The sequence below is a fragment of the Hemiscyllium ocellatum genome, chromosome 5 (assembly GCF_020745735.1).
Source record: "Hemiscyllium ocellatum isolate sHemOce1 chromosome 5, sHemOce1.pat.X.cur, whole genome shotgun sequence".
NCBI classification, from domain to species: domain Eukaryota; kingdom Metazoa; phylum Chordata; class Chondrichthyes; order Orectolobiformes; family Hemiscylliidae; genus Hemiscyllium; species Hemiscyllium ocellatum.
In genome coordinates, this window is record NC_083405.1 from 99,334,012 (window position 1) to 99,456,217 (window position 122,206).

A 122,206-nucleotide genomic window follows, 5' to 3' on the forward strand; every position below is an offset into this window, starting at 1 on the left:
CTGAGAAGTCACAGATGGAGTTTAATTCAGATAAATGCAAGGTGCTGCATTTTGGGAAAGCAAATCTTAGCAGGACTTATACATTTAATGAAAAGGTCCTAGGGAGTGTTGCTGAACAAAGAGACCTTGGAGTGCAGGTTCATAGCTCCTTAAAAGTGGAGTCGCAGGTAAATAGGATAATGAAGGCGGCATTTGGTATGCTTTCCTTTATTGGTCAGAGTATTGAGTATAGGAGTTGGAAGGTCACGTTACAGCTGTACAGGACATTGGTTAGGCCACTGTTGGAATATTGCGTGCAATTCTGGTCTCCTTCCTATCGGAAAGATGTCGTGAAACTTGAAAGGGTTCAGAAAAGATTTACAAGGATGTTGCCAGGGTTAGAGGATTTGAGCTACAGGGAGAGGCTGAGCAGGCTAGGTCTGTTTTCCCTGGAGCATCAGAGGCTGAGGGGTGACCATATAGAGGTTTACAAAATTATGAGGGGCATGGATAGGATAAATAGACAACGTCTTCTCCCTAGGGTAGGGCAGACCAGAATTAGAGGGGATAAGTTTAGGGTGAGAGGATATAAAAGAGACCTAAGGAGCAACTTTTTCATGCAGAGGATGGTACGTGTATGGAATGAGCTGCCAGAGGATGTCGTGGAGGCTGGTACAATTGCAACATTTAAGAGGCATTTGGATGGATATATGAATAGGAAGGGTTTGGAGGGATATGGGCCGGGTGCTGGCAGGTGGGACTATATTAGGTTGGGATATGGACGGGTTGGACCATGCTGTACAATCTATGGTTCTCAGGAGTACATTTTAATTGAGAGGTTTTATTTTAAATTATCTCCATAAGCATTAGCCACTGTTCTTCAACAGTCCTGCCCTTTAATATTTTGTCCAGTTCACTTACAGTCATAGAGTCTTAGAGATAAACAGCACAGAAACAGATCCTTCAATCCAATTTGTCCATGTGGACCAGATATCCTGAATGAATCTAGTCCGATTTGACAGATTTGGCCCATGCTTTTCTAAATCCTCCTGATTCTTTTTCCCTTCCAGATAACTTTTAATTGTACTAGCCTCCACCACTTCTTCTGGCAGCTCATGCCATACATTCACCACCCTCTGCATGAAAAGGTTTCCCCTTGAATCCCTTATAAATCTTTACCCTCTCACCTTAAAACTATGCCCTCTAATTTTGGATTCCCCCACCCTTTGGGCCAACTCTTTGCTTAGACCTGTATAATTACCCATGCCCAACTCTAAAACTCTTGCATGCAACTCTGTCTTCACTCTATCAATCAGGATTTGAATTATGTTACATAATAGTATGATCCAATACAGCAGTAGCCATGGTGTCAATACAAAAGATCTATGCTGCATGCTCTCTGACATTATTTTTACCGTTCCTAAGATGTAGTATCCGTAACTGCTCATGGCACTCCAGCTTTTATGAAACTGCAGCACGACTTCTAAATGTTTGCATTCTAGTCAGGATTCCATTAGTTTTTGTGGTTATTGTTGTACCAACTGTGACATTTTAACGATTTATATATTAGGACCTTTCAGTGTCTTTGGACCTCCACTGCTTCATCTTTTCATAATTCAGTAAGTATTCTGATATATCTTGTGGGCCAACATGGACAATTTCACACTAACTTATCTTGAAATCCATCTGCCACAGTTTTATCCATTCATTAAACTGATTAACATTTTTTACATTCTTATTTTTATAATGCTTACGAGGAACATACGAGGAACGGCTGAGGAACCTGGGATTGTATTCATTGGAGTTTAGCAGATTAAGGGGAGATCTAATAGAAACTTACAAGATAATACATGGCTTGGAAAGGGTGGATGCTAGGAAATTGTTTTCGTTAGGCGAGGAGACTAGGACCCATGGACACAGCCTTAGAATTAGAGGGGATAAATTCAGAACAGAAATGCGGAGACATTTCTTCAACCAGAGAGTGATGGGCCTGTGGAATTCATTGCCGCGGAGTGCAGTGGAGGCCGGGACGCTAAATGTCTTCAAGGCAGAGATTGATAAATTCTTGATGTCACAAGGAATTAAGGGCTATAGGGAGAATGCGGGTAAGTGGAGTTGAAATGCTCATCAGAATTGATTGAATGGCAGAGTGGACTCAATGGGCTGAATGGCCTTACTTCCACTCCTATGTCTTATGGTCTTATCTTTTTAGTACTTTGTTAATTTGAATATATGGTTCTGTATAACATCATTTAAATCATTCATGAATATAATAAATAATCAGGGTCCCAGCTTCCTGCCATCACAGACATTTGTGGAACATCACTCATATTCTGCCAATTTGAGTTCTTTATTTTAATGCCCTGTCTCTGGCTACTGAAAGACAGGCCCTCAATTCTGTCAGTTCAACTTTAGTTAACAGTACCTTATGGAATTTGTCAAGTGCCTTCTGGAACTCCATTTCAATAACATCCAAAATACATTACTTATCTGTTCAAAAATAGAGAGATGCTTCAGTACATCTTGAACAAGTTAGTGAATGGGCAAATGCATGGCAGATGAAGTATAAGGTGACTAAACGTGAGGTTATCCACTTTGGTAGCAAAAACAGGAAGTCCGATTATTATCTGAATGGTGATAGTTTAGGAAACAGTGAGGTGCACTAAAGCTTGAATGTCCTTGCATGCTGGTCACTGAAAGTAAGCAGAAGTTGGAATACTTTCTAATCACCTGGAGTGTAGCTCCAACAACACTCACGACTCTCCACACTATCCAGGACAAAGCAGCCCATTTGATTGATACACCATTTATCACTTTCAACGTTCACCAACTCTACCACATGTACACTGGCAGGTATGGGCACGATTTACAACATATACTGCAAGAGCTAACCAAGCCTATTTCGGCAGGGTCTTCAAATTCATGATCTTCACCAGTAAGAACAACACTGCTGCAAATGAAGGAGGTCACATCTGCGTGTAAGTTCCCCTCCAGGTCACACCGTCATGATCTGGGACTGTAAGACTGTTCTTCCACTGTTGCTGGGTCACAGTCCTGGAATTCCCCCGCTTCACCCCCTCAGCAATGATATTTTTGACACCTGTCCTTGGCAAAGCCTGAAAGATCAGCCTGATGTCTCACAAACCCTGCTGCCTTAACCTATCACAGTTTACTTCCTCAATTTTTCATTCCTGCATAGAATGACCTAATACTCCCCCGAAGTTTCATACATCAGTACTCATGGAACATTACATTAATCATTACATTATTGAACTCTAACTGAACAGAAGGAAAGATCTAACAGCTAAATCAGGACCGTTTCCAGAGTCACCGGCGAAAGTGTTTTCAAAATAAATGGACTCAGAAGCAGCTTCGAACAGCTCCTGTGTGATTTCATTCCAGCAGCTCAGTGAAGCAGCAGCATCCAGCTTATCTCTAGAGAAGTTGCTTTTTTACCCCGCGGTAAACACTGGACTATGTTGAGGTGAAAGTTTGTGGAGTCAGGTTTTGTTTTACCATGGTATCTCTCAGCATGACTCAGTGCAGGACAAATTGTATCGAGAAACTTCTCCGCCGGGCTTTTCGTAAACTTGGAATCCTCGTGAGTAAATATTCCTGGTGCTTCCTCACGTTTCCTCTGATACTTTCTGCTGCTCTGGGTTCGGGTTTTTCTTCTTTACGGAGACATGAAAGCAATGACATAGAGGAGCAATTTACACCCATATACGGACCAGCAAAATCTGAGAGAGAGTTCATTACAAAACATTTTCCAACCACTGATTCTGAATTCTTCTCCAGTCAGAGACTTTACACAGAGGGGGTGTTTGCTTCTTTCATTGCTGTATCGAAAGATGACAATATCTTGACAGCTGCTGCATTTCAAGAGATTCTTTCACTTGATGCTGATGTAAAGCAGCTCAGCATCAACAATAGTCAAGGTGTCATGTACACCTATTCTTCTCTTTGTACACGGATGGCAAACTCGTGCTTTGGAAATGAAATTTTAAATATTATAAATCACAGTCTAGCAACCAACACGAGGATTTCTTACCCTACGATGAATAAGACTTTTATTGGTTTGGCTGTTGGAGGTGTTGTCCAAGATCAAAATTATATTAATAAAGCAAAGGCTATTAGACTGGATTATTACCTACAAGAAGATAATGATGACATGAAAACCCTCAGTTTGCTGTGGCTGAAGAATTTCCTTCAGGTTTTTCCGAACAAACTGAAAGATCAGGAGAGTATTATGGTGAGTTTTTCATGAGCCTCTAATTCTGAAAGTCTTTACAGAAGCATTATAAATGACATGAAGAGGAGGAGTAAATAGGCGCTGATCAGGAATTCAGTCAAAGGTAAACTTTGAGGAGTGTAATGAACAGGAGAGAGGTGATGAGGTTTAGGAAGGGAAATCCAAAGCTTGAAGCCTAGACAGCTGAAAATGCCACCTACAATGCAGGAGCAATTTAATGCAGGGATGCTGAAGAAGCCAGAATTAGGTGAGTGCAGATATTTGAGAGAATTATTGAGCTGGAAGAGCTTACAGAGACAGGGAAGCAAGAGACCATGGAGGGAATTAAAATAAAGCATGAGAATTCTAAGACTGAGAAAGTTTTCAGGTTCACTCCTTTCACTGCTTGAAGGCTGAAGCAGGCCCATTCAGTTGACCTTCATAGGATCACTGAAGGATCCCTTATGGAGTTTGTCAAGTTTTTCAAATGATTGACATGGGTCCAGGATGGGCATTCATGCTTCCCTCACCACAGGTCCACGTGTATCTTCCTAGATTGCTTACACCAGTTTAATTCATTACTTCAAATTTGGCTATTGGGTTTCCTAGCCTGATTTCCCTGATTGGTGATCTTCCTATGAATGTGGGTTCATCTCCAATTTTGATACTATTGTCTCCATTACTGTACCTCACCCTGGTATTGTAATCATCTCAAATATAAGCAAAATACTCCTGATGCTGCAAATCTAAAATAAAAATAGAAAGTGAGAAACTCAGCTGGTTTGGCAGTATCTGTGGAAAGAGTAACAGACTTAATATCTTCAGTCCAGCGTGACCTTTCTTCAGAACTGAAAATAGCTCAAAAAGCTGGTCATCTCTATTCCCTTAACTTTAGGGGATGTGGGTGAACATTTATTTCAAAAGATAGGCTTAGCCATTCATCGTTGTAGATTTCCCTGGGCCACATATTCCAGTATTGTGTTTTTGTCTGTAATGTTTGCTTACAATTGCAGAATTACCATATTCCTACCAAATGGATAACCAAACTGTGGTCCCCATGATGATTAATATTGCCATCCGTTCCTTCTTACAAATATTGTCTCCCTCCTCTTCAGCTCTGACATCGCTATCTTCCTCAAAAGGAAATCCCTGGGCCTTTCTGTCCTTGGTTCATCTCCAACATCATTTTTCTCTCTAATACTATAGCAAAGAAAATGGCCCTTATTAACGATACAAATTTCACTCTATGTTGGTGGTCATTGCAAACTCTCCCTCCTTGCCTTCTTAACCTTATTTTATGTCTTTCACAGAGTTAACCACACAAGCAACGTCTAAGACATCCCCCCGACATCCAGCTGGAAGGATTATACTGATCTGTTTCCCGTGAATGCTGTATACATTGAAATAAAGAACCTTAGGCAATGGTGGTACAGTGGTAGAGTTCCATCTCTGAGCCAGGAGAACCCAGGCCCCAGAGTTGTATAGCAACATCTTTGAACAAGTTGGTTAGAAAACTTATTCAAATAAAGAGCCTTGAAGGCTCTTGTACACAATCGTAGTGCCCCTGCGTTTGAGCCTAACGGACCAGAATCATGTACACCAGCCCAAGAGAAGTGTAATAAGCTGGAAATGTGTAAATAACACAGCCCAGAACTTGAATAAATTATTTAACCCTGGCTCTGTGATAAGTGCTTATCTATCAGCCAGAAGACCTGGTTTCAGATCCTAACTACTCCAGAGGTGTGTCATGACATCTCTGAACACGTCGAGTAAAAATATCATGGTTTCAGAACACATCTGAAGAGACTGATTAAAAGAAAAGAACAAGAAATGAGGATTGGTGGCAGTGCTCCAGCACAGCCACTAGTTGGCAGTTCTTGACTCCACAATACTTTCAAATCAAGAGTCCTGAGGGTTCTTATGGTGTAGTGGTAATGTCCCTACCCTTGACCAGAAAGCCAGGCATCAAGTCCCATCTGCTCAAGAGGTGTGACATGCAATCTCTGAACAGGTTCATTAAAAGGCCTTATTTAATGCTCAAATAGAGTCCTAAATTTTGATATATTATTACTTATCCTGTTTCTACTTTCTATATATAATTCCTAATTGTCCATGTCACTCTGTGATTGGTGTTCACCTCTTCCCTGCAACTCTGCTCTCTCTTTTCCTTTTCCTTTTGATGTTTTTAAACTTACCTTCAATTTAGCCCTCCCCTTCTTTACATTTTCAAATCCTATCTACAACTCTAGTTATACAATTCCCCAGGATACAGGTTCCAGCATAGTTCAAATGGAGTCCATCCCAGTGGAACAGCTCTCTCGTTCCCCAGTACTGGGGCCAGTGGCCGGTGAATCAGAACCCATTTCTCTCACAGCAATCTTTGAGGCGCACATTTACTTCTCTGATCTAATTTGCCTTTGCCAACTTGCACCTGGCACAGGGAGTAATACAGAGATTATTTTAAATGTAGACCCCTAGCTGCTCGTAATCGCACAGCTGAACCTTTTTCCTAGTCCTACCTTTTCGTTAGTGCCTACCTCAACCACAACAACTGGATCCTTCCTCTTTCATTCCAAGATCCTCCCAACCCAAAAGGGATGTCTTGAATGTGGCAGCAGGTAGTCAACACAGTGTTTAGGACTCTAACTTATCTGTTCTCCTAACAAAGCTATCCCCTACTTCTACACGTGTTCTCTTTTCTCCCCCAACTTGAATGACTCTGAACCACAGTGCTGAGGTTAATTTACTCATCCTGCCTGCAGCCTGTGCCCTTGTCCACCCTAGGGGCAAGGAATTTGTACCTATTGGAGAAAGGCACTCCTCCAAAACTAAATTGTGGGTCTGTATATCACAGTGATGCCCTACTGTCCCTGATCATGCAGCAAATTTGATGTAATTAATCTAAGTGGTATGACTGCCTCCTGTAACAGTGACTGGGTTTTCTCTCCCACTCCCTGATGTGTTGCAGTGTCTGCAGCTTGGACCACAGCTCATTAGCTCTGAGTTGATATCCTGGAGCAGCTGATATTTGTTGCAGATGTGGTCACCATGGATTGCTCTAGCATCCACCAGTTCCTACATACCACAGCTGCTCAGGACATTGTTTTCTGAAAATAACTTGAGAGTATCTCTGATAATTACTAACCTTTATTCCTGAATTCTAGGTTTCCTATTTCACATCCATCTCAAGACAAGAAGAATTTGAAGGGACGGCTAAGAAAATTATTCCTTTGTTCTCTGTCACATATTTTCTTTCAATATTCTTTTCTATCGTATCTTGTATGAGGTAAAATTTATTTTTTCATAATTATTTATAACATGCTTTCATGGAATACTTCATAGAAAAAAAATCTGTTGTGTTAGCGAAGGTTATCAAATTTATTTTCAGGTTGGACTCTGTGAGGAATAAGGTATGGGTTGCTGCTCTGGGAGTTATATCGGCTGGATTAGCTGTACTGTCAGGATTCGGACTGCTGTTACATTGTGGGATGAAATTTGCTATCAATACCGCTAATGCACCATTTCTGATTCTAGGTCAGTAATATTTACATTACAAATATGTATAAGTATGATCAAATTTCAAATGATTTTGCATAGGACAATCAGAACAGGAATAAGCCATTCAATCCCTTGAACCTGTTCTGTCATTCAATGAGATAATGGCTGATCTATGGCCTAACCCTGTACACCTACCTTTGGCCCATATCCCTTAATACCTTTGCTTAACAGTTGGCTGGATCTTTGGTTTAAAGAGCAGTGTGATGCCAACAGCATAGGTTCAACTCCCATCACCGGTTTGAGGTTACCATGAAGGACTCTTCTTCCCAACCTCTTCCCTCGCCTGACGTCTGGTGGCCTTTAGGTTAAATCACCACCTATCACTTCTCTCTCACGAGAGAGCAACCCCTATGGTCTGGTAAGACTATTTATTTCAGACTTAAAATTAAGAGCGGATCCCACATCCACTGTTTTTTGTAGATGGGAGTTTCAAACATCAAGCATCTTTTCTTTATAGAAGTGCTGCCTAACATCTCGCCTGAACAACCTGACCTTAATTCTCAGACTATGTTCCCTAGTTCTCGAAACCTTAACTAGTGGAAATAGTCTATTTTTATCTACCCTGTCTTTGCTTGTAAATATCTTGAGGATCTTAATCAGGTCACCCCTTAAATCTTCTAAATTCTAGAAGAAACAGGCCAAATTTGTATAATGTCTCCTCTTAACCCAATCCCTAAAGTCCAGATATTATTCTTGTAAACCTACATTATATGTCCTCCAAGTCCAAGATATCCTTCCTCAGGTGTGGTGCCCAAGCTGTTCACAGTATTTCAAGTAGGATTTATCTAACTACAGCATAACTTCTGTAACCTTGTACTCCACACCTCGAGCTATAAAAGCCAACATTCCTTTCACTTTCTGGAGTTTATTTTGATGAAGCCCTGATGAAGGGCTTATGCTCGAAACGTCGAATTCTCTATTCCTGAGATGCTGCCTAACCTGCTGTGCTTTGACCAGCAACACATTTGCAGCTGTGATCTCCAGCATCTGCAGACCTCATTTTTTACTCGGAGTTTATTTTGTACCTGTTTGTAACATTTTAAAGATTAACAAACCTAGATGCCCAAGTTTCTTTGGGTTAAGACTGAATTTAACTTCATAAGATCTAGAAAGTACCCTGATCCTTCATTTGGTCCAAAATACACAATATCACACCTCCTTAAATTTAACTCCATTTGCCAAAGGTTTGCCCATTCACCTAGTCTATCAATATCCCTTTGTAATTTTATGCTATCATCATACTGTCTACCATGCAGCCTAGCATTATGTTTTCAGCAAATATGGATATATAATTTTCCATGCCATTATCCAAGTCATTAATAAATAATGTTAATGAATGATTGAGGCCCGAACACAAATCCCTATGGACACCACTGGCTAATTTTGTCAATTTGAGTACCTACCCATTTTCCCTACCTTCTGTCGCTTGCCACTTGACAATTTCAAGCCATGCCAGTAATTTGCCCTCAATTCCATGAGCTTGCACTTTAGTTAGCAGTCTCTTATGTTCGACTTATCAAATGCCTTCTGTAACTTACATAAACAACATCTGAAGATATTCCCCTTTACTAACTGAGTCACTTTTCCCAAAAAAAAATGCATTTTCTCAGGCATGCCCTACTTGCTATAATCCATGCTGTTTTTCCCTGATCAACGGGAAAAAAAACTTTCAAGGTATCCAGTTATCCCGTGCTTGAATATAGACTCCAACAATGTTCCCATCACAGATGGAATAGGGTGTTCAGTTCTGGTCACCTTTCTGTGGGAAGGATGCTGTTAAACTTAAGAGGGTGCAGAAAAGATTTACAAGTACGTTGCTGGGACTGGAAGGTTTGAGCAATGGGGAGAGGCTGAATAGGCTGGGGCATTTTTCTCTGGAGTGTTGAAGGCTGAGGGATGACCTTCTAAAGACTTACCGAAATCATGAGGGGCATAGATAGGCTAAATAGCAAAGGTCTTTTCCCAAGAGTGGGAGAGTCCAAAACTAGAGCGCATAGGTGAGAGGAGAAAGATTTAAAAGGAACCTAAAGGGCAATGTTTCATGCAACAGAGGTATGAAATGAGCTACCAGAGGAAATGGTAGAGGAGGCATCTGGATGGGTAAATGAATAGGATATGTTTTTAAACCCACAACAATGGAGGTGACTCTCAACTGCCCTCTGAGAAATTAGGAATGGGCAATAAATGGTGACCATATTCTGAAAATGAATAAAATACAATTACAAAATGTTAATTTACAAGTTCAGCAGGTAATAGGGAAGACGAATGGAAAATTTAACTTCAGTTCAAAATGAATAAAGTACAAAAGTAGTTCTAAAACTAGAAAATGATGCCCATATCCCATGAAATCAATAAAAAAAAGTTTGATAATAAGCATTGCTTTCTCATCAGGCACCATTCAGATGAGAATATTAAATTTTAAATACCAATGTTTGGAGTCATTGATTGATAATTACTGCTGCACTTCTCTCATTTCTCTAGGTATTGGTATAGATGATATGTTTGTCATGCTCGCCAGTTGGCAAATGACCAAGGTCACAGATAAAGTTGAAGATCGCCTTGCTGATACATACGCTGAAGCAGCCATCTCTATTACAATCACCACTCTAACTGATGTTTTGGCCTTTTATATTGGCATTATGACACCTTTTCGATCTGTGCAGTCATTCTGTGTTTACACAGGCACAACAGTTCTGTTTTGCTTCATTTATAACATTACTTTTTTTGGAGCTGTTCTTGCATTGAACGGGAGAAGAGAAGCCAGCAACAGGCATTGGTTGACATTCAGAAAAGTCAAAAGTGATCAGGAACCAGAAGACTCTAAATGCTATTCAATGTGTTGTGTGGGTGGAGCTTATAATAGTGAGACTGGTGCAGAACTAGAACATCCAATTTATTTCATCTTTAAGAAATATTATGGTCCATGGCTCACAAACATTTGGACCAAGGCACTTGTGGTTGTCCTATATATTGGTTATTTGGCTGTCAGTATTTATGGTTGTATAAATATCAAAGAGGGAATTGATCTCAGAAATCTGGCCTTTGATGGTTCCTATGTGATTAAATTCTATGACGATCAAAGTGATTTTTTCTCAAAATATGGACCACGCGTTATGGTTGCTGTCACTGAACCCGTGGAATATTGGGATTCCACTGTTCAGGATGAAATTGAAACCTGCATGGGCAGATTGGAAAACAACTCCTATGTAGATCCTGAATTGTCAGAATCCTGGCTTCGTGTGTACATTGCCATATCGAAACAGATGTTAGTAGACATTCAGGAAAAAAATGCATTCTTGGAAAATTTATCTACATTGTTTCACATTGTTCCTGTATTTGAACTTGACACTAGGTTTTCAGAAAGTAAGCAAAGAATTGATGCTTCTCGCTTTTTCATTCAGACCATTAATGTCAATACTTCAGTCGCTGAGAAAAACATGCTGATTGAATTAAGGAAGCTGGCACAGGAATGTCAAATCCCTTTGCTGGTGTATCATCCTGCATTTATCTATTTTGATCAATATCTTGTTATTGTATCCAACACGATACAGAATGTAGTTGTTGCTGCTAGTGTAATGCTGATCATTGCGCTATTGTTAATACCTAATCCAATCTGCTCTATATGGGTAACATTTTCTACTGCATCAGTTTTAGTGGCTGTGGCTGGTTTTATGACTTTCTGGGGTGTCAATTTAGATTCGATATCAATGATTAATCTGGTCATTTGTATTGGTTTTTCTGTGGACTTTTCAGCTCACATTTCATATGCTTTTGTGTCTAGTGACAGAGAAACTGCAAATGAACGAAGTATTGATGCATTATACAGCCTTGGATATCCCATCATCCAAGGGGCCCTTTCGACCATACTGGGTGTAGTTGTACTGGCTGCTGCAGCAAGTTACATATTTAGGACATTTTTTAAAATCATGTTTCTTGTCATAACGTTTGGGGCTGTTCATGGTCTTATATTTTTGCCTGTATTTCTAACATTTAGTGCAAGCTGCAGAAAGTCAAACAATGCAAAGTCAGATAAGATAACCAACCCGACAGGTAACTCTGGCAATTCCAATGAGGCTTTTAAAGAAAAGATGACAAGTGACTTAAATTCATTTAGAGGTTTTGGAGGAGAGCAAGATCATGACTGTCCCTGTTTCTCCATTCCAAATGTCCTCAACAATTCATGTGCTTCCCATGGTAGCTTCTCTTGCAATCGCATGACATGTAATACCTAACCTTTTAGCTCCTCTGTCCTCACTGCCTCAGGCTCCAAACATCCATTCCAGATGACGCAACAATTTTCCTAAACTTCTTTCAATCTTGCCTACTGTATTTGCTGCACACAGTGTCACCTCCTCAACCCTGGTGAGATCAAGCTCGAACTTGGTGACTACCTTGCAGAACAGCTCTGTTCCGTTCATGTGCATGACTCCAACCTTCCAGCTGCCTGTCATTCTAATTCATGCCCCTTTCTCTCACACTGACATTTCTGTCCTCGACCTGCAGCAGTGTGCCAGTGCAGCTCAGTGCAAGCTCAAAGAACAGAAGCTCAACCCTCACTTCTGGACTCAGCAGCAATAGACAGTTTTGACACTTTTGCTTTCATGCTTTTGCTTTCCAACAGAGCTGTTCATTTTCATACCATTAACATTTAGTCGAGACTAAGGCTGTTGAACATGTGACCTGGCCGAGTCCAGGAATGAATCCTATCTGGCTCATGGACCAGTATTCAAGATAAGGGTCCGTGGCTCAGACTGGTTCTGCAAGGAGCTATTCCTCCAAACATGGGGAGCTTCTCTTCCGATAGGCTCACAAATCAGAGAAAGAAGCAGTCTGTGATTGGAGGAACAGTGATCAGTAAGAGGTCTGGACATCGCCAACAGTAGCAACGGGGCTGGACCTGCTGGGAGTGAGTGTGTACTTGAGAGTGCACACATGAAAATGTGTTGCTGGTTAAAGCACAGCAGGTTAGGCAGCATCTCAGGAATAGGGAATTCGATGTTTCGAGCATAAGCCCTTCATCAGGAATGAGAGAGAGTAGCCAAGCAGGCTAAGATAAAAGGTAGGGAGGAGGGACTTGGGGGATGGGCGATGGAGGTGGGATAGGTGGAAGGAGGTCAAGGTGAGGGTGATAGGCCGGAGTGGGGTGGGGGCGGAGAGGTCAGTAAGGAGATTGCAGGTTCGGAGGGCGGTGCTGAGTTGAGGGAACCAACTGAGACAAGGTGGGGGGAGGGGAAATGAGGAAACTGGAGAAATCTGAATTCATACCTTGTGGTTGGAGGGTTCCCAGGCGGAAGATGAGGCGCTCCTCCTCCAGCCGTCGTGTTGTTATGTTCTGCCGGTGGAGGAGTCCAAGGACCTGCATGTCCTCGGTGGAGTGGGAGGGAGAGTTAAAGTGTTGAGCCACGGGGTGGTTGGGTTGGTTGGTCCGGGTGGCCCAGAGGTGTTCTCTGAAGCGTTCCGCAAGTAAGCGGCCTGTCTCCCCAATATAGAGGAGGCCACATCGGGTGCAGTGGATGCAATAGATGATGTGTGTGGAGGTACAGGTGAACTTGTGGTGGATATGGAAGGATCCCTTGGGGCCTTGGAGGGAAGTGAGTGTGGAGGTGTGGGCGCAAGTTTTACATTTCCTGCGGTTGCAGGGGAAGGTGCCGGGAGTGGAGGTTGGGTTGGTGGGGGGTGTGGATCTGACGAGGGAGTCACGAAGGGAGTGGTCCTTGCGGAACGCTGATAGAGGAGGGGAGGGAAATATGTCCTTGGTGGTGGGGTCCGTTTGGAGGTGGCGGAAATGATGGCGGATGATACGTTGTATGCGGAGGTTGGTGGGGTGGGAGGTGAGAACCAGTGGGGTTCTGTCTTGGTGGCGGTTGGAGGAGCGGGGCTCAAGGGCGGAGGAGCGGGAAGTGGAGGAGATGCGGTGGAGGGCATCATCGATCACGTCTGGGGGGAATCTGCGGTCCTTGAAGAAGGAGGCCATCTGAGCTGTGCGGTGTTGGAACTGGTCATTTTCCTTCTTTATGGTCATTTAAGCGGGCATTGGATAGGCATTTGGAAGTTATTGGGCTAGTATAGGTTAGGTAGGATTCGGTCGGCGCAACATCGAGGGCCGAAGGGCCTGTACTGCGCTGTATCCTTCTATGTTCTATGTTCTATGTTCTATGGTCCTCCTGGGAGCAGATGCGGCGGAGACGAAGGAATTGGGAATATGGGATGGAGTTTTTGCAGGGGGCAGGGTGGGAGGAGGTGTAGTCCAGGTAGCTGTGGGAGTCAGTCGGTTTATAGTAGATGTCTGTGTTGAGTCGGTCGCCCGAGATAGAGATGCACACATGAAAGCTCATGAGTATCCTGATCATTCTCAGTCTCAGGGATGTCACTTGCTCATACTCACACATCAGCACAAACTCATTCAGTGCATCTGTGAAGATGTAGGTAAGACTGAGTGAGTGAGGAGCCTTAGCTTGGGAATGAGTCAGATACACAGACATACTCACACACAGACAGAAGCTGCTCTTATGAGACACACATACACAGACACATTCTTCCCTACCTATCCCTGTCTCCCTTTCAGATATCCAAAATTAGTCTACCCACCAGGCTGGGAAAAGAAGAAAATCTGAGAGGCAACCTACTCTGAATCCTGACTTTTTGATGAATTCTGCTGTCGCCAGGTCAGAACATGTGCGCCATCCGGGGTGAGCATAAGCTCACTGTCAGTTAAACCTAATTTCTTTGCTCAGCTCCAGTTTTCACCTCCTTCCCTGGTGCCTTGTCTGCCTATCTCTCACTCTGCTTTTTATAATCCCAAAGGCAAGAAGCACTTTATTAGTTAACTCTATTGCTTGCCACTTTGCATGCATACCTTTATAAACTAGTCATTTTCCAATTATGAATTTACTGCTTTGACATCTCTTTAGCTCAAAAAATCATTTAAGTTCTCTGCATACCTTAATTTTTTAAAATATCATTTTTAATGTTGTGTCAATCTTAATCTTTCAGAAATTGCTTACAGGTTCTCTAGATTAGGGAAAAAAAAATTAAATGAGGCTCCTAACATGGAAAGGTCAGATACTCTTGCTCTGGATCAATCTGCATTTACGAGAACCATTAGCACTCTCTTAGCCTTCTGTCCCTTGACATCTTTGTTATTTAATTTCTCCCGCCCATGTAAACAATCACTGACCTTCCCTTTCATTCTACCTGACACTAATCACTTGCCTCCAGTACAAAATCCATTACATCTCTACTGCTCTTCAGCAGGAAAGAAGAGTCATATTAAATGTGAAATGTTAACTCTGTTCTGTCTCCACAATGTTGCCAGATGTTGTCAGTTTTTCCAGTACTTTCTGTTTCCAATATTTTCTGTTTTTATTCCAGATTTTCCATATCTGTCTAGGGATTTTGAGGACATCATGCGAAAATTGATATTTTTAAGGGTTGGATTTAAAGAAGGTTTCATCGATAACATAGCTGTGCAGATTGTTTATAGATTTCTGGGTAAGATGCATATTTAGGGGGGACAGCCAGACTCAAATAGCCAGGATCACCTCACTTTTGCTATAGCTGTTGCTATGTTGGATCTGAATTCTAATGGACGCTGAAGGTTGGTTGTGAGTCCAGTCATAAGAAAGCCAGTATGTTCAAGCATTTGACTCACAAGCAGACTATTAATTGTTTCAGGGCAAGACTTGTGCTACTGTTTGGGGAGGAGTTGCTACCTTAGAGAGCTTCCAACTAATACAATTGGTTAGCAGCTTTGAATGTCCCAGTAGCAGCAGATCATTAACAATCATTGCTAAGACCATACCTGGAACCTGAAAAGAGTTTCTCTCTGTGGTTTTGGCAGATATGTTCCTACATTTAGATACAATGCTTATTGGTGATACTTTGAATTTTACTGTGAAATATGTTTAATTTCTTTTTCTGTTTTATTTCAATTTCCTTATTAATGTTCTTTTCCCCTCCTTTTATTCTTCCAATTTTTTTTTCTTCTTGGTCTGGTGAATTTAGTGCTAATGTCAAACCATTAAAATTCAGGGACAGGAAATTTAGTTTGGACCATCATTTATCCACATCGGATTGTTTGTTTTCATGACAACAGTGAAAGTTCAAAAGTAATTCAATGGCTGTACTGAGTATCTGGTATGGCAGTATACAAATATAAATTGTCTTTTGCCCTGAATGTCATACAGTTCTAGATCCTTTAAAAAAAAGTTATAGTGTAATGATGTGGTTAAACTACCAGAAATTGAACTGCAAATGAAAACATTAATATTTACCTGTCAGCACCTTAAGATGTGTGATGAAATTATTCATTAACACAATAAATCAACAAGTATAGTACCTGGAGACAATTATTTATTGTGTTGTTGGAAGTCAAAGCAAAATATCTGTATACTTTTATATGATGACATCTGGAATTCCATGAGCTGTCTATGACAAATAACAAGGAATAATTTTCCTACTTTACACTTTGAGCAGAACCTCATTTATCAGTTGACTTGATTAGATATTTGCCTGATTTCTGTGTGACTTTTTTTTTGCTAAGGGAGTAAAATGAGCATGTTATACCTTGGGTACACAACTTTTCATCTCGCACCGGAATATTATAACTTCTGAAAAACACTGTTTATTAAATATTTCAAGCGATTTTGCAACATATTTTTGTCAGAGAAGATATTTCACTCATTCATAATTTCCATCAGATCATGTGTTCATTTTTTTAAATAATTACAGTTAGTGAAAACCCAAGCATCATGGATTTTTTATGATTTCTAATAAAGCAAAATCAATGTTTTGTTCATAGAGTGCACAGAATAATTTTATAGAAATTATTAAAGTAGTCAATCAACTCATTGTATATTTACTTCTGAGTTTTAGAGTTTATGGTGTTAAAACTTGTTAATTTTCATATTTTATCAATAAAGAAAATATGCTATACTCACAAATGCTGCACTATACATGTATTTGTTGTCTAACTATATATAATTCGAAGATTTTCAATGCTATATTTTACAATTATGTTGCATGGTAATATGATTCTAATTCAGCAGTAATCCAGATGTCAGTATAAAAGATCTATGCTGCACTCTGTCCAAAACTATTTTTAATCCTTCAGAAGTTGTGGTGCCTGGGACTGCTCACGGTACTCCAGGTTTTATAAGCCTGCAGTACAAATTCTAAATCTTTGCATTCTAGTCCTTTGGATACAAAATCAATATTCCATTAACCTTTGTGATTATTGTTGTACCTGTCTATGACATTTTAATGATACAGCAGGTCCTTACAGTGTCTTTGGGCCTCTACTGCTTCCATCTTTTCCATAATTTAGTAAGTATTCTGGGATAGAGTGTTGAAGGCTGTGGGGTGACCTTGTAGTGGTTTATAAAATCATTTGGAGCATGGATAGGGTAAATAGACAAGGTCTTTTCCTGGGGCAGGGGAGTCCAGAACTAAATGGCATTGGATTTAGGGTGAGAGAGGAAGGATTTGAAAGGGAACTAGGGGGCAATGTTTTCATGCAGAGGGCGGTATTGTATGAAATGAGCTGCCAGAGGAAGTGGTGGAGGCTGATACAATCACAATATTTAAAAGGCATCTTGATGGATATATGAATAGGAAGGGTTTAGAGGGATATGAGCAAGTGCTGGCAAATGGGACTAGATTAGTTGTGGTTCTGTTCGCCGAGCTGGGAGTTTTTGTTGCAAATGTTTCGTCCCCTTTCTAGATGACATTCTCAGTGCTTGGGAGCCTCCTGTGAAGCGCTTCTGTGCTGATTACTCTGGTACTTACAGTGGTGTGTCTCTGCCACTCCCGATTGTCAGTTGCTGTCCACTGCAGTGGCCAGTATATTGGGTCCAGGTCGATGTGTTTGTTGATAGAATTTGTGGATGAGTGCCATACCTCTAGGAATTCCCTGGCTGTTCTCTGTTTGGCTTGCCCTATAATAGTAGTGTTGTCCCAGTCAAATTCATGTTGTTTGTCATCGGAGTATGTGGCTACTAAGGATAGCTGGTCGTGTCGTTTCATGGCTAGTTGGTGTTCATAGATGCGGGTTGTTAGCTGTCTTCCTGTTTGTCCTATGTAGTGTTTTGTGCAGTCCTTGCATGGGATTTTGTACACTCTATTGGCTTTGCTCATGCTGGGTATCGGGTCCTTTGTCCCAGTGAGTTGTTGTCTGAGCATGGCTGTTGGTTTGTGTGCTGTTATGAGTCCTAGTGGTCGCAGTAGTCTGGCTGTCAGTTCAGAAATGCTCCTGATGTATGGTAGTGTGGCTAGTCCTTTGGGTTGTGGCATGTCCTCGTTCCGTTGTCTTTCCCTTAGGCATCTGTTGATGAAATTGCGCGGGTATCCGTTTTTGGTGAATACTTGTATAGGTGTTCTTCTTCCTCTTTTTGTAGTTCTGGTGTACTGCAGTGTGTTGTGGCCCTTTTGAATAATGTCCTGATGCAACTTCGTTTGTGTGTTCGTTCGTTCGGAGGAATCAGCACAGAAGCGCTGCACAGGAGGCTCCCAAGCACTGAGGATGTCATCTAGAAAGGGGACGAAACATTTGCAACAAAAACTCCCAGCTCGGCGAACAGAACCACAACAATGAGCACCCGAGCTACAAATCTTCTCACAAACTTGGGACTAGATTAGATTAGGATATCTGGTCAGCCTGGATGAGCTGGACTAAAGAGTCTGTTTCTGTGCTGTACATCTCTCTGACTTTAAGATTCTGTCCTGTGGTCCAAAGTGGATGATTTCATCCCTTGAAATTCATTTGCCATGATTTTGTCGACTCATTAAATCAATTAACATCCTTTATTTTATTCTTTTTTATGTCATTTGCCTCACAAGTTGGGCCAGTATTTATGACCCATCCCTAGTGATCCTTGAGAAGATACTGGTGGGCTGCCCTCTTGAACTGCTGCAGTCCATGTGCTGTAAGGTTGACCCACAATGCTTTAGGGAGGGAATTCCAGCTTTTGAACCAGCATCAGTAATGGAACAGAGATATATTTGCAAATCAGAATGATGAATGGCTTTGAGGGGAACTTCCTGTTGGTGGTGTTGCCATTTATCTGCTGCCCTTGTCCTTCTATATGGAAGTGATCATGGGTTGGAAGATGATGTCTTGGGAGCTTGGGCAAATATCTACAGTGTAAGTAGTACACACTACAGCTATTGGGCGTCAGTGGTGCAGAGAGTGGATGCTTGTGGGTAAAGTGGTTGCTTTGCCCTGGATGTTGTCAAGTTTCTTGAGTGTTAATGGAGTTGCACTATGCCAGATAAATAGGGAGTATTCCATCAGACTCCGTACTGTGTCACATAGATCGTGGACAGGCTTTGGGGAGTCAGGAGGTGAGTTACTCACTGCAGTATTCCTAGCCTCTGACCTGCTGTTGCAGCCACTGTGTTTATGTGGCATGTCCAGTTGAGTTTGTCGTCAATGGTAACCCCAAGGATGTTAATATTGGGGGATTCAGTGATTGTAATGTTGAGGGGGGTTTGGTTAAATATCTCTTACTGGAAATGTTCATTACCTAGTAATGCATGGCATGATTATCACTTGACACATGTCAGCCCAAGCTTGGATATTGTCCAGCTTTTGTTGAACTTGAACATGGACTGCTTCAGTATCTGAGCAGATGCGAATTGTGCTGAATATTGTGAGATCTTTAGCGAACATCCCCACTATGACCTTAATGACCTGAAAGTCATTGATGAAGCCATTAAAGATGGTTCGGCCTAGGGCAGTACCCTGGTGAGCTCCTGCAGCATGTCCTGGAGCTGAGATGACTGATTTTCAATAACCACAATTATCTTCCTTTGTGTTGGCTGTGACTTATAACCAATGAAGAGTTTGTCCCCAATTCCCATTGATTCCATTTTTGCTAGGGCTCCTTGAAGCCATATTCCATTGAGCGTACCCTTGATGCTAAGTCCTATCACTTTCACCTCATCTCCTGAATTCACTCTTTTATTCATGTTTGAATCAAAGTTGTAGTGAAGTCAGGAGTTGTGCGACCCTGGCAGTATGCGAACTGGACATCAGTATGCAGGTTGTTCATGTTAATTTAAATTCCTGAATTCATCTCATTCGGTTCCAATGTCTTATCAACTTTAAGTGCCACCAGTCTATCCAAGAGTCTCTCCTTATTAAATTTGAACCATTCTCGTGACAGAATCTCCTTCTCTGTCACCATGGCCAGGGCAGCATCCTTCTCTTTTGTAAATACAAAGTATTTATTTACACTGTTGCCATGCCCCTGTCTCCATGTGTAAATCCCCGCTTGGTCTTTGATCAGCCATACTCCTCCTATAAGCATTTTTTTACTATCTGTAAGCCTACAGAAGCTTTTGGGATTCCCCTTTTTGTTAGTTATAAGTCTTTTCTCAAAACTGAGTTATGACAGAACAAGTTTGAAAGACTACAGGACTGAATGCCTATTCCAAAGTCCTATGTCCCTGTGCCAACTTGTGCACTACTATCTTAAGCAAATCACAACTCTATTGTCAGGTCGCACTCGCGATGGGTTATTCTCAATTAGCCTAACACAGTACAGACTGACATAAACTACAGTGGTTCAAGTAGGCAGCTCAACACCATCCTCTTGAGGGTAATTAGGAATGATTAATAAATACTGCCCTTGCTGGTGACACCTGTATCGCATGACTGTTTGACAGCAAATGCCATTTAAAAGGGTACATAGCTCCTGAGTACGATCACACTATTTTGCTTAGTGGATTCCCAATGCTTTTGTTTTCTGTCTTAACCCCAGCTAAGCTCTCATAGAATTGGAGTAACCTTTGGTTTGTTACGCTGGAGGGAGGTAACGTAGCTGCAGTAGCAGCGGTGAATCAGTATGCAGAGCAGTGAGAAGATTGCAAGTGAGGCAACTGCCTGTAGAAGCCTTTATTTGGTCCACATATGGTCTATAGGTCATGAAACAGGTGCCCAGATATTTCTGAAGTGGAATATTTAAGGTCACCAGATAGGCTATGCAGTGTCCTGGAGCAGTAGTTAGTCCATGATGATCTAGATAGCAATACTGTGCCAATAACTATCTCAGATACTTTCCAGGCTGTTACATATAGTTCCTCTTGCATTTCCAGATCAGCAGTACACAGCAATATTAAGGAGGATACTGGGGGGAAGACAATACACCAGCTTTCACATGGATGTGAACGTTAAAAATGAGGTATGAGGTTCACAAGAGTCATTGAATTCCCGCTGGGTTTGCAGACATTGAGGATTTGAGCTACAGGGAGAAGTTGTATAGGCTGGGGCTGTTTTCCCTAGAGTATTGGAGGCTGAGGAGTGACCTTATAGAGATTTATAAAATCATGAGGGCATGGATAGTATAAATAGACAAAGTCTTTTTCCTGGGGTAGGGGAGTCCAGAACTAGAAGGCATAGGTTTAGCGTGAGAGGGGAAAGATATAAAAGAGACCTAAGGAGCAATGATTTCACGCAGAGGGTGGTGCATGTATGAAATGAGCTGCCAGAGGAAGTGATAAAGGCTAGTACAATCACAATATTTAAAAGCCATCTGGATGGGTATATGAATAGGAAGGGTTGAGCCAAGTGCTGGCAGGTGGGACTGGATTGGGTTGGGATATCTGGTCAGTATGGATGAGTTGGACCAAAGAGTCTGTTTCCGTACTGTGCATCTCTATAACTCTATGATTCTATATCACTCTTGTAGTTATCGAGGCACCAGCAAATGATTCAGCAGCTTTTGCCACCCAATTAATATCCAGTGTACGATTGCTGAAGGAAGATTACAAATGTCTTGCAGGTTTCCTCAGCACTCACTCCCCAAATCTCTCAAAGATTAGCAGTTTGGGGCGAAGGTTGCTGCACACAAAGCTGATGATTTTTTTCATAACATTGCTGGCAAAACCAGCATTCATTGTTTATCTATTATTGCCTTCAATCTAGTGGCTTGCTGCATCATTTTAGAGGGTAGTTAAGAGTCTGTCATATTACTGTGGATCTTATGAAGTCACATAAAGGCCAGAACAGCTAGAGACAATAAATTTTTTTCTTTAAAAGACATCGGTGAAATAAATGGACTTTTACAGCAATCTATATGGTTGTCATTACCATCATTATTGACACTCGCTATATTTCAGATTTAATCATTAAATCATAAATAATCTACCAGGTGCCATGGTGAGATTTGAACCTAAGGTCTCACAGCCTCTGAGTTGTTAGTACATTAACATCACTATCTCTCTTGTACCCTTTCAAAGTCACATTGCAATCGAAGAGTTCAGGTACAATACAACCATGAAAGCATTAGGCCTATAGTTGGGTACACCGAAAGGTTAAATTACCTGATCAACTCTGAAAGTCTTTATCTTCCCTTCAAAAATCACTCCAAACTTTTGAAAGTTACCACTGAATTTGCTTCCAGAATCCTTTCAGACATTTCATTGCAGATCGTAATAAATGACTACCTAAATACATTTTCTTGATTCTTCTATCTCATAATTTTGCCTTCTGCTTACCAATCTTTCCCTCAAACGAAGAGGTTTTACATTATTTTCTGACTATTTGGACACACTCTATTCAATCGTCTGTTAACTTACCCTTCTCTAAAAACAATCCCAATTTGTATATTCATTCATTCCTGAAAATATTTTAACAAATTTCACCTGCACACTCTGGAAGGTCTTGTTTGCCTTCCTAAAATGTGCTTCTCAGACTGAGACATTATACTTGAGCTGTGGCCTGGCCAGTGATAGATAAAAGTTTAGCATACATTCCTTGTTGTTTGTATTTTATTTCTCAATTTACACAGACAAGGATTCTGTGTGTTTTTATTTACTGAACAGCTTTTTGAACTTGCCTTTCCAAAACTTGGTGCATATTAACTCCCACGCTTCTTTGTTCCCACTTCCCACTTTAAAATTGTAGTATTTTATTTACATTGTCTGTCGACATTCTTCCTTCCAAACATTTTCACCTCACACTTGTCTGCATTTAATTTCATCAACCGTCTGCCTACATACTCAATCACTCTGTCGGACACCCTGAAGTCTGTTACTATGGTCCTCACTTGTTAAGCCCTTTTCCAAATTTCAGGCCATCTGCAAATTTTAAAAAACATTTGTTGTATATCAAAGTCTAGGTCATTCATATGTATTAAAAAAGACCAGCTGTCTGAAATACTGTCCCTCAAATCTGAGAAAATCAGGCTAACAACTCTTTACCACCATCATCTGCTTTCTGTCCATTAGCCAAATTCCATTTCCACACAGCTACTGCCACTATTTTTCTGAACAATATATTTGTGGAACCTAATACAACACCTTTTGAAATGTACATAAAATCAACTGCACTGCTGTTATCAATCGTCTTTGTCACTTCATGTAATTTACTATTTTAGTGAAGGGCCATGATTGAATCTTCCTCCACCATGCTGTCAGGGAAAGCATTCCAGAGCACTACTCAATGCATAAAGGTTTTTCCTCAAGTCACCATTTCTTGTTTTACTAATCATTTTAAATCGGTTTCCACTGGTTCCTGATCCTTTCACTAATGGGAACAGTTTCTTAGTATTCACTCTCTCCAAGCCCCTCATGATTGAATACCTCTACAAGTCTCCAAAGAGAACAGTCTGGCAGGCTGTGGTGGTACAGTTCCTCTGGATACATCCAGGAAGAGAACACCTGTTTCAGTGGCCAATAAATTTGCTTCCGCTAGGCCTAGATTCTGGGACGTGAGAAAACATGTTAGAACGTCCCACCATTCTGCACTAGACACAACTTCCACTTCTTCTCAATAAATACCCTTGTCATAAGAAGACTTTTTTTTGTGGGATATAACTTATCAGTGAATGGTGCATGACTTGGTGAGATGAAGTGCGAAGAATTCCAAGAAAGGACAGTGCAACAGTAACAGAAGAAGGCTTGATTCAATCACCCAAAGGGGAAAGGCAGGATAACATTTCAGCTCCAGGTCCACAGAGTCAAAAGAATTACAAATGTTTCCAAATGTGCAACCTCTTTGTGGTGGGGAGAAATCCTTCTCAGTGGTGTGGAGAAATAACCTTTAAGTCTTGGAAGGAACAATAAGAAGTAGATATAAAAAAGGGGTCTTAACTTTAAAGTGTTAGCCAATTCTCTCACTTTGATTATTCTTAAAGACCTGGCAGCATTAGATCATGACTCTCAGCCCTTTTCTTGGGTTAATATGAGTCCTCTCTCTCTCCATTGATCCTCTGGAATGTGCTGCTGCAGCAAACTTTCCATTCCTGTGCTGTAGCACTCAAGGGCCACCTCACGGTCTTCCATGTTGCCATTTTTGTCTCTACCTGATGCTGCTGAACACTCTGAGAATTGACACCACCACCTCAATCATAATATGTTGCTGATCACGTGTTGTCCCTCAAAACAGTTGCACTCTATCTCCAGAGTGGGCTGCCAACAAGCTCAGAAAGGGCCTGAAATACCTGAAAAATAAATATTGAATTTGTTTCTTGATCATATCTTCTGAGGTTTGAACAAATTATCTAATGAGACTAATGTAGATTTAGCAGTAGAGACTTGATGAGCTGAAGGGACTATTCTATACTGTATGTTTCGATGATCTTTCTTTTGGCTTTTTTGATAATTAATTTATAAATTAGAAACACTGAGTAATATATTAACCTACTCTTGAAGCAATTGTCTGTTGTACTTAGCTGTGTATTAATTGTGTTTTTCCATAAAAGAACTTAATAGGAAAACACAAACAAAAATTGTTGGAAAAACACAGTGTGAATGGCAGCATTTCTGGGAAGAAAGTAGAATTAATGATTGAATCTGCAAACTCTTCATCAGATGTTCCATTTATCAGTATTCAATTTCTGTTTTTGTTTCAGATCTTCCTGTGTCTGAAGTTCTTTCATTTATTAATAAGTAAAATATTTGCTCATAAGGAAATTGATTTTAAAAACATGCAAATCTGTAGTCCATTAAATCAAGGAAGTTAGAAGACGGGGAAATCCACTGAGCTTTGACAGGGCAACTAGCCAGAGCTGAAATTTCCAACACAATTCTCAGTCATTGTTATAATTCAGCTTTGAGTGAAGTTGACAAAGGGAGGAATACTGAATGAATGTCATTCAAAAAAATTAATAGAACTATACCTCCTACGTTTACATTCTCATGGAAATACAAAGGAACCAATTTGAACCTGGCAAAACGAGGATAGTAGGATGGTAAATCAATGTAAGGTGATAAACTTACTGCCCTTTAATGAGAACTGCAGTTGGACAACTGAAGTGCTGGTCTGTTTTTAGTGTCATTAGAGTCATGGAGATGTACAGCACAGAAACAGACCTTTTGGTCCAATACATCCACGCTGACAAGATATCTTAAACTAATCTAGCCCCATTAACCAGCACTTGGCCCATATCCCTTCAAACCCTTCCTATTCATATACCTGTCCAGAGGCCTTTTAAATGTTGTAATTGTACCAGCCTCTACCACTTCCTCTACCAGCCCATTCCACACACACACTACCCTCTGCATGAAAAAGTTGCCATGTAGGTCTCTTTTATACCTTTCCCCTCTCACCCTAAACCTATGCCTTCTAGTTCTGGACTCCCCCACCCCAGGGAAAAGACCTTGTCTATTTACCCTATCCATGCCCCTCATGATTTAATAAACGTAGGTCACTTTGTTCAGGAATACTCCCTAGGACCTTACCATTAAATGTGTAAATCCTGCTAAGATTTGCTTTCCCAAAATGCAACACCTCACAATTATCTAAATTAAACTCTATCTGCCACTTCTCAGCCCATTGGCCCATCTGATCAAGATCCCATTGTAATCTGAGGTAACCTTCTTCACTGTCCACTACACCTCCAATTTTGATGTCATCTGCAAACTTATTAACTATACCTCCTATGTTTACATCCAAATCATTTATATAAATAATGAAAAATAGTAGACCCAGCACCGATCCTTGTGGCACTCCACTGGTCACAGGCCTCCACTCTGAAAAACAACCCTCCACCAACACTCTCTGTCTTCTACTTTTGAACCAGTTCTGTATCCAAATGGCTAGTTCTCTCTGTATTCCATGAGATCCAACTTTGCTAACCAGTCTCCCATGGAGAACCTTGTCAAACGCCTTACTGAAGTCCATATAGATCACTTTTATCACTCTGCCCTCATCAATCCTCTTTGTTACTTCTTCAAAAGACTCAATCAAGTTTGTGTGACACACACAAAGCCATGTCGACTATCCCTAATCAGTCCTTGCCTTTCCAAATACATGTATATCCTGTCCCTCAGGATTCTCTCCAACAAACTTGCCCACGACCTCCATCAGGCTCACCGGTCTATAGTACCCTGGCTTGTCCATACCACCTTCCTTAAACAGTGGCACCATGTTAGCCAACCTTCAGTCTTCCGGCACCTCACTTAGAGTCATAGAGTCATAGAGATGTACAGCATGGAAACAGACCCTTCGGTCCAACCCGTCCATGATGACCAGATATCCCAACCCAATCTAGTATCACCTGCCAGCACCCGGCCCATATCCCTCCAAGCTCTTCCTATTCATATACCCATCCAAATGCCTCTTAAGTGTCGCAATTGTACCAGCCTCCATCACATCCTCTGGCAGCTTATTCCATACACGTACCAACTTCTGCGTGAAAAAGTTGCCCCTTAGGTCTCTTTTATATCTTTCCTCTCTCACCCTAAATCTATGCCCTCTAGTTCTGGACTCCCCGACCCCAGGGAAAAGACTTTGTCTATTTATCCTATCCACGCCCCTCATAATTTTGTAAACCTCTATAAGGTCACCCCGCAGCCTCCGACGCTCCAGGGAAAACAGCCCCAGCCTGTTCAGCCTCTCTCTGTAGCTCAGATCCTCTAACCCTGGCAACATCCTTGTAAATCTTTTCTGAACCCTTTCAAATTTCACAACATCTATCTCAGCAAGGGGCCCAGCAATCACTTCCCTAGCTTCCCACAGAGTTCGAGGATGCACCTGATCAGGTCCTGGGGATTTATCCACTTTTATGCATTTCAAGACATCCAGCACTTCCTCCTAAATAATATGTACATTTTTCAAGATGTCACCATCTATTTTCCTACATTCAAATTTTCTATGTCTTTTTAAACACTGATGCAAAAATTTGTTTAGTATCTCCCCCAAACTCCTGCGGCTCCGTACAAAGGACATCTTGCTGATCTTTGAGGGGCCCTGTTCTCTCTCTAGTTACCCTTTTGTTCTTAATGTATTTGTAAAAACCCTTTGGATTCTCCTTAACTCGATTTGCAAAAGCTACCTCATGTCCCCTTTTTGACCTCCTGATTTCCCTCTTAAGTATACTCCTACTGCCTTTATAATCTTCTAAGGATTTACTTGATCTAACCTTTCTATACTTGACATATGCTTCCTTGTTTTAATCAACCAACCCCTCAATTTCTTTCGTAATCCACAATTCTCCATACCTACCAGCCTTTCCATTCACCCGAACAGGAATATACTGTCTCTGGGCTCTCGTTATCTCATTTCTGAAGGCTTCCCATTTTTCAGCCATCCCTTTACCTGCGAACATCTGCCCCCAATCAGCTTTTGAAAGTTCTTGTCTAATACCATCAAAATTGGCCTTTCTTCAATTTCGAACTTCAACTTTTATTACTGCTCTATCATTTACCATCACAATTTTAAAGCAAATATAATTATGGTTCCTGGCCCCAAACTGCTCCCCCACTGATACCTCAGTCACCTGCCCTGCCTTATTACCCAAGTCAAGTTTTGCACCTTTTCTAGTAGGTACTGAATCAGAAACTTTGCTTGTACATGCTTAACTAATTCCGCTCCATCTAAACCCTTAACACTATGGCAGTCCCAGTCTATGTTTGGAAAGTTAAAATCCCCTATTATAACCACTCTATTATTCTTACAGATAGGTGAGATCTCCTTACAAATTTGTTTCTCAATCTCCCTCTAACTATTAGGAGTTCTGTAGTACAATCCCAATACATCCCTTTCTACTGGGTTAAAGACAAAACAAACTACAGATGCTGGAATCCAAAGTAGATAGGCAGGAGGCTGGAAGAACACAGCATGCCAGGCAGCATCAAGAGGTGCAGAAGTTGAAGAAGGGTTACACCCGAAATGTCGACTTCTGCACCTCCTGATGCTGCCTGGTGTGCTATGTTCTTCCAGCCTCCTTCCTACCTACTGTTTTTCTACCAAGCAGTTTCGACATGAATACTGATAACAGATAGTTTTATATCAGCACCATTTCAGCACTGCCTCTGAATTGTCAAAGTTAAAAATCACACAACAGGGGATCTAAGATGGCGGTGATCTGAGAAGTTCACACTGCAAAGCTTCGCATCGCAGCAGGAGCAGGACAGTCCTTTAACCCACCCAACCCAAGTCATCAGGATTTCTTGGGGCGTTGGAAAGATTGTGGAGCTCCAAGAAACATTTAAAAATTGACTTACCTGTATTTCCAACTGTCCAGAAATGCCTAAAAAGAGAGGAGGAGCATCTGAGGACGATCCTGCAGCTCAGCCTGCAGCAGCCTCTGAGCCGACCTGGTGAACCAGCTCTCGAAATCTCGCGAGATGTTGGGGAAACAGATTGAAGAGAAGCTGGCTCCAGTCTCTCCCATGCTGCAGAAGCATGAGCAGCAGCTGGGAGACCTGGAGAAGAGGCTGGATGAGGTGGAGCACAGGGTCACAGTGGTGGAAGCTGATGCCAGTTCATTCAAGGAAGAACTCGCAGGTTCGTAATTTGTGTGATGATCTTGAAAACAAGGGCAGGAGAAAAAACATTCGGATCATCGGTCTGCCTGAGGATAAGGATGGTGAGTGGCCTGTGGATTTTGTTGAAGATTGGCTTCCGAAATTCCTTGACTTGGAGACTTTTGTTAGACCCTCAGCATGCAACTCTTACATCTATCATGTTATTACAGTCATTTTAGTTTGTCTCCAGTACCACCTTATTTTTCAATTTTTGTTATTAGCTTTCTGCCCCACTCAATCAGATTATAGGTCATCCCTTTGCTGGTTATTCAGTTTTTGACAATTTATTCAATGTCCATCACCCTTGGTCGCCCACAGAGACTTATTATCTGACACTCCACTCACACCAGTTTTATTATCTTTGATCTCTCTGCTGTACATCCCTCTGCCTATAAACTCTGTCAGTAGCCACATAACAACAGGTTTATTTGAAATCACAAGCTTTTGGAGTGTACTCCCTTCATCAGGTGAAGTCACTAAATGAGTGCAGCTTCAACTCAAGAAGCTAAACACCATCGAAGGCAAAGCAGCCTACATGATCTGTATTACATCCACAACATTGTGCATGACAGAAAATCAAAAAGGCTTCTTAGACTGTACGTTCCAAACCCACGATCACAAATATGAACATGTAGGTGAGTATGGGAAGCTGATACATGGGAACATCACCACCTGCAAGTTCTTTCCTCAACCATTCACCATCTTGACTTGAAAATAAATCACTATTCTTTCACCATTGCTGCGTCAAATTTTGGGAACTCCCTCCCTACCTCAAATGGACTTCAGTGATTCATGAAAGCAGCTCAGCACCACCTTCTCAAGGAAACCAAGGATTGACAACAAATGTTGTGCCAGCCAATGAAGTTTACACCCTGTGAATGAATAATAAAATAACAAAAAATATATTAGGGAATGCCCTGGCAAGCATTTTTCAGTGTCCTAGTTCAGTTTTGTTCATAAATTCATAAGTTCATATGCTATTGAACAGAATTAGGCAATTTGGCCCATTGAGTCTGCTCCACCATTTGATCATGGCTGATATATGCCTGACCTCATTTTCTTGTCTTCTCCCCAGAACCCTACAACCATTACCAATTAAAAATCTGTCTAACTCCTCCATAAATTTACTCACTGTCCCAGCATTCATCACACTTTGGGGTAGCAAATTCCACAAATTCACAACCCTTTGGGAGAAGTAGTTTCTCCTCAACTCTGTTTTACATTTACTATCCCTTACCCTAAGACTATAACCTCACATCCTAGAATGCCCCATATGAGGAAGCATCCACTTAATGTCTATTTTATCCATACCTTTTTTATCATCTTGAATACCTCAATTTGATCTCCCCTCATTCTTCCAAATTTCAGAGAGTATCAGCCTGAACTTTCAATCTCTCTTCATACATGAAACCCTTCATTTCTGGGATCAATCTACTGAACATCCTTTGAGCTGCTTCCAATGCCACTACAGGTGGGGAGAGGCCATTTTGGATTTGATGCTAAGCAATGAGCCAGGACAGGTGTCAGATCTCGCAGTGGGAGAACACTTTGGTGACAGTGATCACAACTGCCTCACATTTACCATAGCATTGGAGAGGGAAAGGAGCAGTTACCGAGGGAAGATATTTAATTGGGGAAAAGGAAATTATGATGCTATCAGACAGGGAGTACATACTGGGAGCAATTGTTCTACAGAAAATGCATAGCAGACATGTGGAGACTATTTAAGGAGCGGTTGTTGCGAGTGATGTGCAAATTTGTTCCTCTGAGATAGGTAAGAAGGGGTAAGATTAAGGAACCTTGGATAATGAAAACAGAGGAGATTCTCATCCAAAGGAGGAAGGCAGCTTACGTAAGGTGGAGGAAGCAAGGATCTAGCACAGCTTTAGAGGATTACAGGCTTGCTAGAAAGGAGCTCAGAAATGGACTGAGGAGAATCAGGAGGGGACACAAAAAGGCTTGGCAAGAACGATTAGGGAGAACCCAGAGGCATTTTACTCATACGTGAGGAATAAGAGAATGATCAGGGAGAAGGTAGGGCCAATCAGGGATAGTGGAGGGAACTTTTGCGCGGAGTCTGTGCAGATAGGGGAAGCTCTAAATGAGTTTTTTGCTTCAGTTTTCACCAAGGAAAGAGATCTTGTTGTGAATGAGAACTTTGAGGAGCTGGGATACAGTTCTGACCAGATCAAGATTGATGAAGTTGATGTGCGAGAAATTTTGGAAAACATTAAAATTGATCAGTCCCCAGGGCCAGACCAGATTAATCCTAGGCTGCTTCGGGAAGCAAGAAAGGAAGTTGCTAAGCCACTGACGAGGATATTTGCCTCCTCACTCTCCACGGGAGTCGTACCAGAGGATTGGAAGGAGGCAAATGTTGTTCCTCTTTTCAAGAAGGGTAATAGGGAAATCCCTGGCAATTATAGACCAGTCAGTCTTACGTGTGTGGTCAGCAAAGGTTTGGAGGGATAGGATTTATGACTATTTGGCAAAGCACAGTGTGATTAAAGGCAGTCAACGTGGCTTCATGACGAGCAGGTCATGCCTCACAAGGCTTATTGAGTTCTTTGAGGAGGTGACAAGACAGGTCAACGCATGTTGAGCAGTGGATGTGGTGTACATGGACTTCAGCATGGCATTTGATAAGGTTCCCCATGGTAGGCTCATTCATAAAGTCAGGAAGTATGGGATACAGGGAGATTTGGCTACCTGGATTCAGAATTGGCTGGCTCACAGAAGGCAGAAAGTGGTTGTAGATGGAAAGTATTCTGCCTGGAGGTCAGTGTTGAGTCGGGTCCCACAGGGATCTGTTCTTGGGCTCTGCTCTTTGTAGTTTTTATAAATGACTTGGATGAAGAGGTTGAGGGTTGGGTTAGTAAATTTGCAGATGACACAAAGGTTGGTGGTGTCGTCGATAGTATCGAGGGCTACTGCAGGCTACAGCGCAACATAGACAGGATGCAGAGCTGTGCTGAGAAATGGCAGATGGAGTTCACCCTGGATAAATGCAAAGTGATGCATTTTGGAAGGTCGAACTCAAATGTTGAATATAGGATTACAGGCTCCCACTTGGCAGTGTGGAGGAACAGAGGGATCTGGGTGTGCAAGTACATAGATTCCTCAAGGTTGGCACCCAAGTGGATAGGATTGTTAAGAAAGCATATGGTGTTTTGGCTTTCATTAACAGGGGGATCGGGTTTAAGAGCCGCAAGGTTTTGCTACATCTCTACAAGTCTCTGGTGAGACCATACTTGGAATATTGTGTCCAGTTTTGGTTGCCCTACTATAGGAAAGATATAGACGCTTTGGAGAAGGTGCATAGAAGGTTTACCAGGATGCTGCCTGGACTGGAGAGCTTGCCTTATGAAGAAAGGTTGAATAAACTCAGACATTTCTCTCTGGAGAGAAGGAGGAAGAGAGGAGACCTGTTCAAGGTATACAAGATAATGAGTGGAATAGATAGTCAATAGCCAGAGACTTTCCCCAGGGCAGGACTGACTGGTAGGAGAAGTCATAATTGAAGATATTAGGAGGAAGGTATAAAGGAGACGTCAGAGGTAGGTTCTTTATGCGGAGAGCTGTGAATGCATGGAATGTATTGCCAGCTATGGTGGTGGAAGCAGAGTCATTAGGGACATTTAACTGAATGCTGGACATGCAGTGAGTTGAGGGGGGCATAGGTTGTTATTATTATTTACATTAGGATTAAACCTTGGCACAACATCATGGGCCAAAGGACCTGTTCTGTGCTGTAGTTTTCTATGTTCTATATTTCCCTAAATAAGGGACCAAAGCTGTGCACAATAATTCAGGTGTGGTCTCACCTGTGCTTAGTCTATGTAGCTAACAGTAATGTTTATCTACTCTTCAGTAACGCCTGAGGTCTTACAAAGGGCTCCCATGTAACTCAAACATAATGTAATGTAACTAACTATTGGGCTCCGTTTCCTCCCACAATCCAAAGATATGCAGATTAAGTGAATTGACCATGCTAAATTTGGGCAGCACGGGTTCGAACCTGGAGAGAAACTGTGTGTGCATGTATGTTTGTGAGAGAGACAGCATGTGTGTGAGAGACACAGCACGTGTGTGAGTGTGAGGGAGAATATTTGTGTGAGACAGTATGTGTGTGTGTGTGTGTGTATACGAGTGTGAGTGCGTGTGTGTGGATAGAGTGTGTGCATGAGGGAGGGTCTGTGTGAGTGTGTGTATGTGTATGTGCGCGTGTGTGTGAGTATGTCTAATGTGGTGGGGTCACTTGTAGCACAACATGAACCCAAGATCTCAGTTGAGGCCATCCTTGGTTTTTAACCTCTGCTCTGTGACTCTGCACTGTTGTGTATCCTGAGGTCCGCCTTGTAGGATTAGATTAGATTACTTACAGTGTGGAAACAGGCCCTTCGACCCAACAAGCCCACACCGACCCGCCGAAGCGCAACCCACCCATACTCCTACATTTACCCCTTACCTAACACTACGGGCAATTTAGAACATCTTTGGACTATGGGAGGAAACCGGAGCACCTGGAGGAAACCCACGCAGACACGGGGAGAATGTGCAAACTCCACACAGTCAGTCGCCTGAGTCGGGAATTGAACCCGGGTCTCAGGCGCTGTGAGGCAGCAGTGCTAACCACTGTGCCACCATGCCGCGCAGGATGTAGGATGTTTACCTGAAGATCTGAGGCTGAAAGTCCTTGACCGCTGAAGTGTTTCCCACTGGGAGGGAGCATCCCTGTCTGGATACACGTTCGGTCCTCATGAAGATGACCTCAACTCAGATCTTGGAATCATGTCACACTACAGATGACCCCACCAGAACATATACTCTCACATACACATTCACACACATGCACACATATACACACACTCTCTCACACAAACACACTCATGCACTCAGATAGACCCTCTCTTATACACACACTCACTCACACGCACACACATAAATCTATTCACACACACTGTCTCTCCAGCACTCACACACACACACGCACACCCACATTCTCTCTCACACATGCACACACACACACAAACATAAATCTATGGGGTGAATTTGCATTTACAGCTTTGTATTTGCAGATACATTCTATTTTGTTCAAAAACCACACAATTTGTAGACATTCAGTAAATGTGACATTTATAAATTCCTACTTTGGAAATAAAACCAGTCTGACTCCAGGTTAAGACAAGGCCTTGCACCTAAAATGCATTGTCTGACCTGAGATGTCACGTCTTCTATACTGATAAGTTATCTTAGGTCAGTGACTTGAAAGAAATTCTGGGATTTACATATCAATCAATCAAAACCCACATCTCTATTCTAACTGGTTAAAGATTTAACCGCTATCATAGGTTTGTTCAATACATTTGCATCAGTTGTATGACCCTTATAAATTCTGTGTCTGAAGTTTCCTTTCTCACTAGTACCTGAAGAAGGAGCAAGGCTCTGAAAGCATGTGTTTTCAAATAAATCTATTGGGAGACTGTACAGAGCTTTGGTTAGGCCACTTTTGGAATATTGTGTGCAATTCTGGTCTCCTTCCTATCGGAAGGTTATTGTGAAACTTGAAAGGGTTCAGAAAAGATTTACAATGATATTGCCAGAGTTGGAGGACTTGAGCTATAGGGAGATGTTGAATAGGCTGGGGCTGTTTTCCCTGGAGCATCAGAGACTGCAGAGTGACCTTTTAGAGGTGTATATAACCATGAGGGGCATGAATAGGGTAAATAAACAAAGTCTTTTCCCTGGGGTGGGAGCGTTCAGAACTAGAGGGTATAGGATTAGGATGAAAGGGGAAAAAGTTAATCAGGACCACAAGGACAACTTTTTCATGCAGTGGGTGGTGCGTACATGGAATGATCTACCAGAGAAAGTGGTGGAGGCTGGGACAATTATGTTTAAAAGACATCTGGATGGGCATATGAATAGGAAGGCTTTGGAAGGAAAAGGGCCAAATCCTGGCAAATGGGGCGAGATTAGGTTAGGATATCTTGTCAGCATGGAAGAGTTGGACTGAGGGGTATGTTTCCATGCTGTACATCTCTATGATTTTATGACTCTATGACTATAACCCTGGTATTGTTTTTTTTACCTCAGGAGTGCAGCTGATGGTAATATAGGAAAGCAGCAAATTCCATTCCATTCTTGAGGTAAAAAAAACTTGATGTGAAAAACCAATTCAGCAAGTAGGTCAGGCAAAATGTACTAAAAGTACTGTGGAACAAAGAAATCTCACAAGCACAGACAGTGCCTAGTCATTAAAAGTGAATACTTTACCTATCACACAGTGGATCTTTTTCACAAAGTGTGTAGAAAAGTATAAAATCCAATAGCCACACACAATCTACAACAGAGAATTATATCAGTGGTCATCTCATAAATTTTCAGCTAGACATTTGGGCAATTGTCACTCTATTATCAAACTGTGGTCCATGGTTAAGAAAGTGCTGAATCCAGCTGACAAAAAATATTCTATATGTTCCAGGAAGCTTAGTATGTAAAATTCAAATCGTGCTAAAAGCAATTTACGTGATGCCAAGTGATGGGAACATGACACATATTTTAAAATCAATAACCTTGGGTAAGCAGGCATTTCTTGACCACAGTTGCCTTCAAATGGCAGAAGGAAGTAAAGTCAAGCAATAATGAATCAAGGAATAACCAGTCAATGAGCAGCAAGTTGAGGGTCAACCGGTCAAAGGACAGCTGTCAAAAGATTTCATAGGGATCCTTGAGTTCTGGTGCAATCTAAACTAAAACAGAATCAGGTCAGTTATGTTGGTTTAAGAAACTTATTTCATGCTGTCAATGAGCTTGAAGCGTGCAACTTTATTGAAATTCCATAAATGCTGTCCACTGCTATCAATGTTAATAAGCAATCAACCTGCAAATGTTAGCAAGGTTTGAAAGGAAAAACAAGCGACAAGACAGTCAATGACCAGCTTATCCACTTGAGACAATTGGTCAATGCACAAATGATGTATTTTCAAGTTGATGAACAGATAGCTATGATAGATTGAAGCCCAGCGTGAAATACTGATGTCACCTGGAAGTGACAGGTTCAAGCAGAATATCTAACTTTCTTCTCAAGAAGAATCCTCAGTAACTGTGGCTGTGATCATCTCAAGCCAGGCCTATCGTATCAATCTAACCTGTAACCAGTTACTAAACATGCCACAAATAACCAGTTCTGAAGAAGGGTCACTGGATCTGAAACATTGACTTTCTCTTCACAGACCCGCTGAGTTTCTCCAGCAATTTCTGTTTTTGTATGCAATATATTGTACATTGTTAACCACAAGAGACTCTTCTTGTTAAAGCAGAAATTTGTTTTCTCTAACACACTAGATCATGCAGGCCTTTAGTTTCCTACATTTAAAGAGAATGGTGACAACAGCCTTCATAAAGAGCAACACCTCAATCAACAGAGTGAGCTGACAAGCCAATGAAATAGGCCAGTCCATTTTACCTTTGTCAATTCTCAAAGAACTACATTTAGTCACATTCCCTCCCTGCCTGCTATAGCTCCCTAAAGTGTTCTTTTCCCTTTTAAAGATTATATCAATTCCCTCTTGAAAATTGCTGTTTAATTTGCAGTTTAATGTCTTAACAACCTGCAGAGAATTAAAAAAGTCCTTGTTTCCCCAACACTCTTTTTCAATTTGTTTAACTTACAAATTAATGAACAACAGAGCAAGACAGTTGTCAACTGTTCATGTGGTTACTTACTACGTTCTTTGCATAAATCAGTTGTGTACAGTTCCATTTCTTAGAAACAGGAAACACGAAGCACTTTTTCAGAAGTGAATTGATGAAGATATATGGAAATTTCTAGTGCATTAAACACAAGGAAGTTGGAAGAAGGGGAAAGTCCATCAGACCTTCAAAGGACAAGGTGCCAGAATTGAAATTTCCGAGAATTTATAAGCCATGCCATAATTAAACTTTGAGTGAAGTTGACAAGGATGGAGAAACACTGAATGAACATAGGCCAGAGAAACTAACAACTCACATAGACTTTGAAAAGCAATGAAATCAATTTTAATTCAGCAAAATTTATTTACTGAGTTAATTAGAATTACAAAGGTACAGTCAGAGAGTCATACTGGACTAAAACAGAATCTCCGGTCCCACCAGTCCAGTCCACGCTGACCATATCCCAAACTCAACTAGGCCCGCATCCCTCCAAACATTTAATTTTCATGTCCTTATCTAAATGTCTTTTAATGAGGCTAAATGAGGTACATTTCTGATGAAGGGCTTTTGCACGAAACGTCAATTTTCCTGTTCCTCGGTTGCTGCCTGACCTGCTGTGCTTTTCTAGCACCACTCTAATCTTGACTCTCAGCCTATCCAGCCTATCCTTATACCTCAAACATACCATTTCCCATCAACATCCTGGTAAATTTTTTCTGAACACTCTCTAGCTTAGTCGTATCCAAGGAGACCACAACTGGACATATTACTTCAGAAGAGGCCTCTCTAATGTGCAATCTCAACATAATGTCCCAACTCCTATTCTCAGAGGTCTGAGCAATGAAGTTAAGCATGCTAAACGCCTTCTTAATCGCCTGATTTGCATGTGATCCAAATTTCAAATAATTATGTACCTGAATCCCTAGGTCTCTCTCTTCTACAACACTGCCAAATGCCCTCTTTTTAATTGCATGTCTTCTCTTTGTTTGCTTTATCAAAATGCAATAACTCACATTTACCCAAATTAAACACAATTTGCCACTCTTCAGCCCATTGACCCAATTGATTAAAATCTTTTTGTAATCATCGATAAACTTCTTCACTGTCCATGTGAAGAAGTGCTGATGTCACCTGAAAGTGACAAGTTCCAGGAACCAATTTTAATTCACCGAGTTCATGTTCGTTATGTGATTAGAATTACAAAGGAGGATTGTTGGTGTTACAACTTGCTGAATCATGTCCCACTACTCCCAGAGTTGTCATAAAAGTTAAAAATTTTATGAAGTACACAAAGTGCACTTTCAGACCCAGACTGAGAGAAAGCATGAACTATTATTTATCACATTCTGAATTAGTGGTGCTGGAAGAGCACAGCAGTTCAGGCAGCATCTGAGGAGCAGGAGAGTTGACTCTCCCACTGAAAATGATGACTCTCCTGCTCCTCGGATGCTGCCTGACTGGTTGTGCTTTTCCAGCACCACACTAATTAAACAACCTGCAACGTTATGGCCTGGTTAATTCAGCAATCGACCATTACCATGACGCTAAGGGTTCAGCCCTGTTTCAATGGACGGTGCAGGAAGAAGCAACACCAGGCATACCTAACAATGAGGTGTCAAACTGGTGAAGCTACCAAACTAGATTACTCACATTCCAACAGCATAAGCAGCAAGTGATAGACAGAGCTAGGTGAGCCCACAATGTGTGTATCAGATCTGAGCTCTGCAGTCCTGTCACATTTAGTCATGAATGCTGGTGGATAAAACCACTCACTGGAAGCAAAGGTTCCACAACAATCCCTATTCTCAATGATGGAGGAACCCAACATGTCTGAGCAAAAGGTAAGGCTGAAGCACTCACAGCAATCTTCAGCCAGAACTGTTGAGTGGATGATCCATCATGGCCTCCTCCAGTGGTCCCCAGCATACAGATACCAGTCTTCAGGCATTTCAATTCACTCCCCATGATATCAAGAAATGGTTGCAGTCACTGGATACTGAAAAGGCTACAGGCCCTGACAATATTCCAGAAATAGTGCTGAAGACTTACTTACACTCCAAAACTTGCTGCTCCCTTAGCCAGGCTCTTCCAGTACAGTTACAACACTGCTATCTACCCGACAATGTGGGAAATTTCCCTGGTATGTCCTGTGCTCAAAATTCCAAACAAATCCAACCCGCCCAGTTAGTATCATCGGTCTACTCTCAATCATCAGGAAAATGACCCCCAGTTTGGGTTCTGCCAGGGCCACTCAGCTCCTGACCTTATTATGGCCTTGTTTCAAACATAGAAAAAAGAGCTGAATTCCAGAGATGAGGTGAGGGTGACAGCCCTTGACATTGACATTCAATCAAGTGTGGCATCAAGGAACCCAACCAAAACTGGAATCAATGTGTATTAGGTGTAAAGTTTCCAATGGTTAGCATCACACTTGGCATGTATGAAGGTGGTCCTGGTTATTGGAGGTCAGTCATTTTAGCCTTTATGGTCAGTTTTTACATTTCCTACAATTTTACTCTCAAACTCAATTTTCTCTTCTTGATCAATTTTTTTGTCCTCTCTTATTGAATTCTAAAATGTTCCCAATCCTCAGGCATGCTGTTATTTTCTGACAATTTTACATATCTCCATTTTTTGACCTAATACTATTCCTCATTTCCCTTGTAAGCAATGGTTGAAACCACCTTTCCTCTTTTAGTTTTGCTCAAATGGAAGGAACAATTGCTGTAATTCATGCATCCGTTCTGTAAACTTGAACAATTGCCTATCCATTATGAACCCCATTAGTAAGTTTCCCCAATCTATACTTGTACATTCATACTTCAGACGCTCATAATTCCCTTTGTTTCAATTCAGGACCGTACTTTCAGATTTGATTGCTTCACTGTCAATATTAATAAAGAATTCCATCCTATTATGGTCACTCTTCCCCAAGTGACACCTCACAAGAAAAAAAATTGTTAATTGATCCTTTCATAGTCTAAAATTACCCAGTCTAGAATAATCTTTTTTCTGGGTGGCTGTTCAACACATTGGCCTACAAAATCATCATGTTCACACTTCAGGAAATTATTGTCTGCAAGACCAACCGTTAGTTTGGTTGTCCAATCTGTAATAAATTAGAGTCATTCATGATTACAGTCTACCCTATTGAAAACATCTTTGATTCCTTGTTTAATACCTTTCCCTACATCCCCACTACTGTTTGGCAGCCTATAGACAGCCACCAACAACTTTTTTGTCCCATTGTTGTAGCTTATCTTCACCATAGAGATCCCACCTCATGGTTCTCTGACTCAATATCCTTGCTATTACTTTGATTTCCTGTTTGTTTTCTTCATTATTTATAAATATCAGAATTTCAGAATTTTATAAGGTTTTAAAAGGTGCTTTCTTGATTCATGTCATATTTGTTTTAGGCTATACTTTCTAACTCATTCACAGAACTCCAGAGATTGAGTGTGTGTTTCCAACTCATGCTGGTTGTGCCCCAACCAGAAACATTGAAAACCAACATCAGACTCTTTGGAAATGTGTCAAATTAATCATCAAAGTAACATTAACTTTGCTTTATTTTGGCAATGGAACTTGGGCGTCGCTGATAAGGTCGGCATTTTTTCCCATCTCCAATTGCTTTGGACAAGGTGATGGTGATCCACTTTCTTGAGCTACTGAAGGGACACCCCCAGTCTTATTCTGAAGAGAGTTCTGGGATTTTGACTCAGAGACAATGAAGGAAGTGCAGTTTCTTTTCAAGTTAGGATAATGAATGGCTTAGAAGGGAACTTGCAGTTGGTGGTGTTCCCTTGTAACTGATAGCTTCTAAATGCTGGGGTCTGTGGGTTTGGATGATGCTGATGAAAGAGTCTTGGTGAGTCACTGCACCTTGTAGAAAGTGGATAGGCACGTGGGAAATTTATCACTGCAGAATTCATAGCCTCTGGTCTGCTCTTGTAGCTGCAGTATTTGTATGGTTGGTCCAATTCAGTGTTTCGTCAGATATGATCTCCAGGTTGTTAATTGTGGGGATGCAGCGAGGGTAATCCTTTATATGTCTAGGATGATCTTAATTTGTTTTTCTTGCTGGACAGGTCATTGCCTGGTACAGGTGTGGTGTGAGTGTTATTTGCTCTTTGTTACCTGAAATCTGGATATTGTCCAGGTCTTGTTGTATTTGCATCAGGACTGCTTCAGTACCTGAGGCGTCACCAATGGTGCTGAACATTGTGCAATCATCAGTGAACATTCTCATTTTTCTGACCTGATGATGGGGGTAAGATCATCAATGAAGCAACTGAAGATGCTTGGGTCTCGGACAGTACCCTGAGGAACTCCTGCACCAGCTTCATCCTATGTGCCAGATATGAAATCAACTACTGGAGAGTTTTCCCTTGATTCACATCAACTACAGTTTTGTTAGAGTTCCTTGATGCCATTCTCAGTCAGATGTACCCTTGATGTCAAGGGTTGTTGCGTTCACCTCATCTTTGGAATACAGCTCTTCATTCCATGTTTTGACCAAGGCTGTAATGAGGTCAGGAGCTGAATGGCACTGTCTAAATCCAAACTGGGCATCATTGAGCAGGTTATTGCTGAGCAAGTGCTGTTTGATAGCACCCTGAACAATTTTCCTCACTGTTGAATAGATGCTAGTGTTGTAGCTGTATTGGAACAATGTGTCCAGGGGAGCCACAAGTTCTGGAGTGCACACCTTCCATGCTATTTTCAGAATGTTCCTAGGACCCATAGACTTTGAATTATGCAGAGCCTCCAACTGATTCTCAATATCATACAGAATCAATCAGTTGAATTAAGACTATCATGCTTGTGACCTCTAGAGACTGAAATGGATCATCCACTCTGGCTAAAGATTATTGCAAATGCTTCAACCTTACCTTTTGCATTGATGTGCTAGGCTTTCCTGAAATTGAGGATGAGTATTTGTGAAGCCTACTCCTCTGGTGATTTGTTTAATTGCACACATCATATACAATTGGGAGTTGCAGGAATGCAGTGCTTAAATCCAACCTATTAGTTGTGGAATAGCTTACCTATGTCTATTGCTTGTTGCTTGTACTTTTGATATGCAGCTGTTTTGCAGCTTGACCAAGTTGACACCTCATTTTCAGGGCAGCCTGTTGTTGTTCCTGACATGCCCTCCTGCACTCTTCATTGAACCAGGGCTGATTCCCTGATTTGATGATAATGGTAGAGTGAGGTATATGCTGATTGTTGCAGGTTGCAGATTCTGTTGCTTTTCATGTTCCACAACACCTTATAGATGCTCAGTCTTGAGTTGTGGATTTGTTTAAAGTCTATTGCATTAAACTCTATGATAGTGCCACACAACACAATGGAGCGACTATGCAGTGGTTACTTCTGATGACCTTGTCATGGACAGATACATCTGCAGCAGGCAGAACCATGAGGATAAGGTCAAACATGTTTTTCTCTTTTACTGATTCTCTCAGCACCTGCCACCAGCCCTGTCCATTATGTCCTGTAGAACTCAATCAGTTTGATCAGCGACATTGCCAGGCAAAATTATAGAAGTGAAATATGATTTTTGAAATAGTAATTTATTTAAAGAACATGGATAATCAGGCTGCTATTCTTGTGCCCTCTGGTGAATTTTGCATTATAGTTTGCCTTGAATTCATTGTCAGAAAAAAATCAGTCTTCCACACCAGAACATTAATAATACAACTTTAAGCCTCATTCTTTAGATGCGGCATTCATATAAAATATGTCCCAGATTTTCCAATGACTAGACATTATGCTAGTGTACGTGGGGTTGTGCATGGGAGCTCTGTAGAATACCCCCACACTTGAAAGAATTGTCTGGGAAAATGAAGTCATATTGGATAAGTCCTCCGTGCTTGGATCCTTCCAAAAGTGAGCTGAAAATGTGTTGCTGGTTAAAGGACAGCAGGTTAGGCAGCATCCAAGGAATAGGAAATTCGACGTTTCGGGCATAAGCCCTTCATCAGGGCTATTTTCTATTTCGAATTTCCTAGTCGAATTTCCTATTCCTTGGATGCTGCCTAACCTGCTGTGCTTTAACCAGCAACACATTTTCAGCTGTGATCTCCAGCATCTGCAGACCTCATTTTTTATCCTTCCAAAAGTCTCAATTTACATTAGTGACTTTGGTGGGATCTGATGAAATTAAATAAAATAGTTACTCAGAAAAAAAATACTATAAAAGGCCTCATGCACCTCCAATGACACTTCCCCAGACAGCTAACATCCCCAGCCCAAGCCACCTTCTGCTCCCACTCCCCCATGACCACCACACCTAACCTGGCCTGAAATGGCACCCACTGTGACGCCACCCCAGTCATCACCACTGGACCAATCCTTGCTGAGGGATCCAAACCCAATGGACTGGCCAGGACCCCGTACACCCACAAGGCCATTAGTGACGAGATTCCTGACTTTTGACACAATGCTGAAGGGATAGTGGTATATTTCTTTGTCAGGATGGTGAGTGACCTGGAGATGGTGATGTTCCCATGTATTTGCTGCTGTCATGGTAAGGTCTAGGACAATACTCCGAGGAACTCCTGCAGAGATATCTTGGAGCTGAGATGACTGACCTTCAACAAACACAGCCATCATCTTATGTACTCATTAGGACTGCAATGAAGAAAGACGCCCCCATCCCCGAATTCCTATTAACTCTAGTATTGCTGGGGTGTCTTGATTAAATGTTGCCTTGGTGTCAAGACTAATTGCTCTAACCTCACCCCTGGAATTCAGTGCTTTTGTCCGTGTTTGAACAAAGTCTGTAATAAGGTCAGGAACCAAGTGGTCCTGCCAGACCTTAACATGAGCATCCGTAAGTGGATTATTCCTGTGAATGTTTTGCTTTGTCGCACTAAAGATGACGCCTTCCATGCTGAATTGAGAGCAGATTGATAGGCGGGTTTGCCCTGCTTTTTGTGTACAGACATATTTGAGAAATTTTCCATATTGTTGAGTAAATGCTGGTGTTGTAACTGTACTGAAACAGATTGGTTAAGGGTGCAACTAATTATGGACCATGTCCTTGGGCACTATTGCTGGAATGTTGTTAGGGCTGATAGCCTTTATGGTATTCAATGTCTTCAGCCTATTTCTTGATATCATGTGGAGTGAATGCACGTATTCAGTGTTATCTCTTGCTTGATGTGCGGAGCTCCCTATCATTTTAGGATAGAATATTTGTGAATCCTATACTCAGGTTAGTTGATTGATTGTCCATCACTGTTAATGACTGGATATGGCAGAACTGTAGACTAGATATGATCTATTGGCTTGGGGAATGCTTACACCTATCTATATCATTATATTTTAGCTGTTTGCCATGCATGTTGTCCTGTGTTATCAGTTCAATAGGTTGACAGCTTATTATTTCATATCCCAGGTGTAGCCCCTAGCGTGACCTCCAGTATTCTACATTGACACTTCTTATTTGGCAGCTACCGAGAGGAGATAAGTGTGTAAGGAAGCAGGATGATGGTTGTGGGAGTGGTAGCAATGGAACTGGGTGGCAGATAAGTGGGTGAGGGTTCAGGGTTGATATTGTTGGATTTGGTGGAACTTGGGAGGCTGTTGGAGCAAGGCTCATATTAAGTCAGGGAGAGTCAGAGGCTTGAAGAAGTTGGAGTTGTGGTGCTGGGAATGAGTACAAGGGGTTTGGCTTGTTGAATTGGTGGGTGTTCAGACATCGGGTCCGGGGTAGAAAGATATGGATCCATGGGAGATGAGGGGAGTCAGGGTCAGATCCGGAGTAAAAGGTTAGGGTAGTAGTTGGCAGTGGTCTGAGCTGAGTTGGGAGTGGTGGCACTCAGTTTTATAATCAACAGGTTTTAATTCCTTTAACTGTTCCTAGCCAACTTGTCCAGTTAAGTAAAGTGGAACTTTCTGAATTCTCCAACTCTAATTCAAAACTAGGTCTTTTTGAGAGAGCTCTGGATGGTAGGTCATTGATGATTAGAAGTTTGAATTTTCCTGTAATTCCACAGAGTCAGCAGCTGTGTTAGGACTCTAGCCAATACTGTTCCAAGGACCATTGACCAAATGGGAAATTAACTTACAACAACCGGTTTGTACCCTGTCCTGAGCCATTATGTTGATACCTACTTTGGTACATGTGTTTAAAATGTTTGATGAAGCAACTGGTATAACTAGGTGAACAAATGTTTTCCAACCTTTCTCCCACATGCTACTGGTATTGCATTGAGATCATATCAAAAAGGCTACATAATTGCAAGCCCCAGTTTTTTTTTAGTTTTAATTAGACATACAAAAATTATCAAGAGATAAGTGAGCATGCTGAGAACAATAAAGTCTGCTGTAAAGTGTACAAATAATTATACATCATTGTTTACCTTGACTGCACCTTGTTTTCAGAGAATCAATCAGCACAGACGAGGGTCTTCAGTCCATCAAGTCTGTACTGCCAAGAATATACTTCTACTTACACAAGTCCCACTTTTCAGCACAAGGCTCATAGCTGCAAATGTTATGGCACTTGAACTAATAACTTATTTTCTTCAGTTTTGAAACATTAAACACAGAAACTGACTTTCTTCACTTTAATTGAGGTTGTTTTGATCCTTTTTTTACTGATTTTCTTCGGTATTTTTATAATAGCTTCACAGCATTGAAATAAGTACGTTTTTAAAATACTATCTTTAATGATCCTAGTACTGCTACACGTCTGCCCCCTGGTGGATTCTGTATCGTAATAAATTTGCACTAAACCTCAGCTCGAAAAGTAAGGGCAATTCTCTCACTAGACAGTCATATGGCTGGTAGTGGCTTTAGCCTAAGGGTTGCCATGCCTCAGGTGAGAGATTGAGAAGGAGCATCTTTCACATAAACCTCAGTCAATGCAGGAACTGAATCTGCACTATTGATGTCAACCTACATTGCAAGCCAGCTATCCAGCCAACTGAGCCAAGCCAACACATGACTGATTCATCTGAGTCTTGTCCTAAGGTCACTTGCTTTGGATTGTAGCCATGGGCAACATTATCCCTGCATCCTGTTTGTCCAGCCATGTCAGAATTGTATGTTAAAATGATAACTGCTTTCATTCTGCTAGACCCTAGTGAATGCAACCTTATCAATGCAAAATCTCCTCATACAACAAGTATGCTATCCCCAGAATAAGTCTGGTAAATCTTTGCTGAGTTCCCTCTATGGCAAGTATATCCATTCTGAAGTGGGGCACTGTAAAACCGCAGCATGATATCCTTGTTCCTGTATTCATATCCATTTGGAATGAATGCCAACATACCACATACCTTGATTCCTGATGAAGGGCTTTTGCCCGAAACGTCAATTTTCCTGCTCCTCGGATGCTGCCTGACCTGCTGTGCTTTTCCAGCACCACTCTGATCTAAACTCTGGTTTCCAGCATCTGCAGTCCTCACGTTTGCCTACCATAAAACTTCCTAGCCCACTTGCTGCACATGCATGCTTACATTTAGTAATCGGTGTTCAACACACCAGGTCCCTTCAAACATTAATGTTTCCTAATCTATAACCACTTAAATAACCTGCCTTTTGTTTTTCCTCTAGAAGTGGATACCTTAATACTTATTCACATTATACTACATCAACCATACATTTGCTGACTCATTCAACTTGCCCAAAATACCTTGAAGCCCCTTTACTTCTTCCCTGCCACTGACAATTCTTCCAAGTTTTGTGTTGTCAGTTAACTAGGAAATATTACATTTGATTTCCTCATCCAATTCATTGACATATATTATGAATAAACCAAAAACTGATCATTCTGGTATTCCAGTAGCCACTACCTTCCATTCTGAAAAATACCCATTCCTAGTCTCCATTTCCTATCTGCAAAGCAATTTTTAATCCATGTTTTCATATTATATCCAAATCCACATGTTTTAATATTTCTTACTAACCTCTTATGTAGGACTTTAACAAAAGGTTTCTGAAAATCCAAATGCACCACATCAACTGGTTCTCCCTTGCCTATTCTATCAGTTACATCCTCAAAAATCTTAGTAGGATTGTCAAACATGATTTACCTTTTGTAAATCCATGTTGACTATGTTTACTCCTATTGATATTTTCTGACTTCCTGATATTGCATCCTTTAGAATTGACTCTAGCATTTTACCTATTACAGGTGTTAGACTACCTCTTGGGGTTTCTGAGGAAGGGTCACTCAATCCAAAACGTTAACTCTGATTTCTCTCCACAGATGCTACTGAACCTGCTAACCTTTTCCAGCATTTCTTTTGTTTCTGATTGACAACAACAACAGTTCTTTCAGTTTTTATTTGGTCTGTAATTTCATTCCCCTTCGAATCTGCTGGGCTTAAGAAATGGCTGAAGGAACTATATGCTGCAAAGACTACCGGCTCTGACAAACTGCTTGAAGGGGTGGTTAAGTCAGAAACTCATGTAACATATATGATTTTATGATAGTCATTTGCATTGTCACAGCTTCCATGGCTATGGGCCAAGAGCTGGAAAATTGATTTTCTACAGTCAAACTTGTTGACCAAAAGGATACAATGAGCCGAATGACTTCCTCCTGTGCTGTAAATGTCAATTAATCTATGGGTAAAAAATGAGGTCTGCAGATGCTGGAGATCACAGTTGAAAATGCGTTGCTGGTTAAAGCACAGCAGGTCAGGCAGCATCCAAGGAATAGGAAATTCGACGTTTCGGGCATAAGCCCTTCATCAGGAATGAGGAGAGGGTGGCAGGCAGGTTAAGATAAAAGGTAGGGAGGAGAGACTTGGGGGAGGGGTGACTCACTGAAATCCTTGTAGAGGGAGGAAGAGAGCTTCTTCAAGGAAGGCATCCTTGTAAGAAGATTCGCAGAAGGTTAAAATCTTCTATGAGCAACTTACCCAGGTTCCTCTGGAAACAGCAAATCTTGTCTCCACTGAAAATGCTGCAGAAAACCATAAGAGTAGAGCCAGCTTCCAAGATCTCGCTTTTGGCTGAAATACAGTATGAACTCGCTAAGGTCAAATTTCAGGATTTCTAAATGACTTTTGTCTGAACGCAAATCTGGTTTTAAGATCTTATGGATTCAATGGCTGTCAGCATCTCAATTTTGTCAGTAAATTCTCTTCCGATCTTTATCCTTGTTGGAACTCTTGGCCCACTGTGGTGTCCTTTTTTGCCTTTTCATTTTTTTTCAAATCCCATATCCTCTCTGCTAAACTGTATGGTCTTGTCAGTCATGTGAATGTATATATTCAGATTTAAGGGAATACAGTTTAATTGTGTACGTTTTCTTATTTGTTAGCCATTTTTTCCATTTGTTAAAGGAATAGGTTTGCTTATAATAAACAAGTTGCTTCTATGTTAGTCACTGAACCTGTTGGATATCTTTTTGTGCTGAACAGTAATACAAAAGAAAGACCAAGTGAGCATTTCAGAGTTTAAATAAAACATTCCAACTTTTTGTACAGCTGCTGGAGTAGAATCAGAGTCCCTACAGTGAGGAAAGAGGCCATTCGGCCCACCGACCCTCGGAAGAGCATCCCACCCAATCCCAGCCTCCCAACCTATCCCTGCATTTACAATGACTAACACAGCTAATGTGCATTTCCCTGGATACTACGGGACAACTTAGCATAACCAATCCACCTAAACTGCATATCTTTGGAGTAGTAGTGCTTGATTGCAGCACCCTTCTCCCATTAGAGTCATAACACACTTATCAAACGTACAAGAAAGGTTTGAACTTTCACTGTGTATTCTCACACGCCCATTGCTTAAAGAGGGTCCTGGTCTTTGTTCCGGTTCACTAATGTCCTTTATGGAATTAAACTGCCATCCTTACCTGGCCTGGCCTAAATGTGACCCCAGAGTCACAGCAATGTGGTCGACTCTTAACCATCCTCTGGGCAATTACAGATAGGCAATAAATGCTGCCTAGCCAGTAATGCCCTCATCATGTGAATGTATAAAGAAAATAAAAGGCAATAATAAATATCACAATTTGTCTCTTGCCTTTAGTTAAAACTTTGAGAATATTACAGGAGATGACAAATATTCAGAGAGAAAGGTTGAGTTTTTCATATAGAGCCCTGAAGGTGATACTTAGAGCAGAGTTCTACATCAAATAGACAACTTCCTAAGAAGGGAGTTGCAGGACAAATGGTAATGAAGAAGATCAAGCATAAAGTCTGAGGGCAGTGAATTGTTCTTGAAGTTACCTCCTGAAGAAATGGTTGTGAATTTAGCTCTTTTCAGTGCTACAGTGGTCTATGGCCAGAACTGCATACCTTAACCAGTTGCAACTTCACATGGACCACCTCATCAGAAAGGTTTTTGTACACTATAATAACCCAACCCATCTGATAGATAGTCTGTATAGTCATAAAATTAGTCATCCACACCAAATGATAAGATCAAGATGGAGGATGTGAAAAATTGTGGCAAGAGAGGAAGGTGAGTGGCATTTTAGATAAGGGATACCATTACAACTTTACTTAGTGAGGATATTCCTGGGAATATGTCCAGTGAAGCTTTTTGGGAAGAACTGAGAAATAAGAAAGGGATGATCACCTTATTGGGATAGTAATATAGACCCCTCCCCAAATAGTCAGTGAGAAACTGAAAAACAAATTGGTAAGAATAATAGAGTGGTTATTGTAAGGAATTTTAACTTTACAAACATAGACTGGGACTGCCACAGTGTGTGAAGAGTTTAGATGGAGAAGAATTTGTTAAATACTTACAAGAGAATTTTCTGATTCAGTATATGGATGTACCTACTCGAGAAAGTGCAAAACTTGACCTACTCGTGGGGCATAAGGCAGGGCAGGTGACTGAGGTGTTCATGGGGAAGCAATTTGGGACCAACAACCATAATTCTATTAGTTTTAAAATAGTGATGGAAAATGATAGACCAGATCTAAAAGTTAAAGTTCTAAATATGAGGAAGGCCAATTTTTATAGTATTAGGCAAGGATTTTCAAAAGCAGATTGAGGCGGATGTTTGCAAGTAAAGGGATGGCTGGAAAATGGGAAGCTTTCAAAAATGAGAGAATGAGAGTCCACAGACAATATATTCCTGTTAGAGTGAAAGACAAGGCTGGTGGGTGTAGGGAATGCTGAATGACTACAAAAGTTGAGGTTTTGGTTAAGAAAAAGAAGGAAGCATATGTTTGCTATGGACAGCAGAGATCAAGTGAATCCTTAAAAGAGTATAAAGGCAGTAGGAGTCTATTTAAGAGGGAGATCAAGAGGGCAAAATGGGGATATGAGATAGCTTTGGCAAATAGGGTTAAGGACAATCTAAAGGGATTTTATAAATTCATGGGGGACAAAAGGATAACTGGGGAGAGAATAGGGCCCCTCAAAGATCAGCAAGGCAGTCTATGTGTGAAATCACAGGAGGTGCAGGAGATACTAAATAAATATTTTGCATCAATGTTTACTGTGGAGAAGGACATGGAAAATATAAAATGTGAGGAAATAGATGGTGACATCTTTAAAAATGTCCATATTACAGAGGAGCAGGTACTGGGTGTCTTAAAATGCACAAAGGTGGATAATTGCCCAGGACCTCATCAGGTGCACCCTAGAACTCTGTGGGAAGCTAGGGATGTGATTGCTGGGCCTCTTGCTGAGATATTTTATCATAGATAGCCACAGGTGAGGTGCCGGAAGACAAGAGGTTGACAAACGTGGTAACACTATTTAAGAAAGGTGGTAAAGAAAAGCCAGGGTACTGTAGACCGGTGAGACTGACATCGATGGTGAGCAAGTTGTTGGAGGGATTCCTCAGGGATAGGATTTACATGTATTTGGAAAGGAAAGGATTAATTTGGGATAGTCAACCTCACTTTGTGCATGGGAATGTGATCTATATGGACTTCAGTAAGGCATTTGACAATGTTCCTCATGGTAGACTGGTTAGCAAGGTTAGTTCACATGGAATATAGGGAGAACTAGCCATTTGGATATAGAACCGGCTCAAAGGTAGAAGACAGAGGGTAGTGGTGGAGACTTGATTTTCAGACTGGAGGCCTGTGACCAGTGGAGTGCCAAAAGGATCGGTGCTGGTTCCATTGCTTTTTGTCATTTTTATAAAAGATTTGGATGTGAACATAGAATGTATAGTTAGTACGTTTGCAGATGATACTGAAATTGGAGGTATAATAGACAGCGAAGAAGGTTACCTCAGAGTACAATGGGAAGACAAATCAGGGCAGGACTTATACACTTAATGGTAAGGTCCTGGGGCATGTTGCTGAACAAAGATACCCCGGAGTGCAGGTTCATAGCTCCTTGAAAGTGGAGTCACAGGTAGATATGATAGCGAAGAAAGCGTTTTTATAATTTTCTTTATTGATCAGTGCACTGAGCGTAGGAATCGTGAGGTCATGTTGCAGTTGTACAGGACATTGGTTAGGCCACTTTTGGAATATTGCGTGCAGTTCAGGTCTCCTTCCTATCGGAAGGATGTTGTGAAACTTGAAAGGTGTCAGAAAAGATTTACAAGGATGCTTGGAGGGCTTGAGCTACAGGGAGAAGCTGAATAGGTTGGGGCTGTTTTCCCTGGAGCGTCAGAAGCTGAGGGGTGACCTTACAAAGTTTTATAAAATCATAGATAGGGTGAATAGATAAGGCCATTTTCCTGGGGTGGGGGACTAGAGGTCATAGGTTTATGATGAGATGGGAATGATTTGAATGGGACCTAAGAGGCAATGTTTTACGCAGAAGGTGGTGTGTGTATAGAATGAGGTGCCAGAGGATGTGGTAGAGGCTGGTACAATTACAATATTTAAGGGGCATCTGGATAGGTATATGAACAGGAAGGGTTTAGAGGGATAGGGATGTAGTGCTGGTAAATGGGATTAGATTAAATTAGGATAACTGGGTAGCATGAACAAGCTGGACTGAAGGGTCAGTTTCCATTTGGTACATCTCTATGACTCTATGTTTGTTCAAGTTGATAATTAGGAAGACAGAGATTTGGATATCATATCGCCTTTATATTTCCTTCATGGAGGGCCCTTGTGGCACAGTGGTAGTTATACATCCCTCTAGGCTAAGGAGACCTGGGTTCAAGTCCCACCTGTTTCAGAAGTGTGTAACAACATCTCCAGACACATCAATTTGAAAATGGATACAGTGCCTTTATTATTAATGCTGTGGCATTTTTGCCCTCTAGTGGACATCTACATTTGATTGTTTGCACCTAAGTATAGCAAAATAGAGTCATTGAGTCATAGAGATATCCAGCATGGAAACAGACCCTTTGGTACAACTTGCCTTTGCTGACCAGATATCTCAACCCAACCTAGTCCCACCTGCCAGCACCTGGCCCACATCCCTCCAAACACTTCCTATTCATATACCTATCCAAATGCCTCTTAAATGTTGAAATTGTACCAGCCTCCACCACTTCCTCTGGAAAGCATACCAAACACCTTCTTCACTATTCTATCTACCTGCGACTCCACTTCAAGGAGATATGAACCTGCACTCCAAGGTCTCTTTGTTCAGTAACACTCCCTAGGACCTTACCATTAAGTGTGTAAGTCCTGCTAAGATTTGCTTTCCCAAAATGCAGCACCTCACACTTAGCTAAATTAAACTCCATCTGCCACTTCTCAGCCCATTGGCCCATCTGATCAAGATCCCATTGTAATCTAAGGTAACCTTCTTCGCAGATGACTACACCTCTAATTTTGGTGTCATCTGCAAACCTACTAACTATGCTCACATCCAAATCATTGATATAAATGATGAAAAGTAGTGGGCCCAGCACCCATTCTTGTGGCACTCCACTGGTCACAGGCCTCCAGTCTGAAAATCAACCCACCTTCACCCTTTGTCTTCTACTTTTGAGCCAGCTCTATATCTAAATAGTTAGTTCTCCCTGTATTCCATGAGATCTAACCTTGCTAACAAGTCTCCTTTGGGGAACCTTGTCGAACACCTTACTGAAGCCAACATACATCACATCTGCCACCCTGCTTTCATTAATCTTCTTTGTTACTTCTTCAAAAAACTCAATCAAGTTTGTGAGACATGATTTCCCACACTAAGCCATGTTGACTTATTCCTAATCAGTCCTTACCTTTCCAAATACATGTACATCCTTTTCCTCAGGGTTCCCTCCAACAACTTGCCCATGATCAACATCAGGCTCGCTGCTATATAGTTCCCTGGCACCACGTTAGCCAACATCCAGTCTTCTGTCACCTCAGCTGTGACTATTGATGATACAAATATCTCTTTAAGAGGCCCAGCTATTACTTCCCTAGCTTCCCACAAAGTTCTAGGGTACACCTGATCAGGTCCTGGGGATTTATCCACTTTTATGTGTTTCAAGTCATCCAGCACTTCCTCCTCTGTAATCTGGACATTTTGCAAGAAGTCACCATCTATTTTCCTACAGTCTATATCTTCCATATCCTTTTCCACAGTAAGTACCAATGCAAAACACTTGTTTAGCATCTCCCTCAGCTCCTACAACACACAAAGGCCACTTTGCTGATTTTTGAGGGACCCTATTCTCTTTTGTCCTTAATGTATTTGTAAAAAATCTTTTGGATTCTCCTTAATTCTATTTGCTAAAGCTATCTCATGTCCCCTTTTCACCTCCTGATTTCCTTCTTAAATATACTTTTACTGCCTTACACTCTTCTAAGGATTCACTCAATCTGTCCTGTCTATAACTTACATATGCTTCCTTCTTATTCTTAACCAAACCCTCAATTTCTTTAATCATCCAGCATTCCCTATGTCTACCAGCCTTTCCTTTCACCCTACCAGGAATATACTTTCTCTGGACTCTCGTTTTCTCATTTCTGAAGGCTTCGCATTTTTTAACCATCCCTTTACCTGCAAACATCTGCCTCCAATCAGCTTTTGAAGGTTCTTGCCTAATACCATCAAAATTAGCCTTCCTCCAATTTAGAACTTCAACTTTTAGATCTGGTCTGTCCTTTTCCATCATTATTTTAAAACTAATAGAATTATGGTCGCTGGCCCCAAAATGCTCCCCTACTGACACCTCAGTCACCATCCCTGCCTTATTTCCCAAGAATCGGTCAAGTTTTGCACCTTCTCTATAAGGTACATCCATATACTGAATCAGAATATTTTCTTGTACACAGTTAACAAATTCCTCTCCATTTAAACCCTTAACACTATGGCAGTCCCAGTCTATGTTTGGAAAGTTCAAATCCCCCACCACAACCACCCTATTATTCTTACACATAATTGAGATTTCCTTACGAATTTGTTTCTCAGTTTCCCTCTGACTATTAGGAGGTCTATCATACAATTCTAATAACGTGTTCATCCCTTTTTTATTTCCCAGTTCCACCCAAATAAGTCCCTGGATGAATTTCCGGGAATATCATCCCTCAATACAGCAGTAATGCTATCACTTATCAAAAACGACACTCCCCCTCCTCTCTTGCCTCCCCTTCTGTTCTTCCTGTAGCATTTGTATCCTGGAACATTAAGCTGCTAATCCTGCCCATCCCTGAGCTATGTTTCCGTAATTGCTATGATATCCCAGTCCCATGTTCCTAACCACGCCCTGAGTTCATCTGCCTTCCCTGTTAGGCCTCTTGCATTGAAATAAATGAAGTTTAATTTATCAGTTCTGCCTTGTTCTATGTTTTGTCCCTGCCTGCCCTGACCGTTTGACTTTGTTCTCAACTGTACCAGTCTCAGATTGATCTCTTTCCTCAGTATCCCCTTAGGTCCCACCAAACCCCTACATTACTTGTCTAAATCCTCCCAAGCAGCTCTAACAAATCTCCCAGCCAGTATATTAGTCCCCTTCCATGTAGATTCAATCCGTCCCTCTTGTACAGGTCATTTCTACCCCAAAAGAGCTTCCAATGACCTAAAAATGTGAAACCTTCTCCCATTGGTGTTCTTGGCTGTTTGACATTACAACGGCCATGTTTCACATATAAGTTTGTGACATTTCTACTAACAGCGCAGAATCTCTCATTACTTTATTGTGAGCAAATCTATTGCAATATTGCCTGCATAACCAAGATAACAAAGCTTTGCAAAAATATTTAATTGGCTATTAAATGCTTTGATCATAAATTATATAATATAATTGTATAGAAACACAAACACGATGAAGGGCTTATGCCCGAAACGTCGAATTTCCTGTTCCTTGGATGCTGCCTGACCTGCTGCACTTTTCCAGAAACACATTTTCAGCTCTGATCTGCAGACCTCACTTTCTCCTAGAAACACAAACAACCCACTTAACTTCTCAAACTTGGTCCTGTATTCAATTAAAGCATTATTGATCTTTATCTTATTTTTCACCTTTCCTTTATTCACTTACACAAGAAAAAAACCATTAACTTCAAATTTGAAATTTACAATTAACACTTTTTAACAGCCTTTTGAGGGTGAAAGTTTAGAATTCCATCACTCTTTGAGTCAGTAAGCCAACTACTGAAACATTTACTAGCATTCCACAGGAGATTAATTTTACCAGTTTCCTGATGAAGGCCTTACGCCTGAACCATCGGATCTCCTGCTCCTCAGATGCTGCCTGACCTGCTGTGCTTTGCCAGCACCCCACTCTCGACTATGATCTCCAGCATCTGCAGTCCTCATTTTTTCCCAGTTTTCTCCTTGTCTAACTTATCTCTCTCAATTGAACTTGTGCACTATCTCCCTAGATAATCCACCATGGCCCCTCACCAAATTTGTCTCTTCAATGCCCATTCAATTGTAAACATGAGTCAGATCAGCTAAACACTTAAGGTCTATAAGAATTTTTTCACTAAGACACCTTCACTGCTTTCCTCCATCAACAAGTTGTCTCTGTGGTGAGTGATTCCTCATTCCGGCCTCCATTTTAATTTATCATGCTTAGTCTGATTTCACTTCTCTCCGTCCCTTTATCTCACCTCCAAATAAATTTCCAAATCAATACGTTATGACACACAAAATAACTAATTTCCATCCAGGGACTGAATTGAGATTTTAGGTAGAAAGTGCATAAGGACAGAAAATACCATGTACATGTAATTCAATGCCTTTTATTTTTGTACTTGCCATAAATAAAAGGAGGATGTTATGTCTGCATTTATAATGAAAGCTTTTTATGTAAATTTTTCACAATGAAACATCCTTTCAGTAACGGGACTGCAAAATTCAAGAGGTTCTTAAGCATTCTGGTTGAGGTTGGAACAATATTACCACATTTAAAAGACATCTGGATGGTTATATGAATAGAAAGGGCTTACAGGGATATGGGCCCAATGCTGGCAAATGGGACTAGATCAAATTGGGAGTCTAGTCTGCATGGACAAATTGGACCAAAGGGTCAGTTTCTATGCTGTTTGATTCTAGGACTTAATGACTGTATTGAGGATTGTGGAGATTTGACAATGTTATGGGGAGATGAATGATAAAACATTTTGGTAAAGCATATCAAAATGGAATGGGGCCTTACTACTGTCAGTCCCTCTCAGATAAATATATTTCTCATGTTCCAAACATGTCAAGCATCACCAGTTCACATTTCTGCCATGAGGTTAGATTTTCTGGGAGTCAGGTCTAATCAACAAAACAAGCATGGACTGAGAATGTGCTGAACTCAGTGATTGTTCTGATTGACATGGTAAATGCTAAAAAAGCATTCTTTAATTAGTATATTTTCTTCTCTATCAGCAATTGGAAGCCAATAAGAGTACCAATTTATACTTGTTAAAATACTTTTAACCCAAGAAAACATTTCATAGGAGCATTAAAAGTAAATAAGGAGATATTATGGCTTGTTTAAAGAAGCAGGTTTTAAAGAATGGAAGTGTGAGTAAGATTGAGAGATTTTAGGAGGAAATTCTACAGCTTTGAGCCTGGACAGCTGAAGATATGATCACCAGTGGTAGAGTGGTTAAAATTAGTATGCAAAAGCTACCAGAATTAGGGGAGCACAGATGTATTTTTGGAAGAGATTACAAGAATAGGGAAGTGAGAGGACTTGAGAGATTTGAAAACCAGAATGAGAAAGGTGATTGGCGAACTAGGAGATAGTGAGAACTGTAGGTGCTAGAAAGTCAGAGTCGATAGTGTGCAGTTGGAAAAAGCACAGCAGGTCAAGCAGCATCACAGGAGCAGGGGACTTGGTGTTTCAGGTTGAAGCCTTTCATCAGGACTGGGGAGGTGGAAGGAAATGAATGAGCCAATAACAACTTGTTCAAAAGTGTGGCACTGGAAAAACACAGCAGGTCAGGCAGCATCCGAGGAGCAGGAGAGTCAATGTTTCGGGCATATGCCCTTCATCAGGAATGTGGGCTGGAGTTGTGGGGGGGGGGGTGGGGGGGCGGTTGTTGGTGGTGATAAATATAAGGGCAGAGGTGGGGGTGAGGGGGCAGCTGGGAAGATACAGTTTGGGGGTGATAGTGATAGGTCAGAGAGGAGGGTGGAGCAGATAGATGGGGAGGAAGATGGACAGGTATGCCAGTTTAAGAGGGCAGTGCTGAGTTGGAGGGTTGGAACTGGAATGGGGGAGAGGGGAAATTAGGAAATTAGTGAAGTCAATGTTGATGCTGTGTGGTTGAAGGGTGCCAAGGTGGAAGTTGATGCATTATTCATCCAGTCATCGGGTGGCTTGGATTTGGCGGTGGAGGCGGACCAGGATTTGCATGTGGGAGAGTGTGAGGGGAAGTTGAAGTTGTCAGCCACAGGACAGTGGGGTTGTTCAGTGAGCGTGTCCCAGAGATGTTCCCTGAAACATTCTGCAAGTTGGTGTCCTGTCTGCCCAGTGTAGTGGAGACCACATCGCAAGAAACGGACACAGTAGATGAGGTATTTGGATGTGCAGGAAAATCTTTGCCAGAAATGAAAAGGTCCTTTAGGGCAATGGACAGGGGTGGGGGGGGAGGTGTGGGCGCAGGTTTTACAATTTTTGCGGCTGCAAGGGAAGATGCCTAGTGTGGAGCCTGGGATGGTGGGGTCGTGGACCTAACAAGGGAGTCACAAAGGGACCACAGATAGGAGGATGCAGTGCGATGAAGCTGCTCCTTTTACAAGGTTAGCTTGTCCTTGGTTTTTTTCTTTAGGAGATCACAAACACAAGTTCTGAACAGTTGAGTTTGGATGGGTTTCAGGGCCAATTTGTTTATCGCTAACAGATACTGCCTCAGACAGAAGGCCTTCAAGTTAAAAGAAAACTTGTAATGAAAGGGGAGTGGCCAGTTCTCTCAGCTCAGCTTTTACTCTGGTTTGGTTTCTTTTAGCAGTACTTGTATGGAAACACTGCTGGAATTCAGAAAGAAGCACAGGCTGGTTCTTTCTCTCTGACTCTTATCCTGTAAGAATTTGTGTTTGATTTTGCCTTTTATGCCAAGGGATATTTATGGGGATTATTGCAAGTATTTTGGTACAGCATCATTAAGTGGAGTGACCTGTTTGGTTTTCAGATAGGATACGTTATGCGGTATTCTGTCTTCTGTTGTTTGTGTTTCTATCAGTAATCTTGTATATAAATTCTGCTTTGTTTAAAATTAAGTGATTTGACCAGCTAATTCTCTCCTAGAATACCCACTTTACACCTACCTAATACAAATAGCAAAGTTAACATCTGGAAACCTTTTTGAAAGGTTTTGAGGGATCTGGCTTGGTCCACAACAGGACAGAAATACACCTCTGGTAGTGGTGTCTGATTGTAAGTGGTGGAAATGGCAGAGGATAATGCACTGCATCTGGAGATTAGTGGGGTGGAAGGTGAGGACCAAGGGGATTCTATCCTTATTGTGGTCTGAGGGGTGGGTTCAGGGTTGGAGGTGCAGGAAGTGGAGGAGATGCGCTGCAGGACATTGTTGATCACATGGGAGGGGAAATTTTAACAACTTGTTGCTATTTCCACTATGTTTCATGTGACAATATTTGGTCATGCTATCTCTATTTTTCCACAAGGAATTAAATGTCAAGAAACATAAGTGGAATATAGCTATGTAAATTCATTATTTGCTTCAAGTAGATGTTTCAATATTTCATTTTCTTGTTCTACTGAATGTGGTTTATTTTAATCTTAAACACTGGGCAGAAATTATGTGTATTCATATTGGACACTGGTCGTACACCAGTTATCTTCAGTGGATGATCTTAGAAAACAGTTGACATTACCTAACTGGACATAGAAATTGTTGTTAATTTGACTCAAATGCTGGCAAATAGGACTAGATTAAATTAGGATATCTGGTTGGCATGAACGAGATGGACCAAAGTGTCTGTTTGCATGCTATATATCTCTATGACTCGATATCCTTCTGTTTTGAGTGGCAAATCAGACACAAAATCAGGAAAACCTAATATGTAAATAAGCTGTTTGAAGGTCTGTGAAAACAAAAGTACCTAACATGATCTGGCCTATTTCTGTTGGACAGCTTAAGCCCTTTGGAAATAGCAAAGTACTTTCCACATCTAATCAGATTAGAAACATAATTTTTGTTGCTGCAAATATTGCATCTTAATAAATTCTACAGACTACATCAAATCATAAAATAAAAATGCACAGATCAAATGATCCATGATGCATTGGTATGTCCACACAAAATATTCTCCCAACCACCTTTATGTCATTCTTTCAGCAATACCCTCTATTTGTTTTGCCCTCGTGTAACAAATTTCTGACTCTGAAATGAGGAATGCTTCCTACTCAGCTGTTACAGGACTGTAGACAGGATATGTTGGTGTGGTGCAAAGAGAGTGAAAAGAGACTTTGTGTGGAACATAAACAGCAGCATCAATCTATTGGGTGGAATACTCATGTAAAGTAATCTTACATGTTTATTTAAGTTAAAATCACACAACACCAGGTTATAATTCAACAGGTTTATTTGGAAGCACTAGCTTTCAGAGCACTGCTCCTTCATCAGGTGGTTGTGGAGAATAAGATGAAGGAGACTAATGAAGGAACCACCTGATGGAGTGGCGCTCTAAAAGCTAGTGCTTCCAAATAAACCTGTTGGACTATAATCTGGTGTTATGTGATTTTTAACTTTATCCTCTCCAATCCAACGAGTCCAACAGGTGGAACGAATGGAGACTGTCAAACTCCTGGGAGTGGTCACCCACAACAAGCTTTCTTGGACTCTTCATGCGGACGCACTGATTACAAAGGCCCAACAACAAGGCAGCTGAGGAAATTTGGCATGACGGTGAATATCTTTGCCAACTTTAATAGATGCACCATTGAGAGCATTCTGTCTGGATATGTCACTACCAGGTGTGGCAACTGTACCATTCAAGATTGGAGATGGCGATAGAGAATGGTGAACTTGGCCTGGACAATCACAAAGGCCAACCTCTCATCCATAGAATCCATCTACCAGGCCCGCTGTCAAGAAAGGCTGCCAGCATTCTCAAAGATCCATCTCACCCTGGCAATGTTTTTCTACAACCTCTATCATTGGGGAGAAGGTACAGAAGCCTGAACACACACACACACACACACATCAGCCAGTTTTGAAACAGTTCCTACCCTACTGTAAGAATACTGAATGGACTCACAAACTCTTAACATTCGCCTGTCCCTGTGTTTTTGTTTTTGTCAATATTACTTATTATTTACTTATCTTTGCTATTTAACTATGTGATCTGCCTGTACTACTCGCAAGACAAAGCTTTTCATTCTGCCTTGGTACACGTGACAATAAGTTCAATTCAATTCAATTCAACACTGGCACATCTAAGTCGTGCTTATATAATTAATTATCCAATTATGGTGGAGATTTTCACATTCCAACAGCGATAGATGAAAAACTCCGTCCCTGCATTGTTGTGAAATTAAAATATCCAGTTTGATGTTTATACATTTCTGGATAGAGGGCTTCAAATATAATTTTAGATTAGATTAGACTTACAGTGTGGAAACAGGCCCTTCGGCCCAACAAGTCCACACCGACCCTCCGAAATGCAACCCATTCATCCCCCTAACCTAACACTACGGGCAATTTAGCATGGCCAATTCACCTGACCCGCACATCTTTGGATTGTGGGAGGAAACCGGAGCACCCGGAGGAAACCCACGCAGACACGGGGAGAACGTGCAAACTCCACACAGTCAGTCGCCCGAGTCAGGAATTGAACCCGGGTCTCAGGCGCTGTGAGACAGCAGTGCTAACCACTGTGCCACCATGCCACCCTTAAATATTCATGAAGATGTTAAAATACACAAAAGATAATTACAGGAGAAAGAATAGTTTACTAGCTGAAGCTCATGATATTTCTTTTATTGTCCAAATTTTTTTTTATTTCAAAAATATACTTTATTCATAAAATATTTGATACACTGTACATTTGGTAATGCCATACATATGTCAACATTTACATACACAGCTCAGAATTTTCATTATTACATACAGATCTGTGCATTTCTCACTCACATATTGAGTTAAGGCGTCAGCAGAGCCCAAATGACAGCAGGGCCCCCTGATCTCCCTTTTATTCAATGGCAATGGGAAAGAGCCGCTGAGTGATCGAGGGGACTTCAGCATCAGATTTGACTGGAGTGGGGGTGGACTCAAGAACCTCCCTCTGATTGGTCAATGTCAGTGGCAATCATTTTCCGTAACCCGCGGTGACGTAACGGGGGCGGGTCTTTGCCGCTCGGGGGCAGGGAAAGCGCTAATCGTGCCGTAAATTGTGAGGTTTTGTAAGTCAAGGGGAGTTGCCGTAAAGCAGTGTGGGTGGGTTTGACGACGCGGGCTGTATGAGCGCTATGGACGAGGACATACTGACTACCCTCAAGATCTTGATCATCGGCGAGAGCGGCGTCGGCAAGTCCAGGTGAGGCGGTGCTGAGTTCTTGCTGGTTCGACCGGGTGGTTCTCGGGCCCCGGTTTCTGGAACCGAGCTGTAGGCCTCGGCTTTCCTGACGCAGCAGATCAGCGTCCAGTTTTCACTCGTTGATTTGTAAATGTCCCTTCTTCAGGTGAACAATCATATTTTATTTCTCCAGCCAATGTACTATTGCAACTGTCATACCCAATGATGACCGTCTTCATATCTCCTCAACTCCAGACTTGACTTCAATTATCGAATCTTAAATTATCCCAGTCTTTGTTAAAACATTAATCCCTAACACAATACTGACAGTATCTATACTGACATATCTGTACACTTTATCCCCTTTACCCAAATCTATCCCAATCCGAATGTGATAGTGACAATCCCATATCTTCAAAACCCTTTGGCTCATGTTTCTAAATCTGCCAATCAAACATGCAACACGGCAAGCCCGAGCACCTAATCTTAACCTACTGAAACCCAAAATTCATATTATCAGTTTTATTCACTCCACACAATGTGAAGGAAAGCCTGAAGGCACTGGTGACTGCAAGGACTATGGACCCTGGCAGTTGTCGTAAAGATGGGCTCCAGATTGCTGCATCCCTATCCCAGCCTATTCTGGTCTAACTGCAATAATGGCATCTATATGATAATATGGAAAATTTCCTGTTTTGCCCAATACACACAAAATGGTAACTCCAATAGAGTCAGAGTTAAGCAGCATTAAAACAGACCCTTCAATCCAATTTATCCATGCTGGCCAGGTATTCCAAACTGATCTAGTCCCATTTGCCAGCATTTGGCCCATATCCCTCTGAACCCTTCCTATTCGCATACCCATCCAAGTGCCTTTTAAATGTTGTAATTGTATCTGTTTCCATCTCCACCTCTGGCAGCTCATGCTGTACATATACCACCCTCTGAAAAAGTTGCCCCTCTGGGCCCTTTTAAATCTTTGCTCTCTGATCTTAAATTGAAAAGTGTGGTGCTGGAAAAGCGCAGCAGACCAGGCAGCATCCAGAGAGCAGGAGAATCAACGGTTCGGGGATAAGCCCTTCTTCAGGATTCAACTCTGGTCTCCAACAACTTCAGTCCTCACTTTCTCCTCTCTGATCTTAAAGCTATGCCATCTAATTTTGGATTCCCCTATCTTAGGAAAAACACTTGGGCTATTCACCCTATCCATGCTTGTCATGATTTTATAAACCTCGATCAGGTCATCTCCTCAGTCTCTGATGCTTCATGTGAAAAAAGCCCCAACCTATTCAGCCTCTCCCTTTGGTTCAAATCTTCCAATTTTGCCAACATCCTTATCAATCTTTTCTGAGCCTTTTCAAATTTAACAACATCTTTCCTATAGCTGGGAGACCATAATTGAACACAGTTTCTAAAAGTACTGCCCGATTAAATCCGCCATCTACTTTCCGAATAAAAACTTCATACAACTATCTCTCTGTGGAGCACTATAACAAAAGTAAAAGTAAAATGAGTAACAGAAGCTTATCAAAATTAGATTAATGTCATCTCTGGGGCTGATGATGTACCCCAGACCCTGTGCGGACCACTGGCACTTAAAAACCTCCATTGTGCCAGTGGGCATTACTTGCTCCCCTCAATAGGCACCTGAGCACTGATGCAATAATATTAGAAGAGGTCAGACAGTTGGATACAACAACTCATGCCATGGCTTGGTGTTTGGAGGTCTTGATGATCATTTTGGATTGGACCACGAGGAAGACCTCCAACCTGCCTGCACCTCTGTACAGCATGCCCATAGATTAAGACCGAAGGCTAGAAGTACAACCAAATGTTTAAGAGCAGCCCATTTACAAAGCTAAACCACAATTGAAGCACTCAACGTAAAGATGGAATACTGTTTCCTCTAGGCCGCAAAAACATTGTATGGCTAGGCATCCAGTGAACTTTTTAAATTTCCTATAGCATGTGCAACATTCTCCACCTTGGGTTTCTGATGAAAAATGAAAAGACAGTCTTACAAAGGGTGCTCCACTTGGGATCACCATTGCTAGAAGGTAAAATGTTAAATCAAGGTTACCTAAGTGTCAGACATAGGTGAGGAAGTGGAGTGTGTGCAGCAACAGTGCATTCAGCAATCTCATCCATGCCATTTGAAAGACATAAAGGAAATTCCTGAGACAGTTCAGATCGTGGGGCGTCACATACCAAAGAGGACTGGTATCTTGGGCCAGAGTCAGAATCCAGACAGATTATTGTCAGTTCATCTGGACGCTCATGGCAGTGCCTGAGCCGCTTCAACTCCCTGTACATTCTCAGTTGAGTAGTAGAGTGAGGGATCTCTGGATGGCTCAGGCAATGTGCTGGATGTTGACTGACATCCTCACTGCCAATTACACTGGTAACATCCAGTCCACTGCTCTGCCTCCAACAAGTGCCTGACATTCATAGCCTTCTCCTCTGCGAACCACCAAAAACTTTCTGATGGAGCAACCTGCACCTAAGCAGTGGCTTCCTTGTGACAGTTGCCACTCCCTTTAGGCGGTGACCATTTTCCATGTCTTGATCGGTCCAAATAGAAAGCAAGCAATTCCTGGAAGAAATTCTAAGGACTCATCCACTCCATAAACAGGAACTGCATGTCATAATCGAGCCAATGCACCTGATAGAAGAAATATCTTTTCAGTGCACACCACCTTGGAGGAAGATCAAGATAAAGATGTTGCTGGAAAAGCACAGCAGGTCAGGCAGCATCTGAGGAGCAGGAAAATTGACGTTTTGGGCAAAAGCCCTTCAGGAACAGAGGCAGGGTGCCTGCAGAGTGGAGAGATAAATGAGGGGGGTGGGGAGAAAGTAGCATAGAGTATAATTGGTGAGTGGGGTTGGGGTTGGTGGTGATAGGTCAGAGAAGAGGGTGGCGGAAGGTAGCAAAGAGTACAGTGGGTGAATCGGGGTGGGGATGAAGGTGATAGGTCAGAGAGGAGGGTGGAGTGGATAGGTGGGAAGGAAGATAGGCAGGTAGGACAGGTCATGAAGGCTTCAGGCAGAGGAGATGACCTGGGGGTTGCACTGAGAGAGAGAGAGACTCACTGAGATTCTTGTAGAGAGAGGATGAAAACTTCTTCAAGGCAGGCATCCTTGCAGGAGGATTCGCAGTAGGATTAAAATCAACTGGGTAAAAACAAGGACTGCAGATGCTGGAAACCAGAGTCTAGATTAGAGTGGTGCTGGAAAAGCACAGCAGGTCAGGCAGCATCCGAGGACCAGGAAAATCGACGCATCAGGCAAAAGCCATTCATCAGCCCCACTCCCAATCACCCATTGTACTGTTTGCTACCCTCCCCCACCCTCCTCTCTGACCTATCACCTCCATCCCCATCCCCACTCACCTATTGTACTCTATGCTACTTTCTCCCCACCCCCCTCTCATTTATCTCTCCACTCTGCAGGCACCCTGCCTCTATTTCTGATGAAGGGCTTTTGCCCGAAATGTTGATTTTCTGTCTCCTCAGATGCTGCCCTGCTGTGCTTTTCCAGCACCACTCTAATCTAGACTCTGGTTTCCAGTATCTGCAGTCCTTGTTTTTAACCTAAAGATGTTGCTGCGGATTCTAAAGGTGGAAAGTCGCTATCGGGATGCAGAGGCACACCAACATTTTAAACCTACTCCAAAGACAACATGAGACTCGCTACCTCAGCAGCGATCTAGTGTTGCTTTTTGTCCCAGTCTGTATATTGTAACAAACTTTAGGAGTGGGGATAAAGTGACTGGCTGCTACCATGCTATGGTAGCAATCATTTAGTTTAAGATCATTGCTCTACCTCACTAAGACAACACTTGGAACTATTCTGTTCAGAGGTGGTCACTTTGTTTCCCAACTCTTGCCAGTTTGCTGGTCTGAATTTCTCAGCTAATGATACAGCGCAGCAAGACTTGGAGATCTCGGCTTGGGCTGATAAATGGCAAGTATCATTCATCTCATACAAGTGCTAGGCAATGTAACCATTTTCCTTCACACTTAGTGACATCACTAAATCCCCATTAACAATATCTTGGGACTTCCCAAAGGTCAGAAACTAAATTGGCCAGCTATGTATGTGTTCAAGTCTTTATTTCTACATTGAACTGGAGGTAGGAGCTCCATGTTTTAACTGTCTACCATAGGTGCATCTAAGAATTTTGAAATAATTGCTTATGTAATTTAACCTTTGTTTTTTCAGGTATTCTAGTGTAATGTCAAATGCTTAAACTTTATTGATGGACAAACATAAGCCATTGTTCTATTAATTCAATCTTATTTTTGGCCGGAATACATAAGATCTCTAATTCTGTACTGTGTGAATTAGAGCAAGCCAGGTATTTCATATATGCTTTGAAAGAAAGAAACTAATCTTACTTATAGAACAGAAAATGCTGGGAAACTCAGCAGGTTTGGAAACATCTGCAAAGACAAGTGGTGTTTACATTTCAAGTCCAATGTGACTCTTCTTAAGAATTGAAGAGAGAAATGGAAAAGTGGTGTGTCTTGCTCTTTATCTCTACTTCTTTATCTCTCCTTTCTCTCTCCCTCTTTCGCTTTCCATCTGGCCCTCGTGCTGCTGCTCAGGCCCTCTGTTGTTCGTGCTCTGTCCCTCTTATCAAATTCCTGGTTGCTTAAGAGTGCAGAATGTATTCAATGCTGCAGCATCCACAACACTCTAGGGTAGATCATTTCAAGGTTCGCAGTCACTTGGAGAAACAAAATATCTCATCTCAGCCACAAATAGTTGGCACATTATCCTGACTTGTGTTTTTCATTGTCCAGGCAGGGTGGACATTGTATAAGTTTACCCTATGCTATCTGTCCCATCAGAATCTTGTGTATGTTTTGATGAGATCACCTATTGTTCTTTGAAACCTGAGAGCGCAAGGTCAATTTATTCAGTCTCACTTATTCAGCTTCTTATGCCAGGATCCAATCTAGGCAATATTCAGTATCCTGCCTCCAATGTATATACAGCATTTTTTTTTAATTAGCCAGCGCCTATGGGACAAGGAGTATGCCAATTGATCAAATATTCTGGACAATCAAGATGTCCACTTTAATCAATGTATTAGAAAAGTAATGCTGGGGGTGTGCACATCGCTCTTATACTTTTATTTTAAGTGTAAATAACTTAAATAATAATGCAATTTTGCCTCAAATAAAATTTAATGTCAGAGAGCCCTCTCACTCAGCTGGCAAGGTGTAGTAGACAACAAAGAAGGTTACCTCAGAATATAGTGGGGTCTTGATCAGATGGGCCGATGGTACAAGGAACTGCAGATGGAATTTAGATGTGAGGTACTGCATTTTTGAAAGGCAAATCAGGGCAAGACTTCTACACCTTAATGGTAAGGTCCTGGTGAATGTTGCTGAGCAAAGAGACCTTGGAGTGCAGTTTCATTTTGGAGTTTTAGGTAGATAGGATAGTGAATAAGGCATTTGATATGCCTGCCTTTACTGGTCAGTGTATTGATGGTCAGAGTTGGGATGTCGTGTTGAAGCTATTCAGGACCACCATTGGAATACTGCATGCAATTCTGGTGTCACTACAGTAGGAAGGATGGTGTATAACTTGAAATGGTTCAGAAAAGATCTATGAGGATGTTGCCAGAGTTGGCAGGTTTGAGTTATAGGGAGAGGCTGAATAGGCTGAAGTTATTTTCCCAGGAGTGTTGGGGGCAAAGGAGTGACCCTTGTAGAGGTTTATAAAATCATGACGGGCATGGATAGGATAAATAGACAAGGTTTTTTCCCTAGGGTGGGGGAGTCCAGAACTAGAGGGAATAGGTTTAAGGGTGAGAGGGGAAATATTTAAAATGGATCTAAGGGGCACCATTTCATGCAGAGGGTGATATGTGTATGGAATAAGATGCCAGAGGAAGTGGTGGAGCCTGGTGCAGTTACAACATTTAAGAGGCATCTGGATGGATATATGAATAGGAAGGAAGGGTTTAGAGGATATGGGTCAAATCCTGGCAAATGGAACTAGATTAATTTAGGATATTTGGTCGGCATGGATGAATTGGGCCAAAAGGTATGTTTCTGTGCTGTATATCTCTGACTCCATGACGACTCAAATATTTTGTAGATTGCGGTATTTGAGGAGAAATGACTTAAAATATTGCATGTGGCCATTCAGTTGAGCAACAAATATATTCGCAGATAAAAATAAAAAACTACAATACTTAGACCATAATACAGTAAACTTTGCAACATTTGAGATATACAATATTTGTTGGTTTATCGAGTGTGCCTGTTCATAAGGTGATAATTAAAGTTTGCTGCATATCCTTAAAGTATAGAAATCAAAATTGCATCGTGCTCCAGGTTTGTTCTCACCAATGCTGATGCAGTTGTAGTAGGATTTCTGAGTTCTGATGGTGACTGCACCGATTCTGCTTTCTCTCCATCGATACTGCCAGATCTGCTGAGTTTCTCCAGCAATTCATGTTTGTTTGTCGTAGGACTTATTTTTATATTGTATATCGCTTATAAAAAATGCTTTAGAGTGCCAAATCACTTTTTATTACAGTTACAAAGATAGTGTTCCTATTAAATCCCAGCAATCTTATTGAAGAAATTACATAAGTTACAAGAAAAAAGTCAACTTTTGATAGCTGAGTTTTTGAATCTTTTTTTAAAATCTTGTACTTCATTTGTTCCGTGACTGACAATTCATTTAATATTTTCAGTTTGCTACTACGGTTCACAGATGATACCTTTGACCCTGAACTTGCTGCAACAATTGGTAAGTTTTTCCCAGAGTAGATTAATGATGATAGACTGTTTTTGTGAACAAAATTATTGAAATCACTTTGTATGAAGAATGTTTTTGAACTCTTTTAGAAAGCCTTGCTGTTTAAAGAATTTGCTCAGATCATGAATAGCTTCTTGGTGAAACCAGAGTGAATCATCTTATAATTAAGATGACTGCTGCAGGGAATACAGCAATTTTATCGTATAATTTTTTAATTTCCCAGTGTTTCTGATTCACACTGATCTAGCTGCAGTTAGTACTGAAGGAATGAAATAATTCTCCACCTTCAGCACACAGGGACAGTTCTCTGCTCTCAAAAAAGATTCTAAATAAAGCTCCAACTATATGCTAGACTGAATAAAACACCTCCTCCTGCATATATTTCCTGAACTTGCTTTTTTTAGGCTTTCACTGCGCCAATGAAAAATATTATTCAATTCATGATTAGTCTGGTCATGTGGATAACTGATCACCGAAAATTCTATTGATGGTTCAAATCTATTACGGTATCCTACAGCACAGAAGGCGGCCATTCAGTATGTGTGCCTGTGCCAGTGAATGAGCTATTCCATTGAGCTATTCTGTTTGAGCTTTTTTGCTTTTAACAAGAAAGATGCCAGTTTCTCCAGTCATGTCAACCTGAAGGCCCGCTTCACTGGTGCTCCTCTGAACCCTCTGTAAAGCCATCACATCTTTTTGAAAGTATGCTATTCAGAATAGCACATGAGACTGTAACTGAGGCTTAATGTATAAATATTTAGCATTGGTTTGTTACTTTTTATTCTTTGCCTCAAAATTTATTTTTCATAAAGGTGAGAGAATGGCATATTAACTTGCTGGATAACTCAGTTCTGTAACTTCTGCAATACCAATCTTGGATTAAAATCATCATCAATCTGCTGGGCTGAGCTTCACCCATCACAGCTTCCGATTCATACTGCACATTTCTCAAGTCCTATCTATACGAATATCACTTGACCAAATAATAAAGCAACATGATAAAAAGGTACAAATCCAGAAGTTTCCAATCTATCATGGAAATGCTGTTGTGACAAGGATTACCTCATGGCAATTAGCATGAGTTATTGGTCCCTAGGAAAATTAATCTTTTTCTTTTAAAGAATCACTCTCCTGTCTTTTAAAATCCTAGCCATCATTTAAAATTGCCTTCGTGCCTTGCTTCAGAAAACATCGGTAACTACATCTAAGGTTTGTTTCATTATTTAACACTGCTCTTTTTAATTATCATTATTGTACTATCTGACTACTTGTTTGCTTTTCCTGTACTCTAATTCTATTTTCAAATACCCTGCACCTTTCTACATATCACCATCTTCAAAACTTACAATTTTGCATTGATCTCCCCTCCCTTGTCCTCCCAATTCCTGCTTAACATGCTTTTTCTTCCCTTTTTTTTATATATCACCTTTTGTGAATCACTCTTCAGTTCATGTTATTGTCATGTAGGGTTACATTTACTCTGCTTAGCAAATGAGCTAAATGCCTTGAAACTAACAGTACAGCTCATACCAAGGCAGATAAATGAAGCAATGAAGCTTTAAGTGCAGCAAATCTATTGCCAGCCCTATCTGGAACTTTGACCCTGACTGAAGGAATTAATTTCCCTCTGACTGTAGAAATAATAAGTGAAAACGTCTTCAGTCTCATCCCAGTTCTGAGGATAGTGTTTAAGGTTTACTTTAAATAACTTTGGCAGTAAAAGACAAACTATCCACCTCATTTAGATGGTTGCTCTTATGCTGAGCAAAACATTTATAGTAATCCAGTAGAGATCCTCTTTTAATTTGTGTTTAAAATGCATTAAGTAGAATCAATTACTTTATCTAACTAAGGAATGTTTAATGTTGAAATGTCCCATGTTTCATTTCCAATTACTGGTTGCCCAGGTCATCTGAGCACAGCGATGCAGGGATCTTTATTAAATATATTACATTTACTGAGCTCTGTTGAGAACATTTCTTTGTTAGCTGCAGGGCTGTAGAGGATCCATGTTAACCAGCATTTAAATTGTCCATTCCTAGTTTCCATTGTTGCATTTGGAATTAACCACACTATTTAGGTCTGTAGTCACGAAGAGTAGTAGGTATCTTTCTCCTAATGAATGTGTTGTAAGCTGTTGTAGAGCATAGAACATTACAGCACAGTCTAGGCCCTTCGGCTCTTGATGGTTTCACAGCTTATTGTTACAAACTGAAGCCATCAAACCTACACTTTCATTTTCATCCGTATGTTTATCCAATGAACATTTAAATGCCCTTAAAGTTGGTGGGTCTACTACTGTTACAGGCAGGGCGTTCTATGCCCCTATACTCTGAGTAAAGAAATTACTTCTGACATCTGTCCTATATCTGTCACCCTCATTTTAAAGCTATGTCCCCTCATGCTAGCCATCATCATCCGAGGAAAAAGGTTCCCACCGATCACCCTATCTAATCCTCTGATTATCTTTTATGTGTCATCTCTCAACCTTCTTCTCTCTAATGAAAACTGCCTCAAGTACCTCAGCTTTTCCTCATAAGACCTTTCCTCCATATCAGGCAACATCCTAGTAAATCTCTTCTGGACCCTTTCCAATGCTTCCACATCCTTCCTATAATGCGGTGACCAGAATTGTACACAATACTCCAAATGTGGCTGCACCAGAGTTTTGTCAATTTTCATGACACTTTTCTATTCACCATCCTATTCCCTGTTTTGTAAATCTCCTTTTGTGAAACACTCTTCAATTCATATTATTGTCATGTAGAGTCACATATACTCTGCTTTGAAAGTGAGCTAAATGCCTTGAAACTAACAATACAGCTCGTATCAAGGAGAGTAAATGAAGCAATGAGCCTCTAAGTGCAGCAAATCTATTACGCTGCTCTTGTTTGTATTCAAATTGCCAAATTTATTAACATTAATTTCAGAAATTGCCACGATGGAAGTAGATTCATGACCTATAGGTAGTTAATTCAGAATCATAAGTACCAGGTTACTGAATCTAACTAATAATTTAGTTATTTGAAGAATTTTTAAAAACTGGCTGTGTTAATGCAATACGTTTATGTATTGTCATTGTTCTCATCAGGTGCTTTGGGCTGGCAGTAAGTGTTACCAGCTTCACATGCTAAGCATAGAATATCATTTTATAAGTTCATGAAGATCATCCAATTGTGAATAGATAGCCTTGAAAGGGAAATAATTTATGAAGAGAAATTGGACAGTTAATTTCTGGTGACTTTGGTTTATCTTGAAAATTTTAAGAAAAATGTCGTTGTTTGGTTAAAATGGGATTTTAATTGGAATACATAATTTTGTTTTAATTCTTTCATGAAATTTGGGCATTGCTGGCTAGTCCAGCATTTGTTATTTATTCTAAATGCTCAGCATACAGTTAAGAATTAACCACATTGCAATGGGACTGGAGTCATGCCTGGGCCAGACCAGGTAAGAATGGTAGGTTTCCCTCCTTCAAGGGACAGGTGTATGTTTGTAACAAGTGATAGTGATGATTGCTATAAGACTGCATTTTTATTGGATTCAAATTTGCTATGGTAGGATTCGAACCCCTAACTTCAGAACATTAACCTGAAGGCCTGGATTACAAGTCCAGTGATATTACCACTACACCACCCCTCCCCTGACTACACTGTCACTTTTGTTTGTAAGCTGTATTATTTTAGCTTGCATTTCAGAAGTAAATAGTGTTTAAGGATAGGTGAATCGGTGAATAGAGAAAGTTTCACTTTGTCAGATGTACTTGTGCAGTTTCCTAATTATTTTCAGGCTTTACCTGCATCCCAGTTTTGGGTTTACAAAGAATTACATAGAATGTACATCATGGATCCAGGCCACTTGGCTAAATTATTTTGTTCTGCATTTAAACCCCATGTGAATCTCCACCCATTCCCAGCCATCCAGGATATCTTACTATTCTCTTTTCTCCCATATTGTCATCTGTTTTCCTTTCTAAAGTATTTAAACTATTTGCACCAAGAACCTGCGATGATGATAGGTTCCAAATTCTAGTCTTTCACAGAGTAAATGGATTGCTCCCTTTTTACATTTTATTAGTAATAATGTTGTATTTATGGCTCCTTCAATAAGTGAAAGCATTATCTCCATGTGCACCATATCCAAACCATTTATAACAATACTCACGTTTAAATCTCCTCTTCACAAAATGGAACAGTCCAACTTTCCCGAATAATCATAGTCTCTCAATTCTGGTACCAACTTAGTAAATCTTTTATACATTGACTCCTGTGCTTCTATTCCCTTTTTACAGTATAGAGTCCACATTATGCATTTTACTTGAAGTGCAGTCTGACCAGGGTCCTGTATAACTTTAATGTGACATCACATATTTGCTTAGCAAACATCCCTAGGTTGTTTAACATTTTGCATTACTTGATGAATACCTATATCCTTAGATCACTTTGCTGTTGTAACCCATTTGGTTTTTGAATTGTTAAATTGTGGATAATGTTTCTATTATTCTTACCACAGCTCATTACTGATCTATGTTAAATTTGATTTGCCACTTAACCATGCAGTCAGCATGTTTCCCAATGCTATTTTATACTCCTCAGTGCTATCATCTGCAAACTTTGGCGTCAACTTGTTAATAATTCAAAATTATGCATGTAAATTATGAACAGTCATCCCTATTTATTTTCTATTAATTCATGGGATGTGCTATTTTGAGTCCTTGTTCCGAAAGCATTAGCCTAGCTGATTACTAATCCAGGAGCATCACGATGTCACACTGCGTGCCCCCCCCCCACCCCCAAAGAAAACTTCTATGTTGAACTTTACTTTTTTTTAAACTTTGGAAATTGAACTAATCCAGGATGTGAGTCAATAGCAGTTGAGATGATCATTAGGCATAATTTCCAAATCTGAATGTATCTGCTGCAAATCAGATTATTGTTGCACAGATATTTCTCACATTTGTTCTTGACAATTGATTGCATTGTTTACGTGGAAGAAGTGTGAGGTCTAGATCATGGTGCCCTGATGTGGGCATGCATGTCTTCAGTATTGATATTCAGTATCAACTATGCAATCAAAAATAACTACTAGGCCTTGGCTGCTTCTAATTTTGCACCCTTTTATTTCACTTATCACCTGCTTAGACTCGCCAAAATCCTCTCAAAGGGACTTCCCGACAGTGATATTGCCAGTGAATCCACATTCGTGAACAAATTAAGAAAATAATTATTCAATGTTTTTATTCCTTCATCCTTCGTGGAGATATTTCTTTTTCTTCCATTATTATTACCCTTTTGTTTTTTTCCATTTTTGCTAGGGTTGGAGGATTAGATCTGTAGGGAAAGGCTGAATAGATTGGGGTTGGAGCATTGGAGGCTGAGGGATAACTGTAAAGGTTTATAAAATCATAAGGGGCATGGATAGGATAAATAGACAAGGCCTTTTGTCTTGGTTGGGGGAGTCCAGAACTAGAGGGTGTATATCTAGATTGAGAGGGGAAAGATTTAAGAGGGGCCTAAGAGACAACTTTTTCACACAAAGGGTGGTGCATATATGGAATCAGTTGTTAGAGGAAGTGGTGGAGGCTGGTAGAATTCCAAAAGGCATCTGGATGGCTTTATGAATAGGAAGGGTTTAGAGGGATATGAGCCAAGTGCTGGCAAATGGGGCTAGATTAGGTTAGGATATTTGGTCGGATGGATAAATTGGACTGAAGGGTCTGTTTCTATGCTGTACATTTCTAAGATCATTTGTTAATTTATCAGTCTTTATATACCTTCTCAATCTTAAAATTCATGTTTTTGTTCCTTCTCAAAACTTTGCTTGATTTTCTCATTATCAATTTTTTCTCATTGTCAATGTTTTTTCATAAGGAACCCCAGATTTTACAAGGCACATTTACTGCTGGTGAAAATACATGTGGATTGTCACTTGTTTACATATTCATTCATGCAATGTGACACATTGTGCAGGCCAGTATTTATTACTCTTTCATAATTACTTGAAGGGCATTTAAGAAATGGTCCATTGTCGTGCGGTCTGCAGTCACATCTGGATTTCTTTCCTTAACGATCATTAGTAAGCCAGATGGATTTTTATACTATAAGTTTTCCATAATTTGACACTGTCTTAATTTTTTCTATCTCAAAACTTAACATGTAATTTTTGCCTGTACTACTAGTACCTTTCTAACATTCAAATCTGCATCTTGATTCTGTGATAATGAGATGATCTAAGAGCAATAGATGCAGCAATCCATGTTCGTTTACATCTGAAAAATCTCTTTTCAATAAATTGGATGCAAAATTGTCTTCAATCTGAAAAAACTCCTTTCCAAACTGTGAGACCTCTGACTCTTCTCTCCTCTATGCAACTGGATCCTCGAATTCCTGACTGTAGACCACAATCAGCAAGGATAGGCGACAACACCACCTCCATGATAATCCTCATTATCGGTGCCCTGCAAGGCTGCATATTCAATCGCTTACTTTGTTTGTTATACACTCATGATCATGGCCAAATTCTGCTCTAACTTCATTTACGTGTTTGCTGAAAACACCGCTGTACTGGATCGTATCTTAAACAATGACGAGATAGAGTGCAGGAAAGAGAGAGAAAGCTTGGTAACATGGTGTAAAGACAATGATCTGTCCCTCCGTTTCAGCAAAACGAAGGGACTGGTCATCAACTTCAGGAAGCAGAGTGGAAGACGTGATCTTGTCTGTATCAATGGTGCTGAAATGGTGATGGTTGAGAGCTTCAAGTTCCTGGGAATTAAATATCACCAACATTCTGTCCTGGTCCATCCATGTTGACCCTACAGTCAAGAAAACACACCAACAGCTCTACTTCTTCAAAGGCCAAAAAGATTTGACACTTACCAATTTTTATAGGTGCACCATAGAAATCATCCTATCCAGGTACCCTCTCTGCTTGGTAAGGTACCTGCTCTTCACAAGACCACAACAAGTTACAATAATGTGAAAGCAGCCCAGTCGATCACACAAACAAGCCACTAACTCCATCTATACTTCTTAATGCCTCAGGAAAGCTACCAACTTGATTGAAGACCCTTCCCAACCCAGTTACACTCTGTTTCACCATCCACCATTGGGCAAAAGATGCAAAAGTTTGAAAACATGTACTAACAGATTCAAGAACAACTTCTTCCCTGCTGTTTTCAGAATTTTAAATGGACCTCTCATTTTTAGAGTACACCTTTCTCTGCACCTTCTTTGTAGCTCCAATGCTATATTTTATATTCTATTCTATTGCCCTGTTGTACTTATGCAAGGTATGATTTGCCTGGATAGCATGCAAAACAGCAATTTTCACTGTATCTTGTTACATGTGAATAATCAAATCAAAAAATATAAGCTGCAGATGCTTATTTTGGATTTAAAATATGCACGGATTAAACCAGAGCATGTTAGAGAGAAAATATTAATGAATTATTGTGGAAATTATAATTACATTAATTCATAAAGTGCAAAGAAAAGATTTTCTCAGCATTTTGTTCCTCAGTATTGAGAAAACTGAAGCCATTGTGTTTGACTGCTGGATAAAAACTCCTTTTCCAGCCACAAACTTTGCTCCTTTCTCTACCTGTTTCCATCTTTTTAACATCACTTAATTCCTATTCTTCTTCCTATTGCAAAAGCTCTAATCTATACCGTTTATTGCTTGTGCATCTGATAGGATATAGGCAGCAGCACTAAAATAAACTGCTACCAAGATCAATTTGTCCATTATCTCTATGCTTGTGATCCTCTGTTGACTCCCGGCTTAAAAAAAAACCCAGTTTTAAAATTCTACTTCTACACCTATTTCATACATTTGTATGTAAGACAGTGGGATTGATCATGATTCAGATTAAATACAAAATAATGTAATTATTTCAGAATTAAGATTAATAGTTTATGCATGTGTTTTTATGCAGGTGTTGACTTCAAAGTAAAAACAATTGCAGTTGATGGAAATAAAGCAAAACTTGCAATATGGGTGAGTCAAAACAAATTCAAAAGAGTGTTCTTTAGATTTCACTATATTTAACAACAGATTAACTCTGTTTAAAGTTCTGAAGGAGGAATCTCTGGACTGGGTAAAATTATACCGTAAAATTGTATAGACTTGTCCATAAAGGCAGCAACATCGCCATCAATTAATTTTCAGTGCCAGCAATGCTGTCCTCTAATTCCTGGTTTCAGTCCATTTATTAGTGCAGTGAATGTATTCTGGTGACTTTATTTTTTTCCAGGCTGTTTGACCCTTTTAACAACTCAATCATGTAATATTTGTAATCTGTTTATCACAGTCCTGTTTTGTTATTTCTCTTCACATGATTCAAGGCAGTGCTTTGAAATATTGCTTGCCACTGTATCTGTTTCAAAAAGCAATGCCAGCTGTCGAGCTTACCCTGTTGCTTTCTGATTGGACTTTAAGTGCTGTTTAGGGTTAATATGGTGACAAATTTATGTATTCAGTGACTCATTGCAACAACATTATCACAACAAAGTGCTAGAGAAACTTATGTCTGGCAGCATCTTTGGAGATAGAAAGCAAGTTAATGTTTTGAGAGTAAGGACTCTTTCCACAATGGTTCGGTCTATCAGATTCTATTAAACTGGTAATGTTAATACTGTGTCTTGCTTCACAGATGTTGCCTGATCTGCTCAGTTTCTCGTGCACTTTGTTTTTATTTCCAATTGCCAACATTCACAGTATTTTGTTTTAATTACCATAATAGTGAATGTATTGCTGTAAAACTAAGGCAACATGAGAAACTACAAGTAAAGAGATCTAATACTTTTTTTAATCAAGCAGGATAGTTTGAGTATAGCCATACAATTATGTCCTTAAGTCACTTGGCATCTCATGGTGATTCTGAGCCAAAGATATAGTGTTGAATGGGTTAAAAACATAGGCTTTTCCAATATTGAAATGTGAAAGGCATCCAGCATTCCAGATCTAAGAATGATGTCATCTCTATATCTCATCAGTCCATTTAATTTGAAAAGAAAGCACAAACTTCAAGCTCACCTTTAGATAAAAGTGCAACTCTGCCAAGATTGGCAAAGGAGAGAGAAATTTCAGAAAGCATTAGCTGACATCTTAGCTGAAAAATCCATTTCAAGTCAGCCTTGGATTCCAGAAGTTGAGTCCATACCTCTTCTTAATGATGTCTGTGCAATGGCAAGGGATGCTTTGTATAAAGAAATGATACTGACTTGTTCAAAGCTCATGAGGCTGAAATAATTCCTATGATGAAAGCAAACCTTTCATGAAACTCTGCAAAAGTGATCCTTAACCAGATTTTGCAGCATTCAGCCCTTTGTTCTCTCAGCTGTGGTCCACTTGATAGTACTTTCCCTATAGGTCAGAAGTATGCCATAAGGATCAATGCTGGGTCCACTGCTTTTCATGTTCTGGATTAATGGTGCTGGAAGAGCACGGCAGTTCAGGCAGCATCCAAGGAGCAGCGAAATCGACGTTTTGGGCAAAAGTCCTCCATCAGGAATAAAGGCAGTGAGCCTGAAGCGTGGAGAGATTAGCTACAGGAGGGTGAGGGTGAGGAGAAAGTAGCATAGAGTACAATGGGTGAGTGGGGGAAGGGATGAAGGTGATAGGACAGGGAGGAGAGGGTGGAGTGGATAGGTGGAAAAGAAGACTTGTCTGGACTTGTCCTACCTGCCTATCTCCTTTTCCACCTATCCACTCCACCTTCTCCTCCCTGACCTATCACCTTCATCCCCTCCTCCACTCACCCATTGTACTCTATGCTACTTTCTCCCCACTCCCACCCTCCTCGAGCTTATCTCTCCACACTTCAGGCTCACTGCCTTTATTCCTGATGAATGGCTTTTGACCGAAACGTCGATTTTGCTGCACCTTGGATGCTGCCTGAACTGCTGTGCCCTTCCAGCACCACTAATCCAGAATCTGGTTTCCAGCATCTGCAGTCATTGTTTTTACCACTGCTTTTCATGGTATACTCTCTTTATCAGAAATGCCTGATAAAGGGCTAATGCTGGCGACGTCGATTCTTCTGCTCCGATACTGCCTGACCTGCTATGCGTTTCCAACACCACACTCTCAACTCTGATCTCCAGCATTTGCAGTCCTCACTTCTTCCACTGCTTTTCATTTATATAAATGGTTTGGTTGTGAAATAGGAGGTACAGTTACAAAGTTTGCACATGACTCCAAAATTGGAAGTGTAGTGGACAGCAAAGAAGGCTACCTTTAGAGTACAATGGGGTCTTGATCAGATTGGCCAATGGGCTGAAGAGTGGCAGATAGAGTTTAATTTGGATAAATGTGAGTTGCTGCAGGACTTATACACTCAATTGGAAGGTCCTGAGGAGTGTTACTGAACAAGGAGAGTGCAGGTTCATAGTTTCTTGAAAGTAGAATCTCGGGTAAGTATAATAATGAAGGTATTTGGTATGCTAGCTTTTATTGGTCAATGCATTGAGTATAGAAGTTGAATTGTGTTGTGGCTATACAGGACATTGATTAGGCTACTTTTGGAATACTGCTTGTAGTTCTGACCTCCCCACTGTAGGAAGAATTTTGTGAAACTCGAGGTTTTGAAAAGATGTAGAAGGTTGTTACCAGGATTGGAGAGTTTTAGCTATATGGAGAAGCTGAATAGGCCAGACTATTTTTCTGGAGCATCTGAGGCTGAGGGGTGACCTTATAGAGGGATATGGATAGGGTGAATAGCAAGGTCTTTTAACCGAGGGGGTGAGGGGGGTGTGTCCAAAACTAGAGGGCATAGGTTTAAGGTGAGAAGAGAAATATTTAAAAGGGACCTAAGGGGTAACTTTTTTATGCAGAGGGTGATGCATGTATGAAATAAGCTGCCAGAGGAAATGGTGGAGGCTGGTACAATAACATGTAAAAGGCATCCGGATGGATACATTAATAGGAAGGGTTTGGAGGCATATGGGCCAAGAGCTGACAAATGGAACTAGATTAATTTAGGACATCTGCTCATCATGGACATGTTGGAATGAAGGGTCCGTTTACGTGCTGTGCATCTTTATGACCCTAAGAACTGCCAAATGGAGGTGCACATTGCTAGAAAGAGGAAACCAAAGTATTGTCAATGGGGAACAGAAATGCAGTTCTGTGCCCAGACTTTAATGCAGCACGGCACAGGTATTATGCTCAACTAAAATGGAGAAATATTGGTGACGTCAATGGACGAATAATCCAGAGGCCAGTACTCTGGGAGATGCATTCACACTCGTTGAACTTGATTTAAGTTAATAACTCTGAAATTGATATTTAGGGTCAGTGATCATGGCAAGGCAGTTATCATTTGTTCTAAAAACCCTTTTTTAGGGAAGGAAACCTGTTCTTACCTGGACCATCCTTCATGTGATTCTAGACCCAGAGCAATGTGGTTGACTCTTGACTGCCCTCTGAAATGGGCTAACAAATTCAAAAGCTGTATTTTCTTGAGAATGGAAATGAAAGAATGGAGAATAAAATACATTGTTGAAGATGCTATCCTCCATGTCATACTTTAAATTCGACACTCTGCTTGATGTAAGAGGTAATATCGCACTGTTTCAAGGAGAGCAGGGGAGTTATTCCAGTGCCCTGGTCAATATTAAACCTTGAATCATCATAAAAGCAGATGATCTGATCATTAATACATTGCTCCTTGTTGGAGTTTGCTGTGTACAAACTGGCCATCTTGTTTTGTGCAATGCTACAGTAATGATACACTTGGAAGTAATTTATTGGCTATGAAACCATTGTGAAACATGGAATGTAAAAGCAAGTTTTTTTTTAGATTTTGATTAACTTTTGAAGTTATTGACCTCCTCTATTCAGTTCTACCTGATCTGTCTGCATTGAAGACTACCATCCTAAAACTTTTCCCAATAATCTGAGTGCTTCCTTCCTCTAATCTGGTTGTTCTTGTATTAATTATTGAGATGCATTTGTAATCTGGAGGTCACTAATTTTGAGATCCTGTTTTTTAGTCTATAACCTAGTCTGTAAACTTTTTTTAGTCTATGTGGCTCAGTGGTTAGCACTGCTCCCTCAAAGCACCAGGGACCTGGTTCCCACCTTGGATGTCTGTGTAGAGTTTAAATAATATCCCAGTGTCTGTGTGGATTTCCTCCAGGTGCTCCAGTGTCTTCACACAATCCAAAAATGTGTAGGTCAGGTGAACTGGCCATTCTAAATAGCCCATAGTGTTAGGTGCATTAGTCAGGGGTAGGGTAGAGGAATGGGTCTGGGTGGGTTACTCTTTGGAGAGTACGTGTGGATTTGTTGGTCTGTCTCCATACTTTTGGGAATCTTATCTAATCTAACCTAACTCTGGAGCTGCTTTTTTAGGAGCAGAATTGTGTTCCCCACCACATGATTGACTCTGACATTGCTAGAGAGAGGAAACCAAAGTAACGTGTAACTCCATTTGACAGTTCTTTTGTTTATTTTAGTACATCTGTTGCAATATGTCCTTTCTATTGGAAGTTATGTCCTTGTTCAAAGTATTTAGTTCCTAATTGAGGGAGCTGGCATCAGAGATGATGGTGTATGCTGAGAGCCACCTCCCTGTCTTTGCTACTTCTACCATGACCCTCACCTCTTACTTCCTTGATCTGAGGGCTTTGTTGAATGTAGTCATTGGCACCAGCTATTGAAGCCATGGATTAAAGATTGGTTACATGGAGTCCAGACATATATTTTTATAGTACAGAATATTATTTCAACTTGCACACACCAAAATTTCAACAACATTCATTACTCGTTCACCCTGTCAACATCCAGTCCAGTTCTCACCTGCCTATCACTTAATTAACACATGACAATTCTATGTCCCTGAGTTTCATCTGGTTTCTGGCATCCCTGCCAGATCCTAGTAAATGATAAGTCCAGCCACAGCCTTCCCAATGATGCTGCTAAATACCAAAGAGCTGCCAGCCTCAAATGCCTGGCAGTTGACAGGTGGCAGTTCTGCCTTGAGTTTCTTTGTCCCACAGAAGACTTATTGTTAACCTGTTGAGATCCTGATTGGCAAAGGTTAGGGTGGGCTTTCCTAAAAAGAGATGAAGAAGGTCTAGCTGGCTTCCAAGATCACTTTTGCCACTATAAGATTCTTCCCCTATTCACTAGCCAGAAATAACTTCCAGATAAGAATGCACTACATAAGCATTGTTGCACTCCATATCTTACATGCCACAATTATGTGGATTTTTGTGGTCAGTTGTCAAGCAAGTTCTCCTTGTTGATCTCAAGCAAAATTGAAGACACAAATCCAGCGGTTTCGGTGATAGCAATTTTCCCATTCCTTATAATGGTTTGAATCTGATACCAAATCAAGGGGATGTCTTGGTGTGCAGCAGCATTGATGTCAGCAGGCAGGGATAAGCAACTAATTAAACCTGAAATACTCTCAAACCAAGGTACAAAGTTAGAAATACTTAAAATCCTTCATTTTGAAATATCATTAAGGTAGCAAAATAAATGTGAGCTGTATTAAGATAGAGCTAAAACAGAAATAAAGACTTGTTTTAAAAACATCATTTTTTAAAAATCATGATCGATATTTCCACAAATATGAAATTAGGTTTTCACAGTCAGTAAGGCACTTGGTAATAATTCAGGTAAGTATGTCATTTAAAAAATCAAAGTACAGTTCATTCAACAAATTGTAACATTTTCCATGATTTTCAGAACTAGACTAGCAATGTTAGAATTAACATTCTTGTCAATCCATGATTGTAAGGTAATTAGCAGTCTCTGATAGTTTGCATGTCACACCGCATGGGAGAACATAGACTTAGTGACTCTTGAAGGTTCTGTTCATGTCAGTGGAATAATGGAATAGATCTTAGTCATTCACTAAATCAGTTATGATTTCACTGTGTTAATGTTCTTGAGTAATTGTTTATAGTTCATAAACTCAAGGAACATGATTTTTCTTTTAGTGAGCTTTTTTGCTTCTGATTGTTATCTCTGATCTTTTCAATGCTTCGTTTTTACTTGGTATCTGTCATTGTCATTGCCTTTTACAATTCATTTTTAATTCTTAACACTAAATAATAAATAAGTAGAATGAATAATTAGAAATAAACTTCGAGTTACCTATATGAAAATGAAATTTAGTAGTATTTGAGAAGGGGCAATTCTGACTGACCAACCTCCATGAGTTTGATGGATGCTACTATTGCTACTCCAGCTAATGTTAAATAATACTAGTGCTGCTATTTTGGATCACTATTTGCAAGTACCTCAGCCAGTTCAGGAGCAAATACTTACCATAAACTATGGGGAATATTTCTGGATCAGGGCTTGCCCTGTCTGCTTTAAGTCTTTGGACTTTGTCCAGTGAAAAAATCAACAAGCATCAATCAACATTTTTTTCAAATTACTTAAGAATAATAATTTATGACTATTGTAGCACCTGATATAGATTAACTGAGATCAAAATTGAATTACTAAAATTCCAGAGAGATTGCCTTGGATTCAGAAATAGATTGATCTTCCTAACAGTGCATCAGGGAAGTAGCCCAACTCAGATTTTTGTACACTGTGTATATGCCAGAAAGTATTTTGCCTTGTCTATGTATTTGTAACAATCAATATTGTGAACTGAATGAATACCCTGTATGATCAGGAGAGCATCCACTTCATTTGAGCCTGTAATTCAGTAATATGAACTCTTGATGACTGCAGCTGTTTTAGTCTTTTCCTCCAGAATTTTTCAGGAGGCCAAGGCTTTCAATTTCTTTCTGGAGATGTAATATTGCCTCTAATAACTACCTTGGCTGCTTCTCGCAAGAGAATTGGCAGAAGTCCCTTCTTGTGGTTATTCTCCAAGAACATGGCAATTTGATTTGTAATGTGAAACAAGAATCTGGTCATCCAACAGGGAGCTGTTGAAGCATGACTAAAGTTCTCTGGCAGAATACCTATGGAAAGGGTAAAGGGCACAGTGTTCTAATCATACTGTTGACCCAGTTTCACATCCTGTATTATGACAAACTAGGGAATGTGGATGGACTGGGAGTGGGGAATTGTTGATTCAGAAGCATGAGTAAAAATTGAGTCAAAAATCAAGGTTGTCAGATTGTGCATGTATATTGTAAATACAAGACTTGCATCTGGGCAGCTGTTTTAAAGGTTGTGTACGTTTTGCAAATAATACGTTGTTTAGTAAATAATCTATTGCAGGATTGAGAATGCAGTTAAAATATCTTGTAGGTCTAGGGTTTAATGCCAGAAAAAAAAATCTCTGCTAAAAGTTTAACGTTTGAACATAACTGCTAGCAACTTGTTTAGTTTTTCTTACAGACTTAGCTTTATTCAGACAATTCCCTCCCAGAGGTTTACTTATCATAAGCCATGGAGAAATGTTCTGAATTAGGAACAGTAACCCAGCATATATTTAGAATTGATAAGTAATTGATGTCGGCAAAATTTAAAATAACACATTAGAAACTAAAGTTAGCTGCACACGCACTTTGTGTGCGTGTTCAGTTTGTATTTTTTTTGGTGCATTTAAAATTATGATTTGAGTCTTGACAATCTGTGGAGAATTGAAAGTGAAGTTTGACCACTAATAACGATGTCAACAACTGCAAGCAACTCTTCACATTACATACTGACAATGCAAGTTCTAAGCTTGTTTGCAAAAACAGCCTAAATTCCTGGCTCCATGGATCTGCAGTAGACATTGGTTCACCTCTTCCAACTTGTTCACTATCTTTAGACTTGCTAGAAAATTGTGGCATAAAATCATCACTGTAGGATCAGGCAGTACAGCACTTTAAATATGGTGTTCATTGTTAATTTCACAGTTGAAGTGAATTCTGGGTCTTTGCTTTTAACACTTGAATAGATTTGTCTAAATCTATTTTGATGTTTCTTTAACAAAAAAGATCTTTCAATTTAATTGACCACCAGAAGATAGAGTGCCTTGGTTTGACCTGTCATTGCCGTTTTTCTCTCTAAATATTTTATCTGTAAAACACAGGAAAATTATTATTCCTAAGTTTTATTTTGGATATGACACTGGCTAAATGTGTAGCAAAATGCATGATTGGTTTTTCTGGTTTTCTGCCAATTGTTTTGTTCCCCATTTCTCTAAAATTATGTACTATTATAATTCCACTGACAATAGCATTTCACCCTTAAACCATAATCAACTTACTTCAGTCATGAGCCTTGCATACTAAACTGTAAAGAATTTTAATGCTCAGTGTGGTCTGTTGTGAAGCTTGGAATCATTTTCATATGCAAGTACAAAGTTCTAAGCTTAATTGACTGAAACAGCACACTTATATAATTGGTGACATTTCAATCTTATTAGGCACAAATTGTGACTGTTTATTAACTTGAACTTTTGCTGATACCTTTTTATTAAGTTCAATAAGTCAATACAAAATGATTTGTATTCAGCAGTAAATACTCACATTTGGAAGAACTGTATGCCATGACTGTAAAACAAAAAAGTGATGATTGATCCTTATGCTGCAAAATGTATTTTTGAAATATCAACTGGAAACCTTTTGCTAACATCAATGACTGCTCATCTGACTTTTGAAATTAAAATATTTTAACTTCACATGAATAGTCCAAATGAAGATTTGGACTCTTCAATAACATTACAAGAATTGCATCAGTTTTAGTGGAAAATAATGGCTCCCAGAAACTAGTTAGTTCATTGTTTCAGATTTGTGAATTATTTCTGTGGCTTCTTAGTGTGCCATATGCAATATATTCTTATAGTATCTGGAGGCTAAAGAATGATTCTGTTCACCATATTGTCTGATACAAAATGATGAAATAAAAAAGCCTTACAAATGGAAATGATTTTCATGGCTTAGTGGGAAATGTAATGTGTCCTGATTTGAGTTTAAGAATTTAGAGTGAAAGTTATTTATATATGTATGCACATGCTTGTGTGGAGATGTATATGTCTGCATATGTATGTGATATTTAACAGCAAAGTAAGTGTGTCATACCAGGCAGGATATTGAACTTTGTAAGAATAGGGATAAAGACATTTCTCTGCCATGATATTCAATCTATGTTTGACTGCGTAATTAGAATTTGCCTTTAATTTATAATTGTCCTGTACTAAAATAATTGTCTCAAAGTTACTTTGTTAGTTTTTGACTTTGCTCTTGAGATCAGTATATTTTGAATCTTCACAATATTTTTCATGTCCAGCCTGGTGGTTTTGTTTGTGGTTTTAACATTTAAATCATGTTTCTGTCTGTAGTGATCTCATGTGCAGTCTAAACTTGATGTTTTATGGACTGATGCAATACTTACCTTTTCTCCTGTTAGTTTAATTGGGAAGTTAGAGTCTATTAAAGGCAATGTAATAGCAAAGCATTTGGAAATCCATGGCTTTTGCCCAAAATGTCAATTTTACTGCTCGGATGCTGCTTAAACTGCTATGCTCTTCCAGCACCACTAATCCAGAATTTGGAAATCCATATTATAATCAATTAGAGCTAGTATGGCTTCACTAAGGAGAAATGCTTAACTAATTTATTGAAACGTTTTGAGGTGCCACCAAGCAAGATAAAAGCGAATCATTAGCTGCAATATATTGAGATTTCCAAAAATCATTTTGATAAGGTTGTGTATGTAAGCATGCTTAATAAGCTAAGAACCTACAGGGTTGGGGATAGCATATTAGCCTGAATAGAAGATTAGCTAACTATTAGAAAATGGAATTATGACAAAAGGGACCATTGCACAATGGCAACTTATAACTGGTAGAGTACCAAGCGGATCAGTGCTGGTACCACAGTTATTTACAATTATATTATGCGATCCTCGGCTTCTTATCACTGAACAAATCAGATCCCAGAGTGGAATATGGCTTGATAAATCTTTTGTTAATTTGCTGGTTTTAGTGAGGTCTTTTACCAACATACAAGTCTGTGTAATGCTGCAAGTTAGTTTCAACAAAAAACAAATTTATTATGCAAAAGTATAATAAGCTGTTCACATGTAATTCTGTTATGATTTTGAAACACATGGTAAAATGCAATCCTGTTAATCTCAAAAGCACTACACACCAGAGAAAATTCCCATACCTTTCTCATTTATAGGGCTTAATTTAACTGTGACTTCAATTCCCTATCTTGAGAAACTGATGGCCTTTCCTTGGAGCCTTGGTGTTTAGACTTTCTCCGCTTCAAATAACTCCTCCGTGGTTGTAACCAAACCTGTCCGGTCTGGAACTAACTAACTAAACTGCTCACACTAAGGTAACATATTTCTTAATAGCTCTAAACCATCTCCTTTGGTAAGGAACAACTGAAAAACACATCCAATTTCAGCCAATATTTCTGCAAAATTACTAAACTGAAACACACAAGAATTTTTCTAACCATGGGTATTTCCCTAATTCCAAAATAATTCCATAATCATCTATTTGAATGCATCATTTACTGCATTATTCGCTTTGTTTGCTTGTCAACTATCTCCATGTAATCAAATTCCCATTGACCTCCACCAGCTTCCTGTAGAGTCATAGAGATATACAGCTTGCAAACAGACCCTTCGGTCCAACTGGTCCATGCTGAACAGATATTCTAACCTAATCTAGTCCCATTTGCCAGCACTTGGCCCGTATCCCTCTGAACTCTTCCTATTCATATACCAATCCAGATGTCATTAAATGCTGTAATTGTACCAGCCTCCTCCATTTCATCTGGCAGCTCATTCCATACACTCACTGCCCTTTGCATGGAAAAGTTGCCCCTTAGGTCCCTTTTATATCGTTCCCCTCTCACCATGAACTTATGCACTCCAGTTCTGGACTCCCCCACCCCAGGGAAAAGACCTTGTCTATTTATTCTATCCATGCCTCTCATGATTTTATAAATCTCTATATAACGTCACCCCTCAGCCTCCAAAGCTCCAGGCAAAACAGCCCTAGCCTATTTACCTCTCCCTTTAGCTCAAATCCTTCAACCGTGGCAACATTGTTGTAAATGTTTGCTGAACTCTTTCAAGTTTCACAACATACTTCCAATTGGAAGGAGACCAGAATTGAAATGCAACACTCCAAAAGTGGCATAATCTCAGAGTAAGGTCAACCATTTAGATTAGAGTCTAGATTAAAGTGGTGCTGGAAAAGCAGAGCAGGAAAATCGATGTTTTGGGCAAAAGCCCTTCATCAGCCATTCCTGAAGGGCTTTTGCCCGAAACGTCGATTTTCCTGCTCCTCGGATGCTGCCTGACCTGCTGTGTTTTTCCAGTACCACTCTAATCTAAACACTGGTTTCCAGCATCTGCAGTCCTCACTTTTGCCTGGTCGAACTATTTAACACATTGATATGGAGGACTTCCTTTTTAGAAGGTAATGAGTCTGTGGAATTCCTTATTGTAAAGGATTGTAGAGGCCGGCTGACTGAGAATATTCAGGGTTGATATTCCTTTTTAATCAATAAGGGAATGAATGGTTATGGGAAAAGAAAGAAAAGTGAAATTGGGGTTATCATGTCAGCCATGATTTCATTAAAAAGTGAACAGACTAGATGGTATGAATACCTTAATTCTGTTCCTATGCCATGTGTCTTTTTGACAATTGCATGGATGAAAACATCTCGTTATGGCTAAGGAGCCTATTTATTGAATGAAAGTTTAATTGGTTTTGTACTCCATCTTGGTATTCCAGTTTAATGGTACCTGCCTTTTACATGACTCTTGCAGGGTAGCATCAACCAGTTGGAAAGATTAGCAACCATGTGCAAGGTAGAAATGCAGAATGTATTGCATGAAAAATCATTGCCTAGCTACTGTTTGTAAAATAGCACAGTTCTGGTCTATATCGCTCAAATTCATTTTGAAGAAATGTACAGGCAGCGCTGGCAAATTTTCTGACAGTCTCAAACAGCAGTGTGACAATTGCTAATCTGATTTTAGTTTTCAAAGGAGGGATAAATGTTAATCAGGAGACTGGGAAAGCTCACTTGCAACAGAAGTATAATGGAGTCTTTTGTGTGTATCTGAGAGGATAGACCAGGCTTATGATTAACATTTCATTCAAATTGTACGGCCTATTTAGTACTGCAGTAGGACGTCAGACTAGTTTATACAAGCGTCATTTTGTGTTTAGAAACACAGGAAGCATGAATTTAAAAAGACCTTTGTGTCCTGGTTTTATGTGGTTCGATTGTTCCTTTGTAGAAAGCTAATTTTAAAAAAAAAAGTATTTGATATAGAATAAAGAGGAAGAAATGCATTTGTGAATCAAGTTTTTTGTTTTTCATACAGCTTATGAGGATAAGGGATAACTTATGATATTTGCGACATCAATGATTCTGATTTAGATTTGACATCGTCCATCACAAAAGGGTGAAGAAGAATGAAATAAATAGCACTTGTTCACCAATGTTTGATTTGGGTTTCACAATACAAGACGAATTCCAGAAATGAAGCAAGACACTTTGCATCAAGACACTTAATGAAATGTGCTATTGAGAGGAATTCTTAAACAGAAGATGATGTAAATTAAGGAAAGACTGTGAAGTGGCTGGAGTCATACCTGGGACATAGGGAGGATGGTTCTGGAGTAACCAATAGTTTGTGTCTGGACATTCCTGCAGGGTTTCTCAAAGAATTGTCATCAGTGATCTTCTGTCCATCATAAGGTCAGAAATGGAGCTGTTGGCTGATCACGTTTCACCCTCATTTTCAATTAAATGGGTAATGAAGCACTGTATGCCCACAGTCTGCAGGTTTTGGACAGTGTCAAGCTGGGTTGAAAAGTGAAAAGCAGCATTTTATGCTGTCAGATTATGACCATTTCCAGCAAGAGAGATCTTGAACACTTCCATTGATGTGCAGTGAAACTGACCCACCTTCAACATACCTGTTAGTTACTATGATCCTATTGAATTTCAGGTCAGACAGCACGCTACATTTGTGCTACATTTGTGTCAGGAACTGGATATTTTGCAGTGAGTAACTCACCATCTGATGCCAACCAGCCCAAAATAAAGTGTCTCCATCTACAAGGCAGAAATCAGAACTGTGACCATGCATTCTCTACTTGTGTAGGTACAAGTGAAGTTTCAACCACATTCAAAGAATTCACATCCAGGACACAACAGTGTCTTGATCGGCGACTGGTCCATTAATTTACCTAACCACACCAGTGGTCTTGGTCACTGCATATATTTGCAGGATGCGGTGGCGGGGGACAGGATAAGGTGCATGAGAACACTGTCACCTCCAAGTTACACACTTTCTTGCTTTGGGATGTACTGTTCTTTAGTGCTGACTCAAAATCTTAGAAATTCTTATATATCATAGATCATAGAAAGGAACAGCACAGAACAGGGCCTTTGGTCCACCATGTTGTGCCAAGGATTATTCCTAATCTAATATAAAATAAAATAACCTAACCTTCACACCCCTCGATTCACATTTAAGCAGTCGCATAAATGTCCCTAATGACTCTGCTTCCACCACCACCGGCAACACATTCCATGCATTCACAACTCTCTGCGTAAAGAACCTACCTCTGACGTCTCCTTTATACCTTCCTCCTAATATCTTCAAACTATGGCTTCTTGTCCCAGTCAATCCTGCCCTGAGGAAAAGTCGCTGGCTATTGACTCTATCTATTCATCTCACTACCTTGTATACCTCGATCAGGTCTCCTCTCTTCCTCTTTCTCTCCAGAGAGAAAAGTCCAAGTTTATTCAACCTTTCTTCATAAGGCAAGCCCTCCAGTCCAGGCAGCATCCTGGTAAGCCTTCTTTGCACCCTTTCCAAAGCCTCCTTATCTTTCCTATAATAAGGCAACCAGAACTGGACGCAACATTCCACGTGTGGTCTCACCAGAGACTTGTAGAGCTGCAGCAAAACCTTGTGGCTCTTAAACTCGATCCCTCTGTTAATGAAAGCCAAAACACAATATGCTTTCTTAACAACCCTATCCACTTGGGTGGCAACTTTGAGGGATCTATGTACTTGCACACCCACATCCCTCTGTTCCTCCACACTGCCTAGACTCCTGTCTTTAATCCTATATATTCAGCATTTGAGTTCGACCTTCTAAAATCCATCACTTCGCGTTTATTCAGGTCGATGTCCATCTGTCATTCCTCAGCCCAGCTCTGCATCCTGTCTGTGTCGCATTGCATCCTGCAGTAGCCCTCTATACTATCAACGACACCTCCAACCTTTGTGTCATCTGCAAATTTACTCACCCACTTCTCAACCTCCTCATCCAAGTCATTTATAAAAACTGCAAAGAGCAGAGGCGCAAGAACAGAGCCCTGCGGTACCCCACTCAACACTTTCCTCCAGGCAGAATACTTTCCATCTACAACTGCTATCTGCCTTCTGTCAGCCAGCCAATTCTGAATCTAGATAGCCAAATCTCCCTGTATCCCATACTTCCTGACTTTATAAATGAACCTACCATGGGGAACCCTATCAAATACCTTGCTGAAGCCCATATACACCACATCCATTGCTCGACCATCGTCGACCTGTCTTGACACCTCCTCGAAGGACTCCGTAAGATTTGTGAGGCATGACCTGCCCCTCACAAAGCTATGCTGACTGCCTTTAATCACACTATGGCTTGCCAAATAGTCATGTGGAAGTACGCTAACCAATACTGTCTGTAGTGTTTCAAAAGTAAAGCTCACTAATGCCTGATTGTTGTTTTGATGAAGCCTACATCCCAATAATTTTTTTTAGGAAGAGAAATATAAACAGTATGAGAAGCAAGTACAAGAATAGGTTTAGATGAGGTGGGCACAAACTTGTGTAGTGCAGTGCTAAAGCTAAACACCAAATTTGATCCTTAAACACTTTTTGTCTGACTGCACGGTCTCCTGGAGCAGATCTGGCTACAGGTACATTGGAGAGTACTAAAACCAAATTAGCAGTCGGTGGTGGCTTATCATTGCAACAAAGTTTGTAATAATTTAAATCTGATTTCGTTGGAATGATTAGGAAGTTACTTGTTGAAAGTTGGCCATCTCAACTTCCGGATATCACTGCAGGGGTTCCTCAAAGCTGTGTCCTAAGCCCTGCTATCATCAACTGTTTCATCTATAACCTGCCCTGCATTGTAACACCAAAAGTGGAGATGGCTGCTGATTGCGCAATGTTTAACACCATTCACATTTCCTCAGAATGAAGCAGTAGGTGTCCAAGTGGTGTCAGATCTGAACAATATCTAGGCTTGGGCTGTCAAACAGCAACATTTGCAACATGCACAAGTGCTGGGTAATGGCCATTTCCAATATGAGTGTTGCAATTGCTCTTTGACATTCATTGGCACTACCATCACTAAATCCTCCACTGTTTATACCCTCGGGATTACCTTTGACCAGAAATTGCATTTAAATAGCTATATAAATGCTACAGAGGTCAGATGTGATGAACAGCCTCGTTTTTGATGTGTTTTCACATGAGCAGAATTCAGTGTTATTATAAAGATGTTATGGTGAAAGGGCAATTGTTGAAGAGTGTAAATGTGGGAGTATGCAAAGTTAATTCAGTCTCGAGTAGCTAAATGTTCACTTTGGCCTGTCGTTAGCAATGCTTTAGTAACCTCAAACTTCTTTCTCTGCCCTTTTTAAAACATTTACTGAGCTGGGTGTCCTGACATTAGTAGATCCAACTAATATCTACTGATTAGCAATTATACCTGTTAATTTGTGCCATATGAGTAGTGTCTGAATGAGGAAAATTTAGTGCAAACTCAATATTTAATTCCCAGTGTCAGGATGCTTCCTGATTAGGATCTAGTATATTTCATATGCAGATTTGCCAAACCATCATTGGAGATCCTGATGCCACCAGGGCATTCAACTGAGTACAAAATCTAAAATGAATGGTCTGCAATTTTGTAGTAAAGCTAATTTATTTTGAATCACCTGAATAAACTACCAGAATGATTTGTTTCAGATAGAAGCTTACCAAAAACAGTATCTAAATTTGCAAAAGTAAAATTCTGTGGAATCTAGAAATAAAAGCAAAATGTGCTGTTTAATAATCAGCAGGGTGGGTATCATCTGTGGAGAGTGTGTTAAGTTTTGAGATTACCATTAATTAGAAAGTACAAAAGTTCATGGAGGTAATTGAAGCAGTTACCTTGTCACAGTCCAGTCCACTCTTGCTAAGTCTTTGTTTAACAGAATTCTATTAACTTGAACTGTGTTGTTCATAACATTATACATTTGAATAGGTTTGAAAGCTGTCAAATAAATCACAAAATTCATAGAGTAAGTGATAACCTTTCACAGCCCTGGAGTTAACGTGATTAAATTGGGTTTTGTTCGCCCTTCTGCTTGAACAAGTGTTCATGTCTTCTGCTATGAATATTGCTAAATCTAGATAGAGTTTCAGATTTCAACTCTAATTTTGAGGAATGGTTAGAATCAAGGGCATATGTACTAGCTTAGCTGTAATGATTTCCTTGCTATTAAGAATGTCTTATTGTTTATAAATCTTTTCACCCTCTGGAACCAGTTATGTTACATATGGATCACTATCAGAACTGTCTTGCTCTCAAAAGTGAAGGTGTTCAGAAAAACCTGTCCCACCCATTCTTTTTGTTTAATTGCTTCTGTATCCTTCAAATAAAATTCTTGGATTGGCTCAACTTCACATTTAATTCTTGACAATTTAGACAAACTTTTGGATCATTCGCTATGTAATTAATCTCCTTACTATTCCATGAGGTCACTTTTAAAAAATCTGTCGTCTTACCAATGTAGCTCGTTTTATAAGATCATCTGGCATCACCATCTGGAAGGTTTAAAATTATGCTACTGGCTGCTTGGGTGCATTCAATCTTCAGAAATAGTTTAAGAATTCTTGACTTTTTAAAGGTTGTATTTTTAAAAAAAAACCCATAGACTTTGGCTGTTGCTGTTTTTAGCCTTAGGGGGGCGCTTACAGCCAAATTATGGGTTTGTTACTCTGACATTTAGTAAGCTGCAATCCTCATGCTGTCATTGTTAAGACAAGTGGAATCTGCTGGGCTTTAGAATGTTGGATTTAGCAATGTGAAAAACCCTTTACAGTTGGTGAAGCATATACCATTAGATTAGCATTGGCACGCTTACATACTTAATCTAAGTCTACTTGCCAGAATTTTCCACACAATATTTGTTATTCTTCTCCATGTTAATCCATGCCACTAAATGCAGAAGCTTCCCATTTGTGCTGTCTGTCTGTTACCTTTATAAATGTGCTTGCAACATTAATGCATCACTTTCTAGGATTTTTTAGGTACTACTATCATTGGTTGTCTTTTATTTTTAAAATATTCATCTGTTTGGCACAGTCACATTTAAAATTGGCACTCTTTCCGTAAATTTTTTTAATTTACTTGGATGAAATAGACTTGCTCAGGATTACTAAGTCGCAGCTATTTGAGCATAACAAATGTATTCAAGTAGTAGTAATGAGGTCAAAATACATATATGTTAAATGAAAATATAAATGAAGCGAGCAAGACTGAGTTTGTATTTTAAACAAAGCTCTCAGTAGTTTAAAAATTGAAACTAACAGAAATATTCAGTTCTTATTTGGACCTGCAATTCTAAACATCAAATTTGTGTGATGCTGGAAAAGCACAGCAGGTCAGGCAGCATCCGAGGAACAGGAGGATTGACGTTTTGTACATAAACCCTTCTTCAGCCCTTCATCTGGCTTATGTCCGTAATGTCGATTTCCCCTGCTTCTTGGATGCTGCCTGATCTGTGCTTTTCCAGCACCACATTCTGATCCCCAGCATCTGCACTCCTCATTTTCTCCTAATCAAATTGGATTTCAAGCATAAAATATTTATTACCTTACAGTTAAAAAGTGACTTCATTTCTACTTTAGAGGTTCCAGCTATTGTTTCATACAAATTGTTTAGTAGGTGAAATATGGTTGTATATTTCTCTGTTACAGAAGATATAATGAACACCTAAAATTAATTTTGTTTCATCTTTTCAAAAAATTCCAGCTGAGCACTTAATTAAGTTTTATTCTACTTTAGCCAAATATTAATACTGTAAACTATTAAAAAGTAACAAGGCAACTAAATGACAAATACAAAGCTCTTTTCTCTCTACTCCACCTGACACCACTGGCATCATTTTATGTCATTGTTCTTCAATTTCAGGACACTGCTGGCCAGGAACGGTTCAGGACCTTGACTCCTAGTTACTACCGAGGGGCACAAGGTGTTATATTAGGTAAATGTCTGATTTCATACATTCATGTATTAATACTTCCAAATTTCTTAGCAATGTACCTTTTCTACCATAAAATAGGCTTTAGATATGAAGTCCCAAATATATTACAGTCCAATTAACAATCCCTTCAATACTGCTTTGTCTTCAAGATTAAACTATTTCCATATAATAAATTTGGAAATGCTTTTCTTCCAGTGTATGATGTGACCAGAAGAGAGACCTTTGTAAAATTAGAAAATTGGTTGAATGAACTGGAGACATATTGCACAAGAAATGATATTGTGAAAATGCTAGTCGGAAACAAAATTGATAAAGTAAGTGAAGCAATTTAGTTTCTGTTACGTTTCTTTGTTTTTAGTTTATTGTACTGCATAACGTTATGCCTCTCACATCTTCTATATAAGTACCGTATATACTCATGCAAAAGTCAAATTTTTTAAACTATGTTTTTAAAGGTTAAATTTATGGGGTCAACTATTACATGGTTACTACTTTTGAGGGGCTGAAATTTATGCTACAGTCCAAAATATCATATCATATATATATATATATAAAATAATGATCAGAAGCCCAAATAATAACTAAACGAATGAAGAAAAAGAAGGTTGCCACCTGACGCTGACCTGATGTGTCTTAAACTTGCGTGCCAAATTCTTACTATTTCCTCCATTTTCTCTCTTCTGTTGTTTTAGTTTTTCAACCGAATAAACTAACTAAAAACAAATTCATTTCCTCATTGTAACATTTATGTACAGGATGATACGTTCACTCTCAAATGTTGCTCTGTTATCTGTGAAGAATTAGAGTTAATTTTCCATACATCTTATGTAAAAATCCCAAATTTTTTGGTCAAAAGTAGGGGGTCAACTTTTATGAGATCGGCTTTTACTCGAGTACATACTGGCAAGTTGTTTCTGAAATACCCTTTTCTATGGTAGAGTTGGGATTTGTTCCTTAATAGTGCCTGTTCTTAGTCCATAAATATTTTCAGGCAATTTGGTAGCATTAGCAGCTGAGTATTTTGTATTTAAAACGAAATAGAACTTAGCTATTTGAGCATGTCTATCTGCATTATGCTTTTTTTCTGAACATGCTGCAAGGCTAAGCCAGTAGATGGGGCAATGTACAGTACAGTGTGTTTTCACTGTAGAAGCAAAGTCTGATGGTTTTCTCTGCAGTTCGAAATTTGTTGTTTATGTATGTGGGGATTTTCCATAGTCCAGACTAACCTGATAGTTGGGAGACTGATTGCTGTTGAGACTTCTTATGTATGCATGTGCATGCTTCATCCCTCATGTGCGCTCTACCTCAAGGCACGTTCTTGTCTTATTGCTTACTGCTGATTATGTAGATGCTTGTATAGATATTTAAAGTTTCCTTTGAATGATGCTTTATCAAACTTTGTGTAATAATTTCTTGTACTGCTGGTCATTTTGTGTTGGGACAATTCAATCCTTGCAAATAAGAATGCCAGCACTTTGCAGTTTTTTAAAATCGGTTGAATGCTCCTACACTAATTAAAATGTTTCTGGTGTTGCTTAATAGTTTTAAAAATAAGAGCACTTTCACAATACAGGTATCCATATCTTTCTTAATGGTAATTAGCTAACTGTGATCACATTGCTTTCTTTTCAGATATAGCTTGTTTCAACTGCCTTCTAATGAATCTTGATTGTGTTGAAGTTCATTTTAAGTGCCTACATATTGGTGGCCATCTTTGAAAACTAGAATGTAATTGAATTATCACAAAGAATATTGCTTCAATTTGCACAATCTGAACTCAGAATATTATCCGATGACCTCCTACTTAGACATTGGTATCAGGTTCAAGTACAAACTTAATCACTAAAATCTTTCCAGTATTGGAAGATAAATACATGTAATAATATTTAAAGTATGCTGTTATTGGTTCATATAAACTATATAAATTGTGCTCCTCTCTTAAAATTTTGAATGGCTGCTTATTGTTTCTTTAATTTGAAAAGTCTAAACTTACTACTACGTGATTCTTCAATTTTGAACTAAGACCAGAACAGGCGCGCAGTTTTATAAAACTGTCTTTTGTATTGTGGTAGCCCGAGCTGACCACTGTATTTGGAATTTAATTCTATCTATATAGTAGCTAAACACCTGTTCTGTCGAGTTTGTTGTTGTGGTGAGTCTTTGAACAAAACAGTGACCTCAATTACAATTTGCTGCAATTTTGAAACTGCAAATGCAAGGAATACCAACACTTTGGAGATCAAAATAGAAGTCGTTGAGCATTATGATATAAATGATTCTACTTTAGATCTTCCACAAAGTCTCTTGTGATCACCCGTGTCCATCAGAAGATATTAAGAAGTGTGATTTGTCTCTGATTCAGTGGAATAATACTGCAAAGTTTTTCATTTTATGTGGCAATTATTGACACTCTGTGTCTTCCATTGGAATTTAAGATATCTTCACACTTTGTTTTCTTGCTTTTTTCCAACTTTCCACCAAATTACGCAAATTCTATCAAATTCATACCAAATTAGGCACATTTTAAAATTACATTTTGTACCCCTTTTAATATGTATGAAATGTCTTTTGAGTTGTTAATCCATTTTACTTGTCAAAATAACAAAGTACTTTTACATTTGTGGATCAAGTGCTTGTATGCTAGTAATCAGAGAGGCTGACTTCAAGGTCTTATCTTTATAAACTATCCCTGTGACATTTTCTGACTGTGTTCTAAGTATTTCGATCAACCTGTTCAGTGATGTTATGATATACCTCTGGAGCACGTGGCACTTGAACCCAGACCTTCTGATTCAAAAGTAAGCACACTGTCACTGTGCAACAAGAGAGTTTTAATACACTAAGTTTTTCTGGCGCAATAAGAAGCACCTGAGAATAAGAAATCTGTATTTACTGCAATCAGGTAATTCGTTCTTATTGTGGGTATGCATTTAAGACATCACTTTGGCCTATATTTATGGGTCTTCTACAGCTATTGAGCGTCAGTGTGAAAGATAATCGGTATTTCTGATCATTGTGTTTCTTGGAGTAAGAACATTTTATAGCTCAGCTATAGCAGAGGTCCACGTAGCAATTGCAGTCCTGGTGGGGTGTGGGATTAACTATGATGACATGCACTAGATTGCACCTTCCTTTCCTTTCAGGCTCTCTTCTAGGCTTAGTATCCTTTTTAAGGTTGTTTTTCTACATTAAACAGTTAAATAGTTTAATTACTCTGCAAAATTTTTTTTTGATTTCCTATCATTGCAACAGAATTTAAAGTTGCAATGATGTTTATGTAAGATACATTTTTTTTAAAAAAAACTGATTATTTTATCTATTAATGCAAAGTTGTTCTGTTGAAGGAAAACCGTGAAGTAGACCGGAATGAAGGCCTCAAGTTTGCAAGGAAACATTCTATGTTATTTATAGGTAGGTTCGCAGAAGTAACTGCTGAATTTCTGTTTTTGAATTGGGTGGAAATGAGGAAAAAGAGTAGTTGGAGGAGCATATAAGGACTTTCAACAATTGCTATTGAATATACTTATTGATTAATTTAACTGTTCCCTTTCTGCTAGATTAAAAAAAAAGGTCAGTGCTGGAAATCAACTTAAGTTAGACTTGTGGAGCAGGCCAATGATATCTGATGAGGAAGATGTGATTGTCTATTCCTTTAGGTGTTGCTAGAACCGCTTGATAGTTTTGTTTTGGTGTATGTTGTATTTATTTTAGTTACAATGCATAACAACCACTGAATGTGATTAGTTTTATTCACTTGCAGTTCAACAATTACAATATGCTATTATGCATCTGTACACTTGTATTTTTCTTCACATTTGAAAGTAACTTACTGAGCACTTAAAAACACACCAAATGTGATCTAAATCTTTATCAAACATTTATTTTCCAGAATCAAGTGCAAAAACACGTGATGGTGTGCAGTGTGCGTTTGAAGAACTCGTTGAAAAAATTATTCAGACTCCAGGCTTATGGGAAAGTGAGAGTCAGAATAGTAGACTTAGATTATCTGATTCGCCTGACGCCAACAGTGGAGGTTCTTGTGGTGGATATTGCTCTTTGCTGTAAACTGTAAAATTTATGATGAAATTATCTCTTGCCAATTTTAAACAATTGGTTAGCTATTTGTATAAAATCTAGAGTTGACATTGCAGTTTGCACACTTTGTTCACATCATGTAAAATAATCCCCAATATTTTGCCCAAAGCCAGATTACTCTTAGGCTTGCAATCTAGAGTCAGTATTCATAAAACATTTTGCTTGTAATGTCAAAAATATCCTCATAATTTGAAACAGTTACGTATTAAAACTCTCTGCAACTGTTTTCATTAGAGGGGGTCAAGGTTCATGTGTACATGTTCATGTGGTCCAGTTTCATCAAGAAACAATCTGCCCATTGTAGATGCAATATATTTTCTTCCTTCTCTTTGTTTGTGTTTTTACACACTTTAGTGCTGAACTACTTATGTCTTTCCCCAGCCCCCAACCTCAGAAGTGTTTCATATGGTTTGCGAACTTTGGAGTGTATGTGGTATGTGTTGGGAACACCTTGGTGTTAAAATGCTTCAATATAACTGAATTTTCACTGCTGTTAGTCTAGCTGAATAAACATCTTATAAATGCAAGAGAACAGTAAGCTTGTATCAGATGTTAAAATAACATTCTTTCATTCATAAACTGGTAATTAAGACTGTTCTAATAAAATTTTGCTGAATTTTTAAAAAACTTATCACTTTACTGGTTGTGCTTAACAAATGCATTCCAATACGCAGACACACGAATTGTAACTTTTGAAATGACGGAATTACACGATTCTTGTAGCATCCATACCATAGGATGAATTTAGAAGCTGTTCTGTGCTAACCAAAGGGAGGAAGCATTTAGAAAAACAATTGGAAACATTTGACTTTTTCGGTTAGCTAAATGCTAAACTGCATTTAATGTTTTTTTAATCTTGCCTTCAATGTATGTGTATACATTTGACACTATTATTATAGAAGTACGTTATTGATTACACTTTGTAAGTATTGTATAGAAAAACTGCAATATTTTCTTTAATCATTAAATGTTTTTAAGATATGCAAATTGAAGGTTGGTTAGTAATTGTAAAATGTCAGTTGTTAAAGGTGTAGCTCACCTGCAATGGTGGTTGTTGCACTGTACATTTGCTGAAAATTGAAAATCTAAATTTGAAATGTGTTATCATAAATGAGATTTAAGTAAGTAATCCCTGTGCTGTTCAATTTCATTCTTCATTAATAACATTAGACGCTTTTTGCTGCAGTTCTTTGAATAATCCAAACATTTCTTAAGAAAAGACTAAAGGGTTTGAGTTAGGCAGGTTGAAAAGCCATATGTAGAAATAAATTTAGGTGTTTCAGTTATTGGGCAGCACTATTGAATCAACTGTGTGCGATCCCATTCACTTAATAATCTTCTTGAAATCAATGTTATTGAGATTTTCTTTCTGTAAGAAAATACCACTTCAAAGTTTTCATTAAGCTAAAGTTCAGAGCATGCAATTGTATTGAAGATAACATTGAAATTATGTGCTTTTTAAGTTGCATTTAGGAAATGCAAAATGTTAAATGCTTCAATATTATTTTGTTTGAACTCTACTCTGGTCAGCGATTCGTACATGATACATTTTTCAATATATTTACTGTGACCTGTTTTGTAGAATGCAATAAACTGCGAACAGGTTGATTAGAAAATATCTACACTTAATCCTGTGTTTCATTGAGTTATTTTTAAAATAACTGTTAAATGGTTCCAAACCATTAACAGTTTTGTAATTTAGTTCTCTTATTAGGTAGAATATTTTCTGGCACTTCCTCTTGTGATGTAGCCTGGTTGTTTCTACAAATAGCATAAACATGATTAACATGATATAGAATCTAGTGCAGCAGCTAAGTTTTGTTCTGCTAAAAGCATTTCTTTATTCTTGAAAGATCTGTAGCTTTATTTAAAAGTGCTACGCTACTCCTTGATCAAGCTCATCAAATAGTTCAGGCAATTTTAAATAGTTAGCTGTATTAACCTGGAATGTCCCAAGTTCAGTCTTTGGTGTTGAGTGAACTACCCAGGGTGTCATTATGGCTGTATTAATTTCAGCGCTCCAATTTAAAATCACTCCCTTGAATTAAATGCAGCAGGTTCCACTGGACTTCTCAACGTAAATCCAATGCACAGTGAGATTTTACTTTCACTTCTGTATTTGAACACCTCATACAGTCACATTCGATGCCCCAATATGAGCAGTGGCTGTTCTGATGTACTGGAGCTAACCTGCCTGAGCAAGGAGTGATAAAGGATTCGGGAGAAAACTGCTGAAAATGAGAAGTAGTACTACAGTATCCTTCAACGATATAGGACACTTTATCACTTCAGTTAACAGTTTAAAAAGTTAAATTATTTGTCTCATAGTTACAGTGTGGAATCAGTTACAGCTAGTGTGATAATAATGCTGATGTAAAATTTAGAATTTGAGAATAATAACTATCTTGGACTATAAATAAATCTATTTGGTATTGTATTGCTAAGTCTGAGGATTTGTGAAGTAATTGTTTGCTATTTTATAATTATGATGCCTGAACTATTTGATGAGCTTGATCAAGGAGTAGCATAGCACTTTTAAATAAAGCTACAGACCTTTCAAGAATAAAGAAATATATTTAGTAGAATAAAACCCAGCTGCTACACTTGATTCTCTATCGTATTATATTAGAATATATAGTGCATGAGCAAAAATTCTACATGATTCATCTTCCAAGATATTTGTTAACATTTAAAAAAATTTTACTTCTGTTTGAAAGCAGTGCATAAAGCAATGAGTCATATGAACTTGCCTGTTTGTTTATCTTAACAGACAGGAACTTCTCTGAAGTTACCCTATTTGAAATAATGAGTCAGTCACCAAATTCCCTTCTATCACCAACTGAACTGTAGCATTAGTACAGTTGCACAGTCTTCCCTCAGAATCTATGATAGTCACCCTTCACTCTTCTAAACTCATTAAAATAAGCCCAATCTGTTCAACCTTTCCTCACAAGGCAACCTACTCATCCTCTGGCAATTCATTCTATGTGTGAAAACGTCCCTCTGTTTCCTTTTAAATCTTTCTCCTCTCACCATAAAATTATGTCCTAAAGGTTTGAACTTCCCAACCTTGCCTATACCCCTCATGATTTCATAAATCTCTAAGGTCATCCCTCAACCCCCTATACTCCAGTGAAAAAGGTCCTAGCCTATCCAATGTCTCCTTATAACGCAAGCCCTCCAGTTCTGGCAACATCCTTTCTAATTTTTTCTACACCTTCTCCAACTTAATAATGTTTTTCCCATAGCAAAGTAACTAGAAATGTACACAGCACTCCAAAAGTGACCTTACCAACGTCCTATACAACTGCAATGTGACATCCCAACTCCTATACTCAGTACTCTGGGCAAGGAAGGCAAGTATGCGAAACACTATCTTTACCACTCTCTCTACCTATGATACTACTTTCAAGGAGCTAAAACATGAAGTCTCTCTGTTTGACAACACTCTTCAGGGCCCTGTGATTACCTGTAAGCCCTGCCCATGTTTGTTTTACCAAAATGCAACACCTTGCATTTATCTAAACTAAACTCCATCTGCCACTCCTCAGCACATTGGTCCAATTGATCAAGACCCCTTTGTCATCTTGGATAACCCATTTCACTGTCTATGATATCGCCAGCGTTAATGTCATCTGCAAACCTACTGACTATGATTCCTATATTCTCATCCAAATATAAATGACAACAGTGGTCCCAGCGCCAATCCCTTTGGAGCATCACTGGCCACCGATCTCCAGTCTGAAAATCAGCCCTCCTCTACTGTTTTCTGTCTCCAACCATCAAGCCAATTTTATATCCAGTTGGCAGGCTGTCCCTGCATCCCATGTGATCTAACTTTACTAACCAGTCTACCATGCAAACCTTGCCAAAGGCTGTACTAAAGTCCATTTGAAAAATCTGTCACTTTCTCCACATCTATCTTCTTGGTTATATCCCCTTGCGTAGAAAAGTTTTACTAGAATGTTGCTAGGGCTGAAGAATTATAGCTATGAAAGAAATTGGAGAGTTTGAGTTATTTTCCTTGAAACATGTAGGATAGATGATGTGAAACTTGAGAGGGTTCACAAAAGGTTTATAAAGATGTTGCCAGGGTGGGATGTTGAGCTATAGGGAGAGGCTGAATAGGCTGGAGCTATTTTCTTTGGGGTATCGGAGGCTGAGAGATGACCTTATAAAATCATGAGGGGCATGGATGGGGTGAATGACCAAGGTTTTTTCACCGGAGTGGGGTGGTCCAAAACTAGAGGGTATAGGTTTAAGGTGAGGGGGAAAGATTTTCAAAGGGACCCAAGGGGCATCCTTTTAATACAGAAGGTGGTGTATGTATGGAATGAGCTGCCAGATGATGTGGTGGAGGCTGGTACAATTACAACATTTAATTCCATATGGATATATGAATAGGAAGAGTTTAGAGAGATATGAGCTAAATGCTGGCAAATGGGATCAGATCAGTTTAGGATGTCTGCTTGGCATAGACATGTTGGGCCATGCTGTATTACGCTGTATCTCTACAACAGGGAAGGCTGAGGGATAACATGATTGAGGTATACGAAATTGTGAGGGCTAGCGATAGAGTAGACAAAAGGAACCTGTTTACCTTGGTAGATAATTCAAAAACTGGGGTTCATAGATTCAAGGTAAGTGGCAGAAGGATTAGAGGGGATGTGAGGAAAATCTTTTTTTAATGCAGCGATTGGTGTGTCTGGAATTTGCTGCCTGAGTTGGTGGTGGAGGCAGAAATTCTACGCCTCTTTTAAAAAGGACCTGGACTTTAAGTACAGAACAGCAACAGACCCTTTGGTCCAATTCGTCCGTGCTGACCAAATATCCTAAATTAATCTATTCCCATTTGCTAGCACTTGGCCAATATTGCTCTAAACCCTTCCTATTCATATCCCCTTCCAGGTGCCTTTTAAATGTAAGTGTACTAGACTCTACCTGCACCTGAAGTGTTGTAAGTTGCAGGGCTATGAGCCACATGCAGGAAGATAAGATTAGAAAGGACATCTGGGTGTTTCTGGGTTGGCATGGAAATGATGGGCAGAGTGGGTCCCTTCGGTGCTATATCACTTCTTCAATTGTTTTAATAATTCTTTTGGGAGTCCTAAGTAACTGCTAGGATGAGGGAAGCTGCAGGAAAAAGGTCGTATTGTTTTCAAGGAAAGAAAGTTGAAAGCAGAGAACAGAAAATACAAGTGTTTTCATTTTCAACTGGGATGATAATAACACGTTTAAAAGGGAAGATCCAGTACCTGAGAAGAGAGAGCTAATTATCATATCAGCTTTGGCAAGTTGGAAAATTGGTGATCAGCAGTTTAATGGAAAAAGTGTTAGGAGAAGCAGATGATGAATCTTATGAACAAGATGCGCTTAGAGAAGGCATTAGCCAAAATAGAAGACTAGTGAAAAAAAAGCCCTATGTTTGGAGCTAGGGGAAGGATAATCTTTGGGGTAAGCTTGGTTTGATTGACAAGGTTGAAAGAGAGAAGGGGCAGCTGACCTGATTGTCTCAATCTTGCTCGCAAAGTTCTTTCCATTTGTTGTTGAGGGAAGAGGGCTTCAAAGTGATGGTTGTCAGTGTTGTCAAAAAGTCAGGATTATCTTCACATTTCAAGATGACCTGGAGTAGTAAGCAGATTTTTCAAAAGATGCTTGATTGGCTATAGCCAGAGTTACTGATGAATAGCTAAATCAATAGACAATAGATGCAGGAGTAGGCCATTCTGCCCTTTGAGCCAGCACCACCATTCATTATGATCATGGCTGTTCGTTCTCAATCAGTATCCTGTTCCTGCCTTATCCCCATAACCCTTGATTCCACTATCCTTAAGAGCTCTATCCAACTCTTTCTTGAAAGTATCCAGAGACTGGGCCTCCATAGCCTTCTGGGGCAGAGAATTCCATACACCCACCACTCTCTGTTCTAAGTGGCCTACCCTTTATTTTTAAACTGTGTCCTCTGGTTCGGGACAACAAAGCTTCCTGCCTCCAGAGTGTCCAATCCTTTAATAATCTTACATCTCAATCAGATCCCCTCTCAGCCTTCTAAACTCAAGTGTATACAAGCCCAGTCGCTCCAATCTTTCAGCGTAAGATAGTCCCGCCATTCCAGGAATTGATCTTGTGAACCTATGCTGCACTCCCTCAATAGCCAGAATGTCTTCCTTCAAATTTGGAGACCAAAACTGTGCACAATACTTCAGGTGCGATCTCACCAGGGCCCTATACAGCTGCAGAAGGACCTCTTTGCTTCTATGAAGACCAGCATGCTATTAGCTTCCTTTACTGCTTGCTGTACCTACATGTTAGTTTTCATTGACTGATGTACGAGAACACCTGGATCTCATTATACTGTCTCTTTACCTAGCTTGACTCCATTTAGGTAGTAATCTGCCTTCCTGTTCTTGCCACCAATAGTGGATAACCACACGTTTATCCACGTTAAACTGCATCTGCTATGCATCCGTCCACTCACCTAGTCTGTCTAGATCACCCTGTGTTCTCCTAACATCCTCCTCCCATTTCACCCTGCCACCCAGCTTTGTGTCATTGGCAAATTTGCTAATATTACTTTTAATACCTTCATCTGTATCATTAATGTACATTGTAAAAAGCTGCGGTCCCTGTTGCACACCACTGGTCACCGCCTGCCATTTTGAAAGGGAGCCATTTATCACTACTTTTTGTTTCCTGTCAGCCAACCAATTTTCAATCCATGTCAGTATTTTGCCCCTAATACCATGTGCCCTAATTTTGCTCACTAACCACCTATGTGGGACTTTATCAAAGGCTTTCTGAAAGTCCAGGTATACTGCATCCAATGGATCTCCCTTGTCCATCTTCAGAGTTACATCCTCAAAAAATTCCAGAAGATTAGTCAAGCATGATTTCCCCTTCATAAATCCATGCTGTCTGACCTATCCTGTTACTGCTATCCAGATGTGTCGTAATTTCGTCCTTTATAATTGACTCCAGTATTTTTCCCACCACTGACGTCAGACTAACTGGTCTATAATCATTTGTAAACTATAAGCATTCAATTGTCTTACTTCTTTTCTAAATTCACTTGTGAGATGTGGATGTCACTGGCTGGTCCAGCATTTATTACCCATCCCTAGTTTCCCTTCAGAAGGTGATGGTGAGCTGTTGCCTTGAACTGCTGCAGCTTGTGTGCTTTTGGTATACCCACCATGTTAGGTGATGAAATGCCAGCAACTTGGATTTAAGAGAGTGACGTTGGTGCCTGTATCAGAGACAAGAGCTAATGTGGGAGGGAGCGAGTATGGGTTTTAGAACATAGGGCCTGTTCTGTTCTGTACTTTTCTATGACCCACCATGTTGTGCCGAGGATTATTCCTAAACTAATATAAAATAACCTAACCTACATACCCGTCGATTCACTGCTGTCCATGTGCATGATCAGCAGTTGCTTAAGTGTCCCTAATGACTCTGCTTCCACCACCACTGGCAACACATTCCATGCATTCACAACTCTCTGCGTCAAGAACCTACCTCTGACGTCTCCTCTATACCTTCCTCTTAATATCTTAAAACTATGATCCCTCGTGCCAGTCAATCCTGCCCTGGGGAAATGTCTCTGGCTATTGACTGTATCCATGCTTCTCATTACCTTCTATACCTTGATCAGATCACCTCTCTTCGTCCTCTTCTGAAAAGCTTAGTCAACGTCTTTTCGTAAGACAAGCCCTCCAGTCCAGGCAGCATCCTGGTAAACCTTCTTTGCACCCTCTCCAAACCCTCCTTATTTTTCCTATAATAGGGCAACCAGAACTGGACACAATATTCCAAGTGTGGTCTCACCAGGGACTTGTAGAGCTGCAGCAATAATTTGCGGCTCTTAAACTCAATTCCCCATTAATGAAAGCCAAAACACCAAATGCTTTCTTAACAACCCTATCCACTTGGGTGGCAACTTTGAGGGATCTATGCACTTGAACACCAAGATCCCTCTGTTCCTCCACACTGCCAAGAATCCTGTCTTTAATCCTCTATTCGGCATTCAAGTTCAACCTTCCAAAATGCATCACTTTGCATTTATCCAGGTTGAACTCCTTCTGCCATTTCAGAACCCAGCTCTGCACCCTGTGCACTGCAGCCTGCAACAGCCCTCGATACTATCAACAGCACCTCCAACCTTTGTGTCATCGGCAAATTTACTAAGCCACCCCTCAACCTCCTCATCCAAGTCATTTATAAAAACTACAAAGAGTAGAGATCTAAGAACAGAGCCCTGTGGGACACCATTCACCACTGACGTCCAGACAGAATACTTTCCATCTACAATCACTCTGCCTTCTGTCAGCCAACCAAATCTGAATCCAGTCAGTTTTATTTGGACATGGAATCAAAGATGGATATGAGGGTGTGATTAAGGAAATCAACACAATTAGAAATGACATTGTAAATAGAAAACCAAAGCTAGACAGTTGGAAGCTTTCAAAAAATATTGTGTCTTAAAGAAGAGTATTTAACTAGGTATGATGTAGAAGGTAAATATGATTAGTGGGGAATACAAGGAAATTATTAAAGATGAAATAATTTTGGAATCAGGAGACTACGTGAAACGGCAAAGTCGATAGGGTGGCCACAAGTGGGAGAGTTTCCATAAAAGCATTTTCACCATTGCAGTCTTAATGGAAAAATGATTCTGCAGAACTGATTTTTTTACAGTTAGTCTTTGTATTATTTCAGTGAGTGAAACTTAGTATGAACACAGTGGGGAAATGCTTAGTACAGATTTTGCATTGTATAGAAGAAATCATAAATACTCCAAAAAGTCAGATACTTTTTTGTACAGCATCCTTATTTGAGTCTATTTTGTAACCATATCCTGATGTAGAATGGAATGGAACAGGAAGACAGAAGAAAAGGATTTATACACTAACACAATGGAAACAGTTCTGTCTGTAAAAATTCAAGGTCCCTGGCAAATAAAAATATTTAAAATTTTCCTCTGAAATGTCCCACATCAGTTCACATGTGATTTCAGTCTTAAGCTTGAAGTGAGCAGGATCTATATTAAATATTCCAAGTGTAACTTATATAACTAAAAATATAATGAACAAAGGCTCCCCAATCAGCAGAAGTGAAATACTGTAACATTTTAGTTGATTTGTACACCAGTTCTTTTAAAAATTCTACCCTAAAATATGTTTCATTTTCCTTAGAAAATTATTAGTAATTTATATCATGATACAGAAATTATGCTGATTATTATTACAGGCATTGAGGAGTTATATTTATTTTGTATTACAAACTCCAGAAGACATTTTTGAAAAAAGTATACTGTTACCCATTTCTTAGCAACATTCTTAAAAAGACCAAATATTGAGTACTGTTGGCATAGTGAAGAATATCAAAGAAACTAGTTGTTAGGTTGCCACATTGGCAAAGTATCTGAAGTGTTTCAATTTCAGTTGAAATTTATTCGTTTTCACTAATTCAAAGAAAACTGCTTCGTGTTCTAGCTAACATGCCTGGTTGAGGACTGCAGTTTATATTAAACAGTCCATTGTGGTAAACCCGTAAGACACGATCAGTTTTAGAATCCTTGCTCACTAACTTGCACTTCTTATTCGTAACAATTTTTCAGCAGATGGCACTGAATTGAAATACATTAATTGTCAATATTTTCACCATTATCCATCAATTGTTAAGAGCAAACAAACAATCGGATAAATTTTAATGCGATGTATATGCAATCCTTGCACTAAAATTTAATGTCTAAGAGAGAAATACATAATGCATGAATTTTCAGTAGAGTGAATTTATTCAATTTGGTTTCGCTAATCTTAGCACCAGAAACATCTGGACTCACCTCGAGTAATCCTCAAGCAATTTAACAGTTACTGGTAATGACCACGGTTGTAAATCCAACTTTGGAGAATAAGAAACTGTGAGAAGTTACGCAAAACAGCATATTGCTAGAGTTCAGTCATGTGCCAATTTTCATATTTTGAAAAATTAACTTAAAGGGCAAGCATATCAGAACTTTTTGCTTAATCAAACTTCAGATTTTAAGGAAGCAAATTTAACAGCAATTCATCTCAATTGTCACAAAAATTATATTTAATTTGATTTCTTGGTTAGTTCTCAACTTTTATGTGCTTGTAACAAATACACTTGAACTGCCAAAAAGTATTGAGATGTTATTCAGGCTCTGATTCTCCAATAGTTAACAAATCCAGGTTTTATGAGAATTTAATAATCAGTTGAGCAACAGAGAACATAGAACATTACAGTGCAGTACAGGCCCATCGGCCCTTGATGTTGCATCGACCAGTCATACCAATCTGAAGCCTATCTAACCTACACTATTCCATGTACTTCCATATGTTTGTCCAATGACGACTTAAATGCACTTAAAGTTGGCGAATCTACTACTGTTGCAGGCAAAGCATTCCATACCCTTAATACTCTCTGAGTAAAGAAACCACCTCTGACATCTGTCCTATATCTATCACCCCTCAATTTAAAGCTATGCCCCCTCATCCTCGCCATCACCATATTTGGAAAAAGGCTCTCCCTGTCCGCCCTATCTAACCCTCTGATTATCTTGTATGTCTCTATTAAGTCACCTCTCAGCCTTCTTCTCTCCAACGTAAAACAGCCTCAAGTCCCTCAGCCTTTCCTCAAGAGACCTCCCCTCCATACCAGGCAACATCCTAGTAAATCTCCTCTGCACCCTTTCCAAAGCTTCCACATCCTTCTTATAATATGGTGACCGGAACTATACACAATATTCCAAGTGCAGCTGCACCAGAGTTTTGTATAGCTGTAGGATAACCTCATGGTTCCGGAACTCGATCCCTCTATTAATAAAACTTAAAACACTGTATGCCTTCTTAGCAACCCTGTCAACCTAGGTGGCAACTTTCAAGGATCTGTGTACATAGACACTGAGATCTCTCTGCTCATCTACACTACCAAGTATTTTACCATTAGCCCAGTGCTTTGCATTCCGGTTACTCTGACCAAAGTGAATCACCTTATACTTGTCCTCATTAAACTCCATTTGCCACCTCTCAGCCCAGCTCTGCAGCTTATCCATGTTTAGAACTAAATAAATGAGCAGTGAACTGTTGAAAACAGCCTGATTGAAATGACTTTGAGGGCACTATAATTGGTGGATTCCAATGCTTTTGGGAATCCTTTTCCGTTCAATGGCCATTTTTGCATGATTGCAGAAATATCTACATTGAATGGATATTCACACTAACCGTTTTTGGTGATTCACTGCAGAATTAGCTACTGCTTATTAGATGAACTAATTCCTAGCTGGTTGAATGGATTTTCTGCAGCAGGTAACTGTCAACACCTTTTCTTCTGAAAGGTAACAAAGTAATAACAACCTTGAAGCAGAAACAGCTTTTACAAAAGTAATCTTATTTCAAATTTCACTTCTATATGAATGGAAAATGGTGCTGTGTTCAAAAGGAAAAAGCAAGAAGTTTCAGCTTATTTCAGCATTTCCACCTGTTTTAAACTCTGTCTCCACTGTTGCTGCCATTAAATAGAAGCATGAAACAGTTCCCATGGATCCAGTATTCTCAAATGAAGTGCATGTTCTTACATATCACTGAAAATAGTTTTCAGTTCCTTAGCTATTTATTGTTTTGCTCCATTTCCAGGCTGCTTGGTCACAACATAATCGCCTTCAAGAAAGGCAATAAGTTTGTTCTATGAATATCTCCAAGTCTGCCTTCAGGACTGTTGATCAATATTTTGATGTTGAAACAAGACTATTATATGGACAAGACATGACGACAAAAGCAGAAGAATATATGCAACACATCTAATAACAAATTGACAATGAAAAATATGAGTCACTATTTGATCTGCTGAATGATTAAACAACTGACAGTCTGCAGTTTTGAGAGTCACTTTCTTCTCATCTGACCTCAAGCTGTAACTCAAATACCATACTTGATTCCTTGCTCATTCCTATTCAAACACATTGCCGGTACTACGTGTACTTCAGATATTTGATTGAATTTGCAGCTGTGGCCCTGGTGTTACTTGTACATTTAATTCTGAATCAGAAGTATTATAGGAGGAGCGATTGATTTTGTTGTTTTTTCCCCTTAGCTATTCATGTGATTAGTGTTACCTAAGCATTTATTTGAGCAATGAGTGACAACTACAAGATTATCTGTCAAGTTCCGCATCATTGAACTTGGTTCATTTAGGTCAAGTTAAACAATGCAAATTTTCTAACACCCACTGGGTAAAATGGAATGTTTTGAATACTGTACCAAGTCGGCCAACTGAGAATGAACAAACTCACCAAATCTATGGATTTGGATTTAAATTATCACTTTGGGATTCAAATCATGGTCTTTCAGTCAAGCGGAGGCAACTTAATGCTTGCTGAACTACCATGAACATTTGAGTTATTCCTCATGTAAATTCCAGGTTGAAAGAGCAAACCTTGATAGATTGATGACTGTAGCAACTTAATTGAAACTCCTGATGCTGAGAACAGAAGATAATTGCAGTGTATCTTAAGTTATTTATAACAATATTGAATTGCAGTATATGAAATTGAATTTTAATAGGGTTTTACTATTAATGTTTCAAGATAATTTTTAAGAATGAAAAATGCCATTAATGATATTTATTTTAAGCTTTTAGTTTAAATTATGGAAATAAAACATGCTCCAGATTGCATACCAGAAACTTTCACTAGAGAACCATTGAAATGTGTTGCAATGAGCCAAAATAAGCAGAGTATTCCACTGGAATCTGTTTCACACCCTGCTGTTTTCTATGGAAAAAGTTGGTGGCAAAATCGCATAATATTACCCAGAAAAAGATTACTGTTTACTCTTGTTGTAGAGTGATTAAATGCTAGCTTATATTCTGTGTTCAGTAAAATGTGATAAACATGCTTCCTGAATAGTTTGTCCCGCATGACTGTAGTTCACCATCTAGTAATTAGTTAATTAAGGTTTTAGCCTTTACCAATATAGTTCCTAGCCCATAGTTATATTTGGTAGAATGGTTCTTAATCCATTGGCTATGCTGTTTAATAATTTTCATTGCACAGAATTACTGAGACTACACTTTATAAAAACAATGAATGCTATAAATCCATTCATCAAATGATTAGTTGCAATCAGATGTTTCAGTGAGTTCTTGGTGTTAAGGACTAGGTGTATGGAATTATTTTTTCAATGGTTTTAGTTTTACATTGATGCAAACTGCTCAGTGTTATTTTGGTGTTGAAGTTATACAAGACAAACTGAAGTAGTCACTTTCCAATGTTAAACATAAAAACAATCCTTTTAAATTTTAATCCTTTAATGTTATGTCTAACTGCCATTTTGCCTATTTATTCACATTAAGGTTAACCAACATTTAGCTGCAGTTAAATAGATTTTCACATATCTGCATTATTGTACCTAGTCATAGCATAAGGTGGCACCACTAGTATAACTTAGGTTTGCTTGTCAATTTTAGACTGGCCCTGGTTTCAAGCAGGTACTCAAAGTATGACTGTGCCTTTATGTAAGTTGAAGTGTCACATACTTTTACACAATTATGCAATATAATCATTGGAATGTGCCCATGATTTTTATTTGAACTCTCACTGAATATCAGAGTTGTACATTTGTGTTGTTAAAGTTTGTGTATAAAAATAAGTTGTGCTGTCTAACAGAAGTGCCCTGTATGTTTGGATGAGGTCAACAGCTCTCTCAAATATTTTGTTCATAAATCTCACACATAGTAATGGACTGAAGCTGACAATTACGTATGTTGTGTCCTGGCTTGTGGGTACTGAACACACATTTACTCTAACATAAAGTAAGATTTATTACTCTAGTTTATAAACTTGGCACGGTGTCTAATAAACTATAATCCATGAGGATCTTGATCTTGACATGAGGTATTCACAGATTTTTGCTGAGACATTTGTTCCATCTGTTTAAAAAAAAAGCATATATTTTCTTTAAAGGATTTTCTCGTATATTTTGCTGTTGTAGAAATCAAAGGTTGCAGCTAATGTTTATTTACACACCAGAACTTAAAGCTTAAAGTTTTTAACTATTATCAATATGGAAAAGAAAACTACAGGAGATTATGCAGTGTAACTAAATATTGCCACAACGAATAAGTCTGGTTGAGAGAAAAACCTTTATTTATAAACAGGCTCTCAAACTATTACATTGTATACCTGTACCTAAAGAAGTAATAATTAGGATTCTTTATGAATTTCCTTTCATTAAGTTTCTTTATAAATGGATATGACTATGTTGGGCATTGCAAGTGGTATTGAGGTTTGCATGAACACATTCCAGTAAGGCTGAAATTCAAGCTTGAATTCATTAAGTCTTGACTTATAGTATCTGTTAGTAAATAAGATGGCTTATTAGATCTCAGGGCAGTCTTTGATGTCTTGATCAAAGACAATATTTATCCTGCTAAATCCAAACATGAGGAATGAATCCCCATTTCAAATAAACTATATCATATCTCTGACTCCCTGTCTTGTTTGAAGAGAGTGGGGTGGGGGTGATGGTTCTTGACTTATTCTTTCATCTCAATTCTATTGCCATTTTAGTGGTAACTAATGCAATTGTTTATTTTCCTATATTTGGTAGATTTGAGTGGATTACTTTTGTTCTTGAAGTTGATGGAAAATGTAAGATCAGGCACAGAATTCAACCCTATATCTAAATATTGTTTTCACTTTTAAAATGGCCACCGTCACACAAAGTTATCCTGGATCCCATGTTCCCTGTAAATGTATATCAATTGTTGCCATGTGACTCAAAGTCAGATCATCTGCTCTGTATTTTCAAATGTCAAAAGTAAAATGCTGTCATATCTGTCAGTTATTCCCGCTGCCCTGATCAATATTGCAGTCTCTTTTAAAACTAGCCCCTTACTGGGACTCTTCTGCCACGATGCCATGTGAGAGTTCAGTTTGTAACTAACTGCACCACCCAGTTCCCCTCTTATCAGTGCTACTTCATTGCTGACATTTTCATCACTTTTTCATCAAGTGTAATACATTTAAGATTCCCCTTTGGTGCACAAAACCTAGCAAGAAGCAAAATTCTAATACACCCATGGAAATGTGGACTCGAAATTTTAATTTAGAAAACAGTTTGATAAAAAGAGTTAAGCTCTAAAATTTTATAAAAAGTAAAACATGGAACTCTTTATTGCAAAGTTCAGTAAGATTGTTGACATCAGATTTGTTGCTGGATTATAAACGTTATTAGAGTCATAGAGTCATCCTTCGGTCCAACCTGTCCATGCCAACCAGATATCCCAACCCAATCTAGTCCCACCTGCCAGCACCTGGCCTATATTCTTCCAAATCCTTCCTATTCATATACCCATTCAAATGCCTTCTAAATGTTGCAATTGTACTAGCCTCCACCACTTCCTCTGGCAGCTCATTCCATACACATATCAGCCACTGCGTGAAAAAGTTGCCCCTTAGGTCTCTTTTATATCTTTCCCCACTCAACCTAAACCTATGCCCTCTAATTCTGGACTCCCCACCTGAGAGAAAGGACTTTTGTCTATTTACCCTATCCATGCCCCTCATGATTTTGTAAACCTCTATAAGTTCACCCCTCAGCCTCCGATACTCCAGGGAAAACAGCCCCAGCCTGTTCAGCCTTTCCCCATAGCTCAAATGCTCCAACCCTAGCAACATCCTTGTAAATCTTTTCTGAACCCTTTCAAGTTTCACAACATCTTTCCGATAGGAAGGAGACCAGAATTGCAAGCAATATTCCAACAGTGGCTTAACCAATGTCCTGTACAGCCGCAACATCATCTCCCAACTCCTGTACTCAATACTCTGATCAATAAAGGAAAGCATACCAAATGCCTTCTTCACTATCCTACCTACCTGCGACTCCACTTTCAAGGAGTTATGAACCTGCATTCCCAGGTTTCTTTGTTCAGCAACACTCCCTAGGACCTTACCATTAAGTATATAAGGCGAAAGTGAGGACTACAGATGCTGGAGATCAGAGTCAAGATTAGAGTGGTGCTGGAAAAGCACAGCAGATCAGGCAGCATTCAAAGACCAGGAAAATTGATGTTTCAGGCAAGAGCCCTTCGAAACATCGATTTTCCTGCATCGTTAAGTGTATAAGTCCTGCTAAGATTTGCTTTCCCAAGATGCAGCACCTGACATTTATCTAAATTAAATCTGATAAGATCCTGTTGTAATGTGAGGTAACCTTCTTCGCTGTCCACTACACCTCCAATTTTGGTGTCATCTCAAACTGACTAACTGTACCACATTATTCACATCCAAATTATTTATATAAATGACGAAAAGTGGTGGACCCAGCACCGATCCTTGTGGCATTCCACTGGTCACAGGCCTCCAGTCTTAAAAACAACCCTCCACCACCATCCTCATTATTCTTAAGCTTAATTTCTTTCTGTCTAGTTTTCTCCCCCATGATATGTCAGAGCCAGCCCAAGTAGCCATCCCTTCATGTAATTATGTTTTATTCATGTCTTTTTGTGATTATAAAAGTTGGATATGTCAATACCCAGAGTAATTCCAGGTCAAGTACTATTTGAGGACAAATGCAGCTTCTGACCCAAGCTAAAAACAGTGATTTTTTTTAGTCTTCGTTGAACTAGCTGCATATGTTGTCTAGCCTTCTGTAGATTCAATGCAATGACATTTCCAAGTGAATAGCAATATGAAACCTGACAGTCCCTGAATTTAATCCACCAAATGGGACCATTAGCCCAATCACACACAATTCTTCAAATAATCTGGTTAACCTGACATCTAAGTAATAAAAGCCAAATCCTGTGATGCTGGAGTTCCAAAATAAAACAAGAAAGTGTGAGAAAATATCAGCAGGTCAGGCAACATCTGTGGCAAGAGAAATAAAGTTAGAACTCTGCTTTGGAAATTAAAGGGGTTGAAAAATTATGTATTTTTGTTAGTTAACAGGGAGAAGGAACAAATGTAGAATAGGGGAGTGTGTGTGTGTGTGTGTGTGTGTGTGTGTGTGTGTCTGTGTGTGTGTGTGTGTGTGTGTGTGTGTGTAGCTGTACAGATTTCAGTCTGGTCATTTATTGTTAGAACTATCCTTCCAATTTGGATGGTGGGGATGCTGGGGTGCAGGTTATGGTTAATCCTAAACAATGATGAGATATTTTGTCATGTTGAGCATTACAGAAATGGTTAAAACATGGTAGAGTGCTAAGAATGTGTTGTCCCTGAAACTTGAAGTTACTATGACAGTTGATTAGACAAGTGAAGATGTAAAGTGACAATATGTTTACGAACGTGATATTCCATTTGCACTGAAGGGTCATCCATGCCACTGTGTGCCCACAGAAGATTTTTCTTTCTCAATCTCTTGCTACAACGTGTATTGTGAAGGGCTCTTGGTGGCTGAATCATTTCACAGCTAGAGTTTAAGAACGCCGTTGGTGTCAGGAATCCTGACAGGTCACAACAGAGGTGTGTGTATCTGCTGCTGGTGAATGATAGCATGACAGCAGCAGCGTGAAGGTATGATTCACCAGAGACTTGTGGACGATAACTTACTGGAACTCTTATAAAGAAACTCTCCATGAAACTCGCCTAAATTGACACTGAGTTGAGTTTTGGTCAAATACAGCCTTATGTTCCTGCATTCAACAGCAAAGCAACCCCAACTGGTGCTTACTCAATAAAAAGAAGTGTCAAAAACCATTATGTAATTTTGGGGAACATTGTGAGAGCTACAATGACAAAGTGGAGAATTCTCCATCCTGAAGAATAAACATCAGAAGGTACCTCGGAGGAGAAAGCATACTTGCAGTGTACAGATAGCTCAAAATGTATTTTTAATAACTGAATCTTGTTTGTTGACAAGAACCTGCCTCGGAGGTTTCCTTCCAGAAACTTGTTTAAGTTTTTTATTTCAATGTCATTTGTTCCAATAAATTTGTGGCCCTTTATTGTACAGTGAAAGTAAATTAAATATTCTACTAAAGCAGACTTGTGCACTTTTATTCCTTAGTGTTTGAACTCTAATTAGGCAGATTTGTACCAACCAAATTAATGGTCTGCATGGCTGCCTTCTGGGGAATAACACACTTTATAAATGCAACAAAATACAGCATTGCCAAGTTCACTTGCAGTGAACTCACTCTATTACAAACCTAGAGATTCAATCCTGGGTCATGAAGGAGTTCCATTGTTATGCTATTATATTTTGCTACTATACTACGTAAGATATAGAGCAGAGAGTTAGTGTCCATAGGGAGTAGATGATTAAACCACTGAAGGAAATTGCTGACAGCAGTGTCCCCAAGAAGATATTAGCAAAAGGCCTCAATTTCAAACAATTCCAAGTAATTTCCAGCTGCTGTAAAGATGACAGCAATCTTAATATCACTCTAATTCAAATTGAAAATGTAGAGTCAGATTATGAACATTTCTGTTATCTAATTCCAATTCACATGGAGTCCTTACAGTAAAAAGCAAAATGAGAAACTTTCATTTCTTGAGTTGAAATTTGAGCTGATGGTAATGGAAAGACTGTGTTCACTCGCAGTCTCAAGCCAACTCTCAGGATAGCAGCTTGCATGGCCATCACCAACAAATCTTTGATCTAAATAGTTATGAAAAATGAGAAGCAAAATAGCATTGGGGTACTCAGTAGGATTAGGGCTCACTCTACTAAAACAATCTGCATTTAGTCCGTTTTTCATAATAAATTGCAAAATTGTTCCAAAGTAGCTAGTCAATTTTAGGTTATTATCGATGGCTGTAGGGTGTGTTCTATTTCTTTGACCCCAACCTAAACGTAGGCCTGAAATTAGTCTATGGGAAACTATTAGAAATGCACTTAACAAATTCATCTGTAATTTCTCTTCATTTTAGTGGAAGCATTAACTTAATTATTTGAGAACGATAATAGCTCTGCTAAAATAGCAGTGTAATTTGAGATGAGCGCATACTATATGAACATAACTACGCCCAATCTCCCAATTCATAATATTAGAGCCCAAATCTTAAGCAGTATGAGCAAACAGTATATCTAAATGATAAAATTAAAACATCGCACAGTTAATTAACATTCCTTACAGTGTAAAGCATTCTCTTCACTATCAATGACAGAGATCTATACTGTATGTCAAACTATACTTCTGCTTAAATTATTCTTAAACTTCTGCCAAAATTATCCAGTCTGTTCTATTATTTGGTCATTCCTGTTAGTGCCAAAGAATTTTAAAATATTTTTTCAAGTGTTGTGTTACACGTTTCCAGTCTTCAAAATAATTTGAGCAAAATCAATGAACATAATTAAGCGATAGCACAAATGTAGAGCAAAATTCAAAACAATTGGATATTACTCCCCAACATTATGGTAAACTGTTGAGTAACAGTCAATACTTGTTCACAACACTTGAATAAATAAATTGCTTCCAGGAAAATATTAATGATCAATTTTTTGAATATTTTACTGAAATATTTCATTTCGGGAAGAATTTAGATTCTTTTGGCAACAGGCAACAGCTCAATGTTGAATTGTTTGCTTGAGTTGGAGGGTTCCATTTGAATCTTATATGTGCAACAAACTGAGCATTAGTAATTTTATATTTTATGAGTGTAATAAATTTTCAGTAATCACTGGGTATGTCATCATAATAGTGAAGCACATGTCATTACTCAGTACTGGATTGCAGTGGTACACACTAGAGAGATAGGCTTGTCCCAGCACACCCTAGCACAATGGTGTCCGCTTTCACTATGATTAGTGAATTTATGGGTGTAACGTTAATGTGGAACACATGTATTATTCTTAGTACTAAGAAAATAAATTCCCTTGACACTCTAACTATGCTAGGTGCAAGAAACAGCATTTTTTCCATGCAGAATCTAAGAACAGGAGAAGGCCATTCAATCCATTGAATGTATTCTGTCATTCACTGAAATCCGGGTGGATCTGTACTCTAACTTCGCCCACTACCCCGCCCACATTGTTTCCATATCCCACATTATCCTTAGCTAACAAAGTCTATCGATTGAAGGTTTAACACGATTGATTGAGCTAGCACCTACAGCTTTTTCTTCCACCCTCTTTTATAACTTCTCTCATGAATAGCCTGGCTCTGATTTTTAGTTATGTTCCCCTGTTCTACATTTTCCAAGCAATGGAAAAAAAATCCCCTCTCTATAAACAATTTCTTTCAACAATCTTCTAAAATCTCCATTGAATCACAGTCATAATCCTCTTAACATATAAAAATACATAAAATGATTTCCAAATGAGCTTGAGAGAACTTATAGGTATGACCATTTCCAATTTCTATAAGTTTAGATTGCACGGAATACATTTTTCTTTGATACTTGTTGAAGGCAGCTAGATAATCCTAAAAACTGAGTGTACCTCTAAAAGTACTAATATGCTTATGGTACTTCTATGTCAGCTGATTGCTAGGAGGTCTTGTGATGAAGTAGTAGCCTCGTTATTTCTTGGCCAGATGTAGGCAATGATGTTAGGTCCCCTGAACTTGTTCAGCATGTTCAACAGGCTGATAATCCATCACTTCCTCACTATTATCCAAAGAGGAAATAGATGTGTGAATGCACACTTTAGAAAAATGCTTGTCATAAGCATGAGGCAGCATGGTAGCTCAGTGGTTAGCACTGCTGACTCACAATGCCAGGGACCTGGGTTCGACTCCACTCATGGGTGACTGTGTGGAGGTTGCCTGGTCTCCCTGGGCCTGCATGGATTTCCTGTCGATGCTCTGGTTTCCTCCCATGGCACAAAGATATGGACGTTAGATGGATTTGCCATACTAAATTGCCCATATTGTCCAGGGATCTACAGGCTGGGTGAATTGGCCATGGGGAATGCAGGGACAAGATGGATGGGATGTTCTATGGGCCAAATGGCCTGCTTCCATACTGCAGGGATTCTGTGATTCTAAGGCAATACTTATCAGTTACTGATGCAGGGATTAGCTTAAATAATATTTTATCCCTACTTGTTAATACAACTCCAGTTCAGTTTCAATCTTCAATCTTCTGCTTAACTGAGTTACTTACTAGATAAGCTACTAGTACTAAGACAATTTAGAGTACTGAATATATATTCATGATGGATGCAGATGAGAATACCAGAGCTCACTCTACTGTAATTCTGAAAGTCTTATACTGAAAACTCTTAAGCATGAAACATGGTTCAGTTTCTTGCCAACTGACATCAGTGAGCAATAATCTTCAATAAATGATTGCAAGATACAATAATACATCAAGAAATAGGCTGGCCAAAGCAGAAAAAAAATTGTCAAGTTATACAAAAGGTGAAGGTTATACTGAAGTTTTCTGGATATAGTTGATAAACTTTACCCCAAGGGTTTGCAAACTAACTTCATAATTATATTGTCAGAGTATTATAATTCTCAGGAAAATGATTAACCATGATTGTTCTTGATTGCGGTCAGTATTGCCGCCAGTGAGAGGAAGCCTTTATCATCTTTCACCATTCTGCTAAGTAGTCAAATTTGAACTGTTCATTTAAATTCTCATGGACAGTATCAAGTGAGTGAAGGGTCCCTTAATGTCTGCTCCCACTTAAGGACCAGTCCCTTTAGGATGAATACTAAACACTAAATACAAGTGTCTGTACATAGTCCCAAGGTTAAACAGTACAGAGTATTCATTCTGCAGAAAATAACTTTTCATGACTTTACTGTGAAAAGCTTACACAACCAGATGTAATTAAGAGGAGTTCATTTTCTATGTTTTATATGATTGTATGTGTGTGTCCATTTTTGAAAACTTTATTTTAAATTTTGTGATTAAAAGTAAATTTCGGATGTGATTTAGTAATTGCTTTGGTATGGTGTCTGACAGCTTTACAATACCTGTAATAAATGGAAGGAAATAGTAGCTCTAATTTAAGTAGAGTTTTATTGAAGGGGCACCTAATTTTGTTATTTGAAACATGTGATCAAATGGAGTGATCTGGTTTATGTCAGGCTATGAATATATACAGTTGGTCTTTCAGACTTCATCCTTGTTTTTACACTTGATACCTATACCCTCTTGATTTTGACAAATGAATAGCACTGCTTCTTCAAGTAGAAACTAGTGAGATTTTTAATCGAGTTTTGAATGGGAGAATGTGCAATGTAAGTGGATCCATCAAAAGTGTTGATTCGCACAATACAGCAAATAGGGTGTAAAGTGCCTTTTTGAGTTTCGTGTCAGTAAATATAACTTGCACTTATTTCTTTTTTAAAAATCTATTAAAATGCATATGAACCTAATAACACACTGTATCAATTAAGATAAATAAATCACCAGTGTATTGTTAAATATTTGCCATATATTCTTGTAACTTATTCCATATTAATTGCAGTCATGTTAGTGCCTAGTTCTGATTGAGGTTCTCTCATTATTTTTCTCATTAAGCTGTGGATTTTATTGAGATATAGGCATTTAGATGCTATATTATAGCCTTGACCTTAGAAAATACCTGTACTTGTATGTTATCATATATTGTATAAAGTTTCTTTTGTATGTCCAGACACCGTAACCTTTGTAAACCTTTTCTTGTACTTGCAGGGTTGATTTGTCATTGAATTTACAGCATTTCTGTGGATCTTTTGTTCCCAGGTACAGTTAACAATACCGACAAAACCAAGTATGTCTAGACAAAAGAAATCTTAGCTGGAGGGGTTCCTGGAATGCATTGGTTTAGTGGAAAACATACACAAACAACAAGCAGAGGCACTCCAATTGATGTTTTAGTTGTAACACAGGTTTAAGTGTTTATGATCCTCAAATTATGCTGCACAAGTAATGCCAGGCAATAACCTATGAAACCATATAAAATTCCATTGGTCTGCTGTTAGAACAGGGCCATTACTTGAGCCATAATCAAAGTATCTTCCTTTAAAAATAAGTTTTGTGGTAGAGAGTACAAGTATTTTAGAAGGAAACATTTCTGAATTGGAAGGATAAGTATCCATTGTGATATGAAGCTTGGTAGAAACTGCAATCATGGCAGTATACCCTTGATTATGAATCCTCAAACTTTAAACTGTGGACTAACTTACTAGCTGGATGAAAGTGTTTAATTGGAACAGTTAATGTGGCTAGAAATAGAAAGTCTTGGAAAGAAAAGTAAAATTAGCGAGTTTTGAGAAGATTTGTAGTTCAGGTTGAAGTTTTGGATGTAGGTTTGCTCGCTGAGCTGGAAGGTTCATTTCCAGATGCATTGGTGACTGGGCAGTATACCACATCAAACAGGCTCAGTAAAATTATCCTGGGAAAGATAGGAGTAAAGATTATATATGATGGCTAATTAATTGTTTCTATTGTTGTGAGATTCATTCAGTTGGAATTTCATAGTCCCTAATGGGACTGACGTGAAGGCAAGACAGAGAAAAGTTGAGGGCCGCATCTTGGATCCAGAATTCCCAACTCCATTCCGGTTCTGGCTATTTTCACCATTGCAGCTGGGGACATGTTGCAGCACCATCCAGTTGTTGTTTAAAGATGTTGATACCATTTTAAACAATGGCAAGCTCAGATCATGACCACTATCATGTGGGCCTCCTTATGAGTGAGATCGTGAATTGTGACTTGAAAGTGGAAAGGATGCCACCTGCTTTACAGGAAACCAGGAAATGATGCAATCTGAGGTGAAGCTGTGTTGCCATTCGTCAGAACTGACAGGACCTTTGGTGGGAGGTGTTTTATTTCCCAATGACTTATTCAGCTATTGTTTTTATTTTACTTTATAGATATTAGGAGTGATTGCAATGTTTTGTAGGGTCAAAAGGGAAACTTTGCTTAGTGCATGAGAGTGCATGAAAGTTCGAGAAGTTTTGAAAATGTTAGGGGTGCTACCAATGTTTTCACCTACAAAGATAAACCTCAAGACAGTGCCTCTTCAATATTGGACCAATTTTCTCTCTTTTGAGACCTATTGTTGCCTCTATCTTGCCTCCAGAGGCAGCAGGGCTATCTCATACCTGTCTCTTTGACATGACAATGAGGCACTTGGGCTCCTCTCAGAAAATTTCCTCCCTCTCAATACCCGTCTCGATCATGGTCACCCAAGTTAATGTGTTCATACATGCTAAAATCTGA

At 39.6% G+C, this 122,206-nt stretch overlaps 2 protein-coding genes across 2 annotated transcripts; both read left to right on the forward strand.

Annotated features, from left to right (window-relative positions):
• Nucleotides 1-3,511: 3,511 nt before the first annotated feature.
• Nucleotides 3,512-24,662, forward strand: LOC132816225 (patched domain-containing protein 3-like). Its single transcript, XM_060825719.1, has 6 exons — nt 3,512-4,231; nt 7,375-7,496; nt 7,599-7,744; nt 10,250-11,818; nt 15,140-15,259; nt 24,622-24,662. The coding sequence occupies exons 1-6, from the start codon at nt 3,512-3,514 to the stop codon at nt 24,660-24,662; spliced, it is 2,718 nt and encodes a 905-aa protein (XP_060681702.1).
• Nucleotides 24,663-60,841: 36,179 nt separating this feature from the next.
• On the forward strand, nt 60,842-99,615 carry rab18a (RAB18A, member RAS oncogene family). Its single transcript, XM_060825590.1, has 7 exons — nt 60,842-61,006; nt 67,704-67,759; nt 75,705-75,766; nt 93,909-93,981; nt 94,177-94,295; nt 97,329-97,395; nt 97,874-99,615. Exons 1-7 carry the CDS (start codon nt 60,930-60,932, stop codon nt 98,047-98,049), a joined length of 630 nt encoding a protein of 209 aa, XP_060681573.1. The 5' UTR covers nt 60,842-60,929; the 3' UTR covers nt 98,050-99,615.
• Nucleotides 99,616-122,206: the final 22,591 nt, after the last annotated feature.

Bases quoted from the DNA above. Each gene is read 5' to 3' on its own strand.
- LOC132816225 (XM_060825719.1), top strand. From the start codon at position 3,512: ATGACTCAGTGCAGGACAAATTGTATCGAGAAACTTCTCCGCCGGGCT. The intron at 4,232-7,374 runs GTGAGTTTTTCA...CCTGAATTCTAG, and splicing joins AAGATCAGGAGAGTATTATG to GTTTCCTATTTCACATCCAT. The intron at 15,260-24,621 runs GTAAGATGCATA...TTTTTGTTTCAG, and splicing joins GATTGTTTATAGATTTCTGG to ATCTTCCTGTGTCTGAAGTT.
- rab18a (XM_060825590.1), top strand. From the start codon at position 60,930: ATGAGCGCTATGGACGAGGACATACTGACTACCCTCAAGATCTTGATC. The intron at 67,760-75,704 runs GTAAGTTTTTCC...GTTTTTATGCAG, and splicing joins TGAACTTGCTGCAACAATTG to GTGTTGACTTCAAAGTAAAA. The intron at 93,982-94,176 runs GTAAATGTCTGA...CTTTTCTTCCAG, and splicing joins GGCACAAGGTGTTATATTAG to TGTATGATGTGACCAGAAGA.